Genomic DNA, 144,179 nt, shown 5'->3' on the forward strand with positions numbered 1-144,179 from the left:
ATAAATTCCAAACTAGTTCTTCACATACATGTCCTCCAAGTCTTCACCTTATACACTCTATCCCTTTCTCTTTTGCCACTTCTTCACCTCCATCCTTGATGTTCTGCATGTTTTTTGTCCACACTAATCGCTAACCCTTTCAAAATTTGTCAACTCAACTTGGTTACCAATACTCAAGTTCCTTCTACCAACCTCTTCATTCTATAAAGGAATTAGGGAATGATTCCTACCACCTTTCACAATTGTAAACACATTCTTGACACAATCATGAACAACCCTGTAATCACACTACTAAGGTCTACCAAGTAACATGTGATAAATATTCATGTCCATAATATCACAAAATACTTGATCCTTATACTACCCAATCTGGAAATCAACAAGGTACTGCTCCCTCAGTTCTAAGGCATGCTCACCTTGCAACTATCCAATCCTATAAGGATAAGGATGTCTCAATCTATTCAAACCAAGTTTATGAACCATCTCCTTAGCAAAAAGGTTATCAATACTAACACCATCCACAATCACATTGTATACAATACCACTAGACTTATAATGAGTCCTGAACAAATTACTCCGCTAACAAGATTCTAGTATCCTTTGACCAACCAATACTCTTTGAGCTAATAAAATATCTCCTTGCTCAGGTTCATGGTCTTCAACCTTATTCACAGCAACAATGCTTTTATCACTAGCCTTCTATGGATACTCATAAGATCTATGTCCTTCTTCATGACATCTAAAAAAGGTGCCCTTTTAAACTGACCTCTACTTGTCCTTCTCTTCTACTCAACAAGTTTTAGTTCATCTTTTGCACTTGCCTTAGCATTTTCCAAATAGTTTTACTTCTCCTTCCCTTGAGAACTACCTTGATTCTTCCTATTTAGCTTCTCTTCAACTGTCAAAGAATATTGATAAGGATCAACAACTGAAGAAATATTCAGAATACCAACCTCATGCTAAATATTGAATTTGACACCATTAATGTATCTAGCTACCTTCTCCTTTCACAATTCTCTATGCCTAGACTAAATAGTCAACTTGTAGAAGTCCTTAGCATAATCTTTCAAAGTCATATCCTTATGCTTCAGATTCTATAGCCTCTTAAACAACTCAAGTTCATAATCAAAAGGAATGAACTTTTCCTTCAATTTAGTTACCATCAACCTCCATCTAGTGAACTTCATTACTCCCCTTCTTCTTCTCTATCTCTTTTCAATTCTTTCCCCCAAAGAGAAGCATGTCCCTTTAGCTTAGTTTATGCCAACCATACTCTGAGTGGATCCTCAATATCCTCTAACTCAAAGTAGTCTTCCAATTCACCAATCCAATCAATCAAGTCTTCAAGATTAAAATTACCTAAGAAATTAGAAACCTCCATCTTGTGCTTCAACTTCATCTCAGATCCACATCTAGAAAACTAACCAACCCTATTTCCCATAGGTCTCTCCATAGGATTAGTTCTATCCCCATCATTAAATCTAGCAACTTCAATGTTTTTAGAAACTTCCTCATAAGCATCTTTAGTACACACATGTTGAGGTACACCACCTAAAGCAGTCACAATTTTAGTGATCATGTCACTCTTCATCAATACAATTCAAGATATGAATTCTACTCTAATCTTCTTCAAGATCCTTTCCTCCACAACATAACTAAGATCATAGGGTCCAATCTTATTGGAGGCAGCTTCCAAGATTTTTGTAAACCCTCTGAGATGAATCAGCTCCACAAGACCAACCTTCTCCAACCTAAGATCCTAGTGCAAACTGCCTCAACTTTAGTGCTTAGTCTACACACTCAGAAACAACCTCACCTTGATACTACTTGATGTAGTGCAAGGTAGGAGAATTCACAAAGGATATTTCCTAGCCCCCAAAAAATAAACACACATTGGAAACACAAGAACAATGTAAGATCTGACACCAAATCATAACTCTTTATTCATAAAATAATTGATTCCATCAATGTGCCAAGTTGTATGGCCTTCCTGGTTATGACTAAATACAAAGAAAGTAACAGTTTTATAAGATCCCTTAAGATATCATCCAAACCCTTGTGAGTCCAGATTGAAACTTTGGTAAAAACCTCTAAGGAAGATCCAAACAACTACTTGCAAGCTGACCAAGAAATCTCCTTGTTTCCCAAGCCTCAACTACTAGCCCTTCTAAAAATTAGCTTCTCTACCATATCCTCTTCTCCAAAATAGATGAATAATGACTAAAGACTTAACACCAAACCCTCTACTTATACCCAACTAATCTAAAAGTTGGCCTAGTAAGCTACAAATTAAATATCCCTTACATTAACTATATGTAGAGCCACAAGTCAGCCTCCTACATAAATTAAATACCAGTGGTCTTTAAAGGATTACAATACTTATTGTATACATAAAAAAAAATTAACGAAGACCCAAATATGTCCACTCAACTCCACCAAAATCCCTCCAACATGAAGGATGAAAAACTACCCTAGGATGCTCCTGCATCAAACCCACTTAATGTGCACACATAAAGTCCTTTTTCTATTTACAAATTTGAAGAAAAGGCTTTTTGTCTCACATGAAAAGTCAACTCCTTTTCATTGGTTGACTTGATCTTGCACATGGATCATGCCAAAAGTCAACCCTCACCCTTGATTATCTATTTCTTGATCTTGATCTCAACTATCTATTTACCTTTTAAAGAGAACACTCTCTCCTTCTTAAAGGATCCCATTCTTGAGTATTATTATGCTGTAGGTTTCTCAAAATATTTCTTAGAGCGTTGTGGAGAACTTCTACTTCTTGTCTAAATTATCTCATCATCATCCTCATATTAGCTTAGATTTATTTGCAAGTTGTTTAGTTCATTTTGTAATAGCTTAAATCAATTAGTTTAATTAACATGGCTTGGTTACATTCTCATATTATTGGCATAGTTGCATTGTACATCTCATTCTAGCATAGATCATACTTTCATTGCATACTTGAGGACTTCTTTTGCACATTTACATCCTTGTTTTTGTATAAGGAACCTTCCATTACATGATTTACTAGCAAGGGTTGTATCTCTAAGGCTCATTTGAGATCTCATTTCATACTTGTCTTATATCCCTTGTACTCCATGGATAGGGAGCTTTAGGTTGCCATTAAAAAATTTTAATCCATGGAATAACTTGGATAGAAGCATTTAGATAAGTGAATGGGGAAATTGTGAGCTACAAATTCATTGTGTTTGGGAATATAAAAGTTTTTATTTATGTTCTTGAAGACCAAATTCAGTTCCTTAATAATGATTTTTTAAATACTTTTCTAAAATGTTCCTTAATAGAATCTTTATCCTCATCTACAAGAATTATGGTAGCCACACACATAGCAACAATATCTATATTGTGCTTCTGTGGATAGTTAAGGCTTAAAATTCCACTACTACTACCCAATTTATCACCCTTGTAAAACCATGTCTTTCTTGGATTTTACCATTTTACTAATTTTCAACTCACTATCTTTCCCCCAAAAATGACATTTCTTTCTTTCATGATTTCATACCGAGTATCCATGATTGTAGCTATCCTAGACCTATCAATAGTAAATACCATATAGCCTTGATTAAATTTCTTTGATCAAGATGGGTATAAATAGACGAATTCACAATTATAATGCAAAGATAGAAAATAATTTAAAAAGAAAGGTGTTATGCTCACTATGCCACCATTTAGCTAAAATAATCAACAACCCATGGTTTTCCCATATATGGGGTATGCGTGTTAACCATCTCAATCCCATAGTCACTATGGTGACCTTCTCATCATCATCCAGATGATGAAGGATGCCCAACCCCACCACCTTGGAGGCTCTAACCAGAAGGGTAGGAAAGACAATCTGCAAAACTAAGTCACACAAGCATCAAAAAATCAATATCACATATACATAAATCTAAAACATCGTCAATCAATTAAAATGAAAAAAAAAGTTCTCACACATGCAAGATTCAATGCTAAACATTCAAAAAAGCCCAAAAATGGAACGTGTGATACTTTTTATAATAAATGGGTGATACTTTTTGCTGATTGAGTATCGCGTGATACTTTTTATACTACCCGAGTGATATGTTCCTATAGGGTGATAGTTTACACTGTTCCATACAATATTTGGGATGATTCAATATGATAAACCTTTCTAATAGAATATGATACATTGTGTTTGATAGAAGTATCACACAATACTTCTTAAGTTATCTGTGTGATACTTTTAAAGTATCACATAATATTTTTGTCAAAATTCCTCAAAACCTAATAAAAATGTGTTAAATGCTAAAAAACGTTATTTTTTTTGAAGACTCACTAGGGCCTCATACTCAGGTGGCTAGTTGTGTAACCAACTACACTCAAAAAAATGTGTGTGGGTCAAAATGCTAGCTAGCACCATGATCTTTCTCCAAATCACTCAAGATCTCTCCAAAATACAAAAGTCAAATGATTTGAAAATGACCCTTGGATCCCTTATACAGTCCTCCAACCACATTTTGACTCATTTTTCAAACTCCTCAGAATTCCACAAAAAATTGCACTTGTTGCTAATTTCGACATCCTAGATCAATTTTCAGGATCAAATCAAAATATGAGTTTATGTGGATAGTCAAATTTTCATTTCAAATTTCTACATCTTTCACTTCTAAAGCATCTTGCTACTTGATTCGACCTAATTTGCATACTTCATACTTCTTGGTCAACTCTAGTCAAATTGGGGCATACCTTCATTGCTTGGTGGTCACTCTTTGGTTCTAATCACATATCTATCATCATGGACTTTGCTATATCTCAATTTTCTCATATCTTTCTCATCTCTACATTACCTTTACCTCTTTTTAATTTTGATCCTCAGGGGGCATAAATACTCTATCATGGCTTTCTACAACTATCTATTTCTAAGGAGCATATGTTTGATCTTTCCATTTTCTCTCAATCTATCTACTTTTCTTGGTATTAGTACTCTTCTTAAGTTCTAATATCATTTCCCTCCTAAATGTTTAGTACTATCGCTATCAGACTGTACATTCATGATTTTCTAAGGTTTTTTGCATTTCATTCTTCAAAATTAGATCTCTCTATCTATTGCTACCTACTTGGCTTTTATATTCTTCGACACAATGTGTTCTCAAATTGATCACACATTAGTCAAAGAGGGGAAAATGTAATTACCTAAAAATGGTCATCTAGACTATTATCCCCCTTCTTAACATTTTGGAAAAATTATTTTAATCATTTCCCTAGGCCAAATTGCTGAAAATTAATTAATTTGATTTTAACCTATATTTTGACTATATTATCCTAAGTCCATATTTGATAGCAAGAACATGTCCCATTTTAATTAAATGAAAGACCTCATTCTTCTAATCCATTCAATGTGTGCACATAAATTCCTTTTTCTATTTACAAATTAAAAGAAAAGGCTTTTGTCTCACATGAAAAGTTAAGTACTTTTTATTGGTTGACCATATCTTGCACATGGATCATGCCAAAAGGCAACCCTTAGCCTTTATTACCCATTTCTTTATCTTGATCTCAGCCATCCCTTTACCTTTAAAAGAGGGAGCTCTCTCCTTCTCAACAGATCCCATTCTCTAGTATTGTTATGTTGTAGGTTTCTCAATAGATTTCTTAGAGCTTTGTGGAGAACTTCTACTTCTTGTCTAAATTCTCTAAATGATCATCGTCATATTAGCTTAGATTCATTTGAAAGTAGTTTAGTTAATTTTTTAATAGCTTAAATCACTTAGTTAAATTAGCATGGCTTGGTAACATTCTCATATTGTTAGCATAGTTTCATTATACATCTCATTCTAGCATAGATCATACTTGCATTGCATACTTGAGGACTTCTTTTGGACATTTACATCATTTTCTTTTCTAAGGAAACACTCATTGCATGGTTTACTATCAAGGGATGAATCTCTAAGGCTCATTTGAGAGCTCATTTCATACTTTTCTTATACCCCTTGCACTCCATGGATAGGGAGCTCTAGGCCGCCATTCAACCGTTCCAATCTATGGAATAACTTGGATATAAGGGTTTAGAGAAGTGCACAATTCTAGTGTATAATAGCGAGAAAAAAAATCCAATTTCTAATTATCCACTCCCTTCTATCAAAAAATCTCCTATGGTTCATAATTTCCAATATCGGTATACCTAAATGGGGAAGTTGTGAGCTTTGAATTTGCTGTGTTTGGGAATATAGAGGTTTTCATTTATGTTCTCCAAGAGCAAATTTAGTTCCTTAATAATGAAAATTTTGAAGACTTTTCTACAAAAGTACCTAATAGAAGCTTTATCCTTATCTACATGCATTATGGTAGCCACAAATATAGAAAATATATTTGTATTGTGCTTCTGTTGATATTAAGGATGAAAATTCTTCCCCTACTACCTATTATATTGCCTAAAAACTAGGCCATTCTTAAATTTCACCATTTTAGTAATTTTCAACTCACTAACTTTGGCCCAAAATGAAATTTCTTTTTTCATGATTTCATATGGATAGGAGTATCCATGATTGTAGCTAGCCTAGATCCACCAATAGAAAATACCATATAACCTTGATTAAATTTATTTGATCAAGCTAGGTATAAAAAATTGACGAACTCTCAATTATGATGCAGAGCTAGAAAAGAATTTAAGGACTGGTCACTCTTCCCAATAATTAAAATTATTCTTTTTTCCATCCGACATACCTCCTTATTTAATGTGGCTTTATTTCCATCTACTAGTCTATATAATATGAGTTAAAATCCAAGTATTCACTTGCTTTAAATTTTTGAAACTTGAGATTTGTGAGGTGATTTAGATTTTTCTCATGTGAATTAGGATATACTCATGACAAGGTGTTAAAATGAAATGCAAGAAATTATTATTCCTTCCCAGATTTGTGATAAAACTATCATTTTATAATTTAATCATTATACTTCATACTTTTACTTCCTCATTAAACATAGTGGGATAAATTGTAAATTAATTTTTGAGCCATGCATCTTTATGATTATTGTTTTGATGGGATCCAAAATAAATATAATTTCTTAGAAACAAATTTCAATTACAATCAACCATTAATCATATAGATTCCATTTCTATTGAGATGTTATCATCTAACATATCTTTGAATGCTTCCTCTTGAACTACATCAAACCCTCATTCTTAAACCTCAATTTGATTTTCCACTATGAAAAATTCAATCTAGTGGGCAAAGGAGGAGGGAGAACATGTAGAAAGTGGAAGAGGAAATATAAGTTCCTTAAGAGGGTTAGAGTCCAATCAAGGAACCCATCAATGTCTTCTATTGCCAAAATTGGATATGTTGGGACTATGGAAGTTGATGAAAGATCAACCCCAAATCTTCCAAGAATCACCTACATGCGAACACCTATCATAGAATTAGAGGAGAAAAAGCTATGGAGGTTGGAATTCTTAGATCCAAAATTGAGACATTCTTGATGAGAAAAAGGAGAAATTGTTATTATCAAAAGTGAATGAATGTTACAAAGAGATCAATCCTTATAAAGAAGATCAAAACCCTAAAAGATAAAACCTAGGTTGCATGGTAATAATTAATAAAATAATTAATTATTATATGCCTAAAGTTTAGCTTAAGTAAAATAGAGTTAATTAGAAAATATCTAATTACTCTATCATCCCTCCTTAAGATAAACTTAGGGAGTACCTAAAAACTAAAAATTACTATTGAAAGTACATTTGGGTTTCAAAAATAAAGCTTCATGAGGTACCCAAGCACAACCAAATCTCTAAAAAGAGGAGAAATAGAGAAAACCATATGGGAAAAACCCTACTCCAAAAAGAAATCTAAAGAATGTAGAAAGAACTAGTGAACAAATGAAGAATTCTCTAAACTAGAGAATGTCCCAAAAGATAGGAGCAAAAGAGATGATCATGTAGAACACTACCAAAGCATGTAAAATTTGTAAAGCTCTATCAAAAAGTAATTTTTGATTTGAAGAACCTCTATAAAATAGAAACTGACCAGGTAGAGAAGACTATAATTTTCATGAGTGTTTTCAGAAGACACTATTCAAATCAGGAGACACGCAAAGGAAAACAACTAAACTCAAAGATACAGATGGCATGAAACACCAAAGCCTAAAGAGATGATCAATTGAACATGGAAGGATACACACAAAGTAGGAATGAAAAGAGAAGTTTATATATGGTAAATTATCCATCTCATTGAAATGGATAGGTACCCAAACACTATATTTTCCTAGTACATATGAAAAAAAAATTGTGTACATAGCTCACTCTATTGAACCATTGAAGCATGAGAAATAGTAGAAGAACCCCCCCTAATACAAAATAGGGTTGGGTGAGAGGAAACTAGAAAAATGGGCCAAAAGAACTGAATGTCAAGGAACCGTGATCAAGATGCACAAAATTATATATATTTTTGTATAGGGGTGATCAATCTCAGACACGTCAAGAGTCTAATATCACAAAAGGGACACTTATTAGACAAAAGAAGATGAAAAAAGAAGGAAAAAATAACAACCCCCATGGCACTTTAATTAGAGTAGTGCATGTTCAATAAGGGATAAGATATGGTGAATCCCAAGAATACAATAATCTGCATGAGTCCCCTCATATGACACCACTCGAGACCAAAAGAGACATAAGGATGATACAACATATAGTGCAACCCATGACAAATCATTTGAAGAAATGAAATTGATCCTCAATTTTGAAACAACCAAGATATCCACCATAATGCAAAAACTCAAAAAAAAAAAAGAATAGAATGTGCCTATAGAAGAATTTGGAAAAATAACTACCATCACTAGAAAAGTCTTTGAAATACCTTTCCAATGATATAAAGAATTTTCAAATTAAAGATTAGATGCTCAAGATATGTTTCTTGGAGTGCTATAAGGAAATTTTGACTTTGAAAACAAAAAAATCCACATAAAAACATCAAAAATAAAAATTACTTACACCAACATGATGGGCTTGGAACCAACTTTGTGGCAATATCTTGTTTGTCGAAAATAGAGTCTAGATGAGAAAGATATGGAAAACAAACCAAAAATAGGTCCAAACTAAGACATAAGGGCTTGTAGGGTATGCTGATGTAATGCTGATGCCAGCATGGTGTGAGCCCAAATTTGATGGTCAAATGGTCGCCGGGGTAAACAAATGCTTGAAAAATGACCAATTCACTAGAAATACTCACCATAAAATAATTCCAATGATTTTGTTTCTGGATTTTACTGTCTATGATTTGTGATATCAATATTTTGGATCACACTTTGTGATCCATCATCAGGATGATAGAAGGATGTAAGATGAATCTAAAAAAAAATCCACTCACCTAGAAAAAACATCTTCTCCAGGAAATGGGTTGGTGCTAGTAAAAATAATTGGTGGCCATAAAAAACATGCGGTAAAAATAAATGCCAAAAAAATTGGCAACCCACCATAGATCATGAAAAAAAATTTCCTGAAGGAAGTAAACAAAAAAACTAGGGGTTGTGTTGAGTCCACAAAATATAACACAAATTCTATGGTAAATAAAAAGCCATGTGGCTTACAAATAGAGGATCTGTCATTGAGTTGGCTTCTAGTGAGATGGTGTCACCTAGAAGATGGTACAATGATCCTAAAAGTACCCCTTTAAAGGAGTCCATCTTGAAAAAATCAAGTGGCAAAATGACACATGAAGGAGTGAGGAGATGTGCTCACAACTAGTAGAAACTATTATGTTTAACAATTGTGGTGGTTTAGCTTAAACTACATTTTAATTTTAGAATCTACCAAAATAATTCTTCTCCCCCACCAATTAAATAATCATGGGTCAACATTGGGTTATAGAGACAAGGAAAATACCTACCATTAACAACATTAACTAAGAGAGCACATGGGGCCAAAATGAATGGGTATAAAATTTGCATGTGCTCCAAAAAAATGAGCATTTACTCTAATAAACTAAGCACGTGTTCCAAAAATAAACCCACAAAAAGATGATGTGTAACTTTGGATAGTGTGGAGGAGGGAAAGAGGCATTTTTCATTCAATAATAAAGTGTATTTCCTTTGTTTGGATGCCTTACAACTCAAAAAATGGCCTAAAAGTAAAAACTCTAGTAGATAAAACCACCATTGAAGCATCCTTAGTTTAGAAAGTGAGCTACGTGCTGGTACAAGTCAGTGGTGTTGACCAATAAATATACTCATCTCCAAAAAACATGCATAGGCTTCCAAGCATATGAGGGGCACACAAAGGGGTGTACATCAAAATTCAATGAATGGTATGCTAGAAGGATTGAAGTCACTAAAGAGCAAGTTTGGGTCCCCCTACAGACATCACATAAACCATGTTCAATAGTGGCTCCAATTTGAAGTGACAAGAGATAGCTACTATATCTGACAAGGTAGAAACCAATAGATAGAGGTTAGCCTAGCCCTTTGCCTTTCATACTCAATGAGACATGTAGGAGACTAGGCACAAAAAATGGTGACCTCAAACAAAAAAAATGTGAGCACCCTTCTAAGTCATGTGTTGTGTAATACCTTTCCTCTGTTATCATTATAAACTTATTTGTTAAAGTTCTATATAGCTATTCTATGGATATGTTAGACCTTAATTGATAATTGAAATGCAATACTTTGATATGTTGAGTAATTTATTATGTAAAGTTGAGATGATTGCCTACTTGTAGTGATGGTGCTTTAATTTTTCTTAGTTATTTAATGAAATTACTTATACGATGATGTCATATATTGTGTCTTAGAAAGATGTTTATTATGTCCTCATGATGATGAGATGTTCATGTTAGAATATGAAATTATTTATATTTAGGATTTACTATTATAATTACCCCATACTTGCATGTGTATGGTGTGTGTGTGCGTGTGTGCTTGTTTTATATCTATGTTTGATGTACCTGATATGGTTGAGGGAGGGAGTTGTAGTCACTCATTAGTCGCAGTCTACATGATATGCCACTACTCACCATTTCTTATTAGCTTCAATATATACACATGTATATGTTCATATTTTATACAATTTTTAAGGTAGTGGGAATTGACTTCCCTAAATTGTTAGGATGAGTGTGTCCTATCGTAATAGCTCAATCATAAGAATAGAGAGATAATGTTCAGGTCAAATCACATCCATAGCCGAATTACTTATCCTAAGAAGAAGGACATGTATCTAACTTCCTACCCTTTTTAAACTTGTGAGTTTATCTTTGTGTGTGTTGTTTAATTTTGAGTTTTAGTCAGTTTTGTAATGTTATTTTTAAGTGGATTCAGCTATGTGAGTTATTTGGTAAATGATTTAATTATAATATTTGGGTTAATCATATAATATTGAGAATTATTAAATATTATTTTAATAAAAAGAAAATATTAATATGTGAGAATATTTAATTATTTGAAAACTAATTAAATATGTATTTTTAATTTAAAAAACTTAATTTGTAAGTATAATTTAAAAATTAGTTGAAAAGAAATTAAAATGTGATGATATTTAATTAATTAAATATGTGCTTCAGTTTAAAATATTTAATGAAAAAGTCTAATTTAAGAAGTTTGATAAAAAAGAATTAATAAATTAATAAATTAAATATTAAATAAAATTTTATTTTAATTATTTAATTAATAATAATTAAATTAGATTTGCATTTCGATAAAATGATTTAATTATTATTATTAATTTAAATAATAAACTACACTTTAAATAGTGCTTGCACTAATTAATAAAGTGGAGGAAAAGAAATTAAAAGAATATTCTAATTAAAAAAAGTTCTTTAAGTATGTATGAAAGGATTAAATAATTGAACTAATTAAACTTTTAATAAAGTTAGTGGCTTTTGAAATATTGGAGAACAGAAGCCCTAGTTAGGGTTATGGTTTTTTATTAGAGGGTTGTAGTTCATTTGTGGGGACACACAGGTCTTGGGGAGAAAAATTAAGAATTGGAGCAAAAAATTGTTGAAAGTTTTAGAGAGTTTGGATTTGCACACATTCACATATTGTCTCAACTTTTAGTTGTGATTTTGTGGTAGGGTTTGAAAACCCATTGTAGAATTTTATTGAAAGATGTAATATCCCCTCAGGATAAAAATTTATATAAATTACAATGGTCAAATATTTCTAATTGAAATAATTTCATAATGTAATAAAATATAATAGATAGGTGATTAAGTCATCAACTATATAATATCAAATAATTAGCCTAATATAAATAACTAAGTGATTAATATGAGAGAAGCATTAATCAATTAATAATAAAAAAGAAGTTAAAGTAATAATTAAATATCATTTTACATATATACTCTAAATAATAGCAAAGAAAATTTATATAAGTGAAAAATAATAACTAAGCAAATCAAACAATAACCCTAAACTAAATATATTGATAATCCTAAGAAGCAAGTATTAATATGGTGACCTAAGAATGTCGATGCCATGAGGAATGGTCATGTCGATTGGTATTAGCGATATAAAACTATAGAACAAAGGCACTATAAAAAAGAAAAGAAAAAACCAAGATACCAATAAGGAACTAAAGTAAGGCATCTTACATGGATACATTAGAATGAAAGAAAAAGAATGAATGGTTAGAAGCACAATCATAGCAAGAAAAAATTTGAAGGGGATACAATTCTACACTCCATCCATTCATGTGACATTCACAACATTTAGAGGCACAAGAAATATTTTCCTCATACTTGAAATGTGAAAGAGAGGAGTTTATGTGGAGTTTCATAAGGTCAAGAAAAGAAGAATTAAATCCCTTTTAAAACTATTGAATAAGAGGACCTTAGAACCCCAAAAATATAGGAATTTTAATAATAAAAAGGTATGTGTTATTTAAAATGATATATTTTATTTATTAGAAAGCTATCCTTATTATTGTTAGGTAGGATATTTATTATATATATATTGTTGAAGTTGATGAAAGATCAATCCCACAACTCTCAAGAATCACCTGCATGCAAACACCTATCACAGAAAGAGAGAAACAAAAGTTATGGAGGTTGGAATTCCCAAATCCACAGCTGAGACATTCTTGATAAGTAAAAAAGAAATTGTTATTATCAAAAAGTGAATGAATGTTATAATTACAAAGAGAGATCATCCTTATAAAGGAGATCAAAACCCTAACAAGAATCTAACATAGGTTGCATGATAATAATTAATAAAAGAATTAACTATTATATGCACAAAACTTAACTTAGGTAAACTAGAGATAATAAGTGACTTAATAATTAAATCAATATGATTTAATTAATAAGAAAAACTTTATTACTCTAACCCCCCCACTTAAGATAAACTTAGGCAGTAGCTAAAAACTTAGAAAATAGGACTAAAAGTAAATTTGGGCCTTGACAACAAAGCTTGATGAGGTATCCAAGCACAACCAAAATTTCTAAAAAGAGGAGAAATAGATAAAATCACATTAGAAAAACCCTACTCCAAAAATAGATGGAAATAATATTAAAAAACTAGTGAAGGACTAAAGAAGCCTCCGAAGTAGGGAATGCCCTAGAAGATAGGAAATAAAGATGATCATGAATTACACCACTAAAGCATGAAGCTACAAACACTGCCAAAATGCTAATATGAAGAACCTCCAATATATAGAACATGACCAAGTAGAGAAGACTAAGTCAGAAGAGCTGATCAATTGAAGCTAGAAGGTATCTTCATGCGGCCTCCAAAAATAGGGCTGAAAGAATGTCTATATACTAAATGATCTACGTAACCAAAATGCATAGGTATCTTACCACTACACTCGCCTAGTACATAGGATCAAATATTGAATTCCATGAAACCATGAAAGCAATAGAACCAAAATAACCCCCTATAATATTGAGAGGTAAGACATGAACACTAAAACTAAATACAATATCTCCTACAAAAAGAACCATGAACATCAAGAGTGCAAAAGAAGTACAAACACCTATAATGACATGTGTCATTGGCACATCATGAGGCTAATGTTGTGGAAGGAACAATCACTTGACAAAGGAAGATGTTGAATATGACCATCATGAAAGCTCCCAATGAACTTTATAATGTATTGCAAGTACAACAAAATACAAAGATGTTCAAGATCTTGAAATGCAATAGAATGACACTTTATATTAGTGTGTTTGTAAAAATTGATGCAGGGGTATCCGAGGGTCAAGGCTATTGACTCAAATGTGAGTTTTAGTCGAGATTCACTTCCAAGGGTCATAACTTTTGACTCAGATGTGGGTTTTGGTTGAAATTTTATAGGTAGTTGCAGTAGAAGAAGTTATTTGGATTGTTGATTGAGCTTAGCTAATAGGTGACTATTTTGACATTTTTTTGGAACCTTGAAAACTCATCTTGACCTCCAAAATTGGCTTTTAGTGTTTTTTTTTCAATTTTTTTAGAATTTTGTTTTTGTAATAAATTTGAAATCATATCTTTGATTTCGTTGATTAGTTGGTAATTTGTCTTGCCTTAGTTGGTGGATTTTCTTGGAAAAAATTAGGATTCATAGGATAAGTTTTAGAAGTGACCGAAAATGGAAATTTTTGTTTTTCATAAAAATTTGCCAAATATGGTAATTTTTGAAATTGTAATAAGTAGATTTTTTTTCATTGTAGAGGCAAAGTAGAGTTGGAGAATATTTTTTAATGAAGAGCTTGGATATTCTAAAACACTGATCTTGTGTCAAATTCAGATTTATTGTTTAATGATATCGGGGTTACATCAAAAATACTATAAAAGGATGTCAACAAAGATCAAAGGAGACATAAGGCTGATACAAGAGATAATACAACCCATGATAAATCATTTGAAGAAATAAAATTGATCCCCTGACCTAAAACAATCAAGATATCCACCATAATGAAAAAATGAAACAAATGAACACGATGTGCCTTGAGCAGAATCTGGAAAATAGAATGTTTCAAGATATTTCTCCTAGAGTGCAAAATAGAATGTTTGACTTTGAATACATAAAATAGAAACCAAACAAAATAAAAAATCCAAATAAACTATACTATCACAACTCACTCAGAATTAACTTTCCAACAATATCTCATTTGCAAAAAATGGAGTCTAGATGGGCAAGTTACGAAAAAAAACCTTATGACCCATGCCAAAAATGCCTTAGGAAGTGTTCCCACCAATAAAATAAACTACCTTAAGAAGTCTGACAGTTTATACCAAGGTTGTCTTACGAAGTGTGCATACCACGTACTGAAATTACCTTAGGATGCGTGTTAGTTCATACAAAATTTGCCTCGGGAAGGTGACAAATTTTTACCAGAAACTATCTTTATTTTTTTCCAAGAATTCTCCATTTTGGGGCAAAAATATGTCAATTTCTATGCCAAAAGATATGATTTTTGTGTCCGAAAAATCTCAATTTTTGTGCCAAAAAATCTTAAAATCGTTGCCTTGGAAAATATGCCCAATCTGGGAGCAATTTATTTTTCCATAGATGAAAATAGGGGTTTTTGGGTGCTTTGAGCTCAATAGTGATCTTTTTTTTCTCAGAGTGCACCAAAAATTAGTGACCCCCTAGATCCAAAACAAAAACAAAAACTCTAAAAAAAGAAGCCTTATGAAAGAAAAAAGCACAGATCTAAAAGCTAAGCCAAACCTCTCATAAATAGAACATGGGCATGAAGATTTGGAGCTCTGATACCATATTGAAGTTGATAAAATATCAACTCCACAACTCCCAAGAATCACATGGATGCAAACACCTATCACAGAAAGAAAGAAGCAAAAGCTATGGAGGCTGGAATTCCCCAATCCACAAATGAGACATTCTTGATAAGAAAAAAGAGAAATTGTTATTATCAAAAAGTGAATGAATGTGATAATCACAAAGAGAGACCATCCTTATAAAGGAGATCAAAACCCTAACAGGAATTTAACCTAGGTTGCATGATAATAATTAATAAAATAATTAATTAATATAGGCCCAAAGTTTAGCTTAAGTAAACTAAAGATAATAAGTGACTTAATAATTAAATCAATGTGATTTAATTAATAAGAAAAAAGTTATTACTCTAATATATATAAATATATATATATCTTTTGAATATAGAAAGATATAGAAGATGTTATATTTATAATTTAAAAAATAATATTTTTTTATGAAAGATTTATAATGGTTACTATGGTGGAAATAGATTGATCTCAAACTCTTTGCATCATTATTAGAGATGGGTGGAATTCTCATTTGACTAACATGATAGAGATGGTATTCAAATTCCTAGTGTTAGTATCAGAGATGGGTGAAACTCCCATTTGGATGACATGATGGAGGTGAAATAAAAACATTGAGTGTTATGGGTGTAATTACTTATTTATCTTACATGACATAGATTGATATATAGTGTCGATATCAGAGATGGGCATAATGGTCATTTGGCCAACACTACCTAATGGATACAACCTCTATAATGTTGGTATGTGAGAATTTTTTCTATCTCACCAACATGCCTGGGGTTAGTACAATGGCAAGAATATTTTTAAATGTGTCAACATATGCATATGTGATTGGCCTTGGATAGAGGATGTCCCATCCAAGAAGAATCTGAAGGGGTGCATTACCAGAAAGATAGTGAGGTAGCTATGAGCTAGCAAGCCCAATCTGGAGATGTCTTTAAGATTGGGGTTAAATTAGAGGTAAAATAGTATAGTTAGTTTTGCTATTATTGTGATTCTAATAATTATTTTGCATGTATTACTTGTCTTAAACTAAGTCTAATAGTAGGGACATTACAAAAAATCTCCCTACTTTGTGTCTTCCTAGGTCCTTGCATAATACTTATTAATTTATTGTATTAATTTTTAGATAAAGAATTATGTTATAGATTTTGAAAAGGAAAAAATATTGATGAAGAAAACTTGATTGAGGAAAACTATAGAAAAATCTAGAATATTTTTATGATTGTATTATTTTAAAACCCTTTCTAATATAGGGAAAAATCAATTATAAAAAATAGGAAGAAAATAACAAATTAAATAGCTAGGGTTTCAACTTTAAATTTGTCATTAAAACCATTTGATTATCATGAATTTTGTAAATAAAGATAAATAGTCTTCTTATAGCTAAAATAATTTATTTATAAAATTTATTGGAAAAGCAAAAGATTAATTGTGAGGAAAGCGTGTTGTAACTAAACTTATACATGCATGTGAAAATAAATATACTAAAGATATAAAACTACGTATATTATGGTTGCATGATTTGAAAGATAAAAAACTTATGAAAATACTAATTGCATGCTTATTTTTATATTATAAAATACAATTTAATTTTCCAATATAATTTAATATATAAAATAAAATATTTTTTTATGATTAATTATTAATTTTAGAATTTAAAAAATAAATTATTTATTGATCTTGAAAATTAAATAAATAAATACTACCTATTTTCTTATAAGTGGGTTTTAAACATTAATTCTTTTTAAAACTCTTAGTGGGTTATAACTTGTTATATATTTATTAATGTAAGTGGAGTTATAAGTTAAGAAATATATATTTGTGGTGTAGTTATATTTTAAGAGAAGCTATAGTGGAGTTCACTATATAATTATCTAGTTACAAAAATTTAATATAATGAGAGAAATTGTAACTAACTTAACTGTTATTATAATTTCAAGTTTGAGTTATCTCTAGTTGCATTATGAATGAAAAGAAAGTAAATATTAATATTAGACTTAAGTAGAAGTCATATTAATATTTTAGAACTAGAATTGATATTAATATTTAAAATTAATAATATACATTTATGTTATTAATTAAATCATTTATGATTTAAGATAATTTAAATTAATAACATGATAATACTACATGATCTTATATATGCACAAAGATATTTGACATTTAAATACTTATTTATTTAAATAAGTATATTAGTATAAAAATTTATATTAATATGTATATTCTTAATTTATTTCTAAACACATCTTTATGAGCCAAACTAAACAAGAGAAATAACATTAAATCATATGGTTGAAAACAATGTGTTTTCTTATATTCTATTAATAGTCTTTCGATGTTTATTTTACAATGATTTTTTTTATGGGTTATTTAGTTAGTCAAGTTAGGATGTGTACCAGAGGCATTTTTTGAGATTTCTTTTATGATTATTTGACTAGATGTCATGATGTATTTTGTGATATAAATTGAGATTTATTTTGATGAACATTATGAGAACTTAGGTTTTGAGAACAAATGTTATTTTTGAGCTTCTTGTTAAGGAACCAAATTCAATCTTTGTTACTTTTGTGGTATGGGATAGAATTGTGGTTTGTGAGTTTTGGGAAGGTAATCTATGTTCATATCTATGGGAGTGGTTTGCAATGGGGGCCGAAGCCCAAAGTGGCTGCCTCAGTAACTCATTATAAGTTGTGTAATAAGTGATAACATAGTAATGAAAATACTTTCTTTTCCCATGCCTTGAGATAAATTAAAAAGAAAGTAGGGGATTTTTTATTATCCATTCCTTTGAGTGCTTGTATAGGCTAAGGATGGGAATGGGATGATACCTTGAGAGGTATGACTAGTTTTCTCATATTCACAAGAGGGTATTCTTGTTCCAAATAGAGTCAATAGGGGGTCGGGGTCTTGAGAGATTGCTGTGGTAACTTTAGAGTTAGCTCATGTGATGAAAATCCATAATATGTAGCCTAAGCATCCTTCATGGTTTCTTTATATTTGCCTCTAATGGTGTACTTGTTGGATGCTAATTTTGATGATGTATTTATTGTGAGTTACTATTTATTGATCAGATGTTAGTTATCATTGACATTTGACTTTTATTGATGCCTATCAGTTACTCATTGGTGGTGCCTTTATTGTTAGAGTTAGTGATTGGTGGCTTAATTTTATTGATGATAGTTTTTATTTGTTTGTTATTGTGCTTGTGACACTTGACATTAATTTGGAGGTGGTTGTATCTTTTTGGTTTTGATATTTGATTTGTACTTGGTATTTGTTGTTGATTTTGGTATGTGATGTTGGTTTGGATGAGTGTCTTTTTAACTTTGGTTATCTTTTCTTTATTAGTGTTTTGAGTTACCCTTGAGGTAGATTTGGCCATTAGGATCCCTTTCCTAAGATTATTTTATGATTTAATTATCTGTGCATGGATCATACATTATCTCTCCTACACGGTGGGAGTGAGGGCCTGATTAGGTAACCACATGGTCAAGAGGTAGTGACTTCGTACAATTTGGGCCCCCCTTAGATTGAAAAATGTTGGATGCTAATTGATACAATTATACCATTATCATTCTTACTCTTATTTTAGAGACTTCTATTCATTTGATGTATCTATGTGTCATGTAGTTTGAGATCCAATGGGATATTGTATTGTATATTGATGTATTTGTATTTATTATTGCATACCCTACAACATTAGTAGTGGATGTTGTTATCTAAATATACATTATCATATTAGTTATTTTATGTATGTGTATGAGATTATGTATGTGTTTATTCAATTTATGATTATAGATATTGTAATTGAGACTTAAAATTATTAATAATACTTTCTTAAAAGTGACTCAACGTGAAGGAACCCCTCAAGAATGAAATCTATATTGTAATTACATTTGTGTATATTACTTCCACATTGTTACTTTGATGTTGTTTAAAATTTACAAACAAAAATAGTTTAGTAAACTTTGTAACATATTATATTTATTTCTTTTGGGTTTTAGAGTGGGTGTTACACATTGCGACTGCATTAAGGCAATAAAAGGATCATTGACTGATCCCAAATGCACTTCATAATTTTGCTTCAAATTATCACAATGAGCCCAACCTTGGATACTTCTCACAAAAGTCCTATCAGTATGGGTGCCCAATTAGAGTGGGTGGTCTTACCAAAAATATGTGCAAGAGTCAATAATGGGTACAGATCAAAGGAGTGGGGCCTGTGCTTATGCCCAAACCTTTTTTCTCCTCACTTTGTAACAAATACAAGTGCAATTTTTATGAAAAAAGAAAGTTCTTTTCATAAAATTTTAACTAATATTTTGATCTTTAAAAAAAATCAAAAATCATTGTCTTGATTTGTGTGCCTACATCAATATGACCTGGGTACAAAAACTTTTTACCTCAAATTTTAGTAGTGTCCAAACTAGATGCATTTTATATGAAAATGAGGGTTCTCGAGTGCTCCAAGCTCAACAATGATTTATATTTAGGCTCAAAGTGCTCTAAAAATTCACCCCCCCCCCCCTGCCAAAAAAAAAATCTAATACAAATTACTTCTGAGAGAGAAAACATAGATATGAAAACCAAGCAAAGCCTAGATCACAAAAAGAACATGGGGAAGGAAGATGTAGAGCTCTAATACCACGTTGAAGTTGATGAAAGGTCAACCTTGTAGATCCCTAGAATCACCTTCATGCAAACACCTATTATAGGAAGAGAGGAGCAAACGCTATGGAGGCTAAAATTCCCAGATCCACACACGAGCCATTCTTGATGAGAAAAAAGAGAAATTACTATTATCAAAGGTGAATGAATGTTACAAAGAGATCAATCCTTATAGAGGAGATCAAAACCTAAAAGGTAAAGTCTAGGTTGCATAATAATAATTAATTATTATATGCCTAAAATTTAGCTTAAGTAAAATAGATTTAATTAGAAATTATATAATTACTCTAACAGGAGCCTCTTTGATTCCTATCCTTCATTGATGATAATACCTTAGCTTGGGAATTGTTAAATCTTCTCTAATGTTTGATATTACTAGTTCAAGATCTTAAATATATGTTGTTGTAAATATCCTTCTATATAAGACTTCAATGCCAACTTTTTTTGGATTCATTTGCAAGGTTCAAGGCATTGTTGTAATGTTATATTTTATTCTGTGTATTTCCCCATTATTAATAAATTCTTCTACCAAAATTATTTGAACTAATCTAGCTACTAAGAAGTGGGTGGAAAACATAATACTCCTAAGTCTTCATCCTATCATAGGGAAATTGAATGCTATCTAGATAGTAGGACCCTTGAGTTTAATGAGAGTTGACATTGCTCCAAAATAAGATTGGTCACATCAGAGCCTTTCAAGAATCCATCTAATTATAGGTGATGAGGTAACTAACAAGAAGGTGAGTTGATTCCATCAATGCCTATTGGAATCCTTCATAACTACATGTAAGTGAAATTGTATAATATTTAAATATTATGACATGTCCAATGAAAGGATTAAACTTGAATTATTATATTCAATTAGAATAATTTGATCTTTTTTAGACAGAATTTCTTCACCACCTACCCTTGAATTTTCTTGAGAGTCAGCTTCTCCATTCCCTTCTTTATAAATGTTTTGCACACATAATTCTTCAATTTCTTCATTAATATTAGATCATATTCTAATTTTGAATTGAGATGACAGTTAGGAGTCCTTCATTTTCTTATAGTGTTTAATGTAATTTGTGAATGCGCTTCTATGACTAAGTTCTCAATTGCTAGTTGTAAACTAAGATTCAATCCTTCAATTAATGCTTCTAATTCAACTACATTATTTGAATCTACCCCCATAAATCTAGCTTTCTTGGCTATCCATTGTCCATTTTTTGTATGGATGATGCATCTTATCCCTACATTCCCAGGGTTGCCTCTTGAAGCACCATCAACATTTAATTTTGCTCAGTTGCTAGGTGGTGTATTTTATTTGCAAGTCTCTCTTGTTAGCTTGCCATCTTTAGGATATAGCATGCCCAAATTAATAAGATTATGCCAATTTTTCCTCATTTCTACATCCCATTCTGAAAAGGTTCCTTCTTCTTTAACTAAATTTCTGAGTTTGTTGTTTATATTTTTTATGATGCTTGCCTCTACTTTGTTAAAAAAGAAGGCATTGATAGTTCCTCATTAATGAAAATTTTACAATGTTTCTCCTTCCAAATCTCTCATAGTAATATTGATGGAATAATCTTCCAAAGACTATTGTAAATTTTGAAGAATCCATTTTTGGGCTAGCCTTTGAGATGATCCCAAAGATTATTTGGGAGAGTAATTTGGCAATTGAGTTTTAAATAGCCAAAGAAAAAATATTTTGGTGAAGGGGAAATTAAATAACAAGTGTTCCTCTATTTCAAAGTTGCTTTTACATAATAGACATCTTGAGGGCCCTTCAAAACCCATTTTCAAAAATGTGTCTGATATTAGAATCCTATTCTAGATGGCTTCCCATAAAAAATGTCTTCTTTTGGCAGGCATGTTGGACCCCAACATAGAGTTAAAGGGATTTATAGTGCATGCCAGCTTTGGGATTTAGTAATTATCTCATACCCTTTTTGGAATTTGCATTTCCCATTCTTGGAGGCTCCCCATATAAGTTTTCCCTTTCCATCTTTATGATTTTTTATTCTTTGATTAATAAAGAGTTCATATTGTTGTTTTTCATGTTTTGCTAAATTTATATTTGAAATTGATCTCCATATATATTTTTCTAATTATTCTAATGTGGAGATTATTTTTAGTAGTCATAGATCGAGTTACCCCATAGATTGGTCAACATATTCTTTATATTCAAAGGGAGATTTAGGTTATCGAGGGCTGGGAGGCTATCCCAAGAGTCTTCCTAAAATAGAAAATTTCTCCCATTATATATATCCCATGTAAGACTATTACTAATGAGGGTTCAAAATTGCATCATAAAATTCCAAGATCTAGATCAAAATAAGGATATCGAATCAGACAAAGATAAATATTTGTAATATTTAATTTTTTCCCATTTACTGTCTTTTTGATGAAATATTCTCCATGCTAATTTCCCCTCAATGCTTCATTTTTCCAACTTAAATTATTTATACCTAAATCTCATACTTCTTTTGGTCTACATATATTGTCCCATCTAATTAGAGCATATTTTTTCTTGTCCTTTATCCCATTCCAGAAGAAGTTTCTCATCTTTTTATCTAATTTATCTTTAACCTATTTTGGTAGAGGAAGATAGGACATCTAATAAGTTGGAATATTGATTTTGATTTGGTTTCTCTTCCTTCCTTAGTTAACCACATTTTTCATCTTTAAATGGATTTTTGGAGGCTTTATGTGGGGTTGATATTTCTTATATGACTAGATAACGGTTTGAACTTGTATTTAGAAGAATTGAAGATTGAACAGAGTGATTGAAATCTCTAAGATCCCCTTTAAAGATAAATCTATCAAGTCTCTCTGCTTTTTGATAGAAGTCCTTACTTCTTTTAAACTAGGTATAGAGACCATTTGTTGGGACATAATCAATTAAATTATCTTTTATGAACTAGTTTCTAAAAATTTTCATGACTTGGGTGATTACTTGAGATCCTCCATTTTTTTCTTCTAGATTTAAAATTGCATTAAAGTCCCCACCTATCCAAAAGAGATCTGAAGGATATCTTTTTATGAAGGTACTTATTTCATTCCATAAGGCTTTCTTACTAGCTGTAGGTGTAGGCCCATATACATTGATTAGAATAACTTGTAGATCTTCTTTGTAGCTTTTAATTCTTCCACTCATCCAATTATTGTTTGTTGTGAATACATTGAATTCTAGTTTTCCAGGATCCTAGATGATAACAATACCTCCTAAAGTACCCTTAAATTCTCTCAGATCAAATTTCCTTACCCCAAGTCTCATGCTTAACGTATCTTCTTTTGACTTGCTTAATTTTGTTTCTTGTATTGAGATTAATTTTGATTCAAATAAAGTTAGATTATACTTTAGTAAGCATTTTTTGTTAGGGGCATTTAATCCCCTAATATTCCATGTTGTTAGCCTCATTGCCCTAAGGGAAGGCTATTTCCCTTCCTTTCCCTTACCATTCCAGTTTTGTTCTTCCCTTCATCCTTAATTTTTTCATTATTATCTATTTCAAATGGATCTTTTCCATCTTGAGGTGTTTTCCAAAATTTATAGGTTTTCTTCCTTATTTCTTTAGCTCTGAGTGAAAGATAATTTCTTCCCTTGTTCTAGTAGGAGTTACAATTATATCATTTTCTTTGCCAAAAGATTCTTGATGTGTATTTTTTTTCAATATACTTATTTCTTCATTTATACTTGTGGTTCTTGATGTTCTTTCACCCCTAATTTGTACCTTGATCTCTTCATTAGTTTCCAAATTTGGAACATCTATTTGATCTTGGGTTTCTTAGTTATACTCTAAAATTTGAATATTTTCATCTCTATCTCTCCTTCTTGAATAATCTTTGTAGTCTTTGTAGATTCAATGTCCTTGTTGTTTGCCTTTATGCTTTTCAATTTGATGTTTATGTTGTGCTCCTTGTGAGCCTCTTTCCATAGAATGATTTGATCACTAATGTCAATTTGTATTAATAGTATGTCATGGATGAGCCTTTTGTATAAGGTCAAATTACTTTTAATGTCTTCAATGAATAAATTATGTTTGACACAATGCTCGCATTGTTCCATAATATGCATGTTTTTTTAAATATTGGGAAGCTTATTTAGATCCTTTACAATAACTTCATGAACTATCTATGACCTTAATGTGAGATTATTATTTTGTGGATTATCTTGGATTAAAGGAGAGGTTTGAAAAATTGAATTGTCGACAAAAAAGTCTCCTTCCATTTCCTTGTTGGTATCATACTCCTTTGTAACTTTGGAGGCTATTCTCTCTAAGTTTGGTTGATCCATAAGTTCTTGTCTCTATTTTATTTGAGAATTATTATTTCTAACATGTATCATTGGAAAAATCTCTCTTGAGGATGAATTACAAGCTAAATTTTTATGATTAGTGGTTTGGTGATCATCTATTTTAATAATATCTTTAATTCAACCTTCATATCTTAAAATATTTAATTTGTAAATAGATCTATTGATTATTATTTTAATGTGTTTAAATTCCAAGAGACCTAATTTTACATTGATAAGCATTTTAATATTATTAAAATTGAAGAAATTTGCTTCTATCCCTACAAGTTCACCAATAGAGCATCCAATACATTTAATGATGTCAATGTGAGTTAATTTTGGAGGGAAAGAATCAATTGATACCCAAGTTGGGACTAGAAAATTATGTTGTATAGACTCATTAAAGTTAGGTTCCCAATTTAGGAATTTTATTGCAAAGCCTTTGAAAAAATAAAAAATAATAGAAAGAAACTCCTCCTTAACAGATTTATTTTTGCAATGTATGTAAAACAATTGATTAGAGATAATAGATATACTTACCTGGGAGCCACATAATACTTCCAACCATTTGATCATACTAGTTTCTTTGGGCTAGACCAGGCCAAAATAAAATCAATTCCCCTTCTAGGTATTCCAACCATCACTCTTCACTAGATTTATTGTTAATTATAAGAATATCTTCAATGATTAAAACATTATATTGTCATCTTTTTTATGTTTGGATTGGAATTAGGGTTATATTTCTTGGATGATCAGTTGCAAGAGGAAGAGTTAGGCCTCTGGAGAGGTAATGAGGATTCAAAAAAGAGGGTTGTTGATCTATGATGAGGAGGAATATAAGTGTTAATACTATGATGGTTAGGTTTTAAAAATTGTATCAGTGGGATTTTCCAAGTGGGATCCTATTGGGCTAAGAGATCTTTCTAAGTAGGGGATAGCTAAGATTAGATATCTTTGCAAAAATCCTTGATGTTTGATTTTTTTCCCCTGAAACCATTATCCATCTATTCTGATTGTGGCATGCTGAAAAAACCAATTTTGAGTATTTAGTTTTGTAAAAGACCTTTTCTTGTTGCTTTAGCTTATTTGACAATAATAGATATGTGTTTGAAGTTATTTGAGTTATAGCCCTAGGGTTCCCTTCGTCAGGTCGATCATCTTTTTTAATCATCGAAGAATGGAAAATTAGTTAGATGTTAGAAGAATTCCCTATTCCACATATTTCATTTTTGAAAAGTAAGATTTCAACTTATTATGTGCTTTTTTAGAATTCACTAACATTGCAGAGGTCACCATTTTTTCCCTTAAAATATAATAGTTATAATAATTAATAATATTTATTGGGGTCATTACATTTAGAAAAAAACACATCTTAATCGAGGTATTTTTTTTTGGTTTTAATATATTGATATAGTTTTATTTTTAGATTTATTTTAAATATCTAGATTTTATTTTAAAATCAAAATTTTGTTTTTAGTTATAAAAGTTTAGGTTTAGAGATACCTTTAATATTAAGATTTAGGTTTTACATTTAGATTTAGTTTTACATTGGAATATTTTATTTGGTGTTAATGAAACTTTAAATTTGTTTGATTTAGTTTGTCATCTTAATCTTAGATTTATTTATTTATTTAAATATTTAGCATGTAGAAATATTTGAAAATAAAATAAAATAAAATATGCATGGTTATGTCATCATATTAATATGTTGTCAAGATAAATATGTGTATATATAGAAAATAAAATATGGAGGGTTATGTCGCTATATTTACTATTTGTTTACTTTTTTAATTTTTTATTAGTTTAATAATGTATTTGTATGGATAATAATTAATGTGAGTCATATTAATGCATTATTAACACACACACACACACACACACACACACACACACACACACTCACATATATATAGTGTAGTGCATGTACTATGTTTGAATGGTGTGCTTTGTAACTTTTTTTTTCCAAGGTTCCAGCAAGATTGCACAAAGGAACATATATAATGGCACATAGAAATAGGGTGTAGGACTCAACTCCATAAATCTGGTGAGAATTTGTAAGCACCCATAACATAGGTTCACTATAGTAAATTGGGATCCTTTTAATGGGAAGCAAATTAGGAAAGCCTTTGACATCTATGGTGAAGAGTCATCGCATTTGGTGATACTTGGTTTGAAGGGATAGTTAAGAAAATAAAGGATTAAAGATAATGGAAGAGGCATACACAAAAGATTCAAGTTATATAAGGATGCCTTCGCCATGGACATTGAAGCCCTTAAAACAAATATTTCACTTAGCCAAATACTTTTTCTGTAGGCAATAATGACTTAAATCCATATCCCAATTTTGGGATTGAAGACAATGATTTGAAAGAACTTGTCCAAAATGTAGAGAGTGGATGACCATAAAGATAGAGTAAATCAACTAGGATTTAAATTGAGCATTATCATTCTAAAAAGGTTGATCAAGGAACAAGTAGAGGATCTTCACAATTGAGCCCCAATTTAAGTTTTGAAAATGAAATCCTTTAAATCCTTAGTTAAAATATTGGATTATGAAATTTTGGGTTGGTATAATAGAAAATTTTCTAGTTTATCATGGGGAGGGACCCATTATCACAATTTCTCAAGCTGAATTGAATCATGTGGGTAAAAAAAAAGCATGGTTCATGAAGAGTCATGGACTATATGTACATAGAACTAGTCTGATATAAGGATCAAGTCTTGCTCCTTAACCCTAGTGGAGTAGAGACCCTTGGTTATATCAAAATATGTTACTTATGAGTACACAAATCCATCTTCAACAATACAACCTAGGACTCCACAATGTGATTCCCAATACCCACGCTAGCTAGACTAGATCTATTTCAAAGTCTATAACACCTCCTTGAGGAAAATCAAGACAAAAACTTAAGCCAAAATGTTTTCAAGGATGAATTATTTCCTTATTCACTATTAGATGTAGTTCCCAAATGTTTTAAAACACAACTCCACAATGCTTGCTTAAGAAAATCAAACTATGCACCCAAAACTCCAAATAGGGCTACATGGAGACAATTAGGATTTATGAAGGCAACCTTCTTGGAACTCCACCACCAAAAGTATTAAACACCTTCAATAACTTCAATCCATTAACCAACAATCCTTTCCAATCTAGGACCCTTGACCAATTCCCCTAACTCAAGTTGTTTGCAAAACTCTCATAGGCCTAATAGGGCTAATTAGGCCACTTTTCCAAAGAAAGTATAAGGAATTAAATAAACCTTCCAAAAAAACCCATTCTAATACTTTAGGGACATGTGAAAACATCTAATTACAGGTTTCTATATTTCTATTCCACCCCTGGGACAAGTTGTGCCCTAAAAACTCAAAACTAGATAGTCACATTTAGATGCATATCTAGAGGGTTTAGCAATTTCTCCCAACATCTCATTCCTCCTAATATGAGACCCAAATATTATTAAATTAAATTATCCCACCTTTCTTTCCACCAAGGCACAAATTTTTCCCATGGTGGAATCTCTGGGAAAGAGAGATTTCCCTTGAAACCCTACTTAGGGCCTTCCTGTGACTAGCAAGTAAAGAAAATTTGATTTCTCCTAACCAATATGACTTGAAGAACTCAAACCAATTGAAAACCCTTCATTAAAAATTTCTTCAACTTCTCCAATATTTCAAAGTCTCATGTAAATCCTTACAATTTCATAAAAATAGTTTTTCAAGAAGAATTGATAGGAAAAAAATAGATTTTATTGATTTCAATGTAATGATTACATTAGATTCTTCTCTTCTTTATTGATAAAGGTTTCAAAACCTTATTTATGACATTCCTGATCAGTTCTAACTGATAAAGGTGGTTGTGAATGTTGGGATTCAATAAGTTTCATTTGCACAAGAGTTACATTATGCAACATTGACAACTTTTTGCAAAAGTTGTGAAATGTCTCCAAACTCTACCAAACCTGAATCCTAGCCTCTACCTAGGAACTTAAGAAGGTTTTGATCAATAAGAATAACTAACCATTATTTAAACTTCTAAACTAATTTATCTCATCTCTACCTATAAATTTCCCATAAAATGACTAAGGTGGACAATTAGGTTTATAACACACCTAATGCATCCTTGCCTTACAACTTGGACACAATTTCTAGCATTGGATTCTAGATCCAATTAATACCATAACCCTTTTCCTTTGATCCTCTAGATGTTCTTGCAATGGATGGAATTGAAGGTGCTCCTACACTATAATCCTAGGGTGCATTGATCTCAAGTCCTCTTGAGATAAGCTCTTGAAAACTTAGGGCATATTTCTAGATCTCTTTTTCATCCATCCATATTGACTCTTCTTGAGGACATCCCTACCATTGAACCAAATATTTATTTTATGCAATCTTCCTAGTTTGTTTGATGACCTTGGTATCCAAGATCTTGTCAAGTCAGCTTGGTTCATGTACTGGTATCTTTGAAACATCTTCTTCAAGTTATTCAAGTTGCACTTTTGAATTTGCATTCACATCACCTTTATATGGGGTTAGATCAAAAATATTAAATATGGGAGAGATACCAAGGTGTGAGGGAAACTCTATCTCATATGCATTCATTCCATGCTTGTTCAATATTTGACAATGTCCTAGTTTCTTCATGAGTAGTTTTGTATGCTTTCCCTTTGGTAACCTCTCCTTTTTCAAGTATGCCCAAACCAAGTCTCCAACCTACAATTGAACATCTCTTTTATGCTTTTCTTTAGCTGACTTATAGTTATCTGCGCTCTTCTCAAGTGCCAATCTTACTGAGTCATGAATCTCCTTCATGCTTTCTATAAAATCCTCTCCATGAGCACTAACTGAAGTGTTGGAAGGTAATTCCTTGAGTTCTAGGATACCTCTTGGATTCTTCCCATACCCTATTTAAAAAAGGATCTTTCTTATACTCCAATTGGTTGAGTCATTAAAAGAAAACTCTACTTGTGGCAGGACTGATTCCCACTTGTCTCCACACTACTTTGTCAAGCATCTAAGTAGATTTCTAAGAGACTTGTTGAATAGCTCTATCTGCCCATCTATTTATAGATGGTAGATAGAGCTAAAAATTAGATTAGTTTCCAATTTCTTCCACAAGGTCCTCCAAAACTGACCAATAAACTTTATATCTCTATTTGATAGTATAGTTAGAGAAAAACTATGTATCCTGACAATCTCCTTGAAGAATAATCTTGTAATTGCTGATGCATCATTGGTGCTTTTACAAGGGATGAAGTGGTCCATTTTACTAAATATTTTCACTATAACATATATGCTATCATTTCCCTTTTGTGATCTAGGCAAACCCATCACAAAGTACATGCTGCAACTCTCGCAAGGCCTTGCAAGAATAGGCAAAGTTTGGTATAGCCTTGCATTAGTGGATGTACCCTTGGACCTCTCACAGATTGTACATGTCTCAACAATTTTCCTCACTTCAATCTAAAGTCTTAGCTAATAGTAGAACCTTCTCACCCATTCCAAGGTCTTTTCCAATCCAAAATGTCCCCCCATGCTACCTGTATGCTTCTCCCTAATGATGTTCTCCCTCATTGAACATTGTGGAATTCATAGTTGATGCCCCTTGAGCATAGCCCATTTTAAATCAAGTAGTTAGCATATTCAGTGTGATATGTTTCAAAGACTTTAGAGCACATTTTATAGATGAAATTGAAATCATTATCATCATATGAGGGAGAACATCATTAGGCTTAGTTTCTCTTGGCTATTCAAGAAACTTAAGGCTTGGTTGTCTATGAAAAAATGAAATTCCTTTGAAAGGAGGTAGTGCCTCCAATTATTTAATGAATGGACTAAGGCATACAGTTTCAAGTCATAAGAGGATTATTTCATCTTGTCCTCATTTAGTTTCTCACTAAAAAAGGCTAATGGCCTTCCTTCTTGACTCAAGATAACCCCTATAGACAAGTTAGAAGCATCACATTCAATAGTAAATATTTTCTAAAAATTAGGGAACACTAGGATAGGTTTTTCCATTACCTTCTTCAGCATTTGGAAGACCTCCTTTGCATCCTTGTTTGACAAAAATTTACACTTCTACCCAACCTTGATGGTCTCAAGAATAGGAGCACACAACTAATTGAAGCCCATGATGAACCTTCTATAGAAGGAAGCAAGCCCATGGAAGCTTTTGACTTTAGTCATGGTCCTAGGAGAAGGCCAACTCAAGATGGGTTCCACCTTCTTAGTATACATTTCTATGTTACCTTCTAAGCTTACAAATCCCAAATAAACAAGTTCTCCTTGTATAAAAACACACTTGTCCAAGTTTATGAAAATATTTTCTTCATGCAATCTTTTTAACACCAAGTTAAGATGTTCTAAATGTTCCTCCTTACTCCTAAAAATAAGAATGTCATCAAGGTATACTATGAATTTTTTCCAATGAATGGCTTGAGAACTTAATTCACAAGTCTGATGAATTTTCTTGGAACATTTGACAAGCCAAAATGCATCACCCTCCATTCATACAAACCCTCATTGGTTTTAAATGTAGTCTTCCACTCATCACCATCCCTAATCTTTATTTGGTGGTAGCCACTTTTCAAGTCTATCTTGGAATAGTACCTTTCTCCCCCTAGTTGGTCCAATAGGTCTTCTATCCTAGGCATAGGTAACCCATACTTAATAATGATTCTATTTATTGTTGTAGAATGAATGCACAATCTCCACGTGCCTTCCTTACTATGTGCCAATAGGGAAGGTACTAAACAAGGAATGAGGCTTTTTGAAATCAATCCCTTATCTAAGAGATCTTGTATTTGTGCCATTTCTTGATTCTTCTCTAGGGTCAATTTATATGTTACTTTATTAGGAAAAGTGGCTCCTGGGATCATATATATGTTATGGCTTATGTCTCTGATTGGGGGCAACTCACTTGGGAATTCTTTAGTGACAATGTCTTTATATTGGTCCAATAGGTCTGTAAGCTCCTTAGGACCTACATGTCTCAAGGGCTTTATTTCCTTCACAACCTTCCTAGGTCTATCATCCTTAGGAAAAATGACTAGGGCATAACATGGAGCCTTTTCTTTCTTCACAACTTTTAGAAATTCTTTTCCATCTAAAAACAAAAATTTAGGATCCTTTTGTTCTTTTGCAAAATGTGGTAAGAGTAAGAGAGTTACCTTTTCACCTTTGTGGTTGATGGTATAGGTGTTCAATTTCCCATCATGGTGTTCTTCCACATCATATTTCCATGGTCTCCCTAATATCAAATGATAGGCATCCATTGGTACAATGTCATAGAGAACTCTACCCTTGTACTTTCCAATCTGGAATTCCACCCAAGCTTGCTCCTTTATGATAGTTTGTCACTTCTTCATGAGCCAAGAAATATTATAAGTGTTTGGATGTGATACCCTCATCAATTTCAACTTCTTTACTTCCTCCTTAGATACCAAGTTGTTAGTAGATCCACTGTCAATTAGTATCTTGCAGACTTTGTCTCCACACTTGCATGTGGTCCTAAACAAATTCTTCCTCTGGGGTGGTTCATGAGTGCCTTGGGGAATTCAATAGTGTCCTCCTCATCATAAGGGCTTCTACCTTCTCAAGTTCCATATAAGATCCTTGGGCTTCCTCTTCTTGACTGTCCTCTTCCTTGATTATGTTTTCACTATCTTGCACGGTCCAAACTTCTTAATCTTCAACTTATTATATGTCCCCATTAGAAAATGCTCTTTTCTCAAATGAACCATGACTTCATCTCCAATCTAAAATTCCTTATACCTCATTTTTACATTTTCCTTAGCCTTTTACTGTGTATTCATCTTTATAATGTGCTTCCTTAGCTCCTCATAGATGTTCTTCAAATGTTCAACAAATTCTTCTACTTCAACACTACTTATCTCTCCTTTATCCAACTACCTCAATTCATAAGCATTTATGGGACTACTCCAATATACAATATGGAATGGTGATTTATGAGTACTCCTATTGAAAGAATTGTTATATGCAAATTTTGCTTGTGGTAAAATCATATACCATCATTTTTGTTTGTCTCCAACCAAACATCTCAGCAAGTTTCCCAAACTATGATTCATAACTTCTATATGTGCATTAGTCTATGTGATGAACTCAACTTTAAATCTATCTTCAACTTCTTCTATAATGTATGCCAAAAATACCCTACAAATTTGGTATCTTGATATGAAACTATACTCTTTGGTAGACCATGTAGTCTCGCCACTTCTCTAATAAACAACTCTACCACATGAACAACATCATTAGCAAGGAAAAAAATGTGCCATCTTTGAAAATCTACCAACCACCACAAAAATACAATCATGCCCACACTAGGTCCTTAGTAATCCAAGAACAACATCCATGCTGACATCCTCCAACGACTTGTCATGTAAAGGTAATGGCTGACACAACCCTATATTCTGCTTCACTCCTTTTGCCATCTAACATACTCTGGAACTTGTACAAACTTCTTCACATCTTGCTACAATTGTGGCTAGTAATAATTCTCAACAATTAAAGTAATGGTCTTATCTCTATCAAAATGTCCAACCAATCCTCCACTATACTTCTCCTTGATGAGATTCTCTCTCATTAAACTTTTGGGAATTTACAACTAGCTTGCTTTGAACAACATACTATCCTAGATCATGAAATCCAACCACTTTGTCCTATCAAGTGTAATAGGTTCTATAAAAGACTTCCATGCTTCACCAAAATTTGGATCATTTGGGTACAAAGAACTGAGTTCCTTGAGCCCAACCACCTCTATCTACATTTCTATTAGCAAAAGTTGTCTTCTACTAAGATCATCTACAACTTTGTTAGAATTCCTACTCCCCTGTTTCAAAAAATCAATATAACTCTACAAAAAATCAACCCACTTCAAATGCCTTTGGTTTAATTTTCCTTGACTATTTAAATGTTGCAAAGCTTGATGATCAGTGTACAAAAAAAACTCCTTAAGAAGAAGATAGTGTCTCCACTTCTTCAATGCTTGAACTATAGCATAAAATTCTTGATCATAAACATAATATTTTCTTCTGGCATCATTCAATTTCTCACTAATGTAAGAAATAGGTATACCTTCTTGGCTCATGAAAACTCCTATTGTAATACCACTAGCATCATAGTCTACTTGAAACACCTTGTTAAAATCAAGAAGTGCTTAAATAAGATGCTTAGTAACTTTTTGTTTCAACAGATTAAAACTCTTATTTTCCCCTATAGTCCACCTAAATTCTTTCATATCCCCTCTCATTATTTCAGTCAAGGGTCAAAAAAATACTGTTATAACCTCTTATGAACTGTTTGTAAAAATTAACAAACCCATGAAAATATCTTACGTCTGTTGCACTTCTTAGGGTAGGCCATTCAATGATAGCCTTCACTTTCTTTGGGTCCATTTTCAGACCTTCTACTGAGACTTAAAATCCCAAGTACACCAACTCCTTTACAAAATTGCACTTCTTCAAGTTTATCAAAAACTTCTCTTCCCTCAACTTATCAAACACCTTGTGAATGTGGATCAAATGCTCCTCCAATGTCTTACTAAAGATCAAAATATAATCAAGCTAAACAATGAAAAACTTACCCAGAAACTCCTTTAGTACCTCATTCATGAGCCTCATGAAAGTTCTTAGTGCGTTCATTAGCCCCAAAGACATGACTAACCATTTGTACAATCCTTCTTTTGTCTTGAAAGAAGTCTTCCACTCATCACCTTCTTTGATGAAAATTTGATGGTATCCACTCTTCAGATCTATCTTTGTGAAATACACAGCTCCACTCAAATAGTCCATAATATCATCTATCCTTGACAATTGAAATCTATACTTGATTGTGATCTTGTTTATAGCACAAGAATTTGTGCACATCTTCCATTCACCATTCTTGTTTGGTGCTAATATGGTTGGTACAGAACATGGACTCAGACTCTCTCAAATTAACCCCTTCTGCAACAACTCATGAACTTGTCTATTCAACTCTCCACTTTTTGCTGGTGTCATTTTGTGTGCTGCTTTGTTTGGAAAATTGGCTCCTGGAACCAAATCCATCTAGTGATTTATCTTACTCATTGGGGGAAATCCATCAGTTACATTATCTGATATCATATCAGAAAACTCTCCCAACATATCTACAACTTCTGCAGGTACCTCCTCTACTTCTTTTTTACTATCTTTTGGAATTAGAGAAAAACACATATGCTCACACTTCATACCTTTTAGAAACTCTTTTCCATCAACAAAATATATTCTAGCAGTACTACATACCTTTTTTTTGTTTCTCCTTTCATGGATTTAGCCTATGTTTCACTCAATCCTTGGTTAGAGTGTAGGTATTTGCTTGCCCATCGTGTATAGCATGCCTATCAAACTATCACAACCTACCCGACAACATGTGAAATATGTCCATAGGTATGATATAACATAGTACCTCATCTTGGTATCTTCCAATCTTGAACTTCATAGAGTACTACTCATTAACCATGACCTTGTGGTCATCTTACACCCAAGCAATATGGTATGGATAGGGGTGTTTCTATCTCTTCAGCTTCAACTTGGTGACACTTGTTTTGTACACTAGATTGTCAGTACTTCCACCATCAATGATCACATCACAAAACTTATCTTCACATCTGCACCTTTTGTGAAAAAAACTCCTTCTTTGATCAAGTTCATTCTCACCACTTAGCAGGACTCCTCTTTTAACTAGGACTCTCCTCTTTTTCATCTTCAAAAAGTGATGATTTGGCATCTTCATCAACATATGCAACTCTAGCCTAGCCTTCTATTCTTTGATCTATCCTTCCTTGGCATTGGGTATATTCAAATGCTCTATGCCCTTCTTCACTATAGTGAAAACATTTCCCATACAATGCTCCTCTTCTAGATCCTTGTCCTTTGCCTCTTCCTCTTTGATCTCTATTTTTTTTATCATGGAAATGATTGGAATTTTTACCCCTCTAGTTTTGACTACTACTTCTAGCCTCATCCTTGTTCTTCTAATCATCATTACAACCTCCATAAGATCATCTGCTAGATCTTCCATTGTGACCTCTTATGCTATTCTTGTTGTCAAACTACTTGCTCAGTTTCTCCTCAACTTTTAAGGCAAACTAGTACGCCTCCTCAATATTGTTCATTCGAACCAGACTCAACTCATCCTAAATTCTTAGCCTTATCTCATAAAGATAATGGGCCACCTTCTCATTATTAGCTTCTGCATGACAATTTCTAATGAGAATTTCGTAAAACTCTTCGGTATACTCTTGGATAGATTTTCCTGCTTGCTTCAACCCTTGCATTTTATTCAAAAAATTAAGCTCATAATCCATGGGAATGAATTTTCACTTTAGTTTAGCTATCATCCATTCCCATCTAGTGATTTTGGCCTTTCCCTTTCTATTTCACTCCAACTAAACCTCTTGCCACCAGCTGTTTGCACGTCACTTTAGTTTTGCCTTCACAAACTTGACCCTATCAGGATCCTAAATATCTTCATACTCAAATTACTTCTTCAGTTCAATGATCCAATCGAACTTAGGTCAACTTAGGTCTTTTCCCAATCTTGGAGATAGCCCTAGAAAGCATCTCTTCCTCTAGGTTTAGAATTGTCTATGCATTGGCATTTTCTTCTACTACTTCCTCATCCTCGCATTCATCTCTTATGGGAAGATTTATTCCTCTACACATTTTTTCTTTGATTTCTTACATTTTTCTTTGGAGGGCTAGGAAACCTTAAGGTATAACACCTACAACTCTTCCACCACGCTCTCATCATGGAGGCATTTTCACACTTTCACTGAAACCCTTGTGCAAATAGCCTCACAATCACACTCTATCTACAAGCTCAACCCAAACCATAGTCCTAGTGAAAATTTCCTTATAGTTGGTGCTCTGCCCACACACTCAAGAACTCTAGCTTTGATAGCACTTGATAAAGGGTGCCCATCTTAATACCATAAACACATAATAGAAACTAAGAAACAATAGAAAATATGAAAACTAAATATGTTCTTACTTGCACTACAAATGCAAAATTATAGAATTCATAAGAACAATATGCTAACCCACATGGGTGCCTTCATTACTGTAATCTAGAAGACTAAGCTATGAACTACCACCTAGAGATGTTCCAGACAATGTTTAGGCCTTTATTAAATAGAAAATTTTATGCCTCTCAAGAAGGTTGTTGACATCAAAACTTAATACCTGGGGTCAAAAAACCCTAACAATACATAAAGAGTCAGCCAAATACATCTTTGAAAAATATTTTAGATATTTCAAGTAGCCTAACTTCAAAAGGACAAACTCTTGAACCATTACTATGCTTGGCTATTATAAGCACTTTTCAAAAATGCCAGCTCTTGATCTACATACTTGAAATTGTACAAGTGCCCTTTTGTGAAGTTTTTGAACCTCATCGGGGCACTCTAAGGCCTCTAATAGTGAGCTTGAAGAATTTTTTGTACTTTTTTCCACCAAAAATCCATAATAACTTCTTTGATACTTAAGCTGAAGCAATGAGATTTTAATGGTGGTCTTATATCTCTAAAATGAACCTTCCAATAGAAAATGTGAACATTTCAAGCTCATATGACAAACTTACTACAAATAGAAAGTTCCCATAAATAGTAACCACCTTGTCTACTAGTCCTTATTAAAATGGAAAAGACTAAAAATAAAATATTTTTGGGTGATGCAAGATTGCTTTTACACCCAAGATGCTCGTACATCACTTCTCCTCCACTTTCAATGCAAATTGAAAGCATTTCTGGATTGTGTTAGGAGAACATAAACTTAATTCATCTTGGATATTCATCCTCAACCCTTGCATATACTTAGCAAGTTTGACAGACTCTGGTTCAACCAATTTGGACTTCATAGTAAGTTTGTGGAATTCCTAATGTAAATAGAGACATCAATCTCATTTTGCCTCTGACTCTACCTCTTTTTATGAAGTAGAAATTCCTAGTCCTCAGGTACATAGGCTTCCTTTATCAAGGTCACCATCTTCTTCCATGTAATTATTTGAATTTTTCCCATCTTCACCCTCTCTCCTTCAGTGAAATTCCACCAAGTTAAGGTAGATCCCTTCAACTTTGATTTTTCTATCTTCACCTTCTGATGCTTTGGTATCTCCTCACACCCAAAGAAACTAGTGAGTGCATCAATACAATCCATCACTTCTTATGGATCCATCTTATCACTATAGATAGGAAGATCAAGTTGGGTGTCCATGGTCCTTCTCTCCATGGATTTAAAATTCTTTAGGAACAATCTCTATTCTATAGGGATCTCTTCTTCTTCCTCTCGCCAAGGGATTTCCTCATCACTCCTCTCCTTCTCATTCTTAATTACCACTAAATCCTTTCCTAAATTTTTCTTTTATTTTTTCCATCTCTCTCTTAATTTTCTTCCTCTCAACATCATGATCTTTCACCACCCTTAGTAGTTTAACATTTTTCATTCTATTAGGATTTTCATTTTCATTTTCTTCTCTACCATTTGATATGGTTGCAACTTGTTTTTCTCCAAAGATATATTAAGCTTCTCTGATACCACTTGGCGAAGATACCCTTGGTTATATCAAAGTATGTTACTTAGGTGTACACAAATCAATTCTCCAAAAATACAACCTAGGACTCCAAAATGTGATTCCTAATACCCACACTATCTAGACTAGGTCTATTTAAAAGTCTAGAACACCTCCTTGAGACAAATCAAGACACAAACTTAAGCTAAATTTTTTTCATGGATGAAATATGGCCTTATTCACTATTATATGTAGTTCCCAAATATTTTAAAAGACAACTCATAAATCCTTGCTTTAAAAAATCAAACTATCCACCCAAAACTCCAAATAGGGCTACAAGGAGACAATTAGGATTTATGAAGGCAAAATTCTTGGAACTCAACCACCAAAAGTCTTAAACATCTTCAAAAACTCCAATCCATTAGCCAACAACCCTTTCCAAGTTAGAACCCTTGACCAATCCCCTAACCCAAGTTGTTTGCAAAACTCTCCTAGGCCTAATAGGGCTAATTAGGTCACTTCTACAAGGCAAGCATTAGGAGTTCAACACAAATTCCAACCAAACCTATTGGAATACTTGAAGGACATGCCAAAAAATCTAATTCCAAGTTCCCATGTTTTGATTCTTCCCCTAGGCCAAGTTGTGCCTCAAAAACCCAAAAATGGACAATCACATTTAGATGCCTATCTAGAGAGTTTAGAAATTTCTCCCAACATCTCCCACCTCCTTATCTAAGACCTAAATATTCTTAAATTAGCTTCTTCCCCCTTTCTTTCCACTAAGGCTTAGATTTTTCCCATGGTGGAATCTCTGGGAAAGAGAGATTTTCCTTGAAACTCTAGTTAGTGCCTTCTTTGGACAAAAGTAAAAAAAAATCAATTTCTCCTAACCAATATGACTTGAAGATCTCAAACCACTTTAAAAACATTCATATTAAATTTATTTAACTTTTCCAATCCTTTAGAGTCTTATTTGAATCTATACAATTCAATTCAAATAGTTTTTCAGGTGGAATTGATAGGAAAATAATATATTTTATTAATTTCAATGCAATGATTACATTATATTGTCATGTTATCTATTGAGAAAGGTTTCTCAACCTTATTTATGACATTCCCAATTAGTTCCAACTGATAATGGTGGTTGTGAATGTTGGGATTCAAAAATTTACATTATGCAACATTGACAACTTTTTGTAAAAGTTGTCAAATGTCTCCAAACTCTACCAAAATTTAATCCTAGACTCTACCTAGGAACTAAAGAAGGTTTTGATAAAAAACTAACCATTATTTAACCTTCTAAACTTCTTTATCTCATCTCTACCTATAAATTTCCCACAAAATGACTAAGGTAGACAATTAGGTGTATAACACACCTAATGCTTCCTTGCCTTACAAATTGGACATGATTTCTACCTTTGGATTCTATATCCAATTACTACCCTAAACCTTTTCCTTTGATCCTCCAGATGTGCTTGCAATGGATGGAATTGAAGGTTCTCCTACACCACATAGCTTCTCCTATGGTCTCCTCTAGGCCACTTCTCTAGCTTATTAGAGTTCTTACACTACCCTAACTTAGGAGGATTACACTTCTAATCTACACTTCGTTCAACTTGTCCACATCAATATAGAACTTAGCTCCATCCAATCAACATTCCTTAGATGCCTTACTCACTCATCCACACCAAATATCCACAGGTGAAAACAAGCTATCCAAAATGGAGAGGGAGTGTTTTTTCTAGGGCACTGGGGACATTCCAACCCTCATCCATCGAGGAACCATAGAAATCTCTATCTATTTCATAAAATTACTCCAAAGTAGGCCTAATAGGGCTACAAGGAATTACACCTCCAATCTCACCTTCTGGCTTCCAACTTGGAAAAAAAGGCTTAATAAGGTGGCAAAAAAATTCATATCCTGATACCCTTTTGTAAGACCTTTGTGATTCACTTGGTCTCACTTCCCCAACCTATCTTTACAATGGGTTACTATTTTAAAGCCTAAAATTAGGGGTTTTCCAATATACTAGCAGAGTTCATTAGGGTTTGTTCAAATCCCTATCAAATAATTTCACTAGGACTTTACATTGGGAACATGACCTCTACACTCTCATATCCTTCACTCCATCCACTTGGACTGAAGTATTTATTGCACTCAAGCCCATAAATGTTGTTTCAATCTTTGTGATCCCTAATCATGCTCATTGGGCTTGCTTAGGGCATCACTGCAAAAAGGCCGATCTTGATTTTTAGAGCTCAAGAACTTGCATGCCTATAGTAAAAGGAGTTTTCTCACACATTCCAAGAGAGTGTAAAAACTCCATAGTGGAAAGGTGAGATAAGACTCCATCTTCCAAAACTGCCTGATTCAGACCACTAACTGTGCAAAAACTAAAATATTTATAAAATGCAAGGGAATGGAAACAAAATACCTATCTAACCATGTGTAAAAATTAATAATAAAATTTATCTACTCATTCATAGATCACAATATATAGTTCAATACATTAACTAATCAAATGAAGCAAAAAGGCTCTAACTATGGCAAAATTGCTTAGTAGAACACTTTGTTCATTAATTGAAATTACATTGCAATGCCATCCAACCACTATAAAAGGTCAATGGAGTAATTATATAGGTCTAATACACATGATTAAAATACTTTGAGGTGGTTATTAAACTATATTCTTGAAATTGTAGTTTTTGCAATAAAATTTGTCATGACATCTTTTACAATTTTCGTAAAGTTGTCATGCAACTTGACAACTTTTTATCTTATTGGACTAGGCTTGGTAAAATCCTTTTGAAACTCTAATAAATGCTTAAAAATATCACTTAGGACATGAAACTACCATTCCACCTTTTCCTTGTCCAATCTAGCCCTTCAAATGCACAAATGCCACTTTTAACAAGAATGGCAACAATTGTATCATAGTTAGCAACATTGGAGAACTAAGTAATATTACATATTACTAAGGACCTAATTAGACCTCCTAATGGAAAAGACACACTCTAGGACTCACTATCCCCTTTATTACACTAGTGGCTTGGCTAAGGCCACTACAAACAAAAACTCAACTAGGACCCCTAGGTTACCAATTAGCCTTACCTAGCTCCTCCTACACCATGGTCCCCAAATTTTGTTGTAGCAAAGAACCCACCACATTTCTTTTCCTTTTGGGTATTTTTTCCCAAAATTCCCTTGGAGTTGAAAGATTTATATTTTTTTGGAAATCTTGGGTAATAACTTGGATATTTTTATGAGACACAAGCTGGCTGCATTGATGATTGCAAATACACTATTAGGATTTGTTGCTTGGAAACTTCTAAGGAATTTTTAAAATCTATAGAAATAATGTCAAAATATGTCTCAATGTCTTTGATATCAAACTTCAATGATGTTGATATAGTAGAAAGTAAATAAAATTACATAAGGCATTTCACATATAGATGCCTTAGCCACCCAAGGGAGGGATATTTTATATGTGGACTAGATAAAAACTCATTAGAAAAATTATATACACTAAATAAGTAGAAAAAAACCAAGTGTATACATTTGAGAGATGAGATTATTATTGATGAGGTGACGAGGTGCTAGAGGAGGTAGGTGACCAGTGTCCTAGAAATCAACTGCCAAGAATGATGATGAAAAATAAAACACATAATGAGTAGGACACACCAAATTATCTAAAGGAGGAATATATAGGAGATATGGTAAAAAATTTAGTTGGTATTGAGAATAAAATGACATAGTGCCAAGGTGGAGAAATTCTAAATGAGATGCCAAACCTTATAGCTAAATAAAGATGGAAGTAAAATAAAGATTTAAGAGAACTACAATTCCAAATCAATTGATTATTTTAAAAGGTACATCAAGTATGTTAGGGTTGTAAGGCCTTCCTAGTTATGATCAATACAAATAAGAATCATATATCTAAATTCAACTCTTCTAGACTACAAGCTATCATGCTACAAGATGCCCCTAGCTTGATCTCTATCTTCTTTTCTTACAATCAAAAACCCTAGATTTAAACATGATATTATAATATGTTGATAGTCAAGATGTTACTATCCCTATAATCAACTAAAAATGGTCATCTAGACTATTATCCCCCTTCTCAGCATTTTGGCTAAATTAATTAATCATTTGCCTAGACCAAATTGCTAATAATCAATTGACTTGATTATAACCTATAGTTGACTATACTATCCTAAGTTAATTATTTTATTAAAAGAACATGTCCCCTTTTAATTTGAAAAAGACCCCATTCTTCTAAACCACTCAATGTGCACACATAAATTCCTTTTTCTATTTTATAGATTAAAAGAAAAGACTTTTTCGTCTCACATGCAAAGTCAACTCTTTTCTTATTGGTTGACTTCCTATTGCACATGGATCATGCCAAAGTCAACTTGCACCCTTGATATTTCATCCCTTGATCCTAATCTCCACCATCCATGCATATTTAAAAGAAAGAGCTCTCCCCTTCTCAAAGGATCCACACTCTTGATTATTGTTATGCTATAGTTTTATCAATCGAATTCTTCAGAGCTTTGTGGAGAAATTCTCATTCCTTGTCTCATTCTCTCATATCATGGAATATTAACTTAGAATCATATTTCATGGTAGTTTAGTTCCTTTTCTATAGATTAAATCACATATTTTAGCTAGTTTGGATCTTGTAATACTCTCATCTTGTTTAATGTAGTTGCATTTTTCATATTCATATTAGCTTAGTTCATACTTGCATTGTTGCTCTTGTCTTAAAGAACCTCCCAATGCATGGTTTACTATGAAGGGTTGTGTCTAAAAGACTCAGCTAAGAGCTATTTGCATTTCTCTAAACATATCATTGCACTTCATGGATAGGGAGCTCTAAGCTATCATTCAAGCATTCAAACTCATGAAATCACTTGGATAGAAGGGTTTAGAGTGTGACACAATCTTAGTGTACATTTTTGGCCCCCCTACATGGGGCTAAACACTCAAGTTCTACTCCTAATCTGCATTCTTGCATTTTTTGTTCTTTGTTTGATTTTTTTTATAGTCATAGATTTTGGGTGATACATCGCTAGTATTGTATGACATTTTTTTGTATTGCCAGGCAATACTTTTCTAGTAAAAGTATCACACATCTATACTAAATTATATCGCCTTGTTATAGCAAGTAGTATTACACTACTATAGGGAAATCTATCACATGAAGGAAAAGTATCACATAGGTTTACTAAAAATTATCGTACGATACCCTTCCAACAAAAAGTGTTGCCCAACCTAAAACTACTTTCCATTTGGGTGATTTGATTAGTTTCTTAGTTGTTGTTGTCTATTTATCAAGTTTTACAAGTCCATTATAGTCTAATAGAGGTCTATTTATAGATTTTTGTGTTATTTTGGATTAACTTATGGTGGACTAATGGTTTTTCTTGTAGGATGTTTCCTTAAAATGTTTGCATACTTACCTTGAAAAGAATGCATGTCAAAGCTTCAAATGCTTGTTTACAGGGCTGCCTAATGCATAAAAACAAAAAAAATTGATTATATTTCTTCTTTTTTTATATGCAGCATATTACTAGTTGTTTTCATTTTCTAGGCACATAAACTTGTTATTGGGATCCTTTAGTGATAGGAAAGTATGCTCTTCACCCTTGTGGTAAATCAAAAATCTTTACCCACCTTTGGATTTCAAAAACAAGAGGATTATTAGAAGCTTTTTGGCATGTTTGGGAGAAATAATAAAGATAGGAGAGTATGCTCTTTACCCTCATAGTGAATTAGAAATCTTGACATCTGTTGTATTTAGAATCCTTTAGAGGGCCTTGTCTTGAGCAATCAAGAGGAACGACCCAAGTGGGGACAAACACACCTAGCTATTCGAACCCACTATAATCTCAAGGCTATCAAGGACACAAAACCTTGGTAGACATAGTGTTTGTCTTTGCTTAGTGTGAGTACTTGTGGGATTGGGACCATGAGAAAAAAGCTAAGCAATAATGCTTAAGGTGCTCTTATGATGGTAAGGTCCACAACCTGCCACAAGGTGGGGTATCTCATAATTGGGTGCAAGAGGAATATTATGAAAAAAAGCCTTTTCTAAACACTTGAAGTTAGTAACTACCCTATTTTGCCTCTCAACTTCCTGGTGCCAAGATTGATCCTAGTGGATTACCTGGATCACACCAAGATTTTACACTCACCATCTATGTTCCCTTGGTATGCTTATGATATTTCCATGAAAAAGAAAATATCTCTTATGGGAAACCACTTGGTGCGAGGTGAAGGAGCACTTAGTTTGGGCCAAGTTTTTGAGTAATTGACCCTTGATTTTTAGGTAGATATGCTTAGCAAGTGTTTTAGAATGTGCTGACCTATGTAAATTTTCTTTCAAATCAAACATCTCATTAGCTTTGGTAGAAGTCTATTTTGATATCACAAATGCATATTGGAAAGGTTTATTTGTCTCTTATTCACTTGATTAAGACATGAAAAATGCCTCTACTATTTACAAATTGTACTACTCTTTGACATAAACTAAAGTCCTATACTGCCTACACAACATTCTAATCTAAAAACTATTTGACTGTCAAACTAAAACATAAAAATTTTGAGTAAAAATTATCCTTTTTCACAATTCATTGGCACATTGTTGTGCCACCTATGGAGAAATATCATACAATAATTTTTGCCCAAAATTATATCGCCTAGTTACTTTGAGTTATATTGCCTAGCTATAATGAACTCTATCACCCTGTTCAAGAGAAAGTGTCACACGAAACAAAAGTGTGGCCTAGTTGCTTTGAACTCTCATACAATACAATTTGTTGCCATATTATTGCTTGGGTTATTTTGACTTCAAAATAGAGTCTAAAACATGTCTCATGTTCTTGCTTCTTTCTTCTTGAATCTAGTCACAAATATTTGTTGTAGGTACTATCCTAAGTTGAAAAGATTGCTCTAGTCTACCATATGTAAGTCTTAAAACATCACTGGTGATCACTTTTCAAAACTCGGTTACCATTCTATGCTAGCTATTTTTTATTGATCTTCTTTCTTACTCTCTCAACATGAGTTACTAGCATTGTAAATTCTTGAGTACTCTTAACAAATGTAGTGCCTCTCAAGTTTACAGCATGTACCTTGTTATATTTAGATTCAAGAGATACTTTATGCTCTTGCTATGTTTCTTTTGAGATGACTTGAGGGTCAAATGTTATACTTTGATTTTGGTATCATAAATGCTATACTACTATGTTGTTCAATTTATCATATTTGCATACTGATGCCATTTTGAGATGACAGTAGGTTTATGATGATATTTGGTTATATGATATTAGGACATATCTCCGATTATGTTATTTATGATGGATTTTATGCTATAGTGATTTACTTCATTCTTGTTTCATTATTCTTTATGCAAATGTGAGTGATCTAAATGGATTATATCAATATGATTGAGTAAATGTTTAAATTAGTTTTAATGCATTTATTGATTTGGCTATGCTATTATATGCAATTGCACTTGATCGTGTGTTTTAGTATGTAGCATTTATATCCCTAGCAGTGGCACCTAGAGTTAGTGATTTAGATATTCATTTTACCAATGTTGTCCCTGTATGGTCGACATGTCCTTATATTAACTATTTAATTAAACCTTTTGGTGATTATTAAATCTAAACTCATTTGCATTATGTGATTAGACCCATGAGTGTGTCTGTGCATTTAAAGATCCATATTTTCATGAAGGTTGTTAAATAGATTTTTGTGATTTTGGATTTTTGGGCTTTAAATTTTATTGAATGTAATTTTTGGTAGCTTTTCCATAGATGAATTCCTATTACTAGGAATAGCCTATTTTTGTTTGGGTTGATTCAGGGTTTAACTAGGTTGGTTAGTTATTTACCCTAATTGATTATTTTCTCAAAAAGTGAATAACTATTGAAAGAGGAAATTAATTACTTCTCACTTTTGTAAATTACAAAATTGAGAGCATTTTTGAGAATCCTCTTTGCGAGGACCATGTTTCTAGTTGTTGTGAGAGCTACAAGCATGGAATCTCTGTGAGGTCAATCTTGTTCAATCCAGCTTAGGGAGACCTTGATTTATATATTTTGTTGTGTTGTTTTCTATTTTATCCCCTTTTGATGTCAGGTAGGGCTCTCCTATTTTCTTGTTTCAGTACCATTTATGGTATTATTTCTAGTAGTTGTTTGTTTGGAGGCTAAGAACTAGTGTTCCCCTCAATTTTCATTTGCTGGTTCTACCCGATTGGTCAGGTATGAATGTTTTCCTTATTTTCAGGATGAAGGTTTAGAATTTAGCATTGGTATGTTGGCCATTTTTGCATATGGTGTTTGAACCTAAAATTTTATTATATTTTATGCCCAAAGACCAAATGGGTTTTAATTTTGATATTTTTGAGTTTTGGGGTTTTTACCTTGATTTATGTGCCACCTAGTTTACTCAAGTTTTCTTGGCATGATATTGATTGTGGACTTGGATCATCCATAGGATATCATTCATATCATTGTTTCTTTTCTTATGTTGCGTTGGGAAGCATGTCACATCTATCCTCTTGAGTTGTTATTTGGTTGAGTGTTATTTATGTTTGTATTCTCATCCAACCCTTGTCTTTGATCTTTGTGATGGTGGTGTGCCACACACAAGCATGTGCATGTGCATTTGTTGGGTGGCTTACAAGGCTTGATCTTTTGTTTTTATTTTAGTGGAGTTATGTTCATTTGGGGTTGGGTTGGGAATATGCATGCCTATGGGCATTCATCACATGATGAGTATGGTTATGTAGGGTAAGGTAGTAGAGGGGCTTCTAACGCAACCATGGTGTCCTATCCTAGATTGGTATTAAAGAGTTTATAATAAGTGATAACTTAATTAATTGTTATAGAATTAAATAAGATAAGACTATTAAAGTCAACCTCTCAAGGGTGGTGCTGAGGGGAATGGTCAGTGATTCATAGTCCTTGCAGCTAAGTCATGGATGCAGAATGTTAGCCTCCTAAGGGAATACCAATGGGAACTTTTTGTTAGCATGTTATCAACTCTACTCTAGAGTCCCTACATAGTTACCTATAGAGTGTTTGACTAGGACTTTTTATACTTGCATTGTTGCATGGTCTCGGTTCTACTCATCATTACTATCTAGTGTGAGTGATAGCCATGAATATTTTCTTTGGTGTGTTTTTGGTTGGATAATTATCTTCATTAGCATGATGGGAGTGGACCTATGGGTTCCATGTGGTTGGGAGGTGTAGCTACCTTAAACACTACTAGGGACTGATGTACTAAGATGATTCTTTATTCCAGTACAACTATTGCTTGTTATTTCACTTGGTACTTTGGGTTTTGGAGTATGTTATCTTGTGTTTTATGCTTTCATTAAAATTCTTGGATATAATGTTATATTATGTTTGTTTAATTGATGCATTCTTGTATTATGATATTTAGCATATATTAGATGATGAATTTTATTTATGGGGTTATCTTATGCTTTACCTTTTAGCATATTAGGTTTCCTTATTCTTATGTTGTACTAGTACATTTTAGTAGTGACATCCTCATAAGATAGCTCTGACGATCTAGTTGGTAGTTTTGGATGTTACATGTGGGGGATTGTTAGGACCTTCAAGATCTCATGATGCTATTACAATTAGGAGGAACCACATACTTAGCTTTTTATTGCAATACATTGCGATGTTATTTTTAGTTCTTTCCCTTCACTACTATGTTATATGGTTAGATGCCTTGGAACACTTATTGCTTTTCTTGAGTTACCATGCATCACATTGGTGATAATTTAAAGTATCACATGCCCAAAGAAGAAGAGTCATGTGATACTAGAAAGTATCGCACACCCATAGAAATTTTGTCACTTTATACTTTGAAGTATCACACGCCCATTGGAGAAAGCTCATATGATACTAGTAAAGTGTCACACAATTTTAGGAGAAGTGTTACCCTAGGGTCTGTTTGGTTCCTAGAAGATGATAGGAATTGGCTTTTTCAAAATCTACATTTGAATTTTTTTTCATTTGTTTTAAAATTGGCAAAATGGAATTAGCATACTGGACTTCCAACTTTGCCTCAAAACCAAGTTTTCCAACTTCCTACTAGCAAGTAGAAATTGAAAATTAAAACCTCGTTATGTTTTTTAAGGACTGTGAAAATAATAAATTGGATTTCTTTTTAAAAAAATTCATCAACTCCAAGCTTACACATAATAATGTTTCTTCACATGCATCTTCCAAGTGAAACAAACAGTTCAAGTAAAATCTCAAAAATTGGAATGAAGATTTATAAAACCTTGATTTGGCTAAACCAAGGTTTGTAGAAATCCTAATTTTTTAAATTCCACAAACCAAATAGACCCTAAAAGTGTTGTACTCCTTTAGAAATTTTTTATGATACTAGAAAGTATCACATAGTGTTGTATTAAAGTGTCACTTGGGTCTTGGAAAAACCTATCCCAGCAAACAATAGGGACTTTTTGGTTTGATTGAATTTTTTTCGAAGTTTTTTTTGCTACCCTCTATGGTGTTCTTGAATACCTTGGATTGCATTTTCAATTTGATACATTTTTTTAATTCAAAATTGTTTGCTTCTTTCCATGGTTAGTCATTTTGGTCAGTAGTGGCATTTGAAGATCTATTGGTGTTTGGATGTTTGTTCTGTCTTTTGTTGTGATCTTTGTGATCCTTATATGTCACATGTCATGTACATCCATACTTTAAAAAAAAAAAATTAATTATCTTGGCTTGTATTGAATCCTTGTTCAAAGAATCTCTAGGTGGGGCATTACAATGAACCATTTATTTTACTTTGACAAGTGATTATTCTTGATTGTATGAGCTTCAAATTTGAAACACTTTTCACATCCTACAAAACAAATACATACCCTTACATTTTGGTCACAACTAGGTTCCAAGTTGGTAAAGCTAGTCGTCCCTCTTTCTCTTTCACACAAATCAAGATCGAATTCAAAATCTAACACACTCAAACACCTCAAAATTGCATTTTAAAATTTTGGGACTAACATGATCGAATGCTTGTGCAGTCAAATCTTCCAATATTTTTGGAAAAATTCAACTCTGGTAAACTCTAGTCAAATATGGTCAAACTTGGGTCTTTTGGACCTTGAAATTACTTCGAATCAACTTCAAATTTTCTTTAGATCCTTTTGATCTCTTCTACATTCTTCTAAATCTTAAATATGTTTAGTATCTCTCAATATACTTCTCTACATCACTATTCTAGTGTGTCATCTTTTGATTTCACTCCCGAAGTGGGAATGACAATTACATCATTAAATTTTTCAAAGTTAGCTTCAACTTAATCTAAATCTTACATCCTCATCACTCAAGGTATCTCACCACTTGAGGTATCTTTGTCCCCTCTATCTAGCATCATATGTCATCTACCTCATTGTTTGATCAACTAATCACACTTATAATGATCCTTATCATAGTTTGATGGACAGGTATCAAGATAGTCTAACCCCAACTCCTAAGGATCAAGCCTCATTCTTGGGATGATTCTATGACTCATGATAAGTCTTGTTATCTCTTTTTATGGACCAATATTTAGGTGTTCTATCTGGACTCTAGAGGGTTAAGCTTCACTCTAGAGATAATCCTAACACTTGTTGAGAATTAAGGCTTGTTTTGGGGACAATTATAAGCTCTTGCTTTCAATCACGATTCAATGGACTAGTATTAGGATAGTCTAACCTTGAATCCTAATGATTAAGCCTCATTCTTGGGATAATTCTATGCATCATGATTAATCTTATCATCTTCTAATGGATAGGTATCGGGATAGTCTAACCCCAACTCTTGAGAATTGAGTCGCATTCTGGGAATAATTCTATGAAGTTTGGCAATATTTGTTCTATCAATCTCAATATCTAGGTGTTTTATCTAGATTCCCTAAGGTTAAGCTTCATTCTAGAGATAACCTTACAAAGATTATCAATCTCGATATCTAGGTGTTCTATCTTAATTCCCTAAGGTTAAGCTTCATTCTAGAGATAACCTTAAAAAGCTTATCAATCTTAGTATCTAGGTGTTCTATCTGGATTCCCTAAGGTTAAGATTCATTCTAGAGATAACCTAAAAAATCCTATCAATCTCAGTATCTAGGTGTTTTATCTAGATTCCCAAAGGCTAAGCTTCGTTATGGAGATAACCTTAAAAAGCTTATCAATTTTGGTATCTTAGGTGTTCTATCTAGATTCCCTAAGGTTAAGCTTTATTCTGGAGATAACCTTTAAAAACTTATCACCTAGTCTCTGTATCATCAATTTTAGAGCCAATCTAGTTTCTTATTCTATGTTTCATACTTCTAATTTCTTTGAATTAAACATGTTGCTCACACATTCATTCAAAGAGGGGCAAACGTAATACCCCAAAATTGGCACATTGACATGCTAAACACATTCTAGTCTATTTAATCTCACCTAAAAGTCCTATTTTACTAGGCAATTCTAATTCTGATAATCACTACTTGACCTAAGTGTCAAATGCAAAAAATTATTAATATATATTAATCACTTACTTTAATTAATTAATTAATTAATTAATATTCATTGAATTGTCAAAATTAATCTATTAATTTAATTATAACTCCTAGTACTTTAATTAAATTAAATTCACCCCTTTTAGCTAATATACAAGCAAAATTAAATATATGTGATTTAATTAAATATTCTCATTCTAATTGTTGAATTTCATTATTCAATTTAAAATACTCAATTATAAGGTCATATTTAATTTCCTTAAATCAACTATCTTCTCCAATATTCTCTCTCCAGTTCATAATTGGAAAAATTGAGTTGACAGAAATGAGAAAAGGAATTAAATTAGTTAACTCCTTATTTGGCTCAAAAGCAATAAGTTAACTTCCTTTTCATAAGGAAACTTTCTATTCTAATTAAATCTTCTCCAAATCTCAACCGTCCATTCTATTTGATCTTGAACGTTGATCAATTCTTGGTTTCTATTTAAGAAACCCTCAATTTCTCATGTCAAGGGTTGATAATTGGTTTGAATTGAACCTATGTTGAATTTACATTCATAGCTTTGTTAATCTTGTATGTTAATCTCATCTAGTTTAATATGCATTAATTTAGAATAATTTTTCTTTCCTTTTCTTAGATTAACTTTATATATCATATAGATTAATCTTGCACATCATTTAGCTTTACAAAACCTTCATTCTAGATGTATGGTTGCTATCTTCTTGGTTTGAGAGAAATAGCATAATTATTCTAGTTAGGAGGCAACAGATTGGCTTCTTTAGTTGTTTCAGATGAATAATCCAATGTTCATTTTGGAATAATTCTTCATATAGGGATCATGTTGAACTGTGTGTGAATTATAGAGGCCCATATTTCCCACTTATATGAGGCACCAATGGAGAGGTCATGGTCCTAATGAAAATGATGATTTCACTTAGGTAGAAATGATGTGGGAACTCCATAGGTACAAACCACCATTGTTTGATGGGTAGGGGACAAGACTCAAGGTAGAGACCTAGTTACTAGATATGGGCATTGTTTCTCTTTACTACCTTATGGGAGCAACATATAGGCTCATTGTGCTATCAAACAGCTGAGGAAACATGGTTCCATTTGGTGGGATATGAAGAGAGGTGAGCTTCATATTGATGTAGTGGATCCCACTTGGGAGATCTTTGAGGAGAGGTTCAGGGAGAAATTCCAATCACTGCAGTATCATGAGGCTTGTATTGATGAATTCCATGAGCTTAAGCAAGGCCCTATGATAGTAGATTAGTATGAGAATAAGATCCTGTATGCATGTAAATGTGGCCTCTATTAACACACACACTTCAACATGGTCATTATATGCGGATTCATTCTAGAATAAACATGAGATTGTTCACCCAAGAATAGTCCTACAAGACAACTTGTTGCCTTCTATCTAAAGGGATTTTGTCTGTTTAATATCCTCAAATTCAAGGTACAGGCAACCAGACCCTCTAAGAATGAAGGATTTAAATGCAATTAATCTATATGAATGCAATTATTCTAACATGAGATATGCATTTAATCTAAGAACATGTAAATAGAATCAACTAAATGAATGCATATTAATTCTAAATGATGCTAATCTAGAAAATGTAAGTCTTACGAAAGTAGTGAAATCAAATGAATGCATAATTCAACAGTGATTTGATAGCAATTCAATTCAACCTTTTTTTTGAAACGAGGAATTGAGAGCTTCTTAAATAGAATCCAAGAATTGATCAATGGTCAAGATCAATTTGGATGGATGGTCGAGATGAGATTCAGTTAGAATGGAAAGTTTCCTTATGAAAAGGAAGGTAACTGATTTCTTGTGAGTGGAATAAGGAGTTAACTGATTTAATTCTTTTATGATATCAGTCAACTGAGAGTTTCCATTTTTTAACTGAAGAGAGAATATTGGAGAATATATTTGATTTAAGGAAATTAAATATGACCTCATAATTGAGTATTCTAAATTGAATAATTAAATTGAACAATTAGAATAAGAATATTTAATTAAATCAAATATATTTAATTCCTTTGTACATTAGCTAAAGAAGTAATTTAATTTAATTAAAGTATAAACACTTATAACTAAATTAAATTTAATCAATAGGTTTAATATAGCTAATTTGAGTCAATACTTAGGAATTAAATAAAGAGTGTGATTAATGTAGATTAGGATTTTCTACATTTGACAATTAAGTCAAGTAGCAAAAATCAAAATAAGAATTGCCCAGTGAAATAGGACTCAAGATTGATCAGATAGACCAAAATTGGTATAATGGCAATGATCCAATTTTGGGGTATTACATTTTGCCGCTCTTTGAATGAATGTGCAAGCAACATGTTCAATTCAAAGAAAATTAGAAAGCATGATGTGAAGATGAGATTGGTTCTGAAGTTGATTTCCAGAGACCAATTGATAAGCTTTTAAGAACCATCTCCAGAATAGAGTTTGATCCTAAGGAATTCAAATAGAACACCTAGATACCCAAACTGATAAGCATTCTAAAGGTTTCCATTAGAATGAAGTTTGACCTTTGAGGATCTAGAGAGAACGTCTAGATACGAAAGATTGATAAGCATTTAAAAGATTGTCTCTAGAATGAAGCGTAACCTTTAAGGATCCAGATAGAACATCCAAATACCTGAAATTGATAAGCATTTTAAAGGTTTCCTTTAGAATGAAGTTTAACCTTTAAGGATCCAAATAGAACATCTGGATACCCGAGATTCATAGCATTTAAAAGATTATCTCCAGAATAGAGCTTAACCTTTAAGGATCCAGATAGAACATCTAGATACCTAATATTGAAAGCATTTAAAAGATTATCTCTAGAATAGAGCCTAACCTTTAAGGATCTAGATAGAACGTATAGATACCTAAGATTGATAGCATTTAAAAGATTATCTCCAGAATGGAGCTTAACCTTTAAGGATCAAGATAGAACATCTAGATACCTGACACTGATAGAAAATAAAAGATTATCTCCAAAACAAAGCTTAACCTTTAAGGATCCAGATAGAAAATCTAGATACCTAAGAGCAATAGTAGATAACAAAATCAAATTAGGAGACATAGAATTAGAGGAGTCGAGATTTAGATTGTCCTGATACCCATAATCGACTGATGACCAGATGAAATAGATGACAAAGATGCCAGAAAGAGGGAAACAAAATGCCCCTAGTGGTGTCATAAGATGGACACAAGGTGCCTCGAGCAATAAGGATTCAATGATGTAATTATCCTACCCCCTCGAGAGTGAAATCAAAAGATGACACACCAGAAATATGATATAAAGCAGTATATAAAGAGATACAGAAGAAATTTGAGATGCATCAGAATATAGAAGAGATCAAAATGATCAGAAGAAAATTCAGAGTTGATTTGCAATGATTTTGAGGTCTCGAAGACCAAGTTTGACCAAAAGTTGACCAGATTTAACCATAGTTGACTTTTTTCAAAAATAAATTTTAAAAACATGAAGAATTTTGAGTTGAAAAGATTCCAAGAATTACAAAGTATCAAAAAAAATTAGGATTGCACAAGCATTTGATCGTATCAGTCCCAAAATTTTAAAACCCATTTTTGAGTAACTTAAGTGTGTCAGATTTTGAATTCGATCCTAAAAATAGATTCAAAGTAGCCAAAATAGCCAAGAGGGTGACTGATTGATCATTTGTGTAGTCATTAAGAAACATGATACTTTAAAGAGATCAACAATCCCTCATCACAGAAGGTGAAAGTAGATTTGTAATTGAATCGCATGCTTATGCAAGTGAAGTATGCAAGACTATATTAAATGCAACCCTAGGTCTGGTTACCGAGCCTCGACAATTTATCATCACTGGACATAAACAAAGCTTATATATCCTACAATTACCATTGACTTTGCAATCATGGAAATATGAATAGGACATACGTTATAGGTTTGTTAGGATTAAATGTAAGCATTCGAGGCACAAGAAGCTAGAATGACCAGAACATTTGTCCCTTTTAATGTAGCAAGTTATCATAAGCATCAGATCATAAACAATAGGATGACTAGAATGTTGCTTGTATGGAAAACACACCAAACACATGGGAGATCCCTCTTATTCTAATTAATTAGAAAGTATTCTATCTGCAACAACCCTTGCGTTTGTAACCTGAGACAGAAATGTGTTAGGTACAATCGTAGTGATCTGTACGTTCACTTAACAAGATAAGTATCAGTATATACTATAGCATTAAGAGTTCACTCTTAACAAAAAAGGAGAAGAATCAACATTTTTGACATATTCGTATAAAAGGAGTTGAGGTACACTTGGCCATCCAATACGAGATGGAGGTGCTTATAGTGGACACCTCTCTTATAGGAACTTGTCAACTAATTGGAAGTAAACTGTAGACAAAAAGAAAAGAAAAGATCATGCCCCCAGTCATCACTTCTCTAGTTAGAAATGACATCATCAAGTTGCTCGAGGAAACATGATGAAAGAAAAAACAAACCAATCATAGAAAATGCTCAACATATCCAAAAAAGTATGTCATTTTAAGTTCAATGTTTGTGTCATGGTTAAGTGTCAGTGTCCAAAACATGGACGAAAGAAATCTCTTTAGTAGGGTGACAACAGTAGACAGACATAGTTAGGATGATTGGTGACTGAAGTCAAAGAGGAATCTTCGAGGTGAAGAACCTAAGAGGATTGAGTGACAGTAGACAGACACATCCAGGATGACTGGTGACTAATGCAAGAGAGATCTTTCATAAAGGAATATGGAGATGTGACCAAAGCAACAGTAGGTAGATAGCCAAAATAGCTGGTGACTTTTGCAAAAGAGATTCTATGAGGAGAATCTCGAAAAGATTGACATTGGCTATAGTAGGTAGACACAATTGAGACAATTGGTGACTGTCTCGAAAGAGCTTCTATGAGGATAATCTCAAAAAGAGTGACACTACTGATAGTAGGTAGACATAGTTAGAACAACTAGTAACTATCATGAAAGAGATTCTATGAGGAGAATCTCGAAAAGAGTGACACTAGTGATAGTAAGAAAATGCAATTGAGACAACTGGTGATTGTTGCTTAAGAGATCTTCTAGAAGAAGAATGACACTTTTTCCTATTTTTTCATTTTTTTTGAATTTTTCAAATATTTTTGGTATTACCAAGGTGCCTATTGCTACGTTTTCAACAAGATAATGAATTTTTTTAAGGACTTTTTGCAATTTTGAGATATTTTCAAGATATTTTCAAATTTTTAGAACTTTTTTTAGAGATTACTAGCTCTCAAGAAGGATTACCTTGATTTTTTTCTAGTGTCTAGCAAGGTGTAGGATGAGATGTAGTAGTAGGCTAGTGGATAAGTGGAGATGGATAGGCAAGGAGTATGAAGTAGTGAATGTTACCCTCAAGGAAAGTCTTCACAAGATTACCCAAGCTAGGAGAAAGATATAACAATATAAGCTCATGGTGTAATGAAGGGTTTCACATAAGTAATCCAAGAAAATGACCATGTCAAGAGATTGCTAAGAACTAAGTTTTCTTCTTTCTTTTGTTGATCAAGACCAAAGGGTTAATTGAATAGGATAGCAAATTTTTTTAATGGAGGTTATGAGTGAATAACTTTGGGAATGAGGACATCTAAAGGATAAGCAAGATCATGATAGGATGTCATGGATGGATGAATTATGCATGATGCTTGTTTACCAGGTTTTCATCATGGTACTTGTCCAAGGTGCCACAAGAAGTGGTTTTCACCATAGGACATATTTATTTATCTTTACTTTTTCTACCAAGGCGCCTGTTTCCAGGTTTTCACTTTTTCTTTTTTTTCTTTTTTCTTTTTGGATTTTTAGAGTTTTTGGAAAGAATTCAAGCCTTTCTCAAGTTATATAGAATTCCTATAAGAAAGATAAGTTATGATAAGACAAATCCATAGCAAGGTACACTCAAAGATGTTGATGAGGTAATGGAAGGGAAATGATAGGAAAATGAGAGGTAGATGGAGGATAAGGTTGTTGGTTTTGGAAGACTGAAACAAGCAAGGATGACAAGTAGACATAAGGTTTAGAGGATCTCATGAGGATGGATGAGATATTAAGAAAGATAAACATTGACACACACCTTGAAGGGTAGTGGAATGATGGAGGAAATATGGATGAAATAGATTGAGGCTTAGATATATGAGGTGGTAGAATAATTTTTGAGGGAGATGAAGTGGAAGGCTTTGAAAGCTTGAATGTCAACTTTGATTTGTTTTCAATATTCAAGTCCTTCAAAAGAGACTTGGGAATCCATATAGATTTTAATTTTTCATTAGATGCTTTGGAATACATTTCTTCAATAACAGATTTAAGAATCCACACTTTCCTTGGTTGAGCTCTTTGAATAGTGGACCTTTGTAGTCTCTTTTGTGTATTTTCCTTCTTGACATTCACATGTTGATTAGAGGAGACATAGTGAACTTTTGAGGATGGATTCATGCACTTGTGTTTGAGTTGATCATCCATATTGCTTCCAAAGGACTTAGGATTTATAGATGAATGAGGCCAATATGACTAGTTTAGATGGAAAGGTGGATGTGAAGAGTTCAAGTATGTGCATCTTTGTTGATCTTGGGGTAGGGTAGGAGGAATGCGTAATGAGATAAGAGTGGAAGTAGGAGATAGAGGAACATAAGGTCCCAATATGGATGGAAGACTTGAAGGTTTTAGCTTAGATGGGTAGGGACCAAGGATAGATTTAGAAGATGTGAATGGACCATGAGTATGGATATCAACATCTTTAGAGTGAGCAATATAACCAAATCCGTCAATAGATTTATGAGTAACTGTTATAGTAGCAATACCTTTGATAGGAGTATTTAAAGCTTGAAAATAATTTTGAAGTGAATGTAGTGAGGTAGAACAAGAGAGTGAGGGAACACTTTCTTCAAAAGGAATCTTAGGTAGTAGAGGAAAAGTATCCTTCTCTTGGTCTTTAATAGTCTCCTTAGGGATGGTGGAAGGAATATCATGATCTTGCCTAGTAGAGGGGTATGATATGGGAGATGGAGGACTACATGGTTCTTGAGATGGAGGAATGAAATCTTGAGGGATATGTGAGGGTTCTTAATCTTGATCTTTAGATTTTTTTAAATCCTCTTGACATGGATCCACTTCTAAGGACAAGGTAGGATGTAGAGTTTTCATGATAGGCTCTTGAAGAGATAGTGAAGTGCTAGTTGGAGTGGGAATAATGGGAGTAGCAACGAATGAAGGTTTTGGATCTTTAGTTTGACTATTATGGGAGAGGCTTGTAGCCAAGTCAAGATGAGCTTGGGTTTCTTTTAGAGGCAGCCCTTGAGGGTACACATAGTCAATAGAAAAAGAATTATGTGCTTTGTTTGGTGGAGGTATGTTGGAAAGCTTAGACACTTTAGAAGGTGATGGCATGTTGACAAAAGTAGAAGTTGCATTTGAACCATTGCTAGACATGGTTTCATGATGTTGATCCTTCTTGAGAGTAGAATCTATAGTAGATGAGAGCTTATACTTTCAAACTCTGCCATTATCAAAGAGATCTTGGATCTTGTTTTTCATCTCCTTACAATGTGAAGTTTTATGTACATTATGTCTAAGATAGGCACAATAGTTACTTGTAAAGGAAACTCCTGCCAAAGTGACCTTAGGTAATACAATGAGTTTCTTTTGAAGAAGTTCTTCCAATGTTGATTCATAAGATCTTCCCAAAGGGGTGAAATCACGCTTTGGTTTAAGTTCCCAAGGTTTTTCTTCAAAAATATTTCGAGATTTCTTGGGTGTTTGTAGATTGTTTTGAGATGGCTTGGAATCAACATTATAGGTAGGTAAATAATCTCACAAGGAGAATTTGTTCGATGATGTGTCATCTTCCTGCTTCAGTCTTTGAAGTTGAGAGCTCATTGATTAGATTTATTGCTTCATGTTTGCAATAAGTATCTCTCCTTCCTCACTAGGCATATTGGATTTAAAGCATTTGTTGTTAGCCATTGTGATGTCATAGGTTTAAGTGAACAACCACAAATAAAAGGTTTGATAGGTTTAGACTAAGACCATACCTAAAATTTCATCTCTATGTAAATTTTGGACTTTGAGTCCTCAAGCACACCAAACACATCAACAATCCTATCAAGGCTTTCAACTAGGATATACAAAGATCAACTATAAGGTGTACTCAATATACACAAGGTAGGTGAGGCCCAAATCTGTAGATGAAAGAAAATAATGCCACATAGTCGGGACGAGATGGTAACCCAAATCTCCACCTTCACTTTCCAAAGGTATAAAGTTCTTTGGGGCTTAGCCAAGAGTGACAAGATTATACTTCCAAGAGAGGTATCTTTCAATTCACCTCTCGATATTTATACTCCACTAGAACATAGGAGTTGAGGTCATCCCAAGGGGTGATGAAATCCCCAAGCAGGCCTCCTAAAAAAATAAAACAAGTCCACTTATTTCTTGTGCACTCAAGATCACCCAAAGGCGCGAGAGGAGTGAATATGTAAGTGGACTTGGGGTTTAAAAGACACTCGTTCTTTCCCAATGAATCTTTAGTTTTTGTATTCTACTCTTGAAGACACTCATGTTTAGCATGCAAGGTTCTTTCCAACTTACAACATTGTCAACATAATAAATTGAGAGTTCATCAACAAAAGTAAATCAAGTGTTGTCAACATAAGAAATAGACAGAGAAAAGATTCAATTCCTTTATGCATTCAAGATTTAATGTATTCATTTTAAGCACCAAAATTGAAATATTTCATCGCAATGGTTCTTTGATGCTTAAGCACTCAAGATTGTGTTGATTAACATACATTCCAACAAAAAAGTGTTCTCTTTAAGGCACTCAAGAGTGTGTTATAGCATTCATTCCAATGAAAAATATGTAGATTTTAATCCATGACATTCAAGATTGAGTTTTTAGCACATTCATTCAAATGAAAGATTTGTCAATTTATTAAAACATTCAAGATTGAATTTGATTGTTTTAGATTTGAAGGCATTGAAGAGTCTGTTTGGATTTTAAATTTAATTGCAAAATTCATTCAAAGAAAAATGATTAATCATTCAAGTTCATTCCTTTCTAATTTAAAATCCTTCCATGTCCTTTATTGTCGCTTTCCACATACCTGCAATAAAAAATGTTTGATTTAAACTTTAGGATTTGCGTCATGAATTAATGTTTTGATGAAAAAGCTTTTTAAAAAACATTTAAAATAAATTTTTAATCAGAAAAATATTAAATTTTTACTATGACCTCTTGAAAGTGTCCCAAATCCACAATAAAATTTTTAGATCAAAATGTTGAGATCTATCTCATAATTTAATTTTTTTTATGGAAAACCATTAAAAATATTATTAAAAATATATTTTATATCTGAAAAATTGGAAATTTTTATTGGGATATTGTGACATCATCCTAAACTTTTAGTAAAAATTTTAGATTTTAATTCGATTATTTGGAGGGTAAATTAATTTTTTAATGAAAGAACTATTAATGATTACTAAAAATTCAATTTGTTTCCAAAAATTCTGTAATTTTTACCATGCACGCCAGTGATTTTTTAGAACCTATAGAAAAAAAAATAGGATCAACACGCATTGGTTTACATGCTCAAATAATTTTCATATGATAAAATCATTATATATATATATATATATATATATATAAAATAGAGCTTTTATCATAAAAATCTGAAATTTTTCATGTGATTTCATTCTATTCTCTAGAACCTTTAGTAAACAAAATTCAGACCAAAATTCATCTATTTGATATACTTTTTTATGATTTTTATGAAAATCATAAAAAGGGATTTATAAATAATACTTTTGATTAATTTTTATTTAAAAAAAAACTTTAGAACATGAGAAGGAAGAAGAAGAAGAAGATTAATATAGAGAAGAGGAAGAGGTTTCTCAAATGCTCATGACTGTTGGATGTCTTCTTGAAGCATCTCCAAACCTGCAACAAGTCAAACCTGCAAAACAAGATATAAACAAAAAATGGAAAATAAAAAGAATAAGGCTAAAAAATTGATTTCTCAACCCGACGGTGGGTGCCAAAAATGTATGCATGTAAATGTGGCCTCTGTTAACACACACACTTCAACATGGTCATTGTATGTGGATTCATCTTGGAATGAACATGAGATTGTTCATCCAAGAATAGTCTTGCAAGACGACCTGTTGCCTTCTATCTAAAGAGATTTTGTTTGTTTAATATCCTCATATTCAAGGTACACGCAACCAAACCCTCTAAGAATGAATGATTTAAATGTAATTAATCTATATGAATGCAATTATTCTAACATGAGATATGCATTTAACCTAATAACATATAAATAGAATCAACTAAATGAATGCATATTAATTCTAAATGATGTTAATCTAGATAATATAAGTCTTATGAAAGTAGTGAACTCAAATGAATGCACAATTTAGTAGTGATTGAATAGCAATTCAATTCAACCTTTTTTTTGAAATGAGGAATTGAGAGCTTCTTAAATAGAATCCAAGAATTGATCAATGGTCAAGATCAATTTGGATGGATGGTCGAGATGAGATTCAGTTAGAATGGAAATTTTCCTTATGAAAATGAAGTTAATTGATTTCTTGTGAGTGGAATAAGGAGTTAACTGATTTAATTCCTTTATGATATCAGTCAACTGAGAGTTTCCATTTTTGAACTAAAGAGAGAATATTGGAGAAGATATTTGATTTAAGGAAATTAAATATGACCTCATAATTGAGTATTCTAAATTGAATAATTAAATTGAACAATTAGAATAAGAATATTTATTTAAATCAAATATATTTAATTCCTTTGTACATTAGCTAAAGAAGTAATTTAATTTCATTAAAGTATAAACACTTATAACTAAATTAAATTTAATCAATAGGTTTAATGTAGCTAATTTGAGTCAATACTTAGGAATTAAATAAAGAGTTTGATTAATGTAGATTAGGATTTTTTGCATTTGACAATTAAGTCAAGTAGCAAAAATCAGAATAAGAATTGCCTAGTGAAATAGGACTCAAGATTGATCAGATAGACTAGAATTGGTATAATGGAAATGATCCAATTTTGGGGTATTATAGTTCTTTGGTTGAGACACTACTCAAGCTATCACCATGATGAGGCACTCCTGACTCAGCATTTTGTTAGGGGCTTTAGGGACTCTATCATTGGGGATGTTTGTGCTCACCAACTGAGGACACTTGCATTTCATGTTGAGAAGGAAAGGATCATAGACAGTAATGTGGATAGGGGGTTCAGTGGAAGATGGGGTTCTTAGAACCAAAGTGCACAAACTTCAAGGTAGGATACCCAATTTACTCAGTCTTTTGGAAAAGGCCAAGCCAAATCAGGACCTTCTCAAGGTGGTAGTAAATGTAGTGGGCAATGTCAATAAACATTTTCTTTAGAAGGAGGGGTAGAGTTTAGTTATCATAGGAGTGAAGGGATGAGACCAAGGCCATAGTTAGAAATCTCAGAAGGACTATCTCCCTTAAAGAAGTCAACAAAACTCTAGTAGGGGTAGTGCATCTTGTTCTAGTGCTACTCAGGGTGCTCGTGGAACAGGTTCTAGCTGTGGGGGAAACTACTTTATTACACATAGTTTAATAGGGATTGTAAACTTTGTAGGGAAATAACCAAAGGAATAGGGGAGTATTCTCTTTGCTAGTTGGAAGTGATGCCCAAGAGTAAATCAGAAACCTAGATGAGTTTGGAAGATGGTACCCAAGGGAGGCAAGAAAGTTAGTTGTTCTCCCAAGAAAAGCCTTTGCTGAAGAGATGATGATTTCCTTTTAGGGGATCAAAGTCTTGGAATATGACAATTTGGGATTGACAAGCTAACTTGGTGATGAACATGTTTTGTATGTTTGGGTAAGGTGATGAGGTAGTGGAGTATGCTCTTTCCCCTTGAGGGAAATCATAAACTTAGACCCTTTAATCTGAACCAATAGTCCAACTCAACCTTTTGAGGGCCTACCAGAGTGTTCCAACCACCAGGAATAACCCAAGTGAACACACACCTTTCACCAATGATTCCAACTCACTATAATAAAGAAGCTTTATAGAGAAAAAGACTCCAAAGCCATGTTAATTTCTTCCTCTTGATTTCTAATATCCCATATCAAGAGGAGGCTCTATCTATTGCATTGGTAAGTGCCAAACCTAGTCTTGCTAGTCAAGTGTGCCCACTTTTAGATGCTCGTGTGGGCTACTAGCCTTAGCTAAATATACGAAGCCACCAAGGATTAATATAAATGGAAGCCAAGTAAAAACTTTCAAGATAGTTGCTACCTAGTTCACCTTCTAAAGGGGGTATAATGTTTGTGCAAGGAGGGGGAGAAATATCTCCTGTAGATACTCACCATAGTCATGTACTTGGTAATTGGAAGGTGGTATATGCACTTGGCCCCTACCATAAGGGTTCTTATTAAAAATATATGTTATTGAACTATTGGAATACACCAAAAACATGGGTGCCCTATAGTGGGGTGACATAGTTGTGTGAGATGAACACATGCACATAAGTTATGAGACAAAGGTTTTTCTTCCTCTACAATTTTTGATTATAGGGATAAAGTGTGTCTTTTTTAAGTCTTTAAACTTCTCCATATCTTTCAAACAAATAAAAGGTCAAGACTCCCCCATCCTTATGAGTTCCTCTATCCTTGATTGGATTTTTTGTGACTACTTCTTACATCCCATGTCTAGAAATAACTATCTATTTGAAAACTAAAATGATGTCCAAAACTTGAAAACTATGCTGATATCTTCTTGAAACTTGTGAACACAATCAATCTTTTGTTCAAAACTATCAAAACCATTGAAAATCTCTTTGAATTTAGTAAAAAAATGTTAGTCTATCCCTTTTGTTATGCCCAATTCTACAATTTTTTGTGTGAGAAAACTGTCTATCAACACTTCCTCATGGGGTTCTTTACAATTCTTGACATGAGTGTTTGTGAATATCCATGCAAGATTTTTCCAAACACTATCTTTTGATGTTGAAATTCTACTATTTTAGTCAAAATGTCAAATCCTTGCATGGCTTTGTGCAACTCGTTGTGTGGGAAAATTGGTCCAAAATTATTTTTCTAAAACTTCACTTGGTTGATTGTACTTTCTCCTATAGTTCTCTGTGAATCTTTGCATGGGATCTTGTCCTGAAAATATCAAACCTACTCTATTAGTTGTGTCTGCTTGCTTGGTTTTCTATACTTACTCATCTTGGAGTCATTTCCTCGTGTGATTTTGTTAAAATCTATCAAAAATAGTGAGCTATTTTAAGCTCCCTTTTCAAAATCTAATCCAAATCTGATTTGTGTTTGGAATACTTGGTCATTTCTCTATCTATGCAACAATGTCAAATAGTGACTTCTTTCTTAGTTTAGAACTTACGATCTACACATGAGCTAGTCTCCTCACTCAGTTATCTTATTCTACCCTTTTGTGTATGTCATAATTTCTATCAAGATAATCATAACTCTTGGCTATTCTAGCCATTATTTAGATGACTCATACCTAAGTATACAACACTCTTATCTCATTTTTTGAGGCTACTTTCTAATGTGATCCTTGTCTAGGCTTTTTCTTTTAGTCATTGTCTATGACTATTGCAACAAGGAGTGGAAATGTGTTTAATCCACATAGACTTAGACAAGGTAGAGCTAGGGGTCAAAATCATGGTAGAGGTTGCTTCTTAGTTTATACACAGTCTATATCCAATACATCTAATGAGGAGTCTTCATTATCTCCTTCACTGGTTAGACCCCCTCATGTTCAAAGAATGTTTTCCATAAACTTACAACAACCTATGAATCCCTTGTATCGAGAGGATTGTGAAACTAGAAAAGCACATATGTCTCCAAACAACATAGTTGAATTCTTATTTAGGAGACCTTTTCAACCAATGTACACTAAAACTTATCACATTCCTAAAATGGCTGATCAAGACAAAGAATGTGAAGAACATAGTAGAGAACAAGATCACTAGAGGAATAAAAGACATAAAGAATCTTTTACTGATGAGAATGCAAAATTTGTAGAAATACTTCCTAAATACATCAAAAAATGTTGAAAGGATAAACACTTCTAGAAAGTCATGGAAATCTTGCTTAACGAAGAGAAAGAGAAATAGTTTCTAAAAATCACTCAAGAGGGAGCTAGCATAACTCATCACTTTAATGTTGAAATAATCATTACTCTTGAAGAGTAAACTAAAACATGTAAGTTGCAAAAAAAACTAAAGATCATGCAAGAACATTTAGCCCAGATGATGTGTGATAATGAAAAACATACAAAAACATACATCTTAGACACTCTTTGTCAATTTCCTTTTGATAAGAATGTAGACATGCCTCCTTTTGCAAAAGGAGTTGAGTTACCCAAGTATGCTAAATATATTAGAACCTCTGATCCCCAAGATCATTTATGGGAATTTTGTGCTTTGTCTATCAAGTTCATACACAATTAGACATATCTTGTGTGTCTATTCCCATGATGTCTAGGTGGTTAGGCCATGGAATGGTTTTCATAGTTGCTTACTAGTATCAAAAAATTTGATGAGATTGCTAACTTGTTTGATTAACAGTACTCACACAATATACAACATCTAGTTAACATATGTGACTTGTATAACCTTAAATAGAAGGTTGTAGAATCTTTCCTCACATTCCTTTAGAAGTGGCAATAACTTTACACCAAATATTCATGAAAGATTCTTGAAATAGAAAAACTTTGCATCTTCGCGAATAATCTTTTACTTGACTTTGGGTATAAAGTTCAACTTCAAGGTCCATACACCTTTGAAGACATGATCACACAAGCTATCTAAATAGAGGAATTCATGGTCAAAAAGGGTGAAATTACCCTTCAAAGAGACACCAAACAAGGATCAACCTCTAATAAGGATAAATATAAGTATGTGAATAAAAACTAAGAGGTAGTACATGATGGAGTCATTTACAACATTACTTCTAAGCCTATTAAAGAAGCTTTCAATCTTACAAACAATCTCAAAGCATCTAAAAATATTGAAAAACCTTCCCTTGACAAAAAGACATTTGGAATCACGTTGTTTCGAATATGGATGGAGCGGGTGGGAACTGCAATTTGAATCACGTTGTTTCGAATCTGGAGAAAGGCGGGAGACAGGAGAGCACGTCTGCAGGAGGGCATGCAGCAAGGCATGCAGCAAGCACAGGGCAGGAAATAGAGGGGAAAGATGAGGATGCCTCAAAGGATGGGGACCCAAGGGTTATGATGCCCCATCCAAGTGAGAAGATTCCCCCTCCCCCCCATGTGGGCAGTGGGTCGTCTGGGGCATGGGGACGCTGGTCAAATCTATTCGGGATAAAACCATCAGGTAAATCGTCTTTCCCAAAAGTCATTGACAAATCTAATAAGGAGAAAGGTATTTTTGCTCTGGAAATCCCTAGGGAAATTATTGACCACAATATCCTAAGCATGGCGAACACTCTGGTAGGAAAATTTGTAGGGCCAAGACCTAATATTGATGTAGTGAGGACATTTACCAAGAGAAAATGGGACCTTAAAGGGCATGTAGAAGTGACTGCTATGTCCAAAGGCTTCATGTCTTTTGAGTTCTCTTGCTCGAAAGATTTTTCCCGTATACTATGTGCTGGGAACTGGTCGTTGGGCAGATCCAACCTAATATTGCAAAAATGGACATCCAATTTGGATTTGAACAATGATTTCCAATCTCAGGTTCCAGTTTGGTTAAGACTTCCGGAACTTCCTTTGGAATATTGGCATGAGGATGTCTTTGATGGCATAGCCAGGACCTTTGGAGAGCTCCTCTCCATTGACCCTATCACAACAGCTAAGAAAATATTGAACTACGCAAGAATCTATGTAGGAGTCATCGAAGGCTAGGACATGCCTCAAGTTTTAGAACTACAATCTCGTCTGGGAAATAGATCTCAAAAGATTGACTATGAAAGTGTGCCTTTTGCTTGTTTCCATTGTAAGAAGGCTGGCCACAAGGCTAGATCATGCCCAATTTTCAAAGGGAAGAGTATGGTGGGAAAGGCTCGTCCACAAGGGGGGATAAAAGATTCTCTAGATCCCAAAAAAGAATGGAGGAAAAAAGCATCGCAAGTCAAGGCAAATGGAGAGGCAGAAGGAAAAACAAATACTACTCCTAATGCGCCCCAAGAGGAATCAGGGCCTCCTCGAGCGACTGGAAACGTAGGAGGGGGAGAAGAGAAAGGAGTGAAAGACGATTCAACACCTCTCCCCAATGCGAAGGAATCTAAGAAGAAACCTGAGGAGACAGGTGAAAATATGACTCTTCCCCCTCTGGATTCTCAGGAGGATGACTTGAAACTATCCTTTGTCCCGAACTCCATGGAAGAACTAAAGGAGGGGGAACCCATGTCCTAGGACCCTAACCCGGTATGTTGTCCCCCCCCTTCAATAGTAAACAGAATCATAGAGAGGCTGTCTGCATCGACAATGGAAGATTTGGCGAGAATTGATGCTTGGCTGGACAAAGGACTAGAGGGAGAAGAGAATCCCTGGACAGAAGTCAGGATTAGAAAGAAGAAGAATAGCAGGGACCCTTCTCCGGTATCTCCCCCTTCTACTAGAAGCAAGGCCAAGGCTGATCTCGGCCACAAATCTAACCTAGTGGGAAGGAAAAACAAGAATGAAATCAGGAAAGAGGAAGCCAGAAGAAACATTAAGGATGGTACGCAGCGCACCATCTAGGAAGCATGTTCAGTAGTTAAATCATGAAGATCTTATCTTGGAATATTCGTGGACTCAATGGAATCCACAAGCAAGAAGTTATTAGAAATGTGATAAGGGACCAAAGGCCTGATGTGTTTCTAATCCAGGAAACTAAAATGAAGAAGGAAAGGATGGAAAATATTAAGTTCAACAATAGCATGCAGGGCATAGCCTCTAACTCTGAAGGAGCATCTGGAGGACTGCTGTTACTTTTCAATGATAAGTATTTCAATATAGTAGCTGAGTATGATGAAGATAACATTCTTTTCTGTAGAGTTCAACATTTGCACACCAATGATTCCTGGTTTTTAGTGAATATTTACGCCCCCAATAATAAGAGAGATAGAAAAAACTTCTGGACCAAAGTTGGTAATATGGTGCAAGATTGTGACATTAAGAAAGGTATAATCATGGGAGACTTTAACACACCGCTAGAAGATAAAGAGAAAAAGGGAGGTATGCCCCCGGATTGGGAAAGTAAACAGGATCTTTCTAACTTCATAAATAATCTGGCCCTTATGGACGTAGAGCTTAAGGGTGGATCCTTTACCTGGTCAAACAAGAGAAAAGGCCATGATTGCATTTAGGTTAGGTTGGATAGAGCTCTTATATCTTCAGACTGGCTTCAATCCTTCAGCTACAGACTATCTCTGCTTCCTAGAATTTGTTCGGACCACTCTTCCATTTCTCTTTTAGTTTCCCCTCTGGTACACAGGAGATACCATCCTTTCAGGTTTGAGAAAATGTGGACCTCTCACCCTGACCTCCTAGATAATATCAAGAAATGGTGGGGGATAGAGGTGGAGGGCTCAGCCATGTTTAGAGTCACTAGAAAACTTAGCAATGTGAAGAGGATGATTAAAATTTGGAACAAGTCTGATTTTGGTCATATCTTCCATGAAAAGAAAGAGTTATTTGATAATCTAACTATTATCCAAGATTGCATTCAGAAGGAAGGCTACACTGAGACCAACAGGGTTTCGGAGCTCAAGACCCTGTCTGAAATTCATAACATTATTAATAAGGAAGAAAAATTTTGGAGGCAAAGATCGAGGATCACCTGGCTAAAGGAAGGAGATCGGAACACTAAGTTTTTTCACCTAACCACCCTCAAGCACCATGCTAGTAACATGATCTATGGTATCAGAAAGGGGCAGGAGCTGTTAACTGAAGAATCTGCCATCTCGAAAGAAGCTATTTCCTTTTTCTCTAGCCTTCTCTCTGAGGACCCAATGCTATCCAATTTGGACCAGGAGGATTTGTTACACTGTATCCCTCAGCTCATTCAACCTATCCATAATAAACAGCTCTGTGCTATTCCTAATACTTCAGAAGTTAGAGAGGCTCTCTTTTCTCTGATCGAGGATCACCTGGCTAAAGGAAGGAGATCGGAACACTAAGTTTTTTCACCTAACCACCCTCAAGCACTGTGCTAGTAACATGATCTATGGTATCAGAAAGGGGCAGGAGCTGTTAACTGAAGAATCTACCATCTCGAAAGAAGCTATTTCCTTTTTCTCTAGCCTTCTCTCTGAGGACCCAATGCTATCCAATTTGGACCAGGAGGATTTGTTACACTGTATCCCTCAGCTCATTCAACCTATCCATAATAAACAGCTCTGTGCTATTCCTAATACTTCAGAAGTTAGAGAGGCTCTCTTTTCTCTGCCTGCTGACAAGGCTCCAGTCTTGGACGGTTTTCCCACTTTTTTCTTCCAAAGGTTCTGGCCGGTGATCATGGGAGAGGTTGTTCAGGCTGTCCAGGAATTCTTTGGAGCCAAATCTATTCTCAAGGAGCTAAACTCGACTTTTGTGGTTCTCATTCCTAAATCCCCTGGGGCGGACTCGTTGGACAACTTTAGACCTATTAGTCTGTGCAACTCACTCTACAAGATCATCTCTAAAGTTCTCACTTTAAGAATGCTCAAGATCTTGCCCTTGATAATCTCGCAGCATTAATCGGGTTTTGTTCCAGGGAGACAAATTTTGGATTCTGTCCAGATGGTGCACGAAGTCATCCACTCTCTTGTGGCATCCAAACGGGAAGGTATGTTTCTCAAACTGGATCTTTCTAAAGCTTTTGATAGGGTGGACTGGTCTCTCCTTGGGAAGGTCCTCTCAACTTTTGGCTTTGACAGTAAAGTTTACAAAATTATCTCTCAATTGGTGTCCACCTCCTCCTTGGCTGTTCTGGTTAATGGAGTCCCTTCTAATTTTTTCAAACCTTCCAGAGGCCTCAGACAAGGAGACCCCCTTTCACCCATTTTGTTCATCATTTTAGCTGAATGCTTAGGAAGGATTATAGACTATAGAAAGCGTGAGGCTTGTATCAAAGGGATCCTTCCCTCCTCTAATTGCGTTCCCTTCACTCATCAGCAATTTGTTGACGATACTATCTTGGGGGGGGAAGCTTCTGTCATAGAGGCCAGAGCCCTGAAGAAGATTCTTGATACTTACTCCAATGGGATGGGTCAGCTGATCAATTGGAACAAAAGCTCGCTCTTTTTCATCAACACCTCTGAGGTTAGACAAACAAAAATCGCCAGGATTCTGGGTTGTGGGGTAGGCTCTTTCCCCTCTACCTATCTTGGTCTCCCTTTGGGATCCTCACCCCTGGAGTCTTTTTGGAATGGTATTTTGGATAGATTCAACAGGAAGATGGCTGGTTGGAAAGGGGTCTCTCTTAGTCAAGCGGGGAAATGCCTCTAAGTCAAATCTTCTCTTCAAAATCTGCCAATCTACGCCCTGAGCCTCTTTGGAATTCCGGGGAAAATAGCTAAAGGAATGTAGAAAATCCAGAGAGACTTCCTTTGGAATGGTAATGAAGGGAAGAAAAGATACCCTCTTGTTGCTTGGGAGAAGGTTTGCCTCCCTAAGAGGTACGGAGGCCTGGGCATTAGAAAGATCACCCACCTCAATAAGGCTCTCCTAGCTAAACAAATATGGCGGATCTTCAGTAGCACCGGTGAATGGAGGGACACTCTAGTAAACAAGTACCTTAGAAGACCCACTCTTCTTTTCACCCTTTTTAATGAAGATATCCCAAAAGGATCGAACATTTGGAATGGGATCATGAAAGCCAGGGACCTGGCTAAGGCCAGGATATCATGGAAATTGGGAAATGGGAAGGACATCTAGTTCTGGTTAGATAGATGGCTTTCCCAAGATCCACTTATCAATAACCCTATTTTTGAGAGATGGATGCAAGCTTGTACTTGACTCCTATAATGCTTATGCTCAATTCCATGATTCCTATCAATTTGGGGGATGAGCTGGTCTGGAGGGATAATCCCAATGGAAGATACTCTGTTGCCTCAGGCTATAATTCCCTTTGGAGCTTAAAAGAGAAGGCCCCTTGGGCGGAGGCTTGGATTCTGGGTCTCACTCCAAAGATCAACATTTTTTACTGGCTGGCTCTTCAGAACAAAATCGTTACTCATGACAATCTCATGAAGTGAGGACATGTTATGCCCAGTAGATGTCCCTTGTGTAAGAATCAGGCTGAGACCGGAAATCACATTTTCATCTTATGTGACTATGCCAGGGAGGTGTGGAATGTCATCACACATGATAATGAAACCCTCTGGTGCAAACTGGATAATCTCATGGATTTTTTCCATTAGTGGAAAGGTCTTTGTAAGATTGCTGGTCGGCAAGATCACTCAGACTGGATTTTACCCCTTTTTTGCTGGGGAATTTGGAAGGAAAGGAATAATAGAATATTTAAAGACAGAGAGGAGCTGGCTATAATCCTTGGCAGGAAGGTCTCAAAGAATATAAAGGAAAATCTCCAAGTGCTGAAGGAGGAAGAAGAAGAAGAAGGGGATAGAAAGATAGCTAAAGAAAAAGACAGGAACCTCAAAAGGCAGGATGCTAGCTGGCTTCTCCCCCCAGATGGTTGATCAAAAGCCAACTTTGATGGGGCTTCTAAGGGTAACCCAGGCCCTTCAGGTTGTAGTGGAATCATAAGAAATAGCTATGGGGAGGGAATAGCTGCCTTTGCTTCCCCGCTGGGAATCCAGACTATTCATCTGGCTGAAGTAAGAGCTGCGAGTAAGGTGGTCAAGTTGGCTTTTGAAGCCAGGATTACTAAACTCTGGCTTGAGGGGGACTCCAAAAACATTATTAATACCATTAATGGTATTTCCCCTCCCTCGTGGACGATTGCGAACATAATTGCTGAGACTTGCGCCACTCTCACAAAGTTCGATAAGGTCCACGCCACTCATGTTTACAGAGAGGCAAACCCAGTCGCTGATTGGTTTGCTAATAAAGGGGTTAATGCCACCAATAATCTGACCTGGTATGTCGGAAAAGATTTTCCAGCGGAGGCAAAGTTGCTTATCGACCAAGATAAAATCTTGGGAAGGACGGCTCAAATCCAATGCAATTATGGATAATAAAGATTGCCCAGACCATGCTCGAGATGGAAAAGTAGTCTGCTAGGTTGGGTCTCTGTCCTTTGGTTTTTGTTTCTCCTGGCTTTAGCTTTTTGTCTGGTCTCTATTTTTCTGGTTGGTTCTCTGGCCTTTTTAGTGGGCAGTTGTTTCGGGCTGGGCCTTTGGGCTTATTTTCAGCCGTAAGGCTTATGTTTTGGCTGGGCATTTTTTCGCTTATTTTCAGCCTTTTTTGTTGTTAAACTTATGGGTTTCAGGACCCCTTAAAACCTGTTTACCTTATCAAAAACAAGACATTTGGAATTAAACCAAAGAACTCATCTTGGGTTACACATTAAAAATGAGGATATACACCTTTTGGTGAACCTTTGGATGTGGTCTATAAGACCTTGCTACAAAACAAGCTCATTTCTCCATTGGATAACTCTCGTCCTTATGATCCACAACCATGACCTTCATGGTGGAAAGAAATTGTATTTTGCAAATACCATCAGAACAAACATTAAAAAACTAGCAATTGCATCAAACTACATCATAAAGTTCAAGACTTAATTGATGATGGTGAAATTGTTGTGGAAAAACATAATAAGAACTTGGATCATAATGTTTTCAAGGAACCATTCCTATCTTATGAAAATGGAGAAAAATCTAAACAAAAACCTCATAACAAGGTCAACTATACGTGCTCTAATGATGATGATGTGATCAACATGGTTGAACCTATGGATTGTGAGTATTTTGATTTCATCACTATCAAGGGAAAACAAGACAACACCAAACCTAAGATACTATTTTCTTAAGGGGTACTACATCTACTACATCTGACAAAGAACCATCACAATCTTGTGCCAACACTGTTATGCATTCGTGTGCCAAGGTATTCCTTAAAGGCCCTGTGCCTCCTACTCCTAAGTTAGAAGAACACAAAGAAAAACCTCTTGTTGATCCCCCTAGAAAAGGTGCAAAACTTACAACATCTTCTGCAGCTACTAGCTACAATATTCAAATCCAATGAAAAATGCTCAAATAATGATCTTTGAATTGCTCAAAATCTCTCTTGCTCATAGGAAGATTCTTTTCAAAGCCCTCACTAAGGAAAACATACCTCAAGATATTGATCTTGATAAGTTCTAATCTATGGTAGGTCATCTGACCTTGCCTTACTATATGTCCTTTTTTGAGGAGGATGAAAATTTACTGAGTAATCCATATAACCAAATGTTACACATTGAAGTCATGATACACCAAAAATGTGTTTGCCATGTGCTCATTGACAATGAAGTTGGCTTAAATATTGTCTCTATTACTCTACTTAGATAATTAGGCTATCCTAAAGAGTCCATTGATCCTTGTCACAAGATAACCATCAAGGCATTAGACAAAGTTGAGCAGAAATATTTAGGTCTTGTTGTGTTGTCTCTCCAAGTTGGTCCTATAGAAAGGGATTTCATTTCTCATGTCCTTGAAATTCCATTAGCATAAAAAAACATGCTAGGAAGACCATTAGTACATGAAATGCAAGCTATGCCTTCAACTAACCATTAATGCATCAAGTTTCCATTTCATGGCTTTGAAGTCACCATACCTGAAAATACTAGTTACACCTATAACATGCTAAAATATACTAAAATTTTTGTACCTACTAATAGGGAATCTATAGATCATCATGACGATAAGCTGAAACAAATCAAGTAGTCACTCAACTTGAAAGAAAATGGGATGGGTGAATACCACATAGAACCAGTTCTATCATTGACATCTCTTCCTGAGTCTCCCTATCATTATGGGAGACCATATGAACGAAAGAGACCTTTTGTAGTATCACCTTAAACTAATTACAATGGTACCTTTATTAAAGTTTCCATATCTCTCAAGGAGGAAGATGAAAACAAAGCCATTACTACATTGATATACAAAGAAGAAAGTCTGGTTGACCTCACAAAATACTCTCATGAAATTGCTCCTAAAAAGTATGGTCCAAGTCTTAAACTTATGAAATGCTTTGGCTACAAGGGGAATAGTCTGATTGGATACAACAAAAATGGTATGATTGATCCTATCAAAGCGATAGCTAGAAGGTCTCAAGATACATTCAGTTTAGGCTTCAAGAAGATTCTCTTCCATCTAAGGATTAACAAGTTTATACTAGAACTTGAAAGTTCATCTGGCCATGAGTCATAAGCTGAGTCAGATGATCATGAGGATGATGTTGAAAATGATGATCCTTATCCTTATCCAATTCCTATTGATCTTTCTAAATTCTTCATAGAACCAAATAAATTTGTACCATGTGTCGGCACTGTGGATGGTGATAGTGATTTTTCTAATAACACTACTGATTCTTCCCATATCCCACAAGAACAAGGAGAGTGTAGTCATGCTTTAGTAATTGAGAGACTTTGTAAAAATATAGATGATGAAGGAGAATGGGTCCCTATTACTGTTAGTGAATTCTATAATCTATCTCCATGTTGTACAAATTATCAAGAGTATGAATTTGACTCTTTATCAGAAGCAACTATAGACAAAGAAATAGATCAAGTTCATGTTTATGAAAATCCACTCAAAGTAGGTGAATAATTTAGGATTAGGTTAGATGAGTCTCATTCAACAAGAGTCATCAATTCTTCAATTAATAATAGTAGAACTCAAAGTTATTTGAACAAACTTGTGGACAAACTACTCTAGGTCTCAAATTGCTTGTCTAAGCATTTAATGATTATACTGTGAATGCCTTTGAACCTACCACATATCTTTCACTCACCTATCTTGAGCTCATAGGCTAGAATTTGAATGCATCTAGTGAAGTCCCTATATTCTAGAATGACTATGTTCTTTCCTATTATTTGAATAATGTCAAACTTATAATGCATCCACCAGTGAACAAAGCATCAATGTTACTGAAGCTCACATCAAATAACTTAGTCGCACAATAAAGAAGAAAAGAAATAGAAGGTTCAATGGTGAAAACCACATTGTGGTAGTATCAAAACCTAAAATAGTAAAATAAAAGATTTATCCAAAGGCAAAAACCTATCCAAGGCACCTATGGATGAGATATTTGATGCACTTCCTAGTCACTTTCAGGAAAGATCATCAATGTTGATAGAACTGACACAACTAATCAACTTGGGAATAGAGGAACAACCTCACATGATACATCTTGCACAATCATTATCTCCAAAAGAAAAAGAGGAAGTCATTGCTTTCTTTCAAGAGAAAAAGATAAATTTTGCGTGGACATACTCAAACATGCCAAGCTTGGATGCTGATATCATAATACACCATTTATCTATTGCACTAGGCATTGAACCAATCAAATAAAAACTTAGAAAAATGCATCCTCATGTTATATTACATGTTAAAGCTAAATTGGAAAAGCTTCTAAAAGTTGGTTTCATCCACACTATTGACTATGCTGAATGGATTTCCAACATTGTTCCAGTCCTATTAGAGTTTGTATAGATTTCTGTGATTTGAACTTAGCATGTTCGAAGTATGATTTTCCACTCCCCAAAATTGATATGATAGTGAATATGACAGTAGGATATGAAATGTACTCAATCATGGATGATTTTTCTAGCTATAATTAGATTCAAATTGCATTAGAAGATTCGGAAAAGACTAGTTTCACTTGTGTATGGGTAATCTTTAGTTGGAATGTGATGCTATTTGGTTTGAAAATGTTGGGGCCACATATCAAAGGGAAGTTACGACAATCTTCTATGATATGATGCATAAGACAATTGAGGACTATGTTGATGATACTTTGGTTAAGAGCACAAAATGTAAACACTCACCTTCAAGATTTAGGACCCATCCTAGATTTCATGGAAAAATTTAGTCTAAGAATCAAACCCAAGAAATGTGTATTTTGCATAACTTCTAGGAAGCTACTTTGCTATATTATCTCTGCAAAATGAATTGAGGTAGATCTAGAGAAATTTCAAGCAATCATGGAGATGCCTCCACCCTATAATATCAGTCAAATGAGGGGCTTACAAGGAAGACTTCAATCCATTCACAAATTAATCTCACAGCAGGTGAATAGGTCACAACCTTTTACTGAGACTCTACATAAAGGTGTGAAATATAAATGGAGCCAAGATTAAGATCAGAGTCTAACATAGATAAAGAAATACCTTGCTAATCCACCGATCTTGATGCCTTCTATCTATGGGAAGCCTCTTATTTTGTACATCTCAGCAACATAGTCATCTTTTGGTATCTTTCTAGCTCAAGAAGACAATGATGACAAGGAATGAGCTATCTACTATCTTAGTCACACGCTAATTTCTTATGAAATTAATTATAGCATCATTGGGAATGCTTTCTTGTTGGTCATCTTTGCTTCCAAAAATTTGAGATACTACATGCTCACTCATACTACATGACTACTTGCTAAAATTGATCCACTATAATACTTACTCAACAAGGTGGATCTAATAGGAAGGTTACCTAAGTGGGTCATGATACTAAGAAAATTTGATATTTAGTATGTCAAGAGAAAAGATATCAAAGGATAAGAAATTGTTGATCAATTAGCAGAAACATGAATACATAGTCTTCTCCTATTGAATATTGACTTTCCTAATGAATCAATTCTAATGCTAACACTAGTACCAAACATTGGTGATGTTCTTTGATAGCTCCTTCACACAATAGGGATCTGGTGCTAAACTCTTATTCATAACACCATAGAGGTATTCAATGCCTAAGGTGTACAATTCATAGCTCATAATCAACTAGGTCAATGATGTGTATCAGATGAAGAATGAGAAATTGATACCTTATAAATGCATGGTAGATGACCTGAAGAAATACTTTGCTCATATCACTTCTCACCAAATTCCTGAAGCAAAAAACAAAGCGACTGATGCAATCACTACTCTTGCTTCCATGTTACAAATGCTAGAGAATGATATTCGCCACAAGTTCCTAGTGGAAACATTACTCTACCCTACCTATATTTCTCTTGAATCTCTAATGGTCTATTCTATTGTAGGATGTCACTCATCTTGCTACCACCATATATACTCTTATCTGCATGACCAAATAATTTCAAACAATCTAACTTGGAATGAAAATGTCACCTTATCCATAATGCTTCATGATATGTTACTATTGCTAATGACTTGTTTAGGGGAGGTCTTGATAGAACACTCCTTAGGTGTCCAGTACTTGATGAGTCCAAATGTGCATTAGTCAATGTATACAAGGGAATTTGTGGATCTCACTCTAACAGATTGACACTAGCTCAAAAACTTATTAGAGCTAGTTACTATTGGCTGAATATAGAGAAAGAGGCCATTCAATACACCAAGTCTTGTGAATAATGCTAGTTGTATGGAAATCTAATTCACACTTCCATTAGGGAGCTAATTCCATCTATCATGTTGTGACCATTCCAACAATGGGCCTTTGATCTTGTGGGTCAGATTCACCCGTCTTCTTCAAATGGACATAGGTTCATCATTATAGCTATAGACTAATTCACTAAATGGGTAGAGGTAGTCCCTCTCTCTATAGAAAATGGAAAAATTGTAGCTCTATTTATTATGAATTACATCATATGTAGTTATGGTGTACCTTCCTCCATCATTACTGATAGTGGAGGATAGTTTAAAAACAAGGATCTCAAGGACTTGTGCATAAACTTCAGAATCACACAACATTGGTCATCTATTTATTAGGCCTAAGGTAATGGTCAAGCAAAGGCATCCAACAAGGTGATCCTTAAGATCTTGCATTGTATAGTTAAAAAATCTAGAAGGGACTAGCACCTTTAGATTAATCCAGCTTTATGGGCTTACAAAACTAGTATCATAACTCCAATTGGTACAATGCCCTTTTCTTTGGTATATGGAGCAGATGATGTGCTTCAAATTGAGGTTGAGATTCCTACTTTGGGAATCTTCATGAAGGGCCTCATTACTAATGATGACTATAGAATATCTTAGCTTCAAGAGTTGGAATTGTTAGATGAACATTGACAAGTGGCAAGCCTTTATCTTCAAGCTCATCAATAGTGTATGTCTATAAGCTACAATAAGAAAGTTAAGACACTTGACTTCCAACTAGGTGATCTTTTTCTAAGAGAAAACCCTAAGAATCAACAATAATGGGTACAGAAAGGGAAGTTGGAACCCAATTGGCTGGGTCCATACATAGTTGTTGCATTGTTTGGATTTGGTGCTTACCAACTTTCTATAGCTGAGGGGGAGGTGCTCAAGGACCCCATCAACACCCTCCATCTGAAGTGGTTCTATGACTGAATTGATTTCAAAAGCTCTTTTTATATACTTAAAAGTCTTGAAAAAATTCTAAAAATTGCAAAAATTCCAAAAAAATTATTATCTTGGTGAAAACCTAGAAATAGGCACCTTGGTAATACCAAAAAAAAGGGGAAAAAAAAAGAGAATAAAAAAATTTGAAAAACAAAAAACTGTCATTGATGAAAACCTGACAAACAAGCATCATGGTAGCAATTTTTTTTTTTTTGCCAAGAAAGTGAAAATTTGGTAAATAGGCACCTCTTGTTCCAAATTCTACATCTTACAACACATCTTCTGGCTCCTATATAGTTTCTTTCCTATTGTAGTTTTTTGCTTTCTCTCATGCATACATGGATTGAATCTTGACATAATTTAGGGGCAACACCCTACAATGTCATTGGAATCTCTTTCAAGTCAGTCACCAATTGTTCTAACTACATTTACCTATTTTTTCTTGTATCACTTTTGAGATTCCTCTCATGGAAGATCTCTCACATCAGTCACCAGTTGTTCCAACTCTGTCTGCCTACTATCACTAGTGTCACTTTTGAGATTCCTCTCATGCAAGATCTCTTGCATTAGTCACTAGTTGTTCTAACTCTGTCTGCCTACTATTTCTTGTATCACTTTTGATATTCCTCTCATGGAAGATCTCTCTCACATCAGTTACTAGTTGTCCTAACTACATCTATCTATTGTTCCTCAGTTTCCTACTAAGGTTCTTCTTACTGAAGATTCCTCTTTGACTTTAATCACCAGTTGTTCTAACTACATCTATCTATTGTCATCACCCTACTAAAGACATTTCTTTTACATATGTTCTAATCATTGAAACTTGACATCAATCTGATAATACAAACACTAAAATGATGACATTCATATTGGTTTGAAATATGTTGAGCTTTTTTTTGTTTTTTTAGTTTTTGTTTTATCATGTTCTTTTGAGTAACTTGATGATGTCTCTTTTGACTAGAGAAGTGAGAACTAGGGGCATGATCTTTTCTCTTCTTTTTGTTTGTTGGTAGTTCCAATGAGCTGAAGTTCCATATAAAAGGGATGTCTACTATGAGAGCCTCTATCTCATGTTGGATGGCCATGTATACCTCCACTCATTTTACATGGACTCTTCATTGAGGTTGGTTTGTTTGAGAAAATTCTCTATGCTACAACAAATACTAATACTCATCTTTCTAAGTGAACATATGAGTCACTACATATATACATAGCACACCTTAGTCTTAGGTTATGAATGCAAGGATCATTGTGGACAAACTACATACTAATTACTTACTGCAAGAAATATCTCTTATGTGTCTAGTGTGTCTACATGCAAGAAACATTATGATCATCCTAGCATTTATGCACTGATGCTTATGTTGGCTTGCTACAAAAAAAGAGATAAATGTTCTAGTCATTCTATCTTCTTATGCCACAAATTCTTACATTTAATCTTGACAAAACTAGAACTTGTATCGTAATCATATTCCCATGATTGCAATATTAGTGAGAATTGTACAACACTTGGGATTTAGCTAAACACTTAGTGATGATAATTTTATGAGCTTGGTAACCAGACTTAGGGTTACATCTAGCATAGGGCTACATTGTATAAGCACATCGTTTGATCATTGATTTACTTGCATCCTTTGTGATGAGGGATTGTTGGTTTCTTCAAAGTATCATGTTTGTTCACAATTGCACAAACATTTAGTTCTTTGGTTTATCCTATTGATCTTCATGGGATACCTATCACTATTAATAGAATGGAACACTACATGAGATGTTGGTTCATTCATATTTTTCATTTCACATACATACTATAAAGAGAGAAAGTGATACATGTGAAGATGCTCAAATCAAAATCACACACATATATATACACAGAGTCATAGGTACATCAATACAAAACTGAACACTACTCGAGTGTTGTCGATCTCAATATGATACAAATGATGTTGGGACATGAAGTGATAAATAGCCAAAGAAAAATCATAAAAAAATGAGCTAACTCTATCCCTCTCCTTCACCCCTAGGTGGAGGAGGAGGAGGCATCTCTCATCCCGTCAAAGGTTGTGCACCTCCCAACTCTCTAGCATACTATGACAATTGTGGCACCTGCTCTACCTAAGATGGTACCATTGTGACATATGCCACATAGTAGTATTCCACACTCACTGAATGGAACTAAATATCATCCTACTACTACTCTAAGCACTCTCATGATATGCAAGTCTCTCACTCTAACTATTATCATAATCTGTGGATCCTAAAATCCCACTCTGATATCTTACTATTATTAACAAGCTATAGTTGCATCTCTCCCAACTATTGCTACATTATCCAAACTCACTCTCTAGATTTCCTAAAGGAATCCTAGACATGTGCTTGGATATCTTCACCCTATGGCTCAAGAGCAAGTTGATCCTTTATATCCTCATTGCTCATCCCCTGCTCTACATGCTGAGCTAGCTACTCCTCTATACGTGGCCTCTATGTATCTTCTCCAATCATTCCTAGGGATCCCATCTCATTATGAGGATGTCTATGTCATGTACCATTGCTGCTAGCATCTAGATCTAACCCCATCTAGGGAGGAGGAATAGGCACCTATTGTGTCATTTGCTTGGGTCTCTCTTGCTATGGCTGCTATAGTGGTAATTATGGTGTTCACACTGGATATATAGGTATGGTCATCCCTAATAAGTCTATGAATCATGGGAAAGGATGACTCACAAAATGTGCCTAATATGTTGTGGTCATCCCCCAATCTACTATAGTTGGTATGTAATCCCACTATGTCACCACTATTGTCAGCACATCAATCATTGAATGCCCCTAGTCTAACCTGATAGACAACCCATAATCCAGATCTGTGGAAAACTGCACATATGAGTAGTACTCCTGTGACATGTCTTGTGGTTCACGATACTATTGCTAGACATGAGTCAATCAAAATCTCTCAATAACCTACATAGAGTGACCAATTAGTGGTCAAGATGCAAACATGTATCCTATCTCTATGAGTGCATCATCCCATGCCCTCATCTCCCTCCATGGACTTCACACCACTACTACTAGGTCATCTAGTCAACATTCCCACTATTTAGTCTTCCCCAAAGTTGTCTAGGTCAACTATCCCTGATATTTGCATATGTATGGTTCTAGAGCCTCTCTCTCATCAATAAAGATGAGCCTCATAATAGATAAATGCTCCCATGCCCACACCTAAAAAACATAGACCCCTGCAGCCATGCTCTTCCTCTCACGATAAATGATCTCATGCGTCTCATGAAACATATGGGTGAGCATGCACTAACCCCATCCATCCTACCCCAACTACAGTCAAGTCCATGCTAACCTCTGTCAGGAATGAGAAAGTAGATAATGAATATACCTAATACCACTACCAATCTATGGGTAGGACCATATGTATGCACTAACTCATCCCATGTGATGGTCTCTACCCATGATGAGGTCCTCCTAGAATATGGCCATTATTGCTATTGTGCCTCTCCATGGCACTATGTCATACGCTATTTATGGCTTGTGGAATGGGATCCATAGAATTCTATAGATGTTCTTTGGGGTGATAGTCATCTCTCCCTAGGGCAAGTGAAATGTGTTTATTTTTTGATACAAATGCTCAACTAATTCTATCAATAGGTCATGATTCACTAGCAATGTAGGAATCTAACATAGATACGATAGACTAAGGGCATCAATGTGTGCCATGTTAGCATCATCTAGCTATCGAATCAAGGCTCTGTAGGGCAAATAATATGATCTAAATCCAACATTAGGACAGCTAAGATGCAAATATGAAAATGACATGCACACAATCAATCTAAGATAGGAAAAAATGATGAATGAAAGTGCAAAACATCAACAAGAAATCAAATTTCAAACATTAAATTTTGCACACTACAACAATTTTTCACATGAGATTTCATCTTCTTGCATGATCTTGCACCTTCTCACGTGAGGAAACACATTCTTGTGTGAGAAAGTTCAAGACACTTAGCACAAAAATAGACAAATTTAGGGTTTTTTGTGTGAGTAGTGGGTCTCTTCTATGCCAAGATATCCAACATGCATGATGAAGAACTACTAGGATGATACTTCCTTGTGCAAAAAGAGATTTAGACCTATATGAAGAATGACAACCTCGTGCGAGATCTAATGGTGAAAATTTAAAAAACCCTTAAAAAGACCTAAAACATGATCAAAATGCATAAAAATTTCAATGCAAAGTGAGATTATTGATGACTCACCAGAGGCCCATAGTCCATCAGCCAATTGTGTTGCTTACAATGCTTGAATTGATGCATATACATGAGCGCCACCATCTTTCTCCTTGTAGCTCTCTTCTTCACAAAAGACAAAAGCACAAATGAATTGAAAATGACCCTTTGGGCCCTTATATAGGTTTTGATCTAATTTTTCAAAGTGCTCTAATTCGCATGAAAATCATGCCCTAGCTAATTTGGCTTCTCTAAAATTATTTTTGAGATCAAATTCAAAATCTAACACGCTTAAACAACTTAAAATCACATTTTAAAGTTTTGGGATCAACGTGATTGAATGCTTGCGCAATCCATTTTTCTAATACTTTACACATCTTGGAATATTTGCACATCACATTTTCTTTAAATCTTCCAACATTTTTGGAAAAAGTCAACTTTAGTCATCTCTAGTCAAATCTAGTCAACTTTGGTCAAACTTGGTCTTTTGTACCTCAAAATTGCTTCGAATTAACTTTAAATTTTCTTAAGATCCTTTTAATCTCTTCTATATTCTTCTAAATCTCAAATTTCTTCAATATCTCTCAATATACTACTCTACATCACTATTTTGGTGTATCATCTTTCAATTTTGCTCCTGAAGGGGGTAGGATGATTACATCATTGAATCTTTCAAAGCTGACTTCAACTCAATCTGAATCTTATGTCCTCATCATTCAAATCATCTCATCTATCAAGGAATCCTTGTCCCTACTATCTGGCATCATATGCCATCTACCTCATCTTTTGATCAGCTGGTCACACTTATAATGGTCCTTATCATAGTTCAATGGACAGGTATCAAGATAGTCTAACCCTGACTCTTGAGGATGAAGCCCCATTATGGGGATGATTCTACGACACATGATAGGTCTTGTTATCTCTTTTTATGGACTAGTATTTAGGTTTTCTATCTAGACTCTAGAGGGTTAAGCTTTGCTCTAGAGATAATCCTAACTCTTGTTGAGAATTAAGCCTTGTTTTGGGGACAATTCTAAGTTCTTACTTTCAATCACAATTCAATGGACATGTATTAAGAATATCTAACCCTGAATCCTGAGGATTAAGCCTTGTTCTAGGGATAATTCTATGAAGTATTATTAATCTTGTCATCTTCTAATGGACAAGTATCGGGACAATCTAACCTTGACCCCTAAAAATTGAGTCTCATTCTAGGAACAATTCTGTGAAGTTTGGCAATCTCTATTCTATCAATCTCAATATCTAGGTGTTCTATCTAGATTCCCTAAGGTTAAGCTACATTTTGGAGGTAACCTTAAAAAGCTTATCAATCATGATATCTAGGTGTTCTATCTAGATTCCCTAAGGTTAAGCTTCATTCTAGAGGTAGCCTTAAAAAGCTTATTGATCTTGGTATCTAGGTGTTCTATCTAGATTCCCTAAGGTTAAGCTCCATTCTAAAGATAACCTTAACAATCTTATCAATCTCAGTATCTAGGTGTTCTATTTGGATTCCCTAAGGTTAAGCTTCATTCTGGATATAACTTTAAAAAGCTTATCAATTGGTCTCCATATCATCAATTTTGGAACCAATCTCATTTCTTGATCCATGCTTCAAATTTTTTATTTCTTTGAATTAAATGTGTTGCTCACACATTCATTCAAAGAAGGAAAAATGTAATACCTCAAAATTGGCACATTGCCATGCTAAACAAGTTCTGGTCTATTTAATCTCACTTAAAATTCCAATTTTACTAGGAAATTCTAATTATGATAATCTCTACTTGACCTAAGTGTTAAATGTAGAAAATCATTAATCTGTATTAATCACTTACTATAATTAATTCCTTAATATTCATTAAATTGGTTAAATTAACCTATTGATTTAATTATAATTCCTAGTACTTTAATTTAATTAAATTCACCCCTTTTAGGCCACATTTCCCACTCACAGGAGGTACCAAAGGAGAGGTCATGGTCATTATGACAATGATTATTTCACCTAGGTTTAAATGATGTGGGAACTTCAAAGGTCCAAACCACCATTTTTGATGGCAAGGGGGCAAGACTCAAGGTGGAGAACTAGTTACTAGATATGGGGCATTATTTCTCCTTACTACATTATGGGAGCAATGTAAAGCCATGTTGTGTTATCATGTAGTTGAGGGAACATGGTTCCATTTGGTGGGATTTAGAGAGTGATAACCTCCATATTGATGTAGCGGATCTCACTTGGGAGATCTTCAGGGAGAGGTTTAGGGGGAAATTCGTATTACCATAGTATTGTGATACTTGTATTGATGAATTCCATGGACTTAAGCAAGGCTTTATGATAGTAGAACAGTATGAGAAGAAGTTCCTTGGGTTGAGACACTACTCAAGCTATCACCATGATGAGGCACTCCTCACTTAACATTTTGATAGGGGCCTTAGGGGCTCTATCATTGGGGATATTTGTATTCACCAACCAAGGACACTTGCACTTTCTATTAAGAAGGAAAGGATCATAGAGAGAAATGTGGCTAGGGGGTTTAGTGGTAGATCAGGTTCTTAGAACCAAATGCATGAACTTCGAGGCAAGATGCCTAGTTTACCTAGTCTTTTGGAAAAGCCCAAGCGCAATCAACACCTTCTCAAGGTAGCAGTAAACATAGTGGGTGATGCCACTAAAATTTTCTTTTAAAGGAGGGGAAAAGTTCAATTATCATAGGAGGGAAGGGATGAGACCAGGGCCATGGTCAAAAATCTCAGAAGGATCACCTCCCTTAGAGCAATCAACAAAATTCTAGCATGGGTAGTGCACCTTATTCTAGTGCTACTCTAGGTTTTCATGGAACATGTTCCAATGTTGGGGGAAACTATTTTTCTTATGGTCAGCCCCACCATAAATCTTTTGAGTGTTGTATTAAACCATCCATAGGACCTAGTAAGAGTGCAGCTAGATCAGAGCCTATAGTAGGAGATGCTGGAAGGAATCATCGAGTCCTTGCAGTAGTTGATAACCATCAAGTTGAGCATCAAGGTACAATAGTTGAGGCTACATGTACATTCTATGGTATTTCAGCTTTACTTTTTTTTTACTCTTTTATTTCACCATCTCTTGTTCAAAGATGTGGGCTAGTTGTAGCACATCAGGTTGATAGGTGATAGGTTGAGTTAGTTATAGGATCCAAAGTGGTTGTACTCTCCTTGGTCCATGGTTGTAGTTTGAATTTGGGTACCTTCACCATCATAGTGGATCTTTGCAACCTACCTCTAGGGTTGTAAAACATTATGTTGGACATGAATTGGTTAGCCACCCATTAGGTGAATATAGATTGTTGTCATGAGACATTATAGTGTGTTGATGACACAAGTGGATATGTGGAACTTGTAGGGATGCAGAGGCTAGTGTCAATTTTGATAATCTTAGCTAATCAACTAAAGTGGAGTGTGTTAAAGGGTTGTCAATTGTTTGTTGTTTCTATCAATGATCTTGAAGAAGTTGAGAGTTGTATGGTGACACTTGATGATCACCCACTCCTTCATGAGTATGTAGATGTGTTTCCTAAGGAGATACTTGGTATACCACCAGAACATGACATTGACTTTTAAATTGATCTTGTACTAGGAGCAGAGCTGATTTCATGAGGTCCTTATCACATAACTATTCAAGTGTTGAGTTAGCTTTGATTTTACTCAAATAAATTGTTGGCCAAGGGCCAAGAACTGATATCCTTTTTTGATGATAGATGACTTGTTTGATCAGATGAAGGGAGCATGAGTGTTCTCAAAGATTGATCTTAAGTTAGGACACAATTATCTTTTTATCTAAGAGGTTGACATTCATCAAACAACTTTTTGTACCTAGTATGGGCATTATAAATTTATGGTTGTACCCTTTGGGTTAACCAATGTGCCATCAATGTTTATGATTTTGATGAATGGATTATTTTTTATGTACCACAATCAATGTGTCATTATGTTCTTGGATGATATATTGATCTATTCAAAGTTTGTTGAGGAACATGAAGTCCATTTACGCTAGGGATTGCATTACTTGTGACACCATCAGTTGTATGGCAACTTGGGTAAATGTGGATTCTTCTAGTTTGAGGTAAAGTATTTGGGGCATATCATCTCTAGTGATGGTATTGCAATGGATCCAAAGAAAATTCATGCTATCATGGATTGGCCGGAACCCACTAATGTCTTAAAGGTTCATAGTTGCATGGGATTGGTAGGTTGCTACCATCACTTCATGAAGGATTTCTCATGAGTGGCTCATCCCATCACTTCTCTTTAGTGGAAGGGGAAGAATTTTATTTGGTCAGATCAATGTGAGATAGCATTTAATGCTCTTAAGGATTATTTGACCAATGCACTAGTCCTTGTAGTGCCTAATCTAGTAGATGATTTTTTGGTTTGCATAGATGCTTCATTGGAAGGTGTGGGTGTAGTGAATGCAAGATGGTTGAGTGATTACATATGAGTCTAGGAAAATCAAGGACCATGAGCTTAACTACCCCACTTATGATTTGGAACTCATGGTTGTAATGCATGCCCTTGTCCATTGGAGACATTTCCTTTTAGGACATAGGTTTGAGTTGCATAGTGATCATAGGAACTTTTAATATATTTTTACTCAACCAAACCTAAATGCATGATAGTATCACTAGATGTAGTTCTTGTGTGAATATGACTTTGATGTTCACTACATCAAAGGGAAGGAGAATGTCATCACAGACTCCTTGAGTAGGAGGAAAAATGAGGTATCAGTGTTGTCATTTGGGGTGGATTTATGAGGTCATATCTTGGAGGCTTTTCTTAGTGACACTTGTTATCAGGAGGTGAGGGCAGATATCATTTTTGGACATACCCTTAAGGGGAGGTTTTTAGGTTATTTACTTGAGTCTGATGGAATAATATGACACTTGGGTCATATCTATGTACTAGTGTTTGGTGATCTTCGTACCTTGGTTTTGTCGGAAGCACATCGTGCACCATATTCTACACATCCCTATGTCAAGAAGATGCATGTTGAACTTAAATAGTTGCACTTTTGGGTAGGGTTGAGGTATGATGTTGCTGATTTTTTTGCTTGATGTCTTGAGTGCTAGAGAGTGAAGGTAGAGGATCAGCATCTAGTGGGTCTTTTGCAGCCACATACCATTCCATAGTGGAAGTGGGATATGATAGCTATTGATTTTATCATAGGGTTTCCTATGTCATCATGAAAACATGATTGTAAATTATGGTGACAATGGATAAATTCTTCAAGGTAGCACATTAATCACTCATGAGATCATTCTACACAGTTTCATTCATAGGGCATGTTTTCTTGGAGCATATTTTTCATTTGCATGGGATCCCTTGTTTGATTATTTTAGATAGAAATCCAATGTTTACTTTAGCATTTTGGATGTCTCTCTAGCATGCTTTGGGCATGTAGCTCAATTTTAGTTTGGCTTACCACCCAGAGACTGATGGTTAGACAGAGAGTGAACCAGGTTTTGAGGATATGCTTCACATGTATATGATGGACAAGTAGGTGAAGTGGGAGGATTATTTGTACCTTTTTAAGTTTGCATATAACAATTGGTATCATAGTTCTCTTGGCATGTCACCTTTTCAGGCCTTGTATGGTAGACCTTGTTGTAGCCCTTTGAGTTAGGATCAATAGGAGGACTAAGTACTTTTAGGTCTAGAGATGCTTCAGGATATGCAATAGTAGGTTGTATTAGAAGCATGAATGTATATGATATTCCTATGGGGGAGTATTTTAGAAACATGATTAGATTATTATCATGATTACATGTTACATTCATGATTGTGCTTGCCATTGATGTCAACATAGTAATTTTCTATGGTATCTGATAGAAGAACAATAGAAAGATCAAGTTGTTATGGGATGGATCATTGAGTACATTCAATAGCAAGGTTAAAGGGAGATACTACTAAGTGTCTAGTAAATGTAGCCAACCTTGGAACCACAAGATATTATGTCTAGAAGAAGTTATGCAAGTTTTGGTAAAGACTTTTTTGAGATAGAGTTTATTGAGGCATTTTCTGGTAAACTTGTTACATCTATTAGAAAAGTTGTTATTCTAAGAAGCCAAAGTTAAAGATGTGAAGAAGAAATGTTGGTGATGATGTGTCTAAGTTTTCTCATCATAATGTTATGTGTATGAAAAGATATTCAAGTTACAAGGCAAAAGATTAATATTATCACTAAGTGTAATGTGTTCTTACTGTGGTCCTATAATAATTAATTAAGAAGGTATAACAACCAACTTAGGGAATTGTTTTATGGATTCAATATAAAGAAAGGTCATTTTCATTTATCATGAGGTATGGAAGTGAAGTGATTATAAGCAACACAAAGAGTAGAATTTAAAATTGACCAAAGCAGAGAAAAGGTAAAGGAAACTTCATTTTCAAGGTTTTATTATGTGATTTAAAGTTGGATACTTGGATCTAAGGTTCATGACTTGGTCTACAAGGTCTGACAATGATTGGTCTAGTTGACAGGATAGAGTAATGAGTTGACGTATAGTGCATACTAGTATTCTACAAGGAATAGTTGAGAGATTAGTTGGATAGTGAGTTCAGTGATCTAGCCCTAGAAGCTATTTGGATAGTGGGTCCTGCTATCTTCTACAACTTCTAATAGGGTTGGCACAGCTCCTAATAGGGTTGGAATCTTCTAACAAGGATTCAAAGTCTCCTAATAGGGACTCATATGTACTAAATATTGTAATTGACTCCTAAAAGGATCCATCCTCTAACAAGGAATATTTATATTAGTACATCATCTTGTGGGCATCATTCCCACTGAGGTTTTCCCTCTAATCAAGGGTTTCCCTAGTTAACATATATGGTGTAATTGTCTATGTGCATCTTGTTATGGTTGTTGTTTACTTTGGTTGAATGGATAAGATTTTTTAAAGTTGATAAATGTTTTAATTGTCGGATAACTGATTCACCCCCCCCTAGTTATCTTGGTGGACTATTATTTCTAACCATTGGTAGCATAACATTAGGTCCTTGAAGATAAAGTTTAAAAAATTTGGGAGATCCATGGTGAACATGTTTAGGAAAGATAGTCCTACATCTGACAAAGGAATTTTTAACACCCAAACAATGAAGATTCTTGGTGAGTTATCAAATTTGTGTAAAGAGTAGAGCATTGATTTTTTAGATCTAGAATCCTTCTATTGTATACAAGAGAAAAAAAGCACAAGCAAGGATAGATCAAAATCCTAAGAAGACATAAAGATAAAGGAAGATATTGGTCTTCTACTTACAATGAGAGAACCAAAAGGTATGCAATTTTTTGTTTGTTGGACATGTAAAGAATTTGTTCATTTTTTGACTAGATGTCCTAAGATATTAAGTAAGGCTAGAAAGAGCTTACTTTCTAATAAAGTTGAAGAATTTAGAGAAAGTATGGAAAAATTCTTGAAAGACTATGATAATAAGTCTAGATTGGTTAATGAATAGATTGTAATAGAAGAAACAACTTTGAAGACTATTATGGAAAGTGCAAATGTGAGAGCTGATGAGAAATTTAGGATACAAGAAATAATAGTTGATTATAATTCAGATGATGATGTTGTTACTAAATCAAGGAATGATGAAGTATTCCTTGAGACTAACAATTATTTGTAGAATGAAGGAGAGCCAAGGCATGCACAAAGCTTAGAACTTTCAACAGAGCTAAGAGTTGAGATAGAAACTCCTACTTCAAGTAGGAATATGACAAAGAATCATCCACTCGAGTAGATTATCATAAGAAAAGATAAAGGTGTGATGACAAGAAGTAGAATTAATGAAGAACTAAGTTTTGATATCTCAAGTTAAACCAAAGAATGTAGATGAAGCATGTAAATATGACCATTGGAAGCAAGCTATGAAAGAGGAATTGGATATAATAGTAAAGAATGAGACATGGTAATTAATCCCTAGACCAATAGACAAGAATATAATAGGAACTAAATGGGTATTCAGAAATAAGATTAATGAACAAGATGAAATTGTAAGGAACAAAGGAAGATTAATATGTAAAGGTTACTCACAGTAAGAAGGAATAGACTATGATGAGTCATATGCTCCTATCACAAGAATAGATATAGTAAAGTTATTCTTAGCATATGCAGCATATAAGAAATTCAAAGTATATCAGATGGATGTCAAGTCAGCATTTCTAAATGGAGAACTTGAAGAAGAGGTGTGCATAGAGTAGCCTAAAGGTTTTTTTTGACACATGACAATGACATAGTATGCAGACTAAAGAAAGCATCATATGGCTTGAAGTAAGCACCTAGAACCTGGTCTACAAGGTTGGACAAGCATTTGACAAAGCTTGGATATAGTAATGGTATGGTAGAGAGTAATCACTATTGGAAATAAATTGATGATGGATTGATGATTTTGGTAATATTTGTTGATGATATCATATTTAGAGGAAATGATGATGAAATTGACAATTTTGTAGAACAAATGAAGAAGGAATTTGAAATGAGCATGATAGGAGAGATGAAATATTTTGTAGGATTACAAATTGTGTAGGATAGAGAAGGAATCTTTATTTCTCAAACTAAGTATCTGAAAGATTTATTGAAAATGTTTGGTTTAGAAACATGCAAACCCATTTGAACGCCTATGGTAACTAGACTTAAGTTATCTACAAAGGATGAGAAACCTACTATTGAATAGAAGAAACAAATATCTATGATCAAAGGATTGCAATATCTGACTCACACAAGGCTAGATATAGAAAATGCAGTTAGAATTGTTGCAAGATTCCAACCCAATCCTAGAGAAGCACATTATGAAACTGTCAAAAGAATATTTAGATACCTGAAAGAAAAACTAGAGTTTAGATTGTGGTATGATAGATCTAATGAGTTTACTCTATATGCTTATAATAATGCTAACAAGGAAAGCAACATGGATGATAGAAAGAGCACCAGTGGTGGAGCCTTCTTTCTTCGAGGAAGATTGGTTTCTTGGCTAAGCAAGAAGCAAGATTGTACTTCACAAAGTACAAAAGAAGTAGAATATGTTGCAGCAACAAACAATTATGATCAAGTTGTTTGGGTGAAGCATATATTGAAGGATCTAAGGATAGAGTTTAGTGAACATGTTGTCATATATTGTGATAACACAAGCATAGTAAATATGTCTAAAAACCTAGTATTGCATTCTAAGACTAAGCACATTTCTATCAAGTATCACATGTTGAGAGAGAAAGTTGTAGAAAAAGAAAATTAGATTGGAGTATGTGAACACTAAAGAGAAGATTTTAGATATCTTCACTAAGCCTCTTCCCAAAGAGACTTTTGAGTATTTGTGAGGTATGCTAGGGGTTATGCCCCATCCCACATTAGAGTAGATGATGCAAGAGTGCATCAGTCTAGTGTAACAAAGCAATATTGTTTGTCTGGATTGAATGCTGATGGTTCCTGTATGGGGGAGTATCTGTGATGGACAGAATCATCTAGAACTCTTGTTGGATGTTGTTTTGAATAGCATCTTTGAACACTTTAGCTAGTCAAAAATAGTTGCAGATATTGTTGGTTGTTGAAACCTTTGACACTGATGTCAATGGGGGAGAAGTTTACAATGAAAAATAGGTTAGAGAAGTATAGCATGGAAAAATAGTTTTATGTAAAGCACATTGAGCTAGATCAATGGGGTAGAATGATTGATGAAGATGATTTGAGAAGAAAGATTAATAGTCTTTTGTAGTTGGTATTTTTGGAAATAGATGTTTTACATCTATGTTTTCATCAATGTCAAAGGGGGAGATTGTTAGAAGCATTAATGTTGTTTACATTCTTATGGGGGAGCATTATAGAAACATAATTATATAATCATGATGATGATATGTTACATTCATGACTGTATTTGTCATTGATATCAACATAATAGTTCTCTGTGGTATCTGATAGAAGAACAACAAAAGGATCAAGTTGGTATAGATAGATTGTTGAGTACATTTAGTAGCAAGGTTAAAGGGAGATACTACTAAGTGTCTAGTATATTTAGATAGCCTTGGAAGCACAAGATATTAAGTTTGAAAGAAGTTATGCAAGTTTTGGTAAAGACTGTTCTGAGATAGAGTTTATAGAGGCATGTTATAGTAAACTTGTTATATCTCTTAAGCAAATTTTTTATTCTAAGAAGCCAAAGTTAAATATGTGAAGAAGACATGTTGGTGATTACATTGCTAAGTTCACTCATTATGTGAATGGAAAAATATTCAAGTTTCAAGGCAAAATATTAATGTTATTACTAAGTGTAACATGTTCTTAATGTGGTCCTCTTATAATTAATTGAAGAGATATAACAACAAACTTAGGGAATTGTTTTATGGATTCAATATAAAGGAAGGACATTTTATTTTATCATGAGGTATGGAAGTGAAGTGATTTTAAGTAGCACAAAGAGTAGAATGTGAAGTTGAGCAAAGCAGAGCGAAGGTGAAGGAAACTTTGTTGTCAAGGTTTTATTGTATGATCAAAAGTTGGATACTTGGATTTGAGGTTCATGATCTATTCTACAAGGTCTGATAGTGATTGGTCTGGTTGACAAGATAGAGGAAAGAAGTTGAAGTACAATACATACAATTATTCTACAAGGAATAGTTGAGAGATCAGTTGGATAGTGAGTTTGGTGATCTTTTCCTAGAAGCTAATGGGATAGTGGTTCTTTCTATCTTCTATAACTCTTAATAGTGTTGGCACAACTTGTAATAGGGTTGGAATCTTCTAACAAGGACTCAAAGTATCCTAATAGGGACCCATATGCACTAAATCTTATCCTAACTAGGTCCATCCTCTAATAAGGAATATTTATATTAGTACATCATTTTGGGGACATCATCCCTACTGGGGTTTTCCTTCTAATCAAGGATTTCCCTAGTTAAAATATCTAGTGTAATTGTCTATGTGCATCTTATTATTGTTGTTGTTTATTCCATTGAATGGATAATATTTTTTAAAGTTGATAAATGTTTTAATTGTTGGAAAATTGATTCACATTCCCTCTTGGTTATCTTGGTGGACTATTATTTCTAATAGGTTGTTTGTATTAGAGAGCATTTGGTTATTGTTCAAGATATGTAGAAGAAGTATGTAGATGCCCATAGGTTGGATCGTCACTTTTTTTTTGGTGATAGGGTGTTGTTACACGTGCAACTAAGGAAGAGCCCCATTCATTATGGGAAATGCTCTAAATTGGTGCGACATTTTGTTGGCCCATTCAAGATCCTTGAGAGGATTGGTCCTATTTCTTATCAACTAGCATTGCCACCTAGCCTATCACACCTCCATGGTGTCGTTCATGTTTCTATTATGAGGTAGAATATTCTTGATGTGACCCATGTTCTTGATTGGGATGCTTTACAAGTGGCAGAAGGGAAAATTTCTTTGGAACCTATACGTATCCTTCAACATTGGAGGTTGATTTTGAGAGGATATGACATTGAGTAGGTAAGGGTCTAGTGGGACCTGAGCGATGAGACTGCTACAACTTGGGAGGATGCTACATGATTGAGAGGATTGTACCCCTATCTATTTGTCGACTTCCACGAGTAAGCCTATGCTAGTGGGGAGGATGTAGTGCCTCTCTAAGGGTTTGGTGTTATACTTTGATTTTAGTATCATAGATGCTATACTACGATATTTTTCAGTTTATCATATTTGCATGTTGATGCCATTTTGAGATGACAATAGGTTTATGATGATATTTGGTTATCCAATATTTGGACATATCTCTAATTATGTTATTTGTGATAGATTTTATGCTATGGTGATTTATTTCATTCTTGTTTTATTATTCTTTATGCAAACATGAGTGATGTAAATGGATTATATCAGTATTATTGAGTAAATTGTTAAATTAGTTTTAATGCATTTATTGCTTCATCTATGTAATTATATGCAATTACATTTGATCGTGTGTTTTAGTATGCATGATTTATATCCCTAGTAGTGGTACCTAGAGTTAGTGATTCAACTATTCATTTTACCAATGTCATCCATGTATGGTCAATGTATCCTTACTTTACTTGTTTTATTAAGCCTTTTAGAAATTATTCAATCTCAACTCATTTGAATTATGTGACTAGACTCGTGAGTGTGTCTGTGCATTTAGAGATGTATATTTTTGTGAAGGTTGTTAAGTAGATTTCTGCAATTTTGGGTTTTTGGGCTTTAAATTTTGTTGAATGTAATTTGTGGAAGCTTTTCCATAGATGAATTCCTATTACTAGGAATAGCCTACTTTTTTTTGGGTCGATTCAGGGTTTAACTAGGTTGGCTAGTTATTTACCCTAATCAATTATTCACTCAAAAAATAAATAAGTAGTGAAAGAGGAAATTAATTCCTCACTTCTCACTTTTGCAAATTACAAAATTGAGAGCTTTTTTGAAAATCTTCTTCTAAAGGATCACATTTATGTTCATTGTGAGAGCTGCAGGCATGAGATCTTTGCAAGGTCGGTCTCATTGGAACTAGCTTGGGGAGACCTTGATGTGCCATGATTTTTGGTAGCTCTTGCAAGTTATTTATTTTGTTGCATCATTTCCTATTTCAGCCCCTTTTTCTATCAGGTAGGGCTCTCTCATTTTCTTGTTTCAACTTTATTTATGGTATTGTTTCTAGTACTTGTTTGTTTAGAGGTTGAGAACTAGTGTTCCCTTCCATTTTTGTTTGTTGGTTCTACACAGTTGGCTAGGTATGAACATTTTCCCTATTTTCAAGATGATAGTTTGGGATTTTACATCCTTATGCTGGCTTTTTTTGCATATGGTGTCTGAACCTAAATTTTATTAGATTTTTGTAACTTTTGTGTGCAAATAGCAACTGGGTTTTAATTTTGATATTTTCAAGTTTTGGTGTTTTTACTTCGATATGTGTATCACCCAATTTTCTTTGATTTTCCTGGCATGATATTGATCATGGAGTTGGATCATCCATAGTATGTCAGTTAGATCATTATTTCCTTTTAATGTTGCATTAGGATGCATGTTGCATCTATCTTCCCAAGCTATTATTTGGTTGAGTGTTATTTTTGGTTGTGTTCTCATCCAACCCTTGTGTTTTGTCTTCGTGATAGTGGTGCACAATACATGAGCATGGGCACATGCATTTTTGGGGTGACTTGCAAGGCCCAATCTCCCATTTGTATTTTGATGGAGTTATGTTCATTTGGTGTTGGGTTGGGAATATGCATACCAACAGGAAATTATCATGTGATGAGTATGGGTATGTAGGGTAAGGTCGGTGGAGGGGCTTTTAACACAACCCTGGTGTCGTAGCCCAAGTTGGTGTTAGGAAGTTTGTAATAAGTGATAACTTAATTAATTTTTAGAGAATTAAATAAGATAATAATATTAAAGTTAGTCTTTCGAGGGTGGTGTCGAGGGGAATGGTAAGTGATTCATAGTCCTTGCGGTTAAAATGTGGATGCAACATGTCAGCCTCCCAAGGGAGTACTATGGGGAATGGTTTGTTAGCATGTTACCAACTCTCCACCAGAGTCCCTACATAGATATCCATGGAGTGTTTGACTAGGACCTATTGTACTTGCATTGTTGCATGGTCTTGGTTTCTGTCATCATTACTATCTGGCATGAGTGTTAGCCATGGATTTTTTCTTTGGTGTGTTTGTGGTTGGATCATAATCTCCATTAGCATAAAAAGAGTAGACCTATGGGTTCCATGTGGTTAGGAGGCATAGCTACCTTCACTAATGCTCAAGACTAGTGTAGAGAGAGGGTTCTTTATTCTAGTATGAATATTTCTTGTTGTTTCACTTGGTACTTCAGGTTCTGAAGTATGTTATCTTCTATTTTATCCTTTCATTGGAATGCTTGGATATCATGTTAGATGATGTTAGTTTAATTGATGCATTCCTATATTATGATATTTAGCATACGTTAGATGACAAGTTTGATTTGTGGAATTATCTTATGCTTTACTTTTTAGCATGTTAGGTTTCCTTATTTTTATGTTGTAGTACATTTTAGTAGTGACATCCTCATAAAACAACTCTGACGATCTAGTAGGTAGTTTAGGATTTTATGCATGGGGGATGGCTAGGACCTTTGAGGTCTCATGATGTTATTTTGGTCGAGAGGAACTGCATACTTATCTTGTTATTGCAGTACATTGTGATGTTTCTTTCAGTTCTTTCCCTTCACTGCTATGTTGGATGGTGAGATGTAGTTTTATCTTATAGCTATTGTTTTGAGTGTCTTTTCCTTGACTAGAAATCTTGTACTCCCCGGTGTGGAGGATCTGACTTCTTATTTTATTCTCTTGTTTACCTTGGAGAATTTTTCTCTTTGCTTATGTGACTATGCATCAAGATTGGGTGATAGTTTAAAGTATCACACACCCAAAGAAGAAGAGTCATACGATACTAGAAATTATCACATGCTCATAGAAACTCTATTGCGTGATAGTTTGAAGTATCACACTCCCATTAAAGAAAGCTCATATGATACTAGTAAAGTTTTGTATGGCTTCAGGAGTAGTGTTGTCCAAACCCTAAAAGTGTCACACTCTTTCTTTAGAAATGTCATATGATACTGGAAAGTATCACACAGTGCTATATTAAAGTGTTGCTTGGGTCTTAGAAAAACCTGTCTGGGTGGACATTGGACATTTACTTTTCAGTTTGACTAGAAGTTTTTTAGAGGTGTTTTGGCTACCCTTTATGGTGTTCTTGAATACCTTGGAATTGCATTTTGAATTCAGTATGTTTCAGATTCAAAATTGTTTGCGTCCTTCCATGGTTAGTCATTTTGGTCAACAGTGGTGTTTGGAGATCTTTTGGTGTTTGGATGTATGTTCAACCTTTTGTTGTGATCTTTATGATCCTCGTGTGTCACATGTCATGTACATCCATACTTAAAATTTTTTTTTTTATCTTGGCTTGTATTGAATCCTTATTCCAAGGATCTCTAGGTGGGGGATTACAACAAGCCATTTATTTTACTTTGACAAGTGATTATTCTTGATTGTATGAGCTTCAAATCTGAAACACTTTTCTTGCCCTACTAAACAAAGACATACCCTTACATTTTGGTCACAACTTGGTTGAAGGTCTATAAAGGTAATCGTCCCTCTTTCTTTTTTGCACAATTGGAAACTCCACCTAAGCACCCTCACAAACAACCTTGTGTGGAAGATCCTGACTATAATCAAATGCAAACAACCAAAATATGGCATAATCCACTCTATAGCTTTGAATACCCATTTGATACACCCTTTGATACACCTATTGGTGAAGAGAACATCTTGATCAGCATGTATCTCGAGAAGATCAAATGCTACTTAAAAGAGAAAACATGAGAAAATGAAAGACTCAAAGAGGCCATATAGGCTAGAGAAAAAGCTTTTCAACAAGTTGACCCTGATACTCATGCACACAATGAGGAAAATAGTAGAGGCTACTACAAAAATCCATTTTAACATTTTGCTTGGTCATAATGATGGCAACAATATACCTCCTAGGACACCTAGAATCAACATAGAAGCATGTCCAACACTACCTGGACAATCACAATAACATTACAAAAGTGATGATGAAATCACTAGTGAAGACATAATGAGATTCCAACAAGATGAGGTCTCCCAAAAGCTAATGCTTAAAGCCTTGGAGAAGAATGGGGACCAATACTTTCAATATATGACAACAAAGGGATGGAAACTCCCTCAATATTTTGATGTAAAAAGGATAATAAAAAAATGAGAGCCCACCAAGGCTGAAATCTTGAGAGAAGAGATGCAAGAACCTAGGAAACAACTTGTTGAACCACAAGCCTCCAAAGAACAACCTAAGGCTTCATTTGTCAATTCAATATGTACTTGTCCCTTTGATAGGAGTCTTTACATGCTTCCATTTCCTATGGATATAGAGGTTCCTATGTATGAAAAATATGATGGAAATGACAAGCCTCATGATCATGTGAGGCACTTTTATGCTATTAGCATGGATTTTATGCATGAAGACACCTATCTCATGTTGTTGTTTCCTAGAAATTTAAGAGGGAAAGTCATGGAGTGCTTTATGAAACTAACACCCCTTCTCAAAACATTTAATTAACTTGCCCAATGTTTTATTCAAAAATACTCCTACAACATTCAACATCATGTCACTATGTTGGATTTGTGCAGCATCAAACAAAAACTAGGAGAACCCTTTCCAACATTTCTCCAATGATGGATATTTTTACAATCTAGATACCCTCAACAATTTCTTGAGACTGAGAAGGTTGACATCTTTTTCAATATGCTTGTACCAAATCTTTACTTTGATCTAAGTAAACAATTGTTCACATCCCTTAATGTCATGGTTGAAATTTCATACTATTGTCACTTAGGTTTGTACCCTTGTCCAAAGCCTACGCATGAGGACAACCTAGTGAAACATGGAAACAACCTCCAAGCTATGGGACTTGAACTGTGAGGTTGAGTCTTCGAAGAAGGCTGGCTTCCTCTTACTATCAGGATGCACCTAACTACTCTTGGAAAGGAAAAGGGAGAAGGAGAGCATGAAATAAAATCTACCTAATCTAATCTAAAGAGGTGATGCACCAAAATAGAGTGTTCAGACCAAACTCTACCCATACATGCACTATTGAACCAAAATGAAACTAAGGATACACACATTCAGACTTGTTTTAATCTAATAATCACATGTAGATAAGAAGACCAAGATGAATGACACAAGGAAAGAAAGATTCTCTTATATTATCATTCATAAGCCAAGGAGATAAAGTCATGCAGATTATAGATCTATACAAAACACCAGTAAGAGGCAAAGGATTCTTGCACTTTCATACCAATGGTTGAAGGAGATAAAGTAGAAAATCATGTAGTTCAGAGGCATAGGGGAATTTATACTAAAATTGTAGAGCAATAGTAGAGAAAAAATAGATAAGGGTCTGACCTTTACAAAATCTACAAAATTTTCCTTTATAGTGCAAGCATAACTAAGATTTTCCCTCCAAAACTATCTTGCAACCGCTACCATCAAGTCCTGCAGGGAACAATCATGGGAAAACCTAATCTGGATACAGATCCAAACATAATGATTTCTAATCTTAGTTAGAATAGGGCCTTGAGAAGATAGAAATGGTGCCATTAAGCTATTTTGACCAGGTAGATAGATAGATTGGGGTGGTAGAGTGTTCTTCTTTGTTTCGCATTCACTTCTAGTGGTTGGAAATGATCATGAAGATCAGATCACACAAGAAACCCTTGACTTCCCTAGTTCTTGTCTCATGAATTAGCAAGTCAACCTAGTCGACCTATCTCTGGCACCAAGATGAGCCACATGGGCCAACAATTTTTTATCTTTTTGCCACCCTACAAAGTCTCCTCGAGTTGACTATGTCTTTCTCTAACTAACTACGCCATCTTCCTAAACCCTGATTGTGATGGCTACAACAGAATCACAACTCCCTTAATTGTCAATCTTGGTCAAGACCACAAAGACACATGTCACCTAGGTTCTATGTTGCTATGGGTATCCTTCAAGCAATTTCCCATAGCAAGATATCACCTGCCGTGGATCTTCCTTAATCTGAGGATCGTGAAGACTCACTATTTCCTGCGCTTTTCCTTTAAACTTCTAGGCCCATGAAACACTGTTAGCACACCTAGCATTATCCATATCATGCCTGGCAACACATGGCGTCCAACTAGTGACCCACAAAGAAATTGGTCTCACAGAGACACATGTCGTCTGCTTGCTTTCCCACATTTTTAAATTTTCTTGCATCTCCATAATGCGAGGAAGTGGGGATCATAGATCAGTCTACATCAGACGGTGCTCAGAGATCTGTAGAACTGCATACCTAGTAAGCTAGATAGGCCAATGAGATGCCTTTGTCATACTCCAACTCACTTTACAACTACCACCAAGGATGAGCTATAATAACACTTGGAGAAGGGTGGGCCCATAACGTCATCTTGTGCCAGGTGTTGCCAAACTGCTTTCTTACATTTTTTAATTTCCTCACATCTTGATAATGTGGGATAGCCTCATCCCTTAATTCGTGAAGATCTAATAGTGCTCATAACTCATACTTTTTGGACCTCTGCAACCATCTTCCATGACATCACCTGGGACATGTGTCACCAAGGCGTTATGTCGCTATGGGTATCCTTCATGCAACTTCTCATAGTACGATAATGCCTACTGTAGATGTTCCTTAGATCTGATGGCGAGCAAGATGAGTTTGTCCTGTCAATATATCGACCAATAAGAACTGGCCACATGCCAACTGTCTGACAAATCTTCATTTATGGTCCATCGAGGGAAGTAGGACCCACACTTGCCTAATGTCATTGTAGTATCATTTTTTGACTGGACGCTATGTTGCTATGGGTGTCCTTCGAGCAATTTTCCATAGTGAGATAGTGCCCATCGTGGATCTTCCTTAATTTGATGATCATGAAGACTCGTCATTTCCTACGCTTTGCCTTTAAAATTTTGGGCCCATGAAACACTGTCAACACACCTGGCATTATCCATATCATTGCTAGCAACACATGGCATCCAACTGTCAACCCATAGGGAAACTGATCTCGTAGAGACACGTGCCCTCCACCCACTTTCTCACATTTTTAAATTTCCTTGCATCTCCATAATGCAAGGAAGTGGGGATCGTAGATCAACCTGCATCAGATGGTGCTTAGAGATCTATAGAATTGCATACCTAGTAAGCTAGATAGGCCAATGAGATGCCTACTCCTTCTCTGGATAGGCTGCTATTATCGGAGCTCAGGTAGGCTCCTCGTTAACGACCTTCACTGAACACCCAGTCTTTGTACTCCAACTCACCTAACAACTGCCATCGAGCATGAACCATAATAACACTTGGAGAAGGGCGGGCCCATTACGTCATCTTGTGCCAAGTGTCACCAAATTGCTTCCCTACATTTTTTAATTTCCTTGCATCTTGGTAATGTAGGAAAGCCTTAGCCCTTAATTCATGAAGATCTGATGGTGCTCATAACTCATACTTTCTAGACCTCTGCAACCATCTACCATGACATCACCTGGGACATGTGTCACCAAGGTGTTATGTCACTATGGGTATCCTTTGTGCAACTTCTCACATCATGATAACACCTATCGTAGATGTTCCATAGATTTGATGGCGAGCAAGATGAGTCTATCATGTCAGTGTATTAACCAATCAGAACTGGCCACATGCCAACTTTCTGACAAATCTTTGTTTGTGGTCTGTTGAGGGAAGTAAGACCCACACCTGCCTAATATCGCCGCAGTATCATTTTTTGACTGGGTGCTATGTCACTATCGGCGAGGTGCATGGATTTATGATAGTGCCATGGTGCCCTCTGAGGACTTATCAAAATTTGGTGCTGGAAAACAATCAAGGAAGAAGGAGGGACCCACTGTATTCATCTGGGCACTATGTTGCTAATGGTGAGAAGAACCAATTTCTTGATAGTGCCATGGCACCCTTCGGTGCCGTAACCTTGCCGCATAATCAAATTTTTGACTGTCTCATGAAACACGGGCCCATCTGCCACACAGCCAAAAGGGGCTTTCCCGCATTATTTAAAGATCGTGCATTTGGAAAATGCAGGGAAGTGGGGAACCATAGATCATGGAAGATCTAATGGCAAGGAAAGCTGCACACCGATGGTAATAAAACATAAGGTTTTTTCATTCATTTTTTGTGATATTTCCAAGCCATTAAAATAATATTAAATCTAGGAGGTGACCATTAGATAGGCTAAGCATTTGAATTCAAATCTTTGGCGGGGGGGCAGGGGAAATGGGTAACATTTTTGGTGACTCACAAGGGATGTAAGCTAGCTTTGTGTATGACCAGTGGCCTTATGCATCCATTAGGCTACAAGGTCATAAAATATGTAGATTCTAAGCACTGTGAAACCCTAACCTTACCTCTGAGATAGCAAAACATTGAAACCCTTGTGTCTACAACTAGAACTAGAGATGAAACCTTCATTTGCAACCTTCAAAATTTTAAAAGTTGGCTATCTAGCAAAGAGGCAGCTTGTGCTCATGCACTTCTTGGAAAGTAGGAAGCCAACAAAAAGAAAACCACTCTAATATGTACATGGAACCTCAAACCCTGTCAGAAACATGGCTTAAGATAAATTCCATTGATTGGGATGGGCAAAATTTTACCACCAGGCCTGCTTAATTAGAAAGCATTGGCCTGTTTACAACTTTCAATTAGGTAGGGACCACTCCACAGTGTGTCAAATTTTGAGCATCTTCCTGGTTTTTCTCTATCTGCATCCCATTTAAGAACCAAATCTCCCTCCCTGAAGATCCTGACCCTAGCCCTTTTGTCAAAACTCTTTTTTACTTGTTGTCGGTGTGTCTCTAAGGTCTGCATAGCTTTATTTATCTTTTCTTCCAGCTCCATCAGCTCAACCATTCTCACTATCATGGCATCATCTTCAATCAACTCTAGCTAATGAGCTAGTTCTAAGGATGGAAATTCCAATGAAATTGGAAGCCTTGCGTCTCTGCCATATACCAGCACAAATGGTGAATTCCCTATTGATCTTCTAGGTGTTATCCTATTAGCCTACAGTGCTGTCCTTAGTTTCTTATGCCAACACCTCTGGTTATCTTCTATTATCCTTTTCATGATCTTCATCAGGTTCTTGTTGGAGGATTCAACCAAACCATTACCCCAAAGATAGTAATTTGAGGATGTGCTCAAATAGATATTATGATCCACTGCCCATGCACAAATCTGAGCTCTAACAAAAGACTTTGCATTATCTAAAATAATAGTTGAAGGGGCACCAAACTTGGTCATAATTCCATCAAGGAACTCAACAATTGAAGATTCAGTGGCATCCTTCAATGCAACTACCTCTATCCATCTGGTGAAGTAATCTGTAGTAGCTAAAATCCATTTGTGACCTAAACTAGAAGGAGGATTGATAGGGCTTATGAAATCCAATCCCCACTGAGAAAAAGGTTGATCTAATTGGATAGGATGAAGGGGAAGAGCTACAAGTTTTTGTTTGCTAGAGAAGAAGGCACATTTTTCAAACTTTCTTACATACTTATAACACTCATGAAATAGAGATGGCCAATAATAACCAACCCTCATGATCTTCATTGTAATTGTCCTTGCTGAGAAGTGGCCACCATCAAGACCATCATGAAGTTCTTTGATCATTCTTTTAGCCTGGTTTGTATCAAGGCATCTTAATAGGGCTTCATTAAAATATTTTCTAAAGAGGACACTGTCAATTATGACATAAGGAATTGATTGTAATCTATACTATCTCCTTTTAGTTCTATCTAATCCTTGAGGGTATCTATTGCCTAATAAGAAATTCTTCATGTCATCCATCCAACTCCGTGGGTCACCATTTCTTACCTCTTTTTGCTCTATCAATATCATAGCAGCTTCCTCATCAGGTTTGTGAGATGATAACATCTATTTACACAACCCTTTCGCTCTTACTAGCTTGGTAATCTGAATGTCAACATCATATTCCATTACCTTTGTAATCCAACCAGCTCTTTTCTCACTAACATCTTTGTTCAAAAGGAAATCCTTCACACTGGCATGGGGTACTAACAAAATTTTTTTATTGTGGGATAGGAGGTGTCTAAATTTCTTCAAAGCTCTAATGACTACAAGGGCTTGCTTCTCTACATAGTTTTATTTATCTTCATATTCTTTAATCCCTTCACTAAAGAAAGCTATGAGCTGCTCTTCATTCTTGTCATTTGTTTGAGTCAAGATAGAAAAGATACTTGACTCACCACCTAAGGTATAAATAATGAAATCCTTCTCAAAAATTGGATTCGTGAGAGTAGGGGCTGAGACTATGGCTATTTTGATCTCTTCAAAACTTTCCTTCCCTTCCTTGGTCCATGTAAAGACCATACCTTTCTTGAGCATAGTTGTAAGAGGTTTCATCATGGTAGCAAGATTAGGGATAAATCTTCTCAAAAAATTTATCCTACCTAAGAAACTTTGCAGCCCTTTCTTGTGTTTAGGAAGAGGGAGGGAAAGTATTGCTTTTGTTCTCTCTGGATCAATGGTTAAGCCATCCTTAAATACAATACGTCCTAATAATTTTCCTTGGTTAGTAGCAAAGACACACTTGCTTGGGTTAAGGGAAACCCCAAAATCTCTACATCTTATGAATACCTGTCTTAGATGATCACAATGATCTTCTACATCCTTAGAATACACTGTAATATCATCAAGGTAAACTAAGACAAACTTGTCAATCAATCTTTTGAAAGAAATCTCCATTGCCTTTTACAAGGTAGCACCTACATTGGTTAGTCCAAATGGCATCTTATAATAAGCATAGATACCCCATTTAGTGGTGAATGCAGTCTTGTACCTATCAGACTCTTTAACCAGTACTTGATTGTAACCAGAGAATCCATCAAGAAATAAAAATCTCTTTGAACCACTGACTTTGGACAAAATCTGCACCATAGAAGGGAGATGATGGTGATCTTTAAGGGAAGCTTGGTTAAGGTCCCTAAAGTCCACACACAATCTAATTTCTCCATTCTTCTTCCTAACAGGGACAAGGTTTTCTACCCATGATGAGTGCTTGATAGGGAAAATTATATTGGCCTTAATAAATTTGGATAGCTCCTTTCTCATTAGGGGTTCAATCTTCGGATTCACTGGTCTCTATTTTTGTCTTACTAGTTTTACATTATCAATTAAATCTATGGTATGCTAAAATAACCTTGTGTCAAAGCCCTTTAAGTCATCATATGTCCAAGAAAATACATCATTAAATTCTTGACATAGATGAACAAAATTTTCTTGTTCAATTTCATAACATACCTTACCCATGTTTAAGGACTTTCCATCAACAATCATGACTGGAGTGTAGTCACTTTCATCTATAGCTAGGTTCATGGCCCTACCTCTTGCTTGGTCATCAAGATTGAAAACACTTTCTAAGGTAATGAGACCTATAGGCAATTTTTTAGAACCAAGATGAATGATCTGATCACCATACTGATCCTGCAGTCTCAATTGGTTCCTACCTAAAAACTCTACCTCATTCTGTAAGAAGTTGACAATTTTCTCATCAAATTCAAACACTTGCCAATGGATGTTGTTATCAGGGATGTTAGGCCTTACTATCACTTTGATTTTTTTCTTCTTCTCCTCCTCAAGATTCCCTGGCACATCATAAGATGCACCTATTGCTGCAAGTCTATCAACATGTCTATTTTATTTTCTAGGGATGCTTTGAATACTAAATGCATTGAAACCTTCAAGCAAATCCCACACCCTATATTTATAAGACTTGAGCGAACCATTTTTGGTGACATTCTGGTTTCTCACTTGATTAACCACCAACTCACTGTCCCCATACAACCTTAAGGCTTGGATTCCTTTTTTTTAAGCAAGTAGGAGACCTTGAATCAAGGATTCATACTCAGCTACATTGCTAGTGCAACTGAATTAGAGCCTAAAGGACAAGCAATATCTTACTTGTGTAGGAGAAACCAACATTACACCAGCTCCTGACCCATTTTTATTCCTTGATCCATCAAAGTACATACTCCATATCCCACTCATATCTTCTTTAGTACCCACAAGATTGGGAACTAGAGCATCTCTCTCCAATATACAATATGTACTAAGACGTGTCTCAAGGGTTTCTAACATAGGGTCAAATTGATACAAATTAGCCCATTCATTCAAGAAAAAATTAGGTATCTCTACTAGGGAAGTGGTGGGTTCATTAACTATGTCATTCTCATCCATCTCTAGAATAGGGCAATTCATGTTGATGGGGTTGGGGGTGTAAGATTCAGTATGATGGAGGGCTTGAGGCTCTGCTCTAATTGAAGCATTGGCTCCATATGTCATCTTGAAGGACATATATGACCAATCAGAAGATATAAAACCACCTATTTGGGCAGTAAAGTCTCTTGATAGATAGATGGAAAAATATGGCTTGACCTCAACAACAGAGATATCTTTGGTTACAGTACAACCAAGGCATGCATGTAAGGCCATCTCTACATTCCTAAGGATCCGTATAGCCTTGATAGTACTACCATCCAACTATAATACATCCCTAACAATGGGCTCATATTTCATTTCCAAAGCATTAGTAACACTCCTAGGCATCACTGAACTACTAGCGCCTGAATCAATCATGCAATTATGGACTAGTTTGCCCCCTATAATTAGAGAAACATAGAATGGGGGAGGTCTAACCTTTTTTCTTGTTTCTACTTCCCTTGATGGTTGTACTAGGCTTGTGGCACTTTCCATGCTGAGTGTTTGTTCCTTTGGTTCAATTCTTGCTGCAACAACCTCTTTTGCATGGGTATAGTAGCAATAGCATCCCACATGGAGATATTCACATTTGTCTTCTTTATTTTCTCTACCACACTAAATGGAATAGTAGGTGTTTTGGTAGAAGCCTTGGGAGCTGCAATTGTATGAGGTTGAGATGGAACAACCTAAGGATCACTTGTATCTTTTCTGCCATGATTTTGCCTTTGCTGCTAAAAGGTACTTGATTGATTATTTGTTGTTTTCTCATGAGACATTGCATTTGAAGTTGAGGCCTAATTGGGAGGAGGAGGGATGGCATATTCCACGACTCTTCTCTTGCCCCTTGTGTTATGAGCAATGGAATCTCGGTTTACATTACAATGCTCCTCCATCTAATGATTCATAAAAGAGCAATCACCCTGTCCTTGCACATATGAGGCATCCTTAAATTGCTCCTCCTTGTATGATTATTTTGCTGTAGTTTCTTGGACTATCAAGGCCATATAAGATTTAGCCTTTTGAGACATGCAATAGGCATAGAAGTAATTGCAGGATGGACAAAAATTTGGATCTTGGGCCATGTTATTTTGAAGGACTATGACCCTACTTTGATTTACATTTGAGGTTGAAGCATGGCCACCCTACCTATTCTGATTAAAAGAATTGTTCCAATGATTAGGATTTGGAGGCCTACCACTATTGGGAGCTTGATATGCAATTGATGAGGCTTACTACCTTGAGCCTGATGTCTTTCTAAAGTCACCATCTTGTTGCTCACTTTTTGCATCATAGAGAAATTATCCTCCAGCCTCTTTCCTTGATCTTGCAACTTCTTCCCTTGATCTTGCAAATTTTTCATAAGGTTATTTTCTCTTTTATCCATGTTAGGCATCATAGATTGCATCATTTATTTGATTTCATCTATCCCATTTGAAGGTGTGGAAGCTTGAGGGACTGGGACAAGGGATTGTGAGGTGGAAGCTGTAGGAAGAGGAGCCATTGCTAGTAGATGATTTGGAACATTAGGGAAGAAAGGCATAGGAGGCCTTGGAGCTAGTTTACCTCCTCGTATCAATATATTTTCTACCCTTATTGCTATTTCATAGGCATTAGGCAAGGTATCTCCTCCCATAGTTTGGATTGTAGTGGGAATATCACTATTAAAAGCTCTAAGGTAATGCAAGAAGGCATTACCAGGGGCAGGCTTCACTAAAGTAGGTATTCTATCCCATGTCTTTTTAAATCTATAATTAAAATATGTCATACATTCATGGGGGGCTCTTTTTATAGTGGTCAACTATTCTAAAAGTGACAAATAGTCACTTTTGTCCTCAAAATGTTTGCACAATCCTGCTCCTAATCCATCCCAATCTATTATAGAACCATGAGCTAAAAATCTATACCATTGTAGTGCTTTTCCTTTCAAGGATGAGGCTAGGATCCTAACTGCAACATCATCCTCTATAATACCATGTATATGACAGATATTTGCAACCTCTTGAATGTGTTCCAAGGGATAGATAGAAGTTTCACTAGTAAACTTTGTTATACTTTTGAGGGCAGCTACTGGTATGTCATGTATTTGGGCTAATAAGAGAGGGCTTCCACCATTAAAGGTGGAAAAAGTATGAGCTCTAGACAACGCCATATAGACAAGTGATCTATTAATATGTATTGATGGTAGTCTAGGCTGAGATCTAACAACAAGAGGAGTAGAGATAGATCTTGTAGGTGTATTTGTTACTATTGCACTCCTAAATGGTGATAAAGATATTCTAGTCCTCCTTCTTCTAGGGTTTGGAAATGAAAGCTCTTGATATTGAAACTTACCTCTAGAAGATGCCCTTGTTTCAGCTCTGGGCATGAATCACTACAACTTTGGTCTAGAAGTAGATATGTATTTGAAGCTCAGAGTCACCAAGTACTTTGAAGAATGAGCCTCTTGAAGGCTTAAACATTGAAGCTAGTACTATCTCCTCGGTATTGATCTTGAAATCTTCCCCTTTGACACCAATAGGCTTGAATTTTTTTGAGAGATGTTGTCCCACCGGGTGTGCCAAAAATTTTTGTCACTTAGGTTTGCACCCTTTTCTAAAGCCTGTGCATGAGGACAACCTAGTGAAACCTGGAAACAACCTCCAAGCTATGGGACTTGAACTGTGAGGTTGAGTCTCTAGAGAAGGCCAACTTCCTCTTACTATCAGGATGCACCTAACTACTCTTAGAGAGGAAAAGGGAGAAGGAGGGCATGAAATAAAATCTACCTAATTTAATCTAAAGAGGTGATGCACCAAAATAGAGTATTTAGACCAAACTCTGCCCATACATGCACTATTAAACTAGAATGAAACTAAGGATATACACATTCAGACTTGTTTTAATCTAATAATCACATGCAGATCAGAAGACCAAGATGAATGACACAAGGAAAGAAAGATTCACTTATATTATCATTCATAAGCCAAGGAGATACAGACATGTAGATTATAGATCTATTCAAAACACCAGTAAGAGGCAAAGGATTCTTGCACTTTCATACCAATGGTTGAAGGAGATAAAGTAGAAAATTATGCAGTTTAGAGGCACAAGGGAATTTACACTAAAATTTCAAAGCAACAACAAAGAAAAAATAGAGAAGGGTCTGGCCTTTACAAAATCTACAAAATTTTCCTTTATAGTGCAGGCATAACTGAGATTTTCTCTCCAAAACTATCTTGCAACCATCGCCATCAAGTCCTGTAGGGAACAATCATGGGAAAACTTGATCTAGATGTGGATCCAGATGCAATGATTTCTGATCTTGGTTAGAACAGGACCTTGAGAAGATAGAAATGGCACCATTAAGTTATTCTGACCAGGTAGATAGATAGATCGGGGTGGTAGAGTGTTCTTTGTTTTGCATTCACTTCTAGTGGTTGGAAATAATCATGAAGATCAAATCGCACAAGAAACCCTTGACTTCCCTAGTTCTTGTCTCATGAATTAGCAAGTCAACCCATTCGACCTATCTTTGGCACCAGGATGAGCCACGTGGGCCAATAATTTTTTATCTTTTCGCCACCCTGCAAAGTCTCCCTGAGTTGACTCTATCTTTCTATAACTAATTGTTCCATCTTCGTAAACCCTGACCATGACAACATAACTGCCACCCCCTTAACTATCAATATTGCCTGGGCTTGCAAAGACATGTGTCACCTAGACACTATGTCACTATGGGTATCCTTCAAAAAAGTTCCCATAGCAAGATAGCGCCTACCGTGGATCTTCCTTAATCTGACAATCATGAAGACTCATCATTTCTTGCACTTTTCCTTTAAACTTTTGGGCCCATGAAACACTATCAACACACTTGGCATTATCCGTATCATGCCTAGCAACACATGGAGTCCAACTAGCAACCCACAGAGAAATTGGTCCCTCAGAGACATGTGCCCTCCACTTGTTTTCCTACATTTTTTAATTTCCTTGCATCTCCATAATGTGAGGAAGTGGGGACCATAGATTAGCCTACATCGGACGGTGCTTAGAGATCTATAGAACTGCATACTTAGTAAGCTAGATGGGCCAATGAGATGCCTTCGTCATACTCTGACTCACCTGACAACTACCACTGAGGATGAGCCATAATAACACTTGGAGAAGGGCGGGTCCATTATGTCATCTTGTGCCAGCTGTTGCCAAATCACTTCCTCACATTTTTTAATTTCCTTGCATCTTGATAATGTGGGAAGCCTCAGCCCTTGATTTGTGAAGATTTGACAGTGCTCATAACTTGTACTTTCTAGACCTTTGCAACCATCCATCATGACATCACCCGGGACACACATCACCAAGGCGCTATGTCACTATGGGTTTCCTTCATGCAACTTCCCATAGCATGATAATGCCTACCATAAATGTTCCTTAGATCTGATGGTGAGCAAGATGAGTCTATCCTATCAGTTTATCAACCAATAAGAATTGGCCACTTGCCAACTATTTGACAAATCTTCATTTGGGGTCCATTGAGGGAAGTAGGACCCAAACTTGCTTGATGTCACCATAGTATCATTTTCTAACTGGGTGTTATGTCGCTATTGGCAAGGGGCATGGATTTTTGATAGTGCCATGGTGCCCTCTGTGGACTTATCAAAATTCAGTGCCGAAAAACAATCAAGGAAGAAGGAGGGACCCACTGTATTCGGCCGGGCACTATGTCGCTAATGGCGAGAAGAACCAATTTCTCGATAACTCCATGGCACCCTCCAATGCCGTAACCTTGCCGTAGAATCAACTTTTTGACTATCTCGTGAAATGCAAGCCCATCTACCATGAGGCCAAAAGGGGCTTTCCCGCATTATTTAAAGATTGTGCATTTGGAAAATATGGGGAAGCGGGGAACCATAGATCATGGAAGATCTAATGGCAAGGAAAGTTGCACGCCAGCGGTAATAAACATAAGGTTTTTTCATTCATTTTTTGTGATATTTCTAGGCCATTAAAATAATATTAAATTTGGGAGGTGACCGTTGGATAGGCTAGGCATTTGAATTCAAATCTTTGGCAGGGGGTGGGGGAATGGGTAACACATACCATATCGAGGATGTTGCTATCAGGAAAGGTGACATTATTTTGAAAAAGGACAAGAATGGCAATAGAAATGGCAAGGACAAGAACAAACCTTGGAACAAAAATAAATACATTATTAATGATGGAGCAATGGATGCTTCTAAGACTAAGGATTCTATGTTCAACCTTTCTAATGTCATTTACACTGTAAATAAAAAGAGGGTTAAAAGCCTCAAACATTTAACAAAACCACCAAATTTGCTAAGAAAATATGTGTTTACAATCCGATGGTTGAGCCTTATGAAGTGGTCTTGAAGACCTTAATTGCAAAAAAAATGGTCATGCTTCTAGACAATTCCTACCCCTATGACCCACCCATCAAACCCCCTTGGTGGAGGGAGGATCATATTTTTTGTTATAACAAAAGAAAAGGCCATAATAGTGAACACTATTTCAAGCTCACATATGTCATTCAAGATCTCATAAATGCTAGAAAAGTTGTCACAGATGGCCTAGTCAAAAAATATGATCACAAAGCTTTCAAACAACCATTGATAGAGTATGATAAAGGTCAATCCTCCAAGGTTAACAAGAAAAACTGTGATGCTAAGATCAATTATGTGTATGCTGACACAAATAATGTTATAAACATGATCAAGCCTATTGAATATCTTTGTATGATGAATTTTAATTCTAACAAACAAACCAATTATGATGATAAGGATGAAAGGCCCAAGCTTGTCCTTAAGACAAGAAATTCTCAACAACAACATAGGAACACTGAACACAAGGTTTGAGTGGCAGAATTATCCTACTTATAGAGTGAGCCACTTAGTGTTATCACTAGGGGGTAATCCAAAGTTGTTCTTAAAGTTGTTAATGATCCTAAAAATGCTTCATCATACAAGAAAAGAGATACCTCAGCAATACCCAATTATGACCTTATTAGTCAGATACAACAAACTCCAACCCAAATATCCATCTTTGAGTTAGAGTTATCTCCTTTGCACAAGGACATTCTCAAAAAAGCTTTGAGCTCTACAGACATCCCCATAGATATTAACGTGGAGTGATTCCAAGATATAGTGAACCATATTTCTTCACCTCATTATCTCACTTCTTTTGAATAAGATGATAGATCTCTTAGTCATCCCCATAATCTCGCCCTCCATGTTGAAGTCCAAATCTTTTGTACTTGCATTTATTGAGTCCTGATAGACAATGATGCAGGGTTGAACATTATCTCATTCAGTGTTATCCAACAACTATAAATTTTTGAATTTTCCATCAATCCCAGGCCCAAGATCACCATCAACACCTATGATGAGGTTGAAAGACTTTCTAAAGGTCTAATTATACTCCCAATCCAAGTTTTTCCAATTGAAAAAGATGTGGTTTCTCAAGTCTTGGACATACCACTTGCATACAATTTGCTGCTAGGAAGGCTTTAAATTCATGATATGCAAGCAATACCATCCACATATCAACAATGTATAAGTTTCCTTTCAATGCTACTAAGATAGTTGTCCCAGGAAACAACTCAATTTCTATAAACATGTTATTTGTTGTAGAAAAATTGGTTCCTACAATCACTATTCTCACGAGCTAAAACCATGTTTTACAGAGTGTAAACAAGAACTAAAAATGATGACGCTGGGCACAGGTGAGTACACTCTAGATTCTATTTCAGCTTTACCAGTTTCCCCTAAATGTTATAGGAAACCTTCTACCAAATCGAAGCCTTCAACTTCTGTAGTGACCAATTTTGGCACCTTTGTTCAATACCTAGTTCCCTTAGAAGCAGACAAAGAAGAACATGCCATCAAGGATTGGATATATAGGAAAGAGGAAGATATGGAGGAATTCATGGTCACTACCCCTATCTCTCCTATGTGCTACAACAAATGTTACAATTTTCTAAAAAATATGGGATATTAGGGTTATGGGTCCTTAAGTGGTTGTAAGAATGCTCTTGTAGAACCCTTAACTCATATTGAGGGTTGCATACCTAGAGATATTATTAGCTTAGGCTTTGGCCTTAAAGACAAAATACCTAGGTTTGATAGAAGAGCTCTCATGTCCAGTGAATTAGAGGATGTTGATCCATCCTTTGTTGCTATCACTCTACAAGATGTGGATTCCATGCCTCCCACTTCTCTCCTCTGGGGAGAAGAATCAATAATTACACAGAGTGATGTTGAGGCTTATAATTCTAGACAACATGAACAAGATGAATCTAACCATGAAGACTTAAATAGAGGAAGGATTTAGAGAGAATATTGTTCACTTAATTGCTAGGAACTAGAGTACAAATTTTGGTGAGTATGAATGGGAAAGTCTCTCAGATGTAGCTTGTGAATTAGAGGTGGATGTCATTCAAAACTATTCTACCCAAAAAGATGTAGTTGAAGAATCTATTTTAGGGTTAGAAAAGTTTGGTTGAAAAACTACTTTAGTGAACCACGCTAGTTCCTTTAGGTCTATTCCTGATCTGGATTTGTTTGCATCTTTCACTATAGGCTCAACTTTTCACATCACTAGAAATGACTCCTTCCATATCAAAAACCTTGAAGCCTCCACATCCATTTCCTTGATTCACCCTAATCTCATAGATTGGCCAACTCAACATCAAATACCTAAAATATCATCTTTCTAGAATGACTATGAGATCACTTGCTACCTTGATGCCATTGAACCTATGAAGTCTTCCACCAATGAACCCACAATTAACATGATGGAAGAAAATATCAAATACCTTAGTCACAAAATCAAAATAAAAAATAAGCAATCAGATTTCAAAAACCACTTTGTGGAGGTATCTGAACCTAAATAGAGTAAAAACAAAGACATATCCGATTGTGAAAACCTCCTTGAGGCACCTGTGGATCAAGTACTTGGTAGTCTACCAAGCTATTTCCAAGATAGATCTTTAGTTCTCATTGAACCCATGTAGCATAATAACTTAGGTACAAAGGAATCTCCTAAAATCATACATGTGGCTTAGTCCCTATCAATTGAAGAAAATGATAGTTTTTCCAAGTTCTTTCAAAAAAAAAAAATCAAATTTTCATGGAGTTATTTAGATATGCATGGTCTGGACACAGATCTAATTATGTACCATCTATATATCTCTCCTAGTGTCAAACCTGTTAAGAAAGAGATGAGAAAGATTCACCACATGTAGCCCTCTCAGTCAAAGTAGAATTGGAATAACTCCTAAGTGAAAATTTCATTAGAGATATTGATTATGCAGAGTGGATTTCCAATATTGACCTATTTCTAAACACAAAAAGTGCACTCAAGTATGCACTAATTTTAGAGATTTAAACAAGGCATTCCTTAAGGATGACTTTCTACTACCCAATATAGACATGATAGTGGATATGACAGTGGTTTATGAAATGTACTCCTTAATGGATGGCTTCTTCGAGTATAACCAAATCAAAATTGCCCCTACTGATCAAGAAAAAACTACCTTCACATGTGCTTCTAGTGGAATTTCATGCCCTTTGGCTCAAGAATGTTGGCACTACCTATCAATGAGAAATGAACAATACCTTCCATGACATGATGCACAAGAATATTAAAGATTATTTTGATGAAACAATAGCCAAATCTAAGAAAATAGACACACATCTCGCTGACCTTAGTTTAATATTGAACTATATGGAACAATTTGAGGTTAGGCTAAATCCAAGGAACCTTTGGTTTTATGTCAAGAAAGTTGTTAAGCTACATTATATCAGCAAAAGACATTGAGGTTGATCTTTAATAAAGTGCAAGCCATCATGGAAATGCCTCCTCTCAGGAATATTAGTCAACTCAGAAGTCTTCAAGGACATCTACAATTAATTATAAGGTTCATTTATCAATTGGTTGATGGCTCAATATTTCAACAAAAAACTTGTATAAAGGATCTACCTATATCTGGAATGAAGATTGTCAAAAAAGCCTAGATCAAATCAAAGGATATCTGGCTAAACCTCTAGTATTGATGCCACCATACCAAGAAAACCTTTGATATTATATATGTTAGCTATTGAATCCTCCATAGGAGCATTATCGGCACAAAGTGATGAGACTAGAAAAGAACATGCTATATTCTACATCAGTCACACTTTGGTGGCCTATGGGATAAACTACAAAAACATTAAGAAGGCTTGCCTTACAATGGTATTTTCCTCTCAAAAACTTGAACACTATATTTTGGTACACATAGTCCATCTCATTTCTAAAATTAATCCCCTAAAATACTTGTTTAGTAAATTTGCACTTACTAGCTACCTAGCTAAATGGATGATGATCCTTTCTAAATTTGACATTTAGTACATCGAATGCAAAGCTATCCAAGAGTAGGCTATAGTAGATCAACTGGCTAATTTTCAATTAGAAGATACAATGCCTATGCAAATTGATTTTCCAGATGCTTCAATAGTGTACATTATTGAAAGAGCTTGGATGGTGTTCTTTGATGGTTCTCATACCTAGAATAGGGCTGGTGGAGGCATTTAGTTTTTCATGCCTTATGGTCACACAATCCCAAAGTCTTACAAACTCCTATTTCCTTGCACTAATAGTATTGCAAAGTATGAGGGTTTAACAAATGGGATTAAAATGGCTCTAGAATGGAGAATAATAGAGGTACACATCTATGGAGATTCCCAACTTGTCATAAACCAAGTTAACAATGAATATCAAAACAAAGATGACAATTTGGTACCTTACAAAAATTTTATTGATGCTCTAATGAGCTATTTCACATTTGTGACATCCCAAAAAATTCCTAGAGTAGAAAACAAGGCTCTAGATGCTATAGCCACCCTAACATATATCCTCTAGTTACAAGAACATGAATCAAGTTTTGAGTTTTAGGTGGAGGAATTACATCATCCTACCTATGACTCCTTTGATAATGATGTGATCTACACCATTGTTGGTCACAATTCAAAATGCTATGCTACTATCTTCTCCTACCTCCATGATCAAATTATTCTTAAAAATCTCATGCATAACCAAAAATTGCAACTCCTTCACAATGCCTCACATTACACCTTGGTCTTTGGTGACTTATGTAGGAAGGATTAGAGTCTAAAAAGACATTAGCCAAAGTCCATGACAATATTTGCAAGACACACTCCAATGACCTTGTACTTTCTTGGAAATTTCTTAGGGTAGGTTATTATTGGCCAACCATGCAAGTTGGTGTTGTTTTCTATGATAAATCTTGTAAGAAATCTCATCTTCATGGTAACTTGTTTCATACTTCTAGACATCAACTTTTACTTTTTGTTACATAGTGGCCATTTCAGCAATAGGCCTTTGAGTTGGTAGGAAAGATTCATCCAAGTTTGTCTAGTGGCCACAAGTTCATTATCGCAGTGACAGAATACTTAACCAAATGGTTTGAGGCTATCCCATTATTTGCTGCTATAGGAAAACATGTTGCCTTATTTATACTCAGCCATGTCATTTGTTTCTACAACATTCCTTTCTCCATCATTATTGATAATGGAGGACAATTGAAAAACAAGGACCTAAGACAATTGTGTAAGAAATTCAAAATCAAACAAAATTGGTCCTCAATCTACTATCCCCAAGGAAATGGACAAGCTAAGGCATCTAACAAGACATTGATCAAGATTCTTCATAAAACAATCCACAAATCAGGAAAAGACTAGTACTTACAGATTAATCCAACATTATGGTCCTATAGAACCATCATACATATTCCTACATGGGCCACAACCTTTTCTTTAGTCTACGGTTCTAAGCCTAGCATCCTTGTAGAAGTTGAGATTCCCTCATTGTGAGCCTCCCTACATGAGTTGATAACCAATGAAGACCATAGTGCTATGAGAGTAGAAGAGTTAGAAAACCTTGACGAGTGTTGCAAGGTTTCTTTCGACAATATGAGGGCTTATCAAAAGTGAATGTTTACTACATACAACAAGAAAGTTCATCAGCATGAGTTCCAAGTGGTTGAGCTTGTGCTTAGAGAAAATCCCTAAAATTAGTAGAACATAGAGCAAAAAGGGAAATTTGAGCCTAACTAGTTGGACCCTTACATTATCAGAGCAATATTTGGGCTTGTGCCTATGAACTTTCTAGTTTGAAAGGAGAATAACTTATGGAGTCTATCAATGTTCTTCATCTGAAAATGTTTTATGCTTGAACCTCATAGCTTAGCTCTTTGCACATATTTATTGATCCTAAAAAAATTGTAAAAAGAAGAAAATGTCCTAAAAGAATGATCTTAGTGAAAACCTAGCAATAGGTGCTTTGATGTATCACCAAAAAAATCAAAAAATTGAAAAAATTTGAAAAATGTTTTGAAAACATCTACCAAGTGGTGAAAACTTGGAAATGGGTGCTACTTGAGACCCTCACATCTATGTCTATCAGTCTCATCCATTCACTCTGCAACATTAGTCTAGACTTAAGAATGGCTTCCCCCCTCATGTTTAGGTTGTGCTTAGGAAGGAGCCATTGGTGCCCTAAATGATGGCTAATCTAATCTACTTGCCCTCTTAGAGTACATTAGTATATGTCATTCCACTATAACTCCAACAATATATACTCCATGGTAGTAGGTTGCTCTTGTTGTCTATCACTCTACCTCTTGTTGGGCCTCTAATAAGTCATCCCTCAATGACCTCTCTTGTTTGTCACCCTTTGCATGTGCATCTACTAGCTGCTGATCCTTGATTACTATGGTCATCCTCAACTTCTATACCTCTACCTCTAGGGCTCTAATCTTGGCATCTCAATCATCATCTCCTCTAGTAGGTTGCTCCTATTGTACCTCCACATACTCTACTCTTTTATGTCTCAGTGGATGCTCATCCTCCTCTTCATCCATTATGGCCTTGGCGCATGTCTGTCTCCTCTCTAATAGGGAACTACTCCCAACCTCCATCCATCTACTAACTCTACCTCCTCCTTCGCTATCATCTCCTCCATGTCCTCCTATCATTGGTGGATCATCTAGCCACATAAAGCTAGGAAATAGATGCCTCTACATCTCATATAAGTATGTTAGGTCTACCCCCACATCTTCCACCTCTAGACAATAGTCCCATGGATCACACATCAACATTATTTTCTCTTGTAGGGTTGTATGATAATGAAGCATGGGCAACCAACTGTGTTCCTCCTCTCCATGAAACCACACATAAGTCATAGTCTCCACTAAGACCCCCCTGCCACTGAGAAAACTAATGCCATACCTAGATAATCACAAAATGCTCCACTATATCTACATTCCTACCAACTAATGGTCAACTATAATACATGTACTATAGCTCCCAGGAGTCAGACCATTTGTGACACTAGTGATATGATCACCACACAAAATAAGTAAGCTCATCTAGGATCCACTAATAATAAGTCACATCCCTATTGTGGCTCTAGGGTATGAATCCTTTGTACCTAAAAATGAATGGCTCACTGCACCCTTGTAGCTGCAGTAGTGGTCGAATCACTACAACGTAATCTGAAGTCCATATCTGAGCCAACAGTGATGCATGCTAAGGTCTACCCACCATGATATATGACCTCATGCATCTCATGGTACATATCTACTAGGATCATTGGTCCCCATGCCATCCTCCAGGGATGCCCAATAAAATCTACCATCAATTTGTCCCATCCTAGTGGAAAGCCCTTCTGGGCCCTATTAGTAACCAAAGCCTATGCAACCAATGAATACAAGAGACACGGTAATGGGTACTTTTTTCCATATTCATCTATGAGTCTCTCCCATCTCAAATGTTGGTCTAGGATGGTAGCATCATAAAAATTCTCCTGACTAGCTGCCATCCCCTATGTCAAGGTCTGATCATAATAAACCTGTGACATGTAAAAAACCTTAAATCAGTTTGCCTCACATGGATAGAAAAAAATTAAAATTCAAAAGAGAAATCAAACCTAAAATTCATTAGATCTCTATGGTATGGTACTCAAAGGATGAGATATATATCCTCTAGTGTGATGATTGCCTCTCCAATCAGAAAATGAAAGGTGTTGTGCTCGCTATGCATCACTTGGCTAGTGTAATCAACAATGTATGGTTCATCCATATATGAGGCATCTGTATCACCCATTTCAACTCCATACTCAATATGGAATCTCTCTTATCATCAGTCAAACACTATAGGACACATAACCCCACCACTTTTAGGGTGCTGACAAGAAATGCAGGAAACATAATTTGTAAAACAAAGTAAAATGAACATCAGTAACATCAAAAAAATGCTCAAACATGAAAACTTCAACTCATAAAACTCAAAAAGTAGATTTTATGATACTTTCTAATATAGGTAGGTGACACTTTTTGATGACATAATATGGCACAATACTTTTCATAGTATCAGAGAGATACTTTTTGCCTAAGTGATATTTCACACCAAATGGGATGATATTTGGGTATGACTCAAATGATATATCTTTAAAGTGTGGTGATACATTTTTGTAATAGAAATATCATGTGATATTTCTTAAAGTATTTTCACAATAATTTTAGAGTAGCATACAATATTTTTTCATACAACCTATAAAATGTGCCAAAAATGACATAAAATGCTTCAAAAAATGATATAAGTTTGATGACTTACCGACACCTTGTAGTTGGGTGGCCAGTTGTGTAGTTGAATGTGCTCAAAATGATGTTTGTGCATCATCTCTCCGTAGAGCACTCAAAATCTCCCAAAACCACAAAAGACAAATGAATTGAAAATGACACTTGGACCCCTTATATAGCCCTTTGACCTTGTTTTGGCTCATTTTTCAAACTCCTTAAAATTCCACAAAAATTGCACCCCTAGCTAATTTTGATATCCTAGATCCATTTTTAGGATCAAAATAAAAATCTAAGTTCATCTTGATAGTCAAAATTATATTTCAAAATTCTACCTTCTTCTATGCAATTAGCTGACCTTTTGAGCAATAATCTTCATATTTTCACTGGGCCATCTTTATTTCTCCATGTCTTCGCCATTTATACACCTCATATCTACATCACTTCACATTTTCATGTCTAAAATCATCTTTTTACTTGATTTGACCTAATTTACATACTATATCCTTTGTGGTCAACTTTGGTCAAACTAGGGCATTCTATCATTCCTTAATGGTCACTCTTTAGTTATAATAATATATTAGTCATCATGGACATTGCTATATCTCAATTTAATCATATCTGGCTCATTTCTCCATTCCCTTTACCTCATTTCAATTTCAATCCTGAGGGGACATAAATAATCTATCATAACTTGCTACAACTATTTATTTCTCAAGAGCATATGTTTGATCTTTTCATTTTCTCTTGATCTATCTACTTTTCTTGGTGTTAGAATTTTTTCTGAGTTCTATCATCATCTCTTTGCTAATGTTCGGTACTATTACTATTAGGTTGTACATTCAAGATTTGCTATCGCCTTCTACATTTCATTCTCCAAAATTAGATCTCTCTATCTATTGTTGCCTACTTGGCTTCTATTTTTTTTTGACATCATGTGTTCTTAGATTGATCACACATTAGTCAAAGAGGAGAAAATTTAATCACCTAAAAATGGTCATCTAGACTATTAGCCCCCTTCTCAACATTTTGGCTAATTTACTTAATCATTTTCCTAGACCAAATTTCTAAAAATCAATTCATTTTATTATAACCTATAGTTTGACTATACTATCCTAAGTTCATTATTTGGTTAAAATAACATGCTCTCTTTCAATTAAATAAAATACCCCATTCTTCTAACCCACTCAATGTGCACACATAAATTCCTTTTCCTATTTTACAAATTAAAAGAAAAGGCTTTTTTGTCTCACATGCAAAGTCAACTCTTTTCTTATTGGTTGACTTCCTCTTGTACATGGATCATGCCAAAGGCAACTTTCATCCTTGATCCTTCATCCCTTGATCTTGATCTCCATTGTCTATATGTCTTTAAAAGAAAGAGTTCTCCCCTTCTCAAAGGATCCACACTCTAGAGTATTGTTATGTTACAATTTTATAGATCTAATTCTTGAAATATTTATGGAGAACTTCTCATTCCTTGTCTAATTCTCTCATATCATGGCATATTATATTAGAATCATATTGCATGGTAGTTTAGTTCCTTTTTCTATAGCCTAAATCACATAGTTTAACTAGTTTGGATATTGTAATACTCTCATCTTGTTTAATATAGCTGCATTTTGCATATTCATATTAGCTTAGTTCATACTTACATTGCATTATGAGAGTTCTCTTGTGGACACTTGTATTCTTTCTCTTGTCTCAAAGAACCTCCCATTGCATGGTTTGCTAGCAAGGGTTGTGTCTCAAAGACACAACTAAGAGCTATTTTCATTGCTCTAAAGATACCCTTGCACTTCATGGATAGGGAGCTCTAAGCCAACATTCAAGCATTTCAACTCATGGAATCACTTGAATAGAAGGGTTTAGAGTGTGGCACAATATTAGTGTACAATCCCTATGCAAACATTTTAATCCAATCAGCTTTGAATTTCAAATAATTATATCAATTATAGAAACTTCTAGAAATGTCCCAACCAACAAATCATCCACACATGAATCCACCTTGAGATCCACTCTAATCAACTTCATCAATGTGAAACTTCGAGTGTAATTCTCAATCATCAAACTACTAAATGAAACAAATGAACTAGTAAGATCAATAATGACATGTGGCTACTCAATGAACCAATGCAAAGAAAATGACCATTGAACACAAATGAAATAGTGAAAAGAGAATGATAGATGAACAGACATAGGATTGTGAAAACATGACACAAGCAACTGATGAATATATTGGATAAATAATTGGTTAGATTAAAACCAATCCAATTGATGACCAAATTTGAATCCAAAAGAGGTTTGATTATAAAAATATGAGATCCAAAAGATCTTTGACCAAAATCAAAGATAGCAACTAAAAAATATCTAAAATGCATGATTTTTGTAACAATCTCTTAAATAGAATAAACTAAAATTAATATTTTTCTTGATGCAAGATTTGTTGGATACAATTGATTAATTTTGTGTTGTCTTTGATGTTACACAAATATCATATCAGTTGATAGATAGTGCTTACCGAGCTCATTTGGTTAGTGAAGATAGTTTTCCTTGTCTACCAAGCATTCATAGGTTTACTCTAAATAGATGACAGTGTCTACTAATCTCACTCAAGCATCGAAGGAATTGAGGTAGAAAAGAGTGATAAATGAGCTCACTTGGTTAACAAAGGGAAATTTGGATAGAGTTAGTATTCACTAAGTTCACTCAGTTGCCAAAGGATTTTTGTAAGATCATAGTGTTAACTGAGCCTCTGTTGGTTAGCAAAAGAAATTGTCTCAGAAGCAGTGTTCATCAAGTAAGGTAAGCTAATGAAGGATTTTGTTATTTTGGCATATGAAGCTTAACTATTTCAAGAATTGGTTCTAGCTGGCTATGGTAATGATTATCGGTCATTCAAATTTTTAATGAGCAAAATTGACAATCTGGATGATATGAATATAAGGACAAGTTGTGATTTTCAAGTGTGTGCAAGTGTGTTGATTGAATTGAAAAGGGAAAGAGAGGGAGTGAACTTGAAGGATAATTAGGTATCCTTATGGAGTAGAAAAGTAATATTTGATCAGGAAGGATCAAGTTTAAGTAGAAAAGAGATCTGGATTCAATAATTCAGTTGCATCACAATCAGGTCATTTCATTGTTACTCTCTAGCCATTGTAGCAATGATCTAAAATCTCTTAATAAAGATGGTTTAACAGCCAGTTGTAAATCCTCTAACATGGTGGCAATTCCATTGAATTGTTTTAAGACCTCTTGCATGGCCACTCCTAATAGGGTGATTAAATCCTCTAACAAGGTCACACCTAATAGTGTGTTTTGTAACCTTTAATAGGGTTGGCTCCTAGTAGGGCTCACTTTAGAAGAGCGGAAAACAATAACTAGTTACATTGGTGGTCTTTCCCAAATTGGGTTTCCACATTAAATCCTAGTGTCTCATGTGTTTATGTTATTTCTCTTATGCTTGCAAATTAATTACTATTAATGTTTTAAAATTTTCTAAAAGTAAATCACACTCTACATTTACAGAGTTACAACATTTTCTATGTGTTTACCGAGTAACAACAACAATCGATTTTCTTAGTCTAAATTATATTGTTGCAATCTAAGGGGTCTGGGATTTATTTTATTGGTAACTAATTCACACCCCCCCCCCCCTCAATTACTCTTTTTATATTTCCAATAATTGGTATCAAAGCATTTGGTGCTTGCAGGAATGGTTTCAAGGACCTAAGCTAAAGATCAAGATGTCTTACAAGAGAGAGATTCCAAGCTTAACAAAGATAACTTTTCAACATGGCAAGGACTCATGAGACTTAATCTAGCCACCATTAGTGATTTAGGCTACAAATACCTTGAAGAAGAATACAAAACTCCTACTGGTACATTTTTTGTTGGAGATCTTGTTGAAAAAAAGAACCATAACATCATGATGATTGATATTGCATCTACTCTTAGCTATGATGAATTTGATGAGATCAAAGACTATAAAACTACTTTTGATATGTGGAACAAGTTAAAGGACATCTATGATGGTGATGAAAATGTAAGGAGAGCCAAAGCAGAAAGCCTTAGAGGATAGTTTGATCATATGAGAACAAGAGAAGATGAAACTGTTGCCAAATATGTGGAAAGAATCAAAGCTAGTGTCAATGCAATCAGATCTTTTAGAGGAGAAAACAAGGAAGAAACTATTGTAAGTAAAGTTCTCAAAATATTACTTATCTATGCAATTAGAGTATCTACTATTCAAGAAAAGTGATGTGACCCAAATCACAAATTAATTTTGGATGCCTTAGTAGGAAGATTGACAACTTTTGAGCTAGACAACTTTGACAATTATGTTCTAGCTTCCAAAAATATTGAGCCTACATTTGAAGCTAAACTTTCACTCAAAGAAAAAGGCAAGAAAACAAAGAAAATTCAGTTTGAAAGTGAAGAGGAAATAGAGGAAATTTTTGATAGTGATCTTGAAGTTGCTAAAGCTTTACTTACAAAGAAATGTTTTGGAGGAAGAGGAAAGTACAAAGGTAAGGTTCCTTTAATCTAATTTTCATGTGAAGAGATTGGTCATATTGCTGCCAGGTGCCCAAATAGAGAAAGAAAGGATGAGAAGAAGAACCACAAGTACAAAGGCAAGAAAGAATCCAAAATTCAAAGATCCTTCAAAGACAAAGGTAAGAAGACTTATTTTATGTCTAAATATTCTAATAATAGTGAAAATGAGATAGTATACATTACTGTAAGAGTTGAATCTAATGATGAAGGAGATAATATGGCACTTATCTCTCATGTTAGTAAAAATGACACATGGATCATAAATAGTGGATGTTCACATCATATGACTAGAGACAAAACAATACTTGAACACTTTCAACACTATGATGGAGGTAGTGTAAGGTTAGTAAACAATGAACCTTGTTGCATAAAAGGGAAAGGTCACATATCCTTAACCAATGAACTTGTATGTGACAATGCCTATTGGGTTGAAGGATTGAAACATAACCTACTTAGTGTAGCACAACTAATCAACATTAGATTCAAGGTAGAATTCATGCATGACAAGGAAAGACTACTAGATGACAAAGTGAATCTAATTGGATTAGGCAAACAAATAAGAGGTAACCTATTTTATCTTGATCTTGAGGATTGCTCATGTTTTATAGCTAAAATGGAAGAAATTTGGCTATGGCACAAAAGACTATGTCATGTAAACTTTGATAATATGGTCAAGATAAGAAAATTTAGAAAAAGTAAGAGGTATCCCTAGTTTGAAGAAATCAGATGTTAGATTATGCAAAAATTGTTAGATTGGCAAAATGGGAAAGACTATTTTTAAGAGAAAAAATTATCAATCTGAAGATGTCCTGAAAATTGTGCATACTGACCTATGTGGACCCATTGGAATAGAAAGTTATAGTGGAGAAAAATTCTTTATTCTTTTTGTTGATGACTACTCTAGAATGATGATTGTTATGTATCTTAGAGAAAAACTAGAAGAATTTGAGAATTTCAATTGGTATCTAACAAGAGTAGAAAAAGAAAGTGGAAAAATATTGAAATGCCTAAGATGAGATAGAGGTGGTGAATTCATGTCCAATGAATTCAATAATTTCTGCATTGAAAGAGGAATAAAAAGGTAAGTATCAACCCCTAGTACTCCTGAGTAGAATGGAATAGCTGAAAGAAGAAATAGATCCATCATGGATTGTGCAAGAACTCTAATGATTGAAAAGAATGTTGCTATCAAATACTAGAAGGAAGCCATCAACATTGCAGCTCATACTTTGAACTGAGTTTAGTTGAAGAAGGAATCACATAAAACTCCCTATGAACTATGGTATGGTTACAAACCCAATGTAAGTTACCTAAAAATATTTGGAAACAAATGTTATATCTTGAAAGATTCTAGAAAAGGAAAGTTTGATGTGAAAGGTGAAAAAGGTATATTCTTAGGATATTCCTATAGAAGTAAGGCATATAAATGCTTGAATTTATCTACTCATAAAATTATAGAAAGTGCACATGTGCGAATTGATGAGTTTGTAGAAAAGACTAAAGAAGAAAGCAAAAGGGAACTATATCATTACAAAATATTTATTTACTTCAAACTTGATACATTGCTAGGCACATTTAACAATAAGGAGGCATCACTTCATGAGTCTTCCTCAGCTACTAAGTTGCAAGAAGTACAAACTAAGTCATAGGGACTCGAGTCACATTCTGAAGCTACCAAGCCAATGCCTACTAAGTCTAAACAACTCAAACCTAAAATTGAAATTCAAAATGAAGATAGTGCAATTCATTCAAAAGGAAACGAACCTATATTGGCCAAATATTTTAGAAGGCATCATGCACCTAATCAAATTATTGGAGATAAATTAGAAGGTACTATGACAAGAAGAAAATTGAAAGGTACATCTTTACTTGCTAATTTTGAACCTAGAAGTGTTAAGGATGCTATAGAAAATGAAAGTTGGATTGAGGAAATGAATGAAGAAATAGAATAGATAGAAAAGAACAAAACTTGGACTCTTGTTCCTAGGCCTAAAGATAAAAATGTGATTGGAACAAAATGGTTATTCATAAATAAGCTGAATAAAGATGGACAAGTATCAAGAAATAAAGCTAGATTAGTATATAAAGGCTATTCTCAAGAAGAAGGAACTGATTATGGTGAGACTTTTGCTCCTATAGCAAGATTCGAAGGCATTAGGACCATACTTGCATATGTAGCTCATAGAGGATTCAAAGCATATCAAATGGATGTTATATCTACATTCCATAATGGAATTCTTAATGAAGTCTACATTAAATATCCAAAAGGTTTTGTTGATGCTAATAAAAGGGACATGGTTTGTAAATTAAAAAAAGCACTATATGGTCTCAAACAAGCTCCTAGAGCCTAGTATGAAAGACTACATAACTACTTGATATAGATTGGCTTTCAGAGAACAAATGATAACAATAGTCTATACATCAAGGAAGGACTAGATAACAAAATTGTGTTGCTAGAGATATTTGTGGATGATACTTTGTTTATAGTAAATGATGATCTATGCAAAGAATTTTTATAACAAATGAGCAAAGAGTTTGAAATGTCTATGTTTGGTGAGATAAAATTCTTTGTTGGATTGCAAATACAATAGAACAAGAATGGTATCTATATCACCCAATCCAAGTATGTAAAAGAGATACTTAAGAAGTTTGGTATGGAAAATTCTAAACCAATTTGTACCCCTATGTGTATTGGACTCAAGCTTACCAAAGATGATGATTCTAAATAAGTAGATCAGGCCTTATACAAATCAATGATTGGGAAATTACAATATGTAGTTCACACAATGCCTAATATTGCTTTAGCAGTTGGAATAGTGGAAAAATTCTTGGCAAAACCTAGAGAAAACCACAGAATGGCAATAAAAAAAATCTTGAGATATTTGAAAGGCACTAAAGAATATGGTTTATGGTACAAAATTGGAGAAAATCTAGACCTAAAAGTGTTCACTAATGTTGATTGGGCGGGAAATATTGATGGAAAAAAAGCACAAGTGGTGGAGCTTTCTTTCTTGGTAAAAGGTTGGTATCTTGGACAAGCAAGAAGCAAAATTGCACATCCCAATCCATGACAGAAGTAGAATATGTTGCAGAAAATTTGAATTTTTCTAACATTGTTTGGTTTAAACAATTGTTAGAAGGTATGAAGGTTGAGATCAAAGGACTAGTTGTCATGTTTTGTGATAACATCAGTGCAATTAACATATCTAAGAACCCAATGATGCATTCCAAATCTAAGCACATTGCTATAAAATATTATTTTGTTAGAGAATTGGTGTAAGACAAAGATATCAGATTGGAATATATTCATACAAAAGAATAGATTCCAGACATATTCATCAAGTTGTTACCTAAGGACACATTCATATATCTAAGAGGTAAGTTAGGGGTCATTCCCCTATCTAAAGCTCACTAAATGAAGTTTCAGTGATGCATCAACAGGAACCAAGTTAAAAATCAATTAGTTGATGCAACATAGTCAAGAAAATATTGCATATGAATTAGTACACAAGGTACATTGATACTAATTTTGTATGTGTTGTCTTTGGCATGTGTTGTCAAAGAGGGAGAAGATTACTACCATAGCTTTCTAAAATTTTCTTTTGTCATTTCAATAGGGAGAAGGTATGTAATTCCTTCATAGAGGGAGATTATTGCATGAAAGAAGAAGTTTTATTTGTGAAAAATCTAAGAGGGAGAAACTTTCTATCAGAGAAAGTCTTGTTCTCAAATTTCATTGTGTTATGACATGTTGTGTTGCCATTAATGCCAAAGAGGGAGATTGTTGGATACAATTGATTAATTGTGTGTTGTCTTTGATGTTACAAAAATGTCATATCAGTTGATAGATAGTACTTATTGAGCTCACTTGGTTAGTGAAGATAGTTTTCCTTGTCTACCAAGCATTCATAGATTTACTTTGAATAGATGATAGTGTTTATCGATCTCACTCAGGCGTCGAAGGAATTGAGGTAGAAAGTAGTGTTAACCAAGCTCACTCATTTAACAAAGGGAAAGTTGAATAGAGTTAGTATTCACCGAGTTCACTTAGTTTCCAAAGGATTTCTACAAGTTTGTAGTATTAACTGAGCCTCTGTTGATTAATACAAGAAATCATCTCAGAACCAATGTTTATTGAGCAGGATTGGCTAATGAAGGATTTTGTTATTTTGGCATATGAAGCTTAACTATTTCAAATATTGGTTCTAGCCAACTATGGTAATGATTATTGGTCATTCTAATTTGTAATGAGCTGACTTGACAATCTGGATGATATAAATATAAGGACAAGTTGTGATTTTCAAGTGTGTGCAAGTGTGTTGATTGAATTGAAAAATGAAAGAGAGGGAGAAAACTTGAAGGATAACCAAGTATCCTTGTGGAGTAGAAAAGTAATATTTGATAAAGAAGGATCAAGTTTAAGTAGAAAATAGATCTAGATTCAAAAATTTAGTTGCATCACAATAAGGTCATTTCATTGTTACTCTCTAACCATTGTAGTAGTGATCGAAAATCTCTTAATAGAGTTGGTTTAACAACCAGTTCTAAATCCTCTAACAAGGTGGCAATTCCATTGAATTGTTTTAAGACCTCTTGCCAGGCCACTTCTAGTAGGGTGATTAAATCCTCTAACAATTTCACACCTAATAGTGTGTTTTTTAGTCTTTAACAAGGTTGGCTCCTAATAGGGCTCACTTCAGAAGAGTGAAAAATAGTAACTAGTTACATTGGTGGTTTTTCCCAAATTGAGTTTCCATGGTAAATTTTGGTGTCTCATTTATTCATGTTATTTCTCTTATGCTTGAAAATTAATTATTGTTAATGTTTAAGATCTACTAAAAGTAATTCACACTCTTCATTTACCGAGTTATAGCATTTTATATGTTTACCAAGTAACAATAGCAATTAATTTTCTCAGTCTAAATTTTATTATTGACATTCAAGGGATCTAGGATTTATTTTAGTGGTAACTAATTCACCCCCCTCTCATTTAATCCTTCTATATTTCCAAGAAGATCACCAAGAAACCATGATGCTCCTGCATCAAATACTTGGGGTAAATAATAATTTATTCTCCTAAATTAGGAATACTATGCAATGCTGTTGGAAATCTGATTGAAAAGATCATTGTTGTTAAAGATCAAAGAGGGAGATTAATGTAAAAGAATGTTTTTAATCATTTTTTTGTCATTGATGTCAAACCTACTATTTTTAGGGATGATATTTTCTTATAAGATCTAAGTACTATCACTTAGTTGATTGATACAGAGGATTTGATCAAAAAGATGTAACAAGAGCACCTAAGGGAAAGGTTGAGTTATGATGATGTAATGAAGTACAAGGATCAGTTAAGACAATGGTTAAGTAATGTATCATTGATGACATATTCAAAGATACAGAGGTTGGTCACACTTAGAAACATTGAAGGAAGAAGTTGTAACAAGGTTGATTGCAAAGCTTAAACTAAGATCTTTAGTGGGTGTCAAGCAAGTTAGTTGAAACCAAGCAAAATTCTAGTAGGAACCAAGTAATAGACATTTCTAGTGTGTGAAAAGTGAAGATCAAGTGCCAAGCATCATAAAAAATTTAGTTGGTGCCGAGTGATCTTTAGGTGGCAAGCATTAGGAAAAACTTAGTTGATGCCCAGTAACACAATATGTGCCGAGCACCAGTATTTCAATAGTGCTAACTTGCTACATTATTTCAAATGACAAAAATTTGCCAAATCTAAGCTGACATAGTGGTTACATTTAATTTTTTGAATGAGTTGGAAAATAAGGATGATGAGTTGTGGGCACAAAATCCTATCTGAGCTATTTTTGAGTGAATTCTAAAGGATTATTCAAGAAGTTTCTAGAGGAAACAAAATATGGGTTAGATGCAATGAATCCTACCTAATCCATGTGAATTGAAATTGAAAAATGGAAGAATCAAGCAAGAAAAGGTACTTTAAGACTTCCATTTAAGAAGTTATAAACCAAAAAGAAAAGAGCTACTAAAACTATTATTGCTAAAGAGCCAAAATTGTAAAGTAGTTAGAATAGTGTCAAGGAGGAAACATCTAGGAGAAGGAAGAGCATAGAGGCTTTGCTTCTATGAGTGATCATGAAGAGATAACTACATAGTACATTAAGTCTAGAGACTCAAAGAGACAAAGTTTGAAAGGAGGGAAAGCTATCAAGAGTTGTAGAGATTGAAGGCTAGGCAAGGGTATGAGCTAAGAAGTGATCTAAGATCTGCAAGATAAGTTGTATGTTGTACTCAGGTCAAGATTCACTAATACTCTCTAGCAATTGCATTAGATCTAAAAATTCTATGGACTTAGATTGGCTTAACAGCCATTTGTAAATCCTTTAACAGGGTGACATTCCAAGTGAATGTTCTAAAGTCCTTTAACTAGGCCCACTTCTAATAGGGTGGTTAAATCCTCTAATAAGGTCATGTTTAATAGTGTTTTGTAAGCCTTTAATAGGGTAGGCCTTTCAAAGGGCATCACTTCAAAAGGGTGAAAATTGAGTAGCATGTTACTGGTGGTTTTTCTCAAATTGGGTTTCCACATAAATCATTGTGTCATGTGTTGATTTATTATGTGTTATACTTGCATGTTGATTTACAATAACTTGCTGATTGGATAAATTAAAGCTTGGATGAATGAATGGTTGAATGAGTTCATTACACTAATTCACCCCACCCTCCTTTCAATTACTCTAAAGAAATTCTAACATTTGGTATTAGAGCCATTTGCTGATTTAGTTTCAAGGTACTAGAAGTAGGAAGATCAAAGATGCCCAAGAGAGTAGTTCCCAAGCTTAACAAAGACAATTTTTCTGCATGGTAGAGTTTGATGAAATTGCACCTTGGATCAATAGGTGACTATGCACAAACCTCAATTAGAATAGAACATGTAACTCCAGTAGGACCTCTTACTTCAAATGATTTGAACAAAAAGAAGGAGCATAACCAAGCAATGTTGGAGATTGCCTCTGCACTTAACTATGTTGAATATAATGACATCAAAGTCTATGAAATTGCATTCAAAATGTGCAAAACCTTATCAGATATCGATGGAGGATATTAGAATGTTTAGAGAAAAAAAAGAGAAAGCCTAAGAGGAAAGTTTGATGATATGAAGATGGAGGAAGGTGAAAATGCTGCCAAGTACTCTGCAAGAATGAAAGAAGTGGTGAGTGCAATAAGAAGTCTAGGAGGACAATTGGAAGATGAAATAGCTATCAAAAAATACTGAAGAGCTCTGCTCCCTTTTTATGCTATAAGATTTTTAGTCATCCAAGAGCTGAGGTGTGTACAAGGGAACACACTAACCTTTGAAGGAATAGTGAGAAGACTTACTACATTTGAGCTATCAAATTTTGACAACTACAGACCTAAGAACCTTGAATCTACCTTCAATGCCAAGATGATAATAAAAGAAACTGAGGAGGATGCATCAAGCAAGAAAAGAAAAAAAAAGGAAAACATGCATCAAGTGATAGTAGCACAGATGAGGAAGATGTAGAACAATTAGAAGCACTACATGCTAGGAGATTTCATAGAAGTAAAGGAAAATTCAAAGGTAAGCTCCCTATCATATGATTCAATTGCAATGAAGTAGGTCATATAGCTGCAAGGTGTCCACAGAAGAAGAACTACAAGGAAGGAAACAAGTATAGGAACAAGAAAGAGGATGATAGTAAGGACTATAAGGAGAAAGGAAAGAGATGCTACATTTTTGAAGAAATCTCTAATAAGAATGATGATGAAGTAGTCGATGTAGCCATGAAGGATGAATTAGACAAATATGAAGATGAAGCAACAACATTTGTTACTTGTGTGAACAAGAATGACAAGTGGATCATAGGTAGTGGATGCTCACATCATTGGATAGGAGACAAAAGTGAGCTCATTACTTTTGCTCAGTATGATGGAAATATTGTTAGATTTGGTAATGATACCCATGCCAGATCAAAGGAAAAGACTCTATCAAACTTATAGAGAAAATTTCATGTGATAATGCATACTATGTTGAAGGATTGAGCTACAACTTGCTAAGTGTATCACAGTTAGGCAATGTAGGTTGCAAAGTTGAATTTGGAAACAAGACTGTCAAGATCTATGACATTGATGGAAATATGATAGGAAAAGGTGAACAAACTAGAAGTAATCTATTTTATCTTGATATGGAAGATGAAACATGTCTTGTTGTTAGACTTGATGATGTGTGGTTGTGGCATAAAAGGCTATGTCATGTTAACTTTAATAATTTGATTAGCATCAACAAGAAAAAGAAAGTCATAAGGTTTTCTAAGTTGAAGAAACCTAAAAACACAATGTGCAAACAATGTCAACTAGGAAAGATGACTAAGTCTAGTTTTAAAAGCAAATCATACACTTCCAAGAAAGTTCTAGACTTAGTCCATATAGACTATGTGGCCCAATAGAAGTACAAAGCTACCTAGGAGATAGATACATAATGCTATTTGTACATGACTATTCCAAGATGATGACTACTATATTCTTAAAGAAAAAATCTAATGCATTTCAAATGTTTAAGTGGTATCAAACTAAAATTGAGAACGAAACAACTAAGAACCTAAAATGCCTAAGGTTAGATAGAGGATGTGAGTTCACATCAAGAGATTTTAAAATATTGTGCAATGACAAATGCATCAAAAGACAAACATCAGCACCAAGAACTCCACCACAGAATGGGATTTCTAAAAGGAGGAATAGGTCAGTGATTGATTGTGCTAGACCTTGATGATAAAAAAAAAGTTGCACTCAAGTACTGGAGAGAAGTTGTAAGTACTATAGTCTACACAAAGATAAATGTCAGCACCAAGAACTCCACCACAGAATGGTATTGCTGAAAGGAGGAATATCTTAATGATTGATTATGCTAGAACCTTGATGATGGAAAAAAATGTTGCACTCAAGTATTGGAGACAAGCTAGAAGTAATGCAACACCTTTTGAATTATGGTATAGTCATTCACCTAATGTTAAACATTTCAAAGTATTTGGTTGTAAATGCTATATTCTAAAAGATACTAGAAATGGAAAGTTTGATGCAAAAAGTGATGAAGGCATATAAGTGTTTGAATACTAACACTAACAAAGTTTTGGAGAGTGTAAATGTAAATTTTGATGAACATGCAGATGTTTAGGTTGATGAGTCAAAGAAAATAGAGGATTATAGATCCTTGGTATACTTCTATGAAGGAATGACAATTGAAGAAAATGTTGTAAATCAAGTTGGGAATCAGCAAAAAATTTTGGTATCTATCGAGTCTCAACCTATGAAGGCTAAGCTACATTCAAAAGTCAAGCTATAGAATGTAGAAAATGCACGTTCTAATTTTGAAAACAATATGTAAGAAAGGAATGATGAAATGCTAGATGAAGAAGAATGAAATGACTATGAAGCTAAAGGAACAAACATTGAAAGAAGGAATGGACCCAGATTAGCCAAGTGTGTAAGAAGACATCACCCTATAGATCAAATCATTAATGATAAGGATGCCAGACCAATGACAAGGAATAGGCTGAGGAATGAATCATGTCTGCTGAGCAAGGTTGAACCACAAATAGTAAAGGATGCATTACAAGATGATGATTGGTGTAAAGTCGTGAAAGAAGAAATAGATTAGATTGAAAAGAATAAAAAATGGTCTCTAGTTCCTAGAACAATTGATAAGAATGTGATTGGTACCAAATGGGTGTTTAGAAACAAACTTGATGAAAATGGTAAGATAACAAGAAACAAAGCTAGACTAGTTTGCAAAGGCTATGCACAAGAAGAAGGACTGGATTATGGAGAGACATTTGCCCCTATTGCAAGAATGGAAGGAGTAAGAACATTACTTGCATATGAAGCATACAAACCTTTCAAAGTCTGCCAGATGGATGTAAAGTCTGCTTTTATGAATGGTGTAGTAGAAGAGGAATTCTACAATGAACAACCAAAAGGATTTTTTGATGAGAAGAACAAGGATATGGTCTACAAGCTACACAAAGCACTTTATGGATTGAAGCAAGCACCTAGAGCATGGTATGAGAGGTTGCACAAATATCTTGTGAAAATAGGATTTGAAAGAACAAATGACAACAACAACTTGTACATCAAATCTGAAGAAGGTAAGGACATTTTGATATCATAAATCTTTGTTGATGATATAATATTTGGAGGAAACTATGTTTTATGCAAGGATTTTGCTGATCAAATGAAGCATGAATTTGAGATGTCAATGTTTGGAGAAATCAAATTCTTTGTCAGATTACAAGTACATCAGTTGAAGCATGGCATATTTTTGACTCAATCCAAATACATCAAGGACGTACTCAAAACATTTGGGCTAGAAGACTCAAAATCAGTCAACACACAAATGGAAACAAGCCATAAACTATCCAAGAATGATGAATCTTCTGAAGTAAATTAGACATGATATAGGTCAATGATTGGAAAGCTACAATATGTTGTACATAGTAGACCAGACATTACATTAACTATTGGAATAGTAGCAATATTTTCTACAAATCCTAGTGAAAATCACTTAGTGACAGTGAAGAGAATAATGAGATACCTAAAAGGAACTAATGATTTTGGTAAGGCTACTTGAAGCAAAAGTAAGAATGCCCTACATCAAAAGAGCTGAATGTTGAAAATATTACACATTGATGCAGAGGATGTTTACTTTGGTATCCATGCCTAAAGTAGTAGAAGTTCTAAAATTCCAAATTAGTCACAAGCAAGGTGACAAAGGGAGACATTAAATGAACCTGTAAGTGATACATTTGCATATTAAGATGTTTATACATCTTTGGCATTGTTGTCAAAGAGGGAGAAGTAAGCAACTGATCAACCACTATTGAAAGACAACTAATCAAATAAAGATAGAGGGAGATTTTAGAGGTTGATTAGAATAGAAGAAGATGAGCAATATAGAAGGAGAAAGACAAAGAACAAGGATACATCAGCAAAGAGGGAGAAGCTAAAATGAAGCAATCAGAATAGTAGAAGGAGATGTGATATTATAATTCACTTTTTGGCATTTGACTTATTGTTCTAACCTAGTAAGTTTGTGGTTGAATGGTTTAGTCTAATGGTTAATCAGTTTGGTTTGCCATCAATACCAAAGAGGGAGATTGTTGGAAATCTAATTGAAAAGCTCATTGTTGTTGAAGATCAAAGAGGGAGATTGTTGTAAAAGAATGTTTTCAATCATTGTTTTGTCATTGATGTCAAACATGTTATTTGTACGGATGATATTTTGTTATAAGATCCAAGTACTATCACTTAGTTGATTGATGAAGAGGATTTGATCAACAAGATGTAACAAGAGAACTTAAGGGAAAGGTTGAGTTATGATGATGTAATGAAGTACAAGGATCAGTTAAGACAATGGTTAAGTAATGTATTGATGACATATTCAAAGATATAGAGGTTGGTCACACTTAGAAACATTGAAGGAAGAATTTGTAACAAGGTTGATTGCGAAGCTTAAACTAAGATCTTTAGTGGGTGCCAAGCAAGTTAGTTGAAGCCGAGAAAATTCCCTATAGGAGCTAAGTAACAGACTTCTAATGTGTTTCAAGTGATCTTCATGTGCCATGTGAAGATCAGGTGCCAAGCATTAGAAAAATTTTAATTGGTGTCGAGTGATCTTTAGGTATTGAGCATGAGGAAAAACCTAGTTGATGCCGAGTAACACAGTATGTGCCAAGCACTAGTATTTCAATAGTGTCGAGCTGCTACATTATTTCAAATGATGAAGATTTTCCAAATCGAAGCCAACATAGTGGTTACATTAAATTTTGTGAATGAGTTGGAAGATAAGGATGATGAGTTGTTGGCACAGAATCCTATGTGAGCCATTTTTGAGTGAATTTTAAAGGATTATTCAAGAAGTTTGTAGAGGTAATATAATATGTGTTAGATGCAATGAATCCTACCTAATTCATGCGAATTGAAATTAAATCTACAAAGTGGTTAGAAGGGTGTCAAGGAGGAAACATCTAGGAGAAGGAAGAGCACAGAAGCTCTGCTTCTATAAGTGGTCATGAAGAGATGATTACACTAGTGCATTGAGGTTGGAGACTCAAGGAGACAAATCTTGAAAGGAGGGCAAGCTATCAAGAGTTGTAGAGATTGAAGGGTAGGCAAGGGTATGAGCTGAGAATTGATCTAAGATCTGCAAGATAAGTTGTATGTTATACTCAGGTCAAGATTCACTAATACTCTCTAGCAATTGTATTAGATTTGAAAATCCTATGGACTTAGGTTGGCCTAATAGTCATTTGTAAATCCTTTAATAGGGTGGCATTCTAAGTGAATGTTCTAAAGTCCTTTAACCAAGCCCACTTCTAATAGGGTGGTTAAATCCTCCAACAAGCTCACATTTAACAGTGTGTTGTAAGCCTTTAACATGGTAGGCCTTTCATAGGGCATCACTTCAAAAGGGTGAAAATTGAGTAGCATGTTACTGGTGGTTTTTCCCAAATTGGGTTTCCACACAAAACATTGTGTAATGTGTTGATTTATCATGTGTTATACTTGCATGTTGATTTACAGTAACTTGCCGATTGGATAAGTTAAAGCTTGGATGAATGAATGGTTGAATGAGTTCACTACACTTAGTGAAAAGTTTGAATATGACATCTGGACCTTGAATAAATGATTCACCCCCACTTCCTCTCAGTTATTCTAAAGCAATTCTAACAAATTCAAGTTGAATCAAAATGATCTAACTTATATTGAGAAAACTATGAAAAAATCTTAGTGGGTCCTTCATTCCACTTGACCAAATATTATATGTAATCTTTATCTCTGGTACTTTTTCCAATCCATTAATCCATAATACTATCAATTCTAATTGTCTTCTTTTTAGGGATATTTTTTTTTTACATTCACCTTTTCATATGACTCATGATACTCATACAAATATAAAATCTTAGCCTGTGATATATCCACATCAATTGATAACTCAAATTTGTATGCATTACCACTATCAAACCTCTTCAAGATCTTACAAGGTCCAAACTTTTTTATCCTCAATTTTCTATAGGTGTTAACATGAAACCTCCATTTATTCAAATGAACCATTACTTCATCACAAACTTAAAATAGTTTATGTCTTCTAGACCTATCTATTGTCTCCTTATGTTTCTAATTACTCATCTGAAAATTATGTCTTCATCATGCAAAGCCTTCCTAAAATCTGCATACTCTTCTCGATTATAACTTATCTTCTCTTTTGAACCAAGTGGCCTAAAATCTAATATACCCTTAGGATAAATGCATGTAACAATCATAAATGGCATTTTATATGTGGTTCTATTCACTAGGTTATAATATTAAAAATATGCATGTGCCAATACCAAGTCCAAGTTACCAAGTTTGTCCCCAACTAATCATCTCAAAAAATTACCCAAACTTATATTCACAACCTAATTTTGTTCATTTTCCTATAGGTGGAAAGTAGAAATAAATTTCAAATCAATACCCAACTTCTTCAAAAACATTTTCCAAAAATATCCAGCAAACCTTTTATCCTGGTTCGAGTCAATAGTCTTAGGTAACCCATGCAATTTTATAGTTTCCTTAAATAAAATATTCTGCTACATGAACTAAATTTGATGTATTCTTACAAGGAATAGGGTTTCACAAATTTGAAAATCTATCCACCATAATAAATATATAATCATTATTACTTTTTATTTTAGGTAAGCCAATAACAAAAATCTATGCTAATGTCTTTCTAAGGTCTATTAGGAACAAGTAATGGTGTATGTAATCTAGTATTTTGATTTACACCTTTTGCAACTTGACAAATTTTTCAACTCCTTACAAATTTTTGAACATCCTTATACAAATGTAGCAAGAATTACTTCTCCTTAAGTAAACTCAGAGTCTTGTTGATGCCAAAATGTCTTGCTAATCCACCATTATGTTTTTCCTTTATCAAATTATTCCTCATTGAACATCTAGGTATACACAACTAAATTCCCTTGAACAACATACCTTCCTAAATGAAGTAATCGCCCCACTTAATTTTCTAATTAGTAATACATGTTTTATATGCTCTCTAAGCCTCTAAAAAATTAGGGTCAATTTTCATACAAATCCTTTGAGTCATCAAAACCAAGAACCTTAACTCTCATCTCAATTAACAAATATGTTCTTCTACTTAATGTATCTATAAATCTATTAGATAATCCACTTCTATGTTTCAACACAAATGTAAAATTTTGATTCAATTTACTTTGACTTCCCAAATACTATAATTATTCATGACCAATATACAACATGAATTCATTAGGCATCAAATAATGTATCCACTTTCTCAAAACTTGAACAATAACATACAACTCTTGAAAATAAACAAGATACTTCCTCTTAGCATCATTCAAATTCTCACTAAAGAAAGAAATTGTACTACCCTCTTGAATATACACTACTATTGCACAACCACTTGCATCACAATATACTTAGAATACTTTAGAGAAATTAGACAAAGTTAGAAGAATCAAATGTTAGAAAGTAAAGTCCACCAAGATAACTGAGGGTGGGGGTGAATTTTTTATCTAATCAATACAAATTTTTTCAACCTTGTTAAATCTTAAACATGTGATCAATATAAATAACAATCATAAGAAGATACACATATAAAATTAACACTAGAAATGTTAACTAGGGAAACCCTCGATCAAAGGGAAACCCTAGTGGGGATGGTACCTACAAAATGATGTACTAATATATAAGTTCTTTGTAAGAGGATGGACTCTATTAGGAGCCAATGAAATACATTTAGTACATAGCAATCCTTGTTAGGAGACTTTGAATCCCTATGAGGTGATTCCAACCCTATTAGGAGTTGTGCCAACCTTGTTAGGAGTTTTTCCAAACCTATTAGGAGTTGTAGAATGTAGATGAATCCATTGTCTAAAAAAATTCAAGGGAAAGACCACTTAACTTACTATCCAACTAGACTCTATATTATTCCTTTCAAAATAATAAAAATATAACTGATCTCAATAACTTAAACTCTCACTCTGTCACCTTACTATACAACTACTACACCAAAATACTTCTTAGATCTCAATGCTAGATATACACACTCACATCACAATAATCCCTTTGATCTCTTGCTCAAATTTAAAAATACACTTCACTTATCAAATCCACTTTTTTAAATCCATACATTCTATTGAAGTTGATGAAAGATCAACCCCACAGCTCCGAAGAATCACCTAAATGCAAACACTTGTCATAGAAAAAGAGAAGAAAAATCTATGGAGGCTAGAATTCCTAGATCTATACATGAGACATTCTTGATGAGCGAAAAGAGAAATTTATATTATCAAAACCCTAACATGTAACTAACCTATAGTGCATGATAATAATTAATTAAAGAGTTAATTATTATATGCCCAAATTTTAGCTTAAGTAAACTAGAGATAATAAGTGATTTAGTAATTAAATAAATATTATTAAATTAAAAATAATTTTTTATTACTCTAACCCCCCCTTAAGATAAACTTTGGGAGTAGCTCAAAAACTAGAAACTACTATTGAAAGTAAACTTGGGTCTTGACAACAAAGCCTGATGAGGTACGCAAGCACAACCAAATCTCTAAAAAGAGGAAAAATAAAAACAAATACATGGGAAAAATCCTACTCCAAAAAGAGATGGAAAAAATGTTAAAGAAACTAATGAAGGATTGAAGAAGACTCCAAACTAGGGAATGTCCTAGAAGATAGGAACAAAAGATGATCATGAAGAACACCACTAAAGCATGTAGAAGCTACAAAACTCTATCAAAAGTAACTATTGATATGAAGAACCTCCACTAAAATAGAACTTGACTAGGTAGAGAAGAGTATAATCTACATTGAATCAAGAGGTACACAAAGGAAAACAATTGAACTCGAAGATGTAGATGACATGAAATACCAAAGGTTGAAGAGTCAATCAATTGAACATGGAAGACTAAAACCAAAGTAGGAACAAAAAAAATGTCTATATGGAAAATGATTCATCTCAAAAAATGGCATAGGTACCCATCCACCTAGTACATAGGAACAAATAACAAATACATAGTTCATTGCATCGAACCAAGGAAGCATGAGAAATAATAGAAGAACCCCCTTTAATGCAAACAAGGGTGAGGTGATAGGAAACTAGAAAAGTGGGCAAAAATAAGTGCATGTCAAGGAACCAAGATCAAAATGCACAAAATAATACATATCTATGTGCTAAGGTGCTCAATCTTAGACACATCATGAGGCTAATATCATAGAAGGAAAGCTCAATAGATAAAGAAAGATGGAAAACAGAGGCAAAAAATTGACTTCCCATGACACTTTAATTAGAGTAGTGCATGTACAATATGGCATAAGATATGGTGAATCCCAAGAATAAAATAAGCTGCATGAATGCCCTCAAATGAAACTGCTCAAATCAAATGGCAAAAACAAGGCAAAACTACTAAACCAAAAATATAGATGGAATATGACATTTTATCTTAGTGTATTTGCAAGAATGTATACAAATGATGTCCAAATAGACCAAAAGAGAAATAGGGATAATACAATAGATAGTAAAACCTATCACTAATCATCTGAAGCAAAATAATTGACTCAAGACCTAGAGCAACCAAGATATCCACTAGAATGCAAAAAATGTAAAATACTAAATAGAATGTGCCTAGAGTAGAATCTGAAAAAATAACTAGCATCACTGGAAAGAGCTCTAAAAGACCTTTCTAATGATATTAAAAATTCCCAAATCGGAGATTGAGTGGTCAATATATGTCTCCAAGAGTGTACAAAGGAATGCACAAATTTTATAGCAGAAAAAGCCATCAAAAAAGCATCAAAACTGAAGAATACCTATACCACTACAACAGGCTTAGAATCATCTTTCTGATGATATGTAGTTTGTAGAAAATAGAGTATGTATGCCTGAGCTATGAGAAAAAAACCATAGGTAAATACAAATAAGGCCCGAAGAGGTGACATAATATGTCGATACAGTGCTGACATTAGCAAGTGATGAGCATAAATTTGATGGTCAAATGGCCATCAAGGCAAAAAAAGACTCGATAGTTGGAAAAAGATATCCAATTTGTTGGAAAATCATCGTTGCCTAAAAAAGAAAAAGTATGCAACAAAAATACTCTGTTGACAAATGGGTAGAGCCAAAACAATTTGGTTACCTTGGAAAGAATAGTTTAAAAATAAAAATAAAAAATGGCAAACCTAAAAAAAATTGTAGTGTTGAAAAAATGCCATATATTGCAAAAGGGCCTATTTTAATGCTCAATCATCTAGAAAACCAAAAACATAAAACATGCACTTACATGGCATACACACTAGCCAAAGTGAGTTTTTATTGACCAAAGATTATGGAATTATAGACATGTGAGTGCAAGAGTTAGGTACCAAAAAGAATAATGATTCCAAGATGCATGTGGAAAAGCATGCAACATAGTGGTCAAAAAGCTTCCTCCAAATGCATGCATGACCTTGTTGAAGTTGATGAAAGATCAATCTCATAATGCCCAAGAATCACCTGCACACAAACAACTATCATAGAAAGAGAGAGGAAAAAGAAATGGAGGTTTGAATTCATAGATCCATATAGGAAACAATGAAGAAAAGTAAATACTGCCAGAACAAAACAACCAACAACCATATACACATGTGATGGAAACCAAATACAAGGCATTGTCAATGCATTCAAAGTCCCATCACAAAAAAATATACATCATCACCAAACTTGAAACATGCCTCCCAAAAATAAAGGCATTGGTTTGGTGTAGGAACCAAAGATTTAGAGTCCAAGTCCTGCAAAAACTTAGACTAGACATTGACTTAGAGGAGAGAGTCCACCATAAAAAATGGCCCTCCTAAGAACATGACATAGGATTCAAGTAGGTATAAGCATGTGGTCTTGGTAGGTGGCTGAGCGCAACATCTAATGTAAAAACAAAGCCTAACCAAAACTCCTAGAAATATAATGCTCCAATGAAAATTGTGTGAGTAGATATGTAGGCCTAGGTAGCCACCTAGAAACTTGGTAGAGAAAGCCAAAAAATTTGCAAGAGCTCCACCAAATATCACTTAGGTAGAGAGATGGGTATACCAAGGAGTGTGTGGTTTTAAAAAACCACCCACAAGCCTATCCTCTAATAATCCCATGTACCATTGAGGAGACAAGTGTGGGGTCGAGGAGCTGACAAAATCCTACACAGGGTATTCAATCTAATAAAGACCCCATATAAAGTCTTCCTTATGTACATTTTCAAAAAGATTTGTGGAAAAAAATATTTTTCATAAAAATATATCAAATATTATCACCACCTGAATTTGTGTGCCCAAGTCAAAATGACCCGAGTGAAAATAAATTTGATTTCAACAACACCCAAACTTGACATAGTTTATATGGAAATGGGGGTTTTTGAGTGCTTTGAGCTCAATGGTGATGTTCATTTGGGCTCAAAGTGCTCTGAAAAATAGGTCCTCCCTAGATCCAGTATAAAATCTTCTGAAAGCCATAGATTTGAAAGCTAAGCCAAACCTCTCACAAATAGAATAGAGGCATGCCAATCTAGAGCTCTAATACCATGTTGAAGTTGATGAAAGATCAACCCCAAAATTCCCAAGAATCACCTACATGCAAACACCTATCACTAAAGAGAGAAGCAAAAGCTATGGAGGCAAGGATTCCTAGATCCATATATGAGACATTCTTGATGAGAAAAAAGAGAAATTTCTATTATTAAAAGTGAATAAATATTTAATTATAAAGAGAGATCATCCTTTTAAAGGAGATCAAAACCTTAACAGGTAACTAACCTAGGCTGCATGATAATAATTAATAAATTAATTAATTATTATATGCCCAAAGTTTAGCTTGATTAAGTAAACTAGAGATAATAAATGAATAAATAAATAAATCAATATGATTTAATTAATAAGAAAAACTTAATTACTCTAACACATTCCATATTTCATCACAAGGAATATTACTTTCCTTTATACCATGTTCTCATAATAATTCATCAAGTTAGCCTTTAGGCTTTCCCAATTATAATTATAATTGGACCTCATTAAGATAATATAATACATTACATTTTTTCATAATTACAAAATAGAGTTGGCTTATAGTCTTCACAATTTGTCACTCATGAGATCTTTGACTTCATGCACTCAATATCATCATCATCAAGTTGTCTTCTATCTATTTCTAATTGTGTTTAACTAGATTATATCCCTGTTAGGAGATATAATCCAATTACTAGAAACCATTCTTAGGAACTCTTTCTGCAAGTTGTCTTCTGTAAATCAAAAGAAACTCTCACTAGCCTTTGAATTTTTGTATGTGCTCTTAACTACAACATCAAGACATATTGCAGAACATATCCCTAAGTGTGCTTGACCTTACCTTCAATACACAATGTATATGAACTTAATCTATGTCTTCTAGTGTACATATCATCTTAGTATGTTGACATCAATGAAAAACATAGTCATGAATGCAACAAACATTCATGTTGTCAATCTCTCCAATACTCTAGTAATGCTAGGATACTCCTCCATATGAATATCATCAACATTCATGCTAACATCAAATCTACAACATTTTTCTTTGATGTCTCAAAAATCTTATTAGATCTATGTGCCCATTTTAAATCCTCTTTGTCTCCTTTCAATATCTTACTCATATAATTACAAATAGAAATGAAATTCCTAATAAACCTC

The sequence above is a fragment of the Cupressus sempervirens genome, chromosome 7 (assembly GCF_028749045.1).
Source record: "Cupressus sempervirens isolate cs-2001-9-10 chromosome 7, ASM2874904v1, whole genome shotgun sequence".
Lineage (NCBI taxonomy): Eukaryota > Viridiplantae > Streptophyta > Pinopsida > Cupressales > Cupressaceae > Cupressus > Cupressus sempervirens.